We start from the raw sequence: 123,763 nt of genomic DNA, 5'->3' as shown, positions 1-123,763 counted from the left end.
CACAGTAAGAGGACAATGGTCAAATCCATTAGGGTGATCTAGATTGACAGACCAATAAAGCGGTTACTAGAGGGTGTGGCAGATATAGTCCTGTCTGTAAGTGTGTGTGTGTGTATGTGTGCTTTACTCACCATAAGGAGACATACGGCAGATTCAGGCATCAGTTGAACAGCCATGCTGCTCCTTCCACACACCGGCAACGTCCAGAAAATCTCAGCAGGTAACACAATGCTCAGGTAAAGCTGCCAGGAAGGACGAGTCCAGCACCTCCTGAACGCTCCTCACTCAGCGTTTCTGGCTTGCACCAGATCCCCCTCCATCTACACACACTGCCGCTTCTTTGATGTCAAACAGCCGGTTAGAGCCCCCCTCCTCCCAGAAGAACGGGTGATGTGGGACACACACATATACACGCAGAGCCTTCACTCTGACACACTCACACACACTGGAAGAGAGACGACTGGAGGCAGCATCGCCAGCGAATGAGCAACACAGCACACGGAGCCACTCACACTCTCTCTAGCTTAGAAATCCATCTTCCCGGGCTGACAAATGTGGGGCGCCGAACGTGTGTGTGTGTGTGAGAGAGAGAGAGAGAGGGAGAGAGAGAGAGAGAGAGAGAGAGATCGGGGAAAGACGATGGAGAGAGAGTCAGAGTGATGGGGAATGTAGACGAGAGAGAGAGAGAGAGAGAGAGAGAGAGAGAGGAGTCCAGCATGGAAATCAATGAACATTGCAAGTGAGCTTGGGATATCAGCAAACATAGCTGTCTCTGAATGAAATGTCTTTTTTAACCCTTTGTGTGCTGTTTAAAATCAAATCTGTAAAACTTTTCCATGCAAATAAATAGAGAGAAAGGAAGCAGTGATACAACTATGGCTCTGTGAAATATGCACCTGTTCCTCCTTGATACACTGTGTTTATCACAAACTGTGTGTGTGTGTGTGTGTGTGTGTGTGTAAGGTATCTCTTCATTCATTCCAAAAAAAAAGAGGACAATGCCTCTAGGGATGTAACACACTTCCTACAACATATCAGTAAAGACCTATTTTTCACACACGCACATTGTATACACACATGCACACACGCATGCACACGCGCATGCACACACACACACACACACACACTGGATAGACTGGATAGACTGGTCAAGGTTAATGGATTTATTTTCCTTTTCCTTCTTCCCTTTCCTTCTCGGCATTGCGTCTTTTTGTTCGGAGTAAGCATGACCTTGGCGTCTAAATAAAATTTACTGATTTTTTAATTGCAGGTGCAATCAGAAACAAGCGCTTTCTCCCCAGAGCCATGATGTCTCGGCTTTGGTACAGCTTAATGCATGCAGACGTGCACCTGGGTCACACACACACACACACACACAGCGAGAGAGGCAGGAATTTTTCCTTGCCTTGACTCTTGAATCCCTCTCTGGACTAATTAGTTCATAAGAAATGCAAGGAGCCAACAAAGACAAATGAATCTCACCTTCAATCCCACTGTCTGAGTGACAGATTACAGGAGAGAAGGGGGAGGAGAGAGAGAGAGAGAGAGAGAGAGAGAGATGGAATTTCCATTCCATCCATTATATTATACTTACAGTAAGGTAAAGGGAAATAAACCAGTTGGGTTTATTTCCCTTTGCCTTACTGTAAGTATAATATAATTATGTTATATTTTCTCTGTCTATTCCTTCCTTCCTTCCTTAGCTCCTTCCTTCTTTCCTTCCTTCCTTCTTTCTTTCTTTCTTTCTTTCCTTCCTTCCTTCCTTCCTTCCTTCCTTCCTTCCTTCCTTCCTTCCTTCCTTCCTTCCTTCCTTCTTTCTTTCTTTCTTTCTTTCTTTCTTTCTTTCCTTCCTTCCTTCCTTCCTTCCTTCCTTCCTTCTATCATTCTTTCTTTCTTTCTTTCTTTCTTTCTTTCTTTCTTTCTTCCTTTCTTTATTTCTTCCTTCCTTCTTTCCTTTCTTTCTTTCTTTCTTTCTTCCTTCCTTCCTTCCTTCCTTCCTTCCTTCCTTCCTTCCTTCCTTCCTTCCTTCCTTCCTTCCTTCCTTCCTTCCTTCCTTCTTTCTTTCTTTCTTTCTTTCTTTCTTTCCTTCCTTCCTTCCTTCCTTCCTTCCTTCGTTCTTTCTTTCTTTCTTTCTTTCTTTCTTTCTTTCTTTCTTTCTTTCTTTCTTTCTTTCTTTCTTTCTTTCTTTCCTTCCTTCCTTCCTTCCTTCCTTCCTTCCTTCCTTCTTTCCTTCCTTCCTTCCTTCCTTCCTTCTTCCTTTCTTTCCTTCATTCCTTTCTTCCTTCCTTCCTTCCTTCCTTCTTTCTTTTCTTCCTTCCTTCCTTCCTTTCTTCCTTCCTTCCTTCCTTCCTTCCTTCCTTCCTTCCTTCCTTCCTTCCTTCCTTCTTTCTTTCCTTCCTTCCTTCCTTCTTTCTTTCTTTCTTTCTTTCTTTCTTTCTTTCTTTCCTTCCTTCCTTCCTTCCTTCCTTCCTTCCTTCCTTCCTTCCTTCCTTCCTTCCTTCCTTCCTTCCTTCCTTCCTTTCTTTCTTTCTTTCTTTCCTTCCTTCCTTCCTTCCTTCCTTCCTTCCTTCCTTCCTTCCTCCCTCCCTCCCTCCCTCCCTCCCTCCCTCTCTCCCTTCCTCCCTCCCTCCCTTCCTTTCTTTTCTTTCTGACTATAAATACTAATTTACTAATAACAACTAATAACATTTACATATAAATGGGATTTTGTATGTTATAGGTATAGGTAGATCATACTCGAAGATCTCCTTCACAACCACATCCTTCTCCGGTCTTTTCAGTGACAAGATCTTTTCTTTTCCTTGTTCTCCACATGACCTTCTGTCATCTTATGATACCACTGTATCATATTTGGATCAACTATTCAGTAGTTCTAATGTCTTGATGCATCTACGTTTTTACTTTGAAAATCTACTCACTCAGTTCCTTTATTTTGATAACACTGGAATTTCCCTCCTGGCCTCGTTCCCCTGCTGTCAGGCGGTTGTGTTCACAGCACAATGAATAAAAACTGCTCTGGAACCCAGATTCCTCTTGTTAGTAATGTAGGTGTTATTTTCGGCATCCTGAACAGCTGTGTGTAAGAAATACACGTGTATTCTTCTCACTCTGTAAAAATCTGAAGGCATTTGCCTAAGGCAGCGCAAAGTGGCCCGTTTTTTAACGTGTAATCATGCGTTTACGTCGTGTCAAGCATGCTTGCCTTGAAGCTTGGTGTGTTGAATTTCTTTATCTTCAAGGTGAGGCAGGCAACGGTTTCTAGTGCTGCCGTTCATGTCATGAGAAGGTAAGACAGTTGTTTCTAGTAAAATGCAAAGAAATAGTATTCACCCCATATAAATAAATGCTTTGGAGGTTCAAAACATAGTACATATTGTCTCTATACTTTGAGAAAATATTTAGCAAACGTCTTTTATTTTCATCATCTCTCCCAGACTTGGCAATGTTGTAATCATGTGTGATGTAACTGAAGGTAATCTCACCCTTGACACAGTTTCCTGATCCACCAGGGGACCTATGACCTATACGCTATCATTAGCCTTATTATTATTCAGTTAGCTATTCTATTTAATTATTTCCTTTTATTATTCTTCCTTATTCATTAGGTCCTTAAATGCACCACACTGTTAATGTACAGCATGTGCGTGTGTGTTGACATGTCTTCTGAGGAAGAGTTTAATCTGTTATCTTTTCGTCTGCAGATGTACGATTAGGCGCAAGCACAGAGTAAAGATAATATATGTCACGTTTGTTCCTGTGCTTTTGCTCTGGAGGTGACTAAGAAGCTCTATAAGCTCTGAAAATCATTAGAGACGGAAGTAAAAAAACACAAATGCGTAATGGAAAAATACGGTATGATGCAAAGCCGATTTCTTCATGCACAATATACAGCAGTTTTTATTTATTTATTTTTAAAATGTAAAGACAATTATAATTCATCCACACAAGGCTGGATAGAAACTTTTTTTTTTAATGATCACTGCCTCTAAAATTATAATATATATAATCATAATCATAAATAATATATAAGAAAAACTGAAATATATTACAATAATTTTTTTATTACTCCCAGTGTCCTAAAATGCCTGCAAGAAGTTGAGTGCAAAGGTTTGTGGTTTAAATCACACACCATCATAAACAAAGTTTTGTTTGTCTAGACTTTATCAGACTCTGAGCTTGATTCTGAGCCAGTCTGATAAGTCTGATAACCGTGTACTGACTGTATATCCTGTACAATAACATCACCTGGTTAAATAAAACAGATTTTATTTACGTTGAATTCAATTCTACATGCTTCTAATTTGCTTTGTGTGTGTGTGTGAGAGATGCTTGCATCTTTCCTCTTAAAATCCGTCTCAGCATTAGAACAGCTTCCTGATCCAATGATTTTGATTTTTTAATTCAATTTTAATTCAATGTATTTTGTATAGCGCCTTTTAACAATGGACATTGTCTCAGAGCAGCTTTACGAAAGAAGAGAAACAGAGAAAAATGATTAAATTGAATTACTTGATCCCTATTTTATTTCTAATGAGAAAAGCCTGAGCAGATGGTGGGAAGGAAAAACTCCCTGTGACAATATGACGAGGAAATCTCGAGAGGAACCGGGCTCAGAAGGGAACCTCATCCTCATTTGGGTGACCCTGGACAGTAAATAATGTAACTGAGGCGATGGTGGCAAAGGAAAAACTCCCTTCCTAATGAAAAATATTATGAAACTATAAACAATTTTGCTTAAAATGTTCATTTTCCCTACATACAGAGACTTAGTCATGAGATTCTGTACAAGTCTGATTTTAAGAAGAATTAAATCAGCACGTTCTTTCTGTACAGTGATTTAGCGTTGCTCTGCCCTCTAGTGGATCGTTCAGGTACTGACCTTGAAGCTGTAAACAAGTCACATAAATATTTCTGATCAAATCTAATGCTCCAGTAATTACAAAGTAGCTTCGTTTGTTCTTGAGAGAGAATGTAGTGGGAGGGAGTGTTGTGCTGCCATGCTGCAAATGAAAATATCTTCACAGGTATTTGTACGCAAGGAATGCAAACCAAAACAGATGGTGCTAAAGTAGCCGGAGCTCAGAACAGTCAGTTTAACACTTTTACCTCTTTTACTCATATCCTCGTTTCAGTTTCAGATTTTATTGCTATCAGTCTCCAGTCTCTGTACTATGAATTTGTCGCTACTGGTTGCCAAAGATTTTGTCACATATACATTACAGCACAGTGAAATTTTTTCTTCCCAGCCTTGGAGGTTGGGGTCAGAACACAGGGTCAGCCATGATAGAGCACCCCTGTAGCAGAGAGGGTTAAGGGCCTTGCTCAAGGGCCCAACAGTGGCAACTTGGTGATGCTGAGGCTTGAACCCCCGATCAACGACCCAGAGCCTTAACCACTTGAGCCACCACCACCGCCATGACGTTTAACAGTGGGTGACACAACTAACACCTACTTCACCGTTTTAAGCATTCTTTGTATATGACCAGCGACAGACAGTTACCACATACCTTCTGGTATTGTTAGCGGGTCTATATGGTAATCCTACTGATTTTCTACACCACAAAACCTGTCTCTTTATGCCTGAGTCTCACCTGGCGTCTGTCAATAATTTCACCTGGGGATTACTGGCGATTCGTACCGTTTTTTTAGTTAACATGCGTCATAGCATGTGTCTATGTGGTATAATATGAAAGTAAATAGTGGAGGAAGTTCAGTTCGATTTGGAACTCATATTAAAACAAATCACTCTTTAGTCACTTCATTATAACCACAAGAACAGCTGGGGAGTATCTGGAGAGCTGCTTACTTGTACACTGTTCCAGTTATTCTCACTTTTCCTGTTAGGGTTCGGATATGGAAGGTGTGTTTTTATGTACAGAGAGAATTTTGACTGAAAAGTGATATATTTTTTAATTACAATTACGCTGCTTTTTATCATTTCCAGTGAAGCCACTTGAAGAATTGTAGAATAGTAGACTTCTGGCTGGTTTGGCTGGTTTTGTTTTTTAAAAGGCTCAAATGTCATTACTCAAATACTTACACTTAAACTGCTTTAGTGCATGTTACTGTCTGGCCTGCGGCCCATTTCAGTGCATATCTATAGATTTTATCAGATAACACACACTCTTAGATGTTCTGTAATGTTTCTGCTTTAAAGCTTTAGATTTGTATAGAGACTTTACCCCCCCAAAAAATGCCATTCATTACCTAGATTGTTAAGATGAAAAATATCTATTTATTTATTTATTTAGTCCTTTATTTATTTATTTGCCCACACAAATGCTTTAATCAACCAAACTGTTATCAAAATGTTGCTGGAGAGAGGTGAAGGGAGAAGGGCCCGGTCAGTCCCAAGACAACACACTGGAATTCTTTAGAAATCTGTAGTGGAAAATAAGATTATTTATCTTTTAACTAAATCAACAATCAGCTATTTCTGGTGAAGCCTGGCTGTATCAGGAAGAATGTTTCTTGGGAATCGCTCAGATAGGTTAGAGTGAAAAAAAAAAAAAAATGCAAATTGCCCCTTTTGTTTAGCTTTTGCATTAAGAATGCGGCCACACCGTATTGCTGTATTTAAAGGTCTAGACACTTGTGTAACAGAGACAGAGACAGACAGACAGAGAGAGAGAGACAGAGAGATTTAAGACTAACACCCAATACTAAGTTAGACCAATGGCCTCATGTCCAGCAGTTTTCGAAGATTATCTTCAGTGTCCTGTATGCCGTGATGTCTTCAGGGATCCCGTGCTCCTGATGTGTTCTCACAGCTTCTGTCGGCTCTGTCTGGAACAGTTCTGGCAACACACCGAGTCTCCTACCTGTCCTCTGTGTAGGAAGAACTCGTCAGTGAATCATCCTCCGTGTAATCTCGCTCTGAAGAACCTGTGCGAGGCTTTCATACAGGAGAGCACCCCGAAAGCTTCAGCCGGAGCTGAGATCCTCTGCGCGCTGCATAACAAGAAGCTCACACACTACTGCCTGGAGGATAAACAGCCTGTGTGTGTGGAGTGCTCAGAAATACACAATAAGCACTGCTTTAAACTGCTTGATGAAGTGGCAGTGGACCTGAAGGTATGTTGGCAGTCACGGTGTTTTATACTTCTGCGCACAAATATTTATATTTCTTAAAATCTGCACTGTTTTGCCGTGTACGACTGACGTGTTACGGACTGTAGGAAACGTTAACTGGACCCATAGTGATCGCATCACAGATAAGCTTTAAGGAAATGGAATGATTTTCAGAATAATGTACTTATATTAAGCTCTTTTTTTTTATTAATTTTATTTATTTTTATTTTATTTTATTTTATTTAGCATTAAGCAGATTTAAAGCTTCTAACATACAAACAGTCCTTAGCTAATTATAGAAACATTTCAACTGAGCTGATAATAATTATGCTTTATGAACTGCATATTAATAAACGTGCAAAAAAAAATGCCAGACAAATAACCACATTATTAACTACATCACAAATAGTGGTTGAAAGTGAGCACTTAAAATGTAAATAAATGCATTAATTATTAATAATAAATTAATAAATTTAAATGAAATAAAGAACATTATAACCCCAAGGGAGTCCCTGAAACTCATTTAGAGAGCCACAGGCAGAGAAAGTTAAATGACAAGCGTGCTTTTGGAAATTCGAGATATAATCTATATATCTTTTGTGGATCTCCTTCTGCTGGAAAGAAAGCTAGTTACCTACCAACCTAAATAATGTACTTATTAACAAACTTGTATTATTAACTTTTTATTATTTATCTGATTTTCATGACATGTAAATAACCATTAAAATAAATGCTTTGGGGGAAACGGCAGAAGACACAAAGTGAAAAACCTGCACTACTGGCTTGTTTATCTGTTTTGTTTTGGGGTTTTTTCCCCCAATTTCTAGTTGGACTTGAAAAGAAAACTGGTAAAGCTGAAGGAGCGACTGAAACTTTTCCAGAATGCAAAACAAACTTGTGTTCAAACTGAGCAGTACATTAAGGTAAAATAAATCATTCATCAGTCAAGCACAGATAGCTCAGAATGTAAATACTGCATGTTGTAAGTCTAATATGGTCAATATGTTTCCAGTGTCAGGCTCACTACACCGAGGCTCTGATCAGGAAGGAGTTTGAGAAGATTCACCAGTTTCTTTGGGATGAAGAAGCCGCCAGAGTGTCTGCTCTGAGGGAAGAAGAGAAGCAGAGAGTTCACGCAGCGGTTGTGAAGATAACCCAAATGAACAGAGATATTTTAGTCCTCTGTGAGAAAGCTGCAGGCATTGAGGAAGAAATAGACGCCAACAATATTTCATTTCTGCAGGTAAAAATCACACAATACATTTTATATGCACCGATCAGGCATAACATTATGAGCACTGACCGGTGAAGTGAGTAACACTGATGATCTCCTCATCATGTCACCTTTTAGTGGGTGGGATATATTAGGCAGCAGGTGAACATTTTGTCCTCAAAGTTGATGTGTTAGAAGCAGGAAAAATGGGCAAGTGTAAGGATTTGAGAGAGTTTGACGAAGGGACAAATTGTAATGGCTAGACCACTGGATCAGAGCCTCTCCAAAACTGCAGCTCTTGTGGGGTATTCCCGGTCTGCAGTGGTCAGTATCTATCAAAAGTGGTCCAAGGAAGGAACAGTGGTGAACATCAGGGTCATGGGTGACCAAGGCTCATTGATGCACGTGGGGAGCGAAGGCTGGCCCGTGTGATCCGATCCAACAGACGAGCTACTGTTGCTCAGATTGATGAAGTAGTTAATGCTGGTTCTGATAGAAAGGTGTCAGAATACACAGTGCATGATGGGTCAGGGCTGTTTTGGCAGCAAAAGGGGGACCAACACTGTATTAGGGGCAGGTGGTCATAATGTTATGCCTGTTCAGAATATATCAGTGAGTCTTAAATTAGAATGAACACAAAGCTGATTTCTTCTTTTCTTTTTTATTCTAGAACTATAAAGAAACTGTGAAAAGGTACGTATTGTATCCCTTGTCTCTGTGTCTGTCTGATTGTGCTTGGGATTTTGAGTCGAAACCCATAGCAGCACTGACAACTGAATGTTCCTATAGAACCGCGTGGGAGATGAAGGATCCTGAGATCAGCTCTGCATCACTGATTGATGTGGCAAAGCATCTAGGCAACCTGGAGTTCGGTGTGTGGGAGAAGATGCTGAGTATTATCAAATACAGTAAGTTCAGCCAGGCATCTTTTATTTCTGTGTAATAAACATATTTGCTGTAAAATATCGCTGTACCATTTTTTTTTTTTTTTTTTAATTCAGTTAAGACCATTTTTATTTGTGGTAACTGAAATCTGATACATGTCTAATACAGATTTGACCTCATACAGAGCATTCATATTAGAATTCTTACTGCCCTCACCTAAATCTGAATTTGTTCATCATTTTGGGATGATAAATGTATTCAAATAATTCAATTATTTATAATTTATTCAAATAATAATAATAATAATAATAATAATAATAATAATAATAATAATAATAATAATAAGAAGAAGAAGAAGAAGAAGAAGAAGAAGAAGAATTATAACAGTGCACTGCAAAAATGATAAAAAGAAATACTGTAAACATAAAAACATTTTAAAAAACAACCTTTCATATTTTTTCTTACTCTCTATCGCCCCCAACAGGCCCTAACTAATCTCCAACTTACATTAACAGCATACATGCCAGATCCATCAAAACAAAGAAATAAATCTGTAAATGTAATGATATATAAATAATATCAGACTAATATAAGATTATTAAGCATTTAAACACACTTTTCTAATTGTTTTATCTCATGTAAAGGATTTTGTTTTGTATTCTTTGTTCCTCTGCATGAAGCAATAAATAAATAAATAATAAATAAATAAATAAATAAATAAATAAATAAATAAATAAATAAATAAATAAATACAATGATAAATAACTAGATAGATAGATAGATAGATAGATAGATATACAGACAGACAGATAAATAAATAAATAAATAAATTAATTAATTAATTAAAACAGTTTTTCAGTCAAGACTCTTATAACTCGTTAACATATATTAACTATTTAACATATATTAAAGTATCTAAACTGTGAATTTTACAGTCAGAACATAGCCCATCTGTCACCCAATTAGTTCTTAACCTCATTCAAAATTCATTTCATTTTCTGCTCCCTCTAGCTCCTGTTATCCTTGACCCCAATACCGCTCACCCCTGTCTGCACCTGACTGACAATCTCACCACCATGGAGCTTCGAAACAGCATCACAGAGCTTCAAGAGAACACACTGAGATTCGGTGACTATTCAAGTGTCTTAGGCTCTCAGGGGTTTGATTCAGGTAAACACTGCTGGGATATCGATGTGGGAAGCAGCTCAGCCTGGGCCGTGGGTGTGATCTCTGAGTCTGCGTATAAGAACAAAGAAATCCTCGCAAAGCAGGGTCTATGGCATATAGGCTACTACAAGGGGAAATATGGCCAAGGCACATCAGATGAGATGCTTACTCCAATCAACCTGAAGGAGAAACTCCAGCGGATCCGAGTGCTGCTGAATTGGGATGAAGGCTGTGTCTCGTTCTTCAATCCTATCAATGATACTCATGTCCATACCTTTGTACACAAATTCACTGAGCGGATTTATCCATACTTCTGTAACGCTTGCCCTGAGGAAGCTCTGAGAATTGTCCCATTGGGACTCGCTATTACTGAAGAGTAGTGTGGATATAATATACAGGCGCACAAGTTAGCATAATCAACTGTGATGATACCGGTGGGCTTAGCTACGGTTAAGCTCCCAGTGAATGCTGTTTTTAACCAGCTGTGTTTTTTTATATACATTTTAACCGTTGTGTTGTGATGACATTTGTTTTGCATTTCTTTCTATGTCAGTGTTTAAAAGCATCCACTCAATGTGAATAAGGAGCAATGTGAATAACCACACTGTGGGCTCCGAGTCTGAGACCATGCTGAAAATCTGGAATTGCAAACTGAAACTAAACTGGAAATTTACCATTTTGAAAAACTGAGAAGAATCCAATTGGTGAAATTGATGATGTTAGCTTAAAAACAAAAACAAAAACTTTTCCTAAACACAGGTTTAAATAACAAACCGATGGATTTCTCATGGACCTTTGGTTTTGGTACTAAAACGAACCAAATGCTAAAAAAGTTCGTCTGTAATTCATAGAGATATTGCTATAAGATTTTAATGAAATGTTACAACTTAAAAAAAAAGTTGTTGCTGAAATATACTGTGAAATAACAAATAAAAATAAATAATAAAAAACAAATAAATAATAAAAAAACAATTCAAATTTTTACTAGCGGTCTCAGACTTTTGGACTCCAAAAAACTCATCAGTGTATTACTCAGGAGAGTCTACAGAAGACATCAAGTCATTTTTACTCTGGAAATCAAACCTGTATATTTTTAATAAACCTCTGTTTAACAAAGTCTCTCCTTCTTTTTTTTTACAGAGATGTCTAACAAAACATTAATATTCATTAAATAAAAGCCTTAATGGCTTTTATTTCTAAAAGGCTTCCCAGAAGCTCGCCAATATTTTCCTTAGTATTAAAATTAGTGTATTTTAGCTTATTGCAGCAAAATTAGCAGAATTGCAGTATGTTTAAGTGAAGGAAAGGCATTATGTACATCATTACAAGTAGTGTTTTGTAACCTGTTGCTGTATTTTGGAGCACAGGTTACCTGTAGGTCTGTCTGTAGTCATGCTGCTGAATGGAAACTCTGTATGGTGTACATGTTTTCTGAAGAGGTAAGAAAGAAGAAAAGGGAAAGATGGTTAAATGACAGTGGTATTTATTGCACATGCTGTATTAAATATACAGGCACATAAATAGAACTTCCTATTTTGAATTAAACTTCCTATTTTGAATAAAACTTCCTATTTTGTTCCCATTTGCACTGTATGTAAATTACAGCCATGGGCCAACCACAGTGACCTATTTAAATGAATCTCTTGTATGATGTTTTGACTGTATTTGTATTAACCTCCTGTGTGTGTTTGTGTCTATATACACAGATCAGGCATAACATTATGACCACCTGCCTAATACTATGTTGGTCCCCCTTTTGCTGCCAAAACAGCCCTGACCTATCAAGGCATTGACTCCATTAAATCCCTGAAGGTGTGCTGTGGTATCTTACAAGTCCTGTAAGTTGCGAGGTGGAGCCTCCATGGATCGGATTTGTTTGTCCAGCACATCCCACCGATGCTCGATTGGATTGAGATCAGGGGAATTTAGAGGCGAAGTCAACACCTCAAACTCGTTGTTGTGCTCATCAAACCATTCCTGAACCATTTTTGTTTTGTGGCACGGTGCATTATCCTGCTGAATCCCACAGCCATCAGAGATCATTTCCATGAATGTGTGTACATGGTCTGAAACAATGCTTAGGTAGGTGGAACGTGTCAAAGTAACATCCACATGGATGGCAGGACCCAAGGTTTCCCAGCAGAACATTGCCCAAAGCATGACACTGCCTCCACCGGCTTGCCTTCTTCCCATAGTGCATCCTGGTGCCATGTGTAAGAAATTTGACATATTTTTGCATGTGAAGATATAATGCCATTATCAGTAATATAATTGTGAGAAATATAATTGTGATAAACCTTTCAGGCCGGGTTCATTTAAATTCAATTTATTCGTATAACTATTTATTAAAAATGAAAACTGTACGTTAATGACTAAAGACCGGATCCTGAATCAATTTGTTTTGCACAAGCAATTCACATCGAATAAGCCACTTCAGTAATCATAATCTAAAAGCACTTCAGACTCACTGAAGTAGCAGCGTACACCATAACCTCTGCTGTCTACTTCACATAATCAAGTGTCTTGATCAGGATGGGAAGGAAGTGGAGTGCTTCTCTTCGCAATAAACACAGGTCTGTGCAGATAGACAGCAAAACTATTCAGTGTGTGGTTGTGTGAAGAAAACTGTAATGCCATACGTTCGCTTCACAATTAACACACTGGTTTAGCAAGTATGACTGGCATCTGTCATTTATTATTAGCTGAAGGGGAGAAATTTAGAAATTTAGCGTAAACTAACTGAATAGTCACATACACAGACACACAGACACACACATATATACATATGGACTTAGATATTCTTTTATGAAGCTACTCATTAAGTGCATTCACAACCACAAGAGGGGGCTCTTGGCTCTTAGTGTGTGGAAAGACACACACACACACACACACACACACACAGACACACACACAGAGAGAGAGAGAGAGAGAGAGAGCTGTATAATACTGAATATATAAAAAGGAAAGAAGGTATGAATTGTAATAATTCAGAATAATTCTGTTGATAAAACTGGAAATCCAGTAACATTGAACCACCATTTCAATGACTATTTCTATCTTAGACACTGTAAAACAATGCTACATGCTAATTTCTTATGCATAGCTGATCTCTAAATTTATAATGGTGATTTTATATGGAAACACGTGTATCTAAAGTTATCAGTGTTCGGTATTTCAGAATTTGGCAAAGAACAAGAGAATGTTTTTTTATCACTTGATTCTGTTTGTATTTTAGTACAAGGCCAAGAACCGGCTTTGGCCGTTAAACGAGAGCAACAAGCTCACACAGAAACGGCTGCTGTTAAACAATAACAGTAAAATAGTCACTTTGTTATGAATGGTTATGGATATAAATCAGTCTGGAATAGGGGATCCCGCAAAATGAGTTTGTAATTCAGAAAGAGCAAACGTCCAAATCCTACAGGTTCTTTATCAGTGCACTTTGAAGAACATTTGTAACTGTTAAAGGTGTCAAGAAGCCCTGCTCTGCATGGTGTCTGAAGACTCAGCGCTCAGCTGTAACCTTGCTGTGTCTCTATGGCAGTGGGCCATGCAGGCAGTGGCTAAGAGGCTTTCCTTTCCCAATCCCTCTACAACTGTCACAAGCACTCTGTCACCTGCAGATGAAGCCATTCACAGGAACCTTAGCAACACCGCGTCCTACTTGTGTCCATTTGTGGCTGAGCGTGGCAGAGCACGATTTAATTAACGTAATCGTGGCACTATTAGGATAAAGACTAATTATTTATTCTTACCAGCAATCTGAAGGAAAATGAGGTCAATTCACACACAAAGCATACACTCCGTGATTTCCCCCCTTTCGTTTATGTAACACTCCTTAATCCATGCCAATTAGCCAAAGGAAGTCATCAGGGGGATTGGAATACGACAAGATGGAGACAATTATCCGTGTCACTACACAGTCACAGATGTGTACACACACAACCATGTACGTTTACAAGATCGACTAAGCTCTCTGGTGTCTCAGCTGATTAATAAGGTTTAAACGTCCTGTTATTAGACAATATGAAGTCTTAGCTGTTTTACTTTCCTGTATTTGTTATTTATTATGTATGTAAGGGTATGCATGGTGGTACAGTTGGTTAAGTTTCTGAATTTGGGTTACTCTTTGTGTAATATTTACCATCTTACACCATACAAAAACATGCAGGTAGGTGTGAAGAGTGTGTGAGGCTGAGTGTGAATAGTGCCTTGAGATGGACTGGCGTCCCATGCCAGGGTGAATTCTCACACCTCGCTCCGAGTGTATCAAGACTGGCTCGGGATCCATGAATTGAATAATCTCTGTGTGCAAGAACAGACGTGTTCTATTTCATAAATCATAAATACAGGCGTTGTTTTATTTAGCTAACTATTTGGTCCCCTATCTTCACTTGGTGGTCGCTATGGTTACTTCAACACATCTGTAAACCTGATGGTGAGGAAGGCCATTTTGAGAAGTCGGAGTACAGCCTCCTCCTCCTCCTGTACTCTCGCACACATTTCTCATGCGCACTATAGTGGACTATAAGACACATTATTTTTACCCTATAGCAAGATAAACAGTGATGATAGTGTGTTTGAGATATACAGAGCCGGATATGTGAGATTAGTTATTATAGTTTTATTGACTAGACAGTCAAATTGAAAGGGTTTGACCTAAAATGTAATAATTTCATGTGAGTATAAATAATGTCTTGAATCCAGGAAACTAGGAGATGGTCTTTCCAACATGATACAAAATTCTTGTTTGGGTTTGTGGGTGTAAAATTCAGAACTAAAATGCTTTGATAGCTCCAGTAAACAAATGTGCAGGTTCATATTTGCCTATAGTGCCTTATATTTGAATGGCTGGATGATGTTTGGCAAGAAAATCTGAGCTGAAATGGTAGAGATAGTAGGGGCCCTTCTTTGAAAATCCCTGATGTAAGGGGAAAAACCGTCTAAAACAGATAGGGGACATGAAGCGGGAGAATAATGATCTTGGAGTGTGAAAGTTTTTAGATGTGTACTGAATTACTTGAAGAAAGCAAAGTTAAAATAGAAGTCAGACACATCAGCCGCATGTTTGCTAGAACTTGTACTAGTATTTATGTGAGTTTAAACACTGCATCTGAGTCCTGTGTTGCTGCTGAACAACCGAGCAGTCTCATGGGCGAACCCCTCACAACCATCGCACACTTTGGGATTTGACTTTGTTTGCCTCTGTGGGAGAAACCTGTTTCCATAGCCTGCTCAAACATTGCACAGCATACACACACACACACACACACACACACAAACACACACATACATTTTCGCACATATGTGTATGCAACCACAAACTTGCAGAAATGTATGGGAATATCGCACACACACACACACACACACACACACACACACACACACATGAACAGACGCAAAAGGTTTACGCTTATGTGTGACACACACTAATTACATTCACATATGAAGAGTTATGTTGGAGAAAATCCAAGATGAGTCGTGCACCTGAGCACCCTCCCTCATTCTTCTTTCCTCCATTACCCAGCATGCACTCAAGTTTCTCCTCCCAACTAGAGCACACACACATATATACAAACACACACACAAACACACACACTCTTAATGCTGCAATCCTCTTTGTGAAAGTGACGCGTTTCTGTCAGAAACAGAGCTAAGCTGGAGAGAGAGAGAGAGAGAGAGAGGCAGAGACACACACATCGTCCTGCAGTCTAAACAAATTAGGGTTTTGTTTTCGTCCAAGCCCGAGCGTTCTGCTTTTCCATTGGTTCCTTGTTGTAACTTGCCACTCTCTGTGGTGAAGTGCCGACTTCATATCCTCTCGTCCCTGAGGAAAGATTTGTTTAAGAACAGTCTGTCTAAGCCAACAGGAGTCATCTGCAGTAACACCAGACAGGCAGCTCTGGACATCACTTCATACAGACTTATTTCATGTGGGAGGAACCCACAGTTTTAGAGCAAAGTTTAATCGGCTGTTTGCATGATGTGTATTGGATGACCCTCAGACTGCTCTCCTGCTAGGAGGAATCCAACTTCTGTGGATCTCTGTGTGTGTGTGTGTGTGGTGGGGGTGTGTGTATGTGTGTGTTAGTTTTGCTCCAGCGTGACCCCCGGTGAATGCGCACTCAGAAGTGCACTAGTTGTTCTGGGGTGAGTTGTGGGGCGTCAGATTGGCTGGCGCAGGGCCACAGCAGAGGAGCACACTTTGCTTTTTTGCTCCAATGGAGGGCCACGGTTATGAGCGCTACACCGATGGGGAACGTGACAGCTATCAAATCGACTACCGCCGCATTGTAGGAGACACAGAGCCGGCCAGGCCATGGCTCTCCCCACGAGATCCAGAGCATCACTTCCACGGGCCATTTGGACACAACACACCACATGGACACGGGCACGGGCATGAAACAGCAGCACAACGCTACAGCGCCACCCGCATCCAGGCTGGATATGAGCCAGAAAGGTGAGACACTGCTACATTTCTCAAAAACAAAACACAAACACCCTCATGTGTATACCTGTGTAGTGGAAGTTTTGTTAACGTTAGTGGAGCAAAGGCAGGCCAGGCAAGAGGTGTGAAGTGGTAAAGGCCTTCTTAATTATTCACACCTGTTTTTAATGGTGGTGTGGAAGCAACCTTTATATTTGCTTAATATCATTTACACAAGCGAGTAGAAGATGCGTGAAAAGAAGGAAGCAGGTGCAAATGAGAGATAGGAGAAGACAGAAAAACGATTGAGTAGTTGAGATTTCAAATCATTTGTTGAAATTCTTCTTGAATATCTTAAATACTTTAACACCTCAGACAAAAAGTAAGTCTGACAAAAAGACATTGCTGTGTTTAAATATTTACTTGTAAGTAAGATTAAAATGTAATCCTGATTAAAGCTTCTCTATCAAGTACAAAACTTGGGACGGAGATGTTCTTGCATAAAAGTAAAATTAGACACATATTCTCACTGCAGCTTTCAGAGAAAACCTCACATTTTATATATTTTTTCAGTCTAATATGTAACAGTAGCATTCTTGGCTAGGAACATGAGTGTGTTTTCACTGTCCCTTGGACACACACACACGCACACAGGTCTCCAGCATGAGAAACTATCACCTATACTCTATCTAGATGTTTGTAGGTCAGTATTCTATAACTAGTTCTCTAGATCATTTCCAAGTAGCGTCAAATTTGTGATGGACAATAGATTGACCGCTCGATCTTGTGGCATAGTGGCAGCATTTGTTCAAGTATACAGGTTTGTTTCATAAAGTAGCCAGAGTACACTGGGAAGTGGTTTTGACCCTCCATGTTAAAGCTAGCCTTTAAAAAGCACAGTGAATCTGTACCTGGAACTGACGTATTACAATCCTCTTAGCTACTGAGAGCTTGGGCCGAGCTGCAGGCCGGGCACAGGGTTAGAGATATACTTGATTTAGCCCTACTTTACTCGTACTGAAAGGACATATATGTCAATTTGTACCTGAAATCCCGGTAAGGATTATTGCCGCCTAATAGCAGAAGTACAACTACAAAACCCCATGTGTGTTTAACAAAATTTTAAGGTCAGGATATGAATGCTTCCTCATTTTAATGTTGTTGCATATCTTCTAGATATACCTCAGCACTATTCAAATGGGACCATTTGCCTTTTTTCCATCAGCAGGGTTAAAATGAGCATTGGGGATTACATTAGTAAAGAGTACATTTAATCTGCAGGTTACAGTAGAAAGATTAAATATGCTCACTTTCTGGAAGGCTTCACCAGAGACTTTTTTAGGTGAAAAAGATCGGGAAAAGTAACTTTTTACTCTGCAATACAGTAAAACATGACAATGAAACTTTACATAACAAAGTCAGTGGTTTTATGTTGCGTAGACTTGCTTTCGGTGTGTTCAGCTTTACAACGTCTTTCATTCATAACACTACTAATGCCACAGGTTTCAGTATGTACAGTATACTCTATTTAAACAGTATACAGTATGTATTTCAATGAAATGTATGTTACATCGCCAATTACAGTTATCAAACCAAGGGATTATATTTATCATAGTATTCTCTGTGGTATTTCACATAGTTTGTTAATTCTCCAGATGTGGGTTTGATTTGTGGGTCCTCAAGTGTTGCTACTTCATGGCTGACTTTAGGGCAAAATTGTGCTACTGTTAAACTTCTGCCATGTGGATGAGGTTTTGCAGACATATATCAATTCCACACATGTAATTATATTTATATATAGCGACCATGCAAGATGGTCTCCTTACTAGTGGTACGAATACGTCTTTAAGTCAAATCATTTGGCTCGGCTCACTGAGAAGAATCGACTCCTTTGATTCAAAAAAGGGCTCGTTGCTCATTTTATTGCTTTGCGATATGAAGATATGGCTTAAACTCTTTCCCGGTCTCTCCCTGTGTCTCATAATGATCAACATAACACTGCACTTCAAACAGCAAGTCAGCATACAGTCGTTACGAGTGTGCCTCTTCATTTACGTGTATGCGTGTCGACTCGAATGAAGGAGTCGGCTCAATGAAACGATTCATCACTTCTCGTGTTGATCCTATTCGTTAGCTGTACTATACAAACGCATTAGTGATGCACATGTAGTATAAAATTAGGTTAAAAACTTCAGTGCTGTCTTTATTTATCAGAAGGTATGTAATAATAATCATAATCATAATAATAATAATAACAACAATAATAAGATACGAGGGCATGACCCTTGTGAAAGGGTTCTTCATAATGACGTCACTTTTTAAAGTTTGCACTGATAGGCATGATGCCATACTTGTGTACGGAGGGCTAAGGTTTGATCGATCGAGTGGTCGATTTTGATGGCACTCGGGACGGTTTTCACTTTCACTTTTTGTTCGCCGGATGCTCTCGGATGTGTGTGTAAAAGCTTTTCGTGTGTTTCCGCGTGCGATTGGTAAAAGGAACACTTCCGTGTCGGTCGGCGACGGAGCAGGATGTTTCACTGACGCGGTCGTATTAAAAAAAAAAATAATAATAATAATAAGCAGAAGAAATAAAATGCATGAAATAAAAAAAAAAACAAATAACTGAACAGCGCCACCTAGAGGCGCAGCCATCGCAGCGCCATATTTTTTTTTTTTTTTTCTTTCTAACGTGGAACGAAAGATTCGAAAATTGGAGCCTCGTGCGGATGGAGCACGCGCTGCTCAGGCGTTACACATCAGCAACTATCTGACTAACAACGAGATTTAGTGTTTTTATTTTTTTGGGGGGGGGATATTTAATTCGATTTGTTTTGTCTTCATAACCGCCCGTCATGTGAGTAATCTGAGAGAAGGGCCTTCATTTTTTCCCTCTTTTCATCTACATCTATTTCTTCCCCAGGAAGCGTTTTTTGCGTATCTTTGTCTGCTGAACAAACCCCACGCCGAATCTTCAGCGCTCGCGTAAGTGCCGTGTTAACGGTTTAATTAATGCTCGTTTTCATCTTTATTACCGTGAAGGAGAAAAGAAGAGATAGCGAAGGCGTTTTAAGTAAGTACAGGATACAGCACAGAGAAGAAAGAAAATCAGTGGTTGAGTCCCCGTCCCCAGAAAAACGCCACGGTATCGGGTGTAGTTCTCTACGTTAAGGCGCTACGTAGAATACGTAAGTCTTTAGTGTATAGCTACGTTACACTGTAACGGAGTCGCGAGCCAGGATAAATACAATCCGATATATATATATATATATATATATATATATATATATATATATATATATATATATATATATATATATATATATATATATAATGTATATGTTTCACCGTGTTAGCGTGTAGAAACAGCTTGTAGGCAATAGTTTGCACACCATGTGGTGCGCTTATGTAAGCAGTACTTGGGATCCTGTGCATAGTTGCTGTGATGGATCATTATTGATAGTCATTATATGTGGATGCACGTGATCACTCCATGCTAGATCTAATCAGGACTTGAACCTGTAATAAAAAAGATCGACCTGAACACTAAAGTGCATGTCTTGGTCGTCCATCCTATTATCGTCTGTGCCTTTAATGTGAACCACAGAAGCTTTCATTTTTGTACATGTGTGTGTTTCTACAGTATGGCTGATTACCTGATCAGTGGAGGGACCGGCTATGTACCAGAAGATGGACTCACTGCCCAGCAGCTCTTTGCTATAGGAGACGGCCTCACGTACAAGTAAGGAGTCAGGATTCTCATCCCAGTTCTTGTCCTTCATCAAATTATTAACAGCTATCGAGCTCATGATGAAGGTCTCTAAAAGTTGGAGGAGGTGTGGTGGGAGCAGGACAAGCTTGAAATACCTGCTCTATACTAAATAAGCCTACTGGTTGTATTTAATTCAGATGTTTACACTGGTTCTTTTTGATTGAATCGGTTTGACAATAACGCAATTTGTTTTCATACATGTAACATGATTCAAACCCTACACACCCATCCAGCTGAGCACCGAACCCAGGTTTGAGGACATTCTGCAACAATCATGTCACTGTTGTGGTATTGTACTCCACCTCACGCAATAATTCCTGGCTCTCTGTAATTCAGCCTAGTCGTTTTGAAACGTGTGCGAATTCAGATTATTTTAAGCAATGAAATCACATTTTGATCCATATGTAATATGTTTTCTTAAATCTGTCTGACTCTTTTTATTATACCTTTGTTATAGTGTGTATACACTGATAACATTATGAGCACTGACAGGTGAAATGAATAGCACTGATTATCTCCTCATCATGTCAACACAAGTGGGTGGGATATAATAGGCAGCAGGTGAACATTTTGTCCTCAAAGTTGATGTGTTAGAAGCAGGAAAATTGGGCAAGTGTAAGGATTTGAGCGAGTCTGACAAGGACCAAATTGTGATGGATAGACCACCGGATCAGAGCATCTCCAAAACTGCAGCTCTTGTGGGGTGTTCCCGGTCTGCAGTGGTCAGTATCTATCAAAAGTGGTCCAAGGAAGAAACAGCGGTGAACCGGCGACAGAGTCATAGTCTCAATGATGCATGTGGGGAGTGAAGGCTGGCCCGTGTGATTCGTTCCAACAGACGAGCTACTGTTGATCAAATTGCTGAAGAAGTTAACGCTGGTTCTGATAGAAAGGTGTCAGAACACACAGTCAGGGCTGTTTTGGCAGCAAAAGGGGGAGGGATCAGCACAATATTATGGGCAGATGGTCATAATGTTATGCCTGATCGGTGTATACATACCCTGAAAAAATGAAACATGTAGCTATATATAGAAATATAATCTACACACTGCTCTAAAAATGGCAGAATTTAAATTCAGTCTTTTTGGGGAAGAGTCCATCAGCCCACAGATTTTTAGTTGGATCAGATCATTTTAGTTTATCAAAAACATTGATTTTCTTTTGGTTAAGACAGTCCTTAGTTGATTGTGATGCATAATTTGGGTCATTGTTACACTGAATGGTGTAATTATTTTTCATCTTACTAGCAGACACCTGAAGGTTTTGCACCAAAATCCACTGTGTATTTATAGATATTCATGATTCCCTCCTCCTTGATGAATGCTTCAGTTCTGGCTGAAGAAAAGCAGCCCTAAAGCATGGTTTTGCCATGGCATGGCCTTTTTTGCACCCAACATACCTTTTTGAAATCATCTAAGTTTTTATAACTTTTGGAATCGTTCTAATCAGGAATAACACCACAGCCTTTGCCACATGGATTTGGGATTTTTGTTAGCCCAGGCATGTGAATAATATAAGAGATTGTTGTTAAATACAAAGAGAAATCCATACTTGTCAGGTATTCTTGTAGCTCATTTAATGTAGCCTCATGTCCCTTGGCAGCCTCCCTGGTAAGTTTTTGTCTTGTCCTTTTATACATTTTGACGGGACATCCTGTTCTTGGGCATATCACTGTTAATGATTGTGGTGTTCCACCTTAGAATGATATTTTTCCTGTTTTTCCCTTTAAGCTTTATACACTGTACATTGGGCCTGCCATTTTAACAGGGATGCATTTTTATATGGCGCTTTTTATATCCGTTTTTCATATCTAATACGAAATATACTGATTGTTTAGTATTGCAAGCCCTTAAACGAATTAAATCTCCTCTAATTTCCTATGATTTGACATCTGGAAATATCTGTAGTTAAAGTAAAAGGATATGAAAGATGTTGCCGTTGCCTTTCATAACATAACTAGGAAGACTGAAGCTCAGTCTGTTCCAAAGGCAGATTGAACCACGGCTATTTAAATGATGTGGATTCTATATACCATTTGCATTAGGCAATGACCGATCTGTATTTCAAGACACAAAATCGGGCTTCTCTGTTCATGGTCTCAGACTTTCCAGGCAAAACGAAAGAGCATAGTATTCTCAGATAACTAAACCTGGCTAAACTAATCAACTTCTCATGTGTGCTCTAAAACACCACTGTCAGCGATTGAAATATCCCGACCTGAGATAAACTCGGTGTTAAAACCAGTTTGTGATGTTAAAAATTATATTATAAAAATAAATTATATTTTTGCAATATTTTGCGTAGGTCTCATCACATTCCAGAAGTTATTAATAAAGTCTGCTGTGGGAAGATTCTCCAGTATGTGTGTGTTGGCTCAGGTTCTGTAAATTAAAGGAAAGAAAAAACAAATGATGTGGTTTAACCTACTAGGACAAGTAGGTGCCTGTACGTGCCTTTCAGTCGTATTTCCGAGGGGTTTCTGGGTTTGATTTAAGTTCTTCTATTTCCTTAAGGAAAATTGCACTTACTGGAAAGTTTTTATAGCTCTGTAGATAAGTGTTTACGTGAGTGGGTAAACCGCTAACGTTTTTTTATAGGCCACCACTTCTCAGGACATCTGTCAGGGAGATGGCTTTGAGCTCTATGGCAACCTTGAGACTGTATCCATAGAAACAGAGAAACAGACAGAGATGAGAGAGAGAGAGAGAGAGAGAGAGAGATGTTAATAGAAAGATAGAGGGAAAGAAGGTCACTGCCTTATGGTCGGGAATAGCACAACGTGCCGAGCTTTGATGATATCAGCTGTGATAAACTTATTAGTAAAGTAGTGGCCTCCGTTCATGTCCACAATCTGGACACAATCTCTAATGGAGGCTCTATATGCACTCTTAACTATAGCACTGTGTGTGTTAGAGAGTGTGTGAGAGAGTCGGTCTTTCACTTACACTCACATAATATGTCATCAGGATCATGAGATTACTAATGGTGAACTTTGGCTGCCTCTGTGTCTGTCTCCTCCTCACTGCTGTGACACTAATGCTGCTGTCAAATCTGTCTAATGTTGCAAAGTGAAGAATGATAACTGGACGTTTCTTGGCACCGAACTTTATAACTAGATGATATTATTCATACGCATACTCGGTGATGTGTAAGCTATACCGCAATTCACTATACCGCAATGGATGGTCTCCTTTTGCAATAAAATATAACCTACTCTGTATAATCTCTCAACTATTTGTAATCTAAATTTCACACGGAAAACGATTTCCTTCAGATATACACACGCTAGGCTTTTTAATTAGCGGGTTTATTTCATCTCAAGTTAAAATAAACCAAGCTTCCCATGATTTCTCAGAAAAAGACGTTTCTAAGCCACGGGATCAGAGTTTATAGGCGTGTGCATTCCTTTCCATCAAAAAGCATTAAAAAACTTTATTTTTAGCACTTCTGTTTAGAAAAACGTTAGCAGCTGACAATCCACAACTATGCCACTGGAAGCTGTGAGGCCTTGGCCTCCAGTTAAAGTCAAATCAGCCTAATTAAATGCATACACTCACACACAGCTAGATGTTACACCCAGGTCTTTCACAGCATGATTTCCATGAAAGCGAGTGTGACCCAGTTCATTCGTTCTGATTGGTAATGTTCATTTGCTATTGCTTATTTGTTCATGTAAACATAATGATGCATGTCCTGTATGTCTGTATCTTCACCATCTCTCTAACGATCTGCTCTTTTTTCTGATGTCTTCGGCTCAGTGATTTTCTCATCCTGCCTGGTTTCATCGACTTCACCTCAGATGAAGTGGTGAGTATCTTCTGCATGAAACCAGCTCAGCATCAGTCATCGATCTTTCCCCCAGAGCGTATGTCTTCATTTAGCCGTATGCCACGTTTAATAACGATTTACCGAGCAGGAACTTTTTCTAATTAAATAGTGAGGCCGAAAGGCTCCACCATACGCACCGGGCAGGAACAGCTGCGTCAGTCGCCCGTGTACTTTGGAAGCAAGCTGAAGCAGGGAGTGGAGTGTATGGTAAACAGCTGATTAAGGGACAGCCGATAGGGGTGAAGGAGCGCAAATGAGATGTGCAAATGAGAGGCTCAGGTGGCGCCAGCATCCCAGGTGCATAGGGCATGTTCTCACAAGCAATGTGGCGTGTGTGTGTGTATATGTGTGTTTCTATACACTGGGTTCTACGAGAGAGGGGAAGAATCAAGCTAGTAGATTATTTACTTTAAATGTATGTAGTTCCTTAGAAAGATTTTTTATAAAATATCATTATTCTCTCATGAAACTAAACAAAGCTGGTGCTGAGCTGATTCTGATTGTTCGGTACTAGTTCGATGATCTACGTCATTTACAGTGCGTCTCTCTGCATGTATTCTCCAGAGGGAGGAATTGGGATAGAGTGGAAGATGTTTTCTTGTCTCTTACCACAGGGATGTTAAATGAGTGCATGTTGATCCAGATAAACAGGTGAAAAACACCCATGTTTATGTTTTGTATGAACACTTTCTAGCTGGAGTAATGGCTTTAATGAGATGAAGGCTTGTGTGTGTATATATATATGTGAGAGCAATCTGAAGCAAGGTCTTGGACAACAATAGGGGTCAGTAACACGAGCCAACGGGCATGCAATGATATTAATAGTTTGTGCAGTGCAAAAGGTTCTTCCTTTTTTTTTTCTGTCCACCTTGAATTGTTATACAATACCGAGACAGTGCACTGAGACTTAAAGTAACCCAGAGCAGGGGCTTGTTCTTAAATAACGCCAATGGGTGTGACAGAGGGGGCGGTCCTGTGTGTCTGAATCAGACTAATATGGATAACAGTCATATGAAAATGTGTTGACTACAATCAGTCTGTATTTGATGCATGCCGTCTGAAATTACTTAGTGGAAATGTATAAAAGGTTAACCAGCTAGTTAATTGCTTCTAAGGAGGTTCATATTTGGAGCAGATACGAGTTACATATGTCAGTGTAGGATGCTACAAGGAATCATTTAACAATTCTGTAAAAATATGTCATAATGATTTTGTTCATTAGTTTATGAAGCTCATGCATCGATTCCATGGAAAAATAGACTGGTTTAAAATACTTATTTGTGTCCTCACAAATTTTTAAGACGCTAATCAGTAGACCGTGTTTTCAAAATCTTCTAGCATATTTCATGGAAATGCATTTGGTGTAATTATCTGCACTGATAAAGAATAAATGTTTACACAGCAACTGTTTCAAACTGCCTTATCGAGGTAGTCATACCAGTATGTCATGAAAACACTATAATCTAACTGATATCCAGCTCTTTCCCCTGTGAAATGACCACATGCATTTAAATATTATACTATAGAGTAATTTGTAGCACCGTGAAGCCTTTAATTATCAGTGTCTTATGCTAATCTTGGGATTTATGTCGTCATTAAGGATCTGACCTCGGCTCTGACCCGGAAGATAACCCTGAAGACACCACTCATTTCATCTCCCATGGACACTGTGACCGAGTCGTCCATGGCCATCGCTATGGCTGTGAGTATCGCACATACTGTACATACACCCTGGTCTATTCTGAAGTGACAAAGCCTGTGCAGGGCAGTGTGAGATTTCTTCTTTTTGCCTTTTAAATGCAAAATTGGCCACTTGTTTATTGTTAAGTATATAACATTAGAAATATTAAATTGTCATATACAGTATACGGCTTGTTCAGGTAACAGCACTTAGCTTGTGTATTTGTGTATATCTGTAAATGGACAGTCATATTAAGATGAACAGAACTTGGTGGCATCTTTAAAACTTAGTCCAAACGATCACTTTAAGACAACTGACTTGTTCCTAATGATTCTCAGTGTGAAGGGTATAGCACTCTATACAGCATACATATGCTCACTTCAGAATGGACCATAGCCAAAATGTAATCTGGCTCTTTGCCTTGACCTCTTTTCTAATCCGTGTGTTAGCTCATGGGTGGAATTGGCATCATCCATCACAACTGCACACCGGAGTTCCAAGCAAATGAAGTTCGGAAAGTAAAGGTGAATCTCAGACTCTTAATTACTCTTGGATTGTGTAGTATGCTTCCTAATGAGGTGTCTAATCTTTTTAAATGTGATTGCGGCAGAAATTCGAGCAGGGCTTCATCACAGATCCAGTAGTGATGAGCCCTCGGCACACGGTGGGCGATGTGTTCGAGGCTAAGGTACGGCACGGCTTCTCCGGCATCCCCGTAACCGAAACTGGTAAAATGGGCAGCAAGCTGGTGGGCATCGTCACGTCACGAGACATCGATTTCCTGTCAGAGAAAGACTATGACAGACCACTGGAGGAGGTTTGTACACAAATGACAGTACGGCTCCCTATAAATAATATATACATTTATATTGACTGATACTATACCTGAGTTTCTAGGGTTGTTTGTAGCAAGATCAATTTATGCAAAGCCTTTTAAACTGTGATTGTGATCTGAATTTGCCAGGCGATGACGAAGCGTGATGATTTAGTGGTGGCGCCAGCAGGAGTTACTCTAAAAGAGGCTAACGACATACTGCAGCGCAGCAAGAAAGGTCTGGTTTCTTGTGTTTTCTTGTCAAGTGCTTACAGTGGTGCCATTCATTTTTTTGATCCTGATCCTAATACGAGTTTTATCGTTAACAGGTAAACTGCCCATTGTGAATGACAGTGATGAACTGGTGGCCATAATCGCCCGCACTGATCTGAAGAAGAACAGAGAGTACCCTCTGGCCTCTAAAGACTCACGTAAACAGCTGCTCTGTGGCGCCGCCATCGGCACGCGTGAGGACGACAAATACCGACTGGACCTGCTCATGCAGGCCGGAGTGGACGTGGTAGTGCTAGTAAGTTGAATATGGTCTGGAATGTTCTTAATTGCACGCTGCTCTAATGTTTTTATTTATTTATTTTTTTTGCTGAGGTGTTGTATACTCTATCTGATGTTTCCGTGTTTGTCTTTTAGGACTCCTCTCAGGGAAACTCTGTGTTTCAGATCAGCATGATCAACTACATTAAACAGAAGTACCCTGAGCTACAGGTGGTAGGAGGAAATGGTGGGTCACTAAGGGTTTTTCTTTCGCTGTCTAGATCATGTAAAAAAAAATAAAAATTCTTAGTCCAAGAGTACAGTAAATAAATATAGTCATTCTGTGTTAAAATGCTTTCCCGTCACGTTACTGCCACTTTATCTAGTTGAAAATGCCTGTGCTTGATGACATGATGATTACATTATTAGGATGAAGGGAGACTTTCAAAGTAGATTAAGGCAGCTAATTATTACCGTTTGATTCGTTTTATTTATGACTCCTGTTCTTTTCTTCGTCTCTGTCTGTAGTTGTGACAGCTGCACAGGCGAAGAATCTGATCGATGCAGGGGTTGATGCTCTCAGAGTGGGCATGGGCTGTGGATCCATCTGCATCACTCAGGAAGGTGTGTATGTGTGTGAGATAATATGTTTAATATGTGAATATGAATACTTACATTAATGTATGCATGTTAGGCTTGTTAAAGTGTGTTTTTGCCTGCAGTGATGGCATGTGGAAGACCCCAAGGCACCTCTGTGTATAAGGTAGCGGAGTACGCCCGTCGTTTCGGAGTGCCAGTAATCGCAGACGGTGGTATTCAGACAGTTGGACACGTAGTGAAGGCTCTTGCTTTGGGAGCGTCCACAGGTAGCCACGACAGGCTGATCAGAACTGATATGTAAACTATTTTGTTTTACTTCTCTTACCTGTTTGCTCTGTTTTGTTGTAGTTATGATGGGCTCCTTGCTTGCGGCAACCACAGAAGCTCCTGGTGAGTATTTTTTCTCAGATGGTGTAAGACTGAAGAAGTACCGTGGCATGGGCTCTTTGGATGCCATGGAGAAAAACAGCGGCAGCCAAAAACGCTATTTCAGGTATGTTTTAATATCTATAAACAAAAATATGCTTACGTTATTGTGCCTACAGTTTAACTGCCCAGGCTATATTTACATTATTTAATAACTGTAGAATGTTTTATTTATAACTCCTTTTTAATCTCCATTATTAGCAATATTGGGGTATACAGTATCGATAGAGCTTAGTCTCTTCTCATGCTTGATGGCCAATGTGTGGAAAGTAAACATGTAGAGAACTGGAGTCACCTTTTTACCTCCTATATATTTCCCCTTGGAACAAAATGATCTAAACATAATGGTACATTAGTATGATTTGTCATTTATTTAGAGACGTTTAGCCTGGCCATTAATGGAGTGGGAAATTATTACAAATAAAAGATCTGTCCTTATCTGCAAAGCTAAATGTTTATACTCCTTTGTTCATGTGTGTTACAGTGAGGGTGATAAGGTGAAGGTAGCTCAGGGAGTATCCGGCTCAGTCCAGGATAAAGGCTCTATCCATAAGTTTGTGCCATACCTCATTGCTGGAATCCAACATGGCTGCCAGGATATTGGTGCAAAGAGTCTGTCCATTCTACGGTAAGACCATAGCTCATGTAATCTTTTTTAGAGCACTGGGAAGTCTAATTGTGGACAGTAAACACTCTGGGGATTTACAAGAAGTGTTGATGTTTTATATGCCTGAAAATAACACGAGTGTTTCATTGCTGTCAAATAGATTTTTCAGTTATTCTAGTCTTCCTGTTAGCTAGAACCAGTTTGGCCAGCCTCTGTAGTTTTTGTATGCAGGAATTCCAGTAACTGTAAAAATTAATTTCACCAGTTCAGATTTATTTTATGAACCATGTCCAACTTTTCAGTACTATTCAAAAACTCAGTCTTAAATAGAACAGTTTTGGTCATTTCAGCCACTGTTTAAAAAAAAAAAGACCTGTTCCCTAGCCTAGAGGGTCATCGCACCCCACTTTAATTAAAGCTTTTTCTAATCGTGTGTCTATAATGCATGTTTTCTGTGTTATATGTAGTTCTATGATGTACTCTGGAGAGCTGAAGTTCGAGAAGAGGACCATGTCTGCTCAGGTGGAGGGCGGCGTCCATGGCCTGCACTCGTAAGTCTCCGCCCACCTTGCTCACATCCACTCAGGCCTCCTGAGCCGTCAGTCACCCTGTCTCTGTGGCTCTTTCTCAGTGCCCCTTTCGCAATGCTGCCGTGTTCAGTGACTGCTCCAGCAGGTGTCAGGCAGAGCCTCACAGAGCACTCAGGACACACAGGTGCTGAGACTGACAAATAGCCTGTATCTCTTGTTTCTCACGCTTTGCGGCCCACTTTCACATGCACTGCGATAAGTCACGCCACTGACTCCCACTGACACCAAGCCCTGTTTTCTGGTTTTTATCTTTTCCCTTAGACAAGAGAAACTGACATTGTTCTCTGTGTACAGTGTGAATTCACTATTAATCAGAATGTTTCTCAGGGACTTTAAGGGCTTGACTTTGCTGATGTTTCAGCTATCTCACCCTAACCCTTCTGGCTCTATTCACTAGGTCATCTTCTAAGTAACAGATTTTGCATCAGTATAATTTAAAGTATCTAATCTATACTTAACTGAATACTAATTTTCACTTTATCGCAATTAACTTGAAATGTAAACAATATTACTGTGAAAGAAAACATAGCACTTCTTTAATCAGAGAGTGTTGAAACTGTGTCTACTTTAAGATAATTGTACCTATTCCAGGTCAAAAGCAGTACCATGTAGCCAGGTTGTTTTTACCTGCCCCTTCCTTCAATGGTCATTCATACAGACTATAGCAACTAAAATATTAAACTAAAATCTAAGCAGCAAATGGTTGGATGTGTAATATTAGCAGAGCTTCTCAGACAGGCGCTGCCAAATGCAAGACTCAATCAACATAAACCATTCTAAGATACACACACAGTGTAAGATAGACTAGGGCCAAAAGTTTGTGGACACCTGATCAAACCCGTGTGCTTTTTGAACAGAACATTTCAGTTTTAATCTGTCCACTCTTCTGGTGGAAAAGGCTTTACACTAGATTTCACAGCATGGCTTTGGGGATTTGTGTTCATTCAGCTTTAAGAGCATTAACAGCTGCTTAGAATTTCAGTTCATCCCAGAGGTGTTCAGTGGGGTTGAGTTCAGGGCCATGTGCAAAACACTTAAGTTCTCCAATCCAAACCATGGAGCTTGCTTTGTGCACATTGTCATGCTGGAACAGGTTTGTACTCTTTTAGTTCCAATAAAGAGAAAATTATAGTGCTACAGCATACCGAGATATCTGGACAAATACAGTTAGGCAGTAAATGTGGGAGAGATGGTCAGATGTACACGGTCTTTTGGCCCTATAGTGTAACTGTAGCAGGCTAAATATAAGCTCTGTGTTCTATGGAAATAGACACAACAACCCATTCCCATCCTTGGGGATCCTCCTGGTCTCAGGTGGGAATGCAAACAATAAATTTAGGGATTGTGACAGAGACCAACATCACCCCTAACACTTTTATTTTAATCTTTATTACTCTCTAGTCAAATAGACCTGAATATAGTCTCTGAAATATAAATATTTATTGTGTGTGTGTTCATTGGAGGAGTTGAGCCAAAGGTGTGTTATTATTTTTTTTAAATAATAAAATAAAGGTGTGTCTACTATTTTTTTAAACTCGAGCAGTACTAAACTGGCCTTCTCCTGCTATGTTCATGCTGTCACCAATCATTTGTGAAGCTGAGGGTGAATTTACTTCTTATTGTGTATTAATTGATGTATTCTAGATATTTGAATGTAAAACAGCAGGCATACTGGACTTCTTTACAGTTGACTTTAGTTGTTTATTTTAAAACAAATTGGTCCATTAACATAACAGGATAACCAGACAAACCTAGTTATTTAAACATTATTACAGACCTGCCAACCTTGACACATTCTGTATAGGAACTAGATTTTAGCATAGAGTTTCTCACCCTACCATGTTACGTTAAAACATAGCACTTCTCGTATGTGAATCTGGAGTGATTACACAGCTGCTTTAAAGTCTCAAAAATCACCCCCCCCCACTCTCACGTCTATTATCTTGGCTTATCTCGAATTTACTGCTTGAATTTTCGCTTCATGTCAAGCTAAACGGACCGTGTTTCGGAGTTAATTAATGTGAAATAACATAGGAAAAGTGTATATAGTTAACTATAATGTTGTAGTTAACTATATTTATTAGATCTTTCGCTGAATGGTTTCGTCTACAAATGCCGTTTTCACCCCCCTTTGTCAAATCTGAGACTATAATCATTTTAATGGGGATTAGAAAATGATCTAAAAAACCACCAGATATTTTCGTCATGGAAAAGAAAAGCTACCGCTCATCTATTTTCGTTCAGATTTAGACATTAAAACATTTTGCATGAACAGTTTCTTATTAATTGCTGTGCAGCTTTCTCAGCTTTTCATTTTCAACTAGAAATATTTCTACTTTCGAGAAAACTAGTGTCTGCGTCTTAACTAAAAAGGGTGAGCACCTCAAACCGCTTCCCTAAGACTGTACTTTATTACTCCTGGGGGGTTGGCAGGTCTGTTTCCAGTACCAGTTTTGTCTGGATTTTTCTTTATGTAGATATCAGACACTCAGCAATCCCCTCTTAGTTTACACAGCCCCCCCCCCCCTCCTAGTATCTTCTTATGGAATGATGTGAAATTCTCTTCTTCTCCTCTCTTTTATGCACTCATCGTAGATATACTTTTGTGCCATGTAAGTACTCAGTCCTCATGTCTGTGTTTTTTTTTTTTATGTAAATCATGGTGGAGGGGATTGTGAGTTGTAGGATCTTTTAGTGAAAACCTAAGTTTTACCTTTTCTCCCTTGAGATCACTTTCTCTGTTTTAATTTCTAGATGCTCCTAACATCCTTTTGCAGCTCATAAGTCCCGCATCTACTCTGTATGTAAATTCTAAGAAAATAAAGGCAAAGTGAGTCAAAAATGCTAAACATTGGGTGTGATATTAGCATTTTTGGCTGATTTATACCTTTTTTACACATAGAGATCGGGCTGAAAGAGGATATGAGGAAATATTGAAATCATTAATAATATTGTTTTCTTGGTTGAAGTTGTGATTTATTTATTTTTTTTCTAGAGGTTAACAGTGTTTTCCACTGAAATCATATGATTGGGGCTCTGGGGGTGTTGAAGGTCAATGGTGTTAGGGTTTATGGATCTGTCACTACACACAGCTCACTTCCTCACTCCTGGAACTAATACTGCTTAGTTGATCTCCATTTCCTGCTATTTTAATTGCCCAGAAATATTGACAACATAATTATTGGGTTTATGTTTTCGTGCATGAACACTGTTTAGAATAATTCAGCCCGTGTTTCCTGAATTTCAAAGTCTAAACCTACAATCGATGCAGATTTGTTTATAATGAGGTAAATTGGAGGAGGTGGAGCTTCCTTTGCACTGAAATCATACAGACCTCCCAATCATCATCTGGTATAATCTACAAGAAATCCTAAATATAAGCATGATATAATAATAACAAAAAAAAATTAATCATACGTCTCACTGAAGGGTAAAAACCCCTGCAAATTTATCAGTAACTTTTTCTAGATTGCGGATTTCAGCCCCTGATAAAGAGGAGCGCGAGTTGTGAGAGGCTTCTCGCTAATCACTTGAGCACAGGTGAGTTACAAATAGTCTGATGAGGCTGAAAGGATCTCCTCCAAACTTTCATCATATATCACTGACAACAAAAAGCTGACATCTTGTCGGTCGCATTCTGGTATTCAGGATGTGTTGAGTGAACTTGGATAAAGTGGATTATCCTTTGAGATTCGGTAGGAAGCCTGGTGCTCAATAAACGCAAAATAGCCGTGGAGAATCCTCATCAGTTATGCATTCAATAAATCAGTCTATATAAGCATAAGCAATCGTGTATTCCAGGAAACCGTCCTCTTTTTGTTGGTTCTTTGTTTTGTTATAGTCACGTAAAGTGTCACTAGTTTACCCCCGAAATCAAACTAACAGTGAATGAGAAGCTTTATCATATCAGGTCTCCTTTCTAGTTTATATTGTGCTCATCTCTTTCACTGGTCGCCCTGAAGAAAGAGAGAGAGAGAGAGAGAAAAGGGAGTAATAGACTTGGGTGGCATGTCCGTATACTTGGACCCGTGCCCAAGTATCAGCTGTGTGTGGAAAATATCAAGCTCCATCAAACATCTGATGTGTAAGTACAGCCTAAAATACACAGTTGGTGATACACACAGTCAGTCAGTCCAACTCCAGCCAGTTGTACAGTTATGACACCGTGCCATGGTGAGCTGTGTGGTAGCAGGGTAGTATCCGATGTGATGTGTTGTCTTGTACACAACGTCGTCTTTGGCCACTTCTGATAGGTTGAACTCTTCTACATGGTTGTAAAGGGGACACTGTTTCAAACTGATATCAGTTAAAGGTTCATTCAGCCATACCTGAAGAAGGTGTATATATAAATATATATATAAATAGCGCATATATATATATATGTGTCGTTTCTGTTTCGCTATTACATCGCTATTACAGACAGCAGGACCTTGGTGGATGCTTTACAATGTTAAAAATGGACATCACTGATACATGCTTGCTGACCTTGCATTGAACGTTAATGACGTGCTTTGTCTCTCACGTAGTTACGAGAAGCGGTTATACTGAGGATGGCGGCAGAGGCCATACGACCCTAGCTGTGACCAAACACAACTGATTCATCCGATCTCTCCTACATTCCTCCTCTCCTCTCTTCTTCCTCCTGGTCATCCTCCTCTGAAGAAACAATGGTGTGTTTTTCCCAACCAGGTGTGTTCAGCAGCAGATGTGCAGGTATCCTGCACTCTACCTTTGTAACACAGACATGGACATTGCTGTGCGCTGTTGTGTGATGACAACTGGCTTTTTTGTTATTATCTTTTTGTTTCCATTTTCTCCTCATATGACAATCCTCTTATGTTTTACGTATCTTCGTCCTCACAGGATAGTATAACTCTCACTGCTTTTTCAACTCATGCTCAATGAAACCAAAATGTCTTCTCCGTGGGCCTGCAAGCAATAAGCTTTAATACTGTGCACCCGGGCTGGTGTTTTGGTCACTATATGGCTACTGGGTGTAAAAATCAGAACGGCGTATGGAAGATAATGAAGTTTATCTATGAAGTTTTCGTACACATTTCACAGACTTAATTCAATTTGCTTTTTAGGTTCTCCAGTTTAGCAGGCTTCTATAATGGAACCAGGAGCTAAGGGATAGCCTTAAGATAAAAATCAGAGATCCTTTCCACCTGCACGCCTTACAAACGAAAGCAAAGTGTAGAAATACCATGCTACCCCAGAGATGCTCTATGAGTGGGATTTATTTTAGCATTTTCCTATCTACTGCACATACTTTCTTGCCCAAACGAGATATCTATAACACCTTTTATGGATCCAACAACACAATAATGATTTTCAAGCCAATTTACTAAGTGGTTGCAATTATGGTAGCGCTGCTTTGTATTGGAAACCCTTAAGCGTTAAACTTTCCGTCGTGGGTGACTTCAATCCGACTAGAGCAACATTTGTCATCTGTGTGTTGAAGTTTGTGACATAATGCTATATCACTGCACAGTTTCCATTTCCTGGAAGAGTCACAGCTCCTTTGGGGTTTGGATAATAATGTAAGAAAAATGTTAGTCGTGTACACTATACAAGTGTAATACCAAACGTGATTGTGTATGCTATACAGTGACTATTAGACTTAATTCATTCCCAGGAACAATTGATAATGTCTGAAGGTGTCATCTCTGTTTGTGTGGATGTGTGTTGTCTTTTTTGCTTGAGTCATTGTTTGAATTTAGAGTGTATAAAATAGGTTTACTTTACAACAGGTTTTTCTTATTTCGTCTGCGATTGCTGGCAAGTCAGGCAGTTCCCTAAATTTGTACAGAGTCTTTTGGACAAAAGAAACTGCTCAAAGAAATCTATTTTATTATAGTCCTTTATTATGTTCAATGTTACTATCTTATTTTTGACAATATTCTGTAAAGCGGCTGTGAGGATCTCACGTAGAACGAACAGGTGACTACAGGACCACGGTTCATCAGACACAGAATGACGTCAGAGCATCTCAAACAATTTAATCTCTGTGCTTATAGCTATTTCAAGCACAATCAGAGCTAAAAAAAAAAATGGTGCAGTTTTGGGGTGTTTGACCTCAAGGCAGAGTTATTGATTACTGACATTGAAAGGCTTTTGCTGCTCATGTATTACTGTTGTACAGGATACCGCCCAAAGCTGAGCACTCAGCCATGATGTGCAAAAGGGTCACATTAATAAAGATGGTTATGATCCGAGGGCGTCTCGTTATTTCTTTACACATCACCACAAGGTGGCAATGTCGTTTTTTTTATTGTGTAGACTGTAGCCATGTTTTTCTTATCGTTGTAATAGCCTCACATGATGGGATGGATCACGATGGCTTGATGTCCTGCAATGGATCATGGGATCAACAGGTTCACATTTTAAATATGTTATAGTGATTTACACATCCGTCCATCTTTTCACTTCCTCACTTTATTGATTTGTTTATTTATTCATTCATCCGTTAATTCAATATGAAGTAGAGAGGCATGGTGCTAAAGCTTATCATTTTCATAGACTTTCATAGTTACCTATAAAAACACAGACATATAAGTGAAGTTGTGCTACTCAATCCAGTACAAAAACGAATAGGTTAAAGTGAAGAAGATAATTATTTCCCCCCCATACATTTCCCCCCATACATGCACTGTATGCTATATTGGTATTACAAACTTCACTTGAAATCCTCTTTTTGTACAAGTAAAGCCACACCTAAGCACACGCCATTCTCAGTGATGCCTTATCCTGTTATGAATAAAGTGCTAAATGTAGACATATTGCTGCTGGAGAAAAAGCCCTTCCTTTTATTTTTTTATTACGTTTTGTCTTGATAGTTAAATTTTGCCAACATACTGTACTGTATATATAAATTTTATTCTTTGTTAATAGTACTTCATTAGGAAAGTTGCATATCAATTATACTACCAAAACAAACTAATTGCCCAAACCGTGATAACGCCTTTTAACTTGAAAATATTTCCATGTGCTCAATAGGAAGGTACATTGCTGGAGCGAAACTCCATCAAAATCAACTCAAAGCTTTCTCTGCACTGACTAATAAATTGCTTGACAATGTCGCTTCCAGAATAACGTTAAGTGAAAAAGGCACAGAAGCACTGATTCTGTGAATATGGAAACGAAACTCTCCTAATTCCCTTTCCCTTGGTATATTTTATAGTGCCATAAAACTTAAATGCCCAGTCAGTACTAACTCAGGTTTTATGTTTTAAAATACCCCCTTTTTCTTAACATTATACAGCAAAACCACTGCAGTGACATTTTCTAAAACCGTCTGCACTTTTTAGCTTTTGCAAACTGCTGTAAATAAGTGCTCCGTCTCCCAACAGAATCCCTTTTGAAAGGTTAGGTTTCATGCACTTGGTCTACAGACGATCTCCACCTTCGGAGCCCCTTCACTCAGTCCTGATAACCCTACAGTTCGATGGTGTCACTGCAGACACTCAGTGCGTCTATCTGTTTGCAGACGTTGATGAATTCAGCTTGCACAGCCAGTTCATCAGCTTGTGTGCGAATGTGTTGCTGATCATACAAACGCTCTCTGGAAGAAATGGAGCCCAGAGCCCTGTATTGCTTCTGAGAGTAGCGCCCAGGGCCAAAGCCTGTATAAAAAGATGCCTGACCTCCTTGACTTTTGGTTCCCCCACGTAAAGAGCTGAAGTTGGAGGCCTTCCATGCTGTGCTGCTCCGTAGTACAGGTGGTGATGGTGCAGAAGGCAAATCCATATCTCCGCATGATGCAGTACGGTAGAGGGAAGGTTCTGCAGTTATTCCTCTGCATGGCTGGCCATCAGGAGGCCCCCGGGTGCTGAGGGACAGCCTGGAGGAGCTGAACAGGCTGCGATGGAACAGAGCCTCACTGTTTAAAGCCTCGTCAATGCTTCGCCGCAAGTCAATAGGAGATGGAGGCCTCAGATCTACTGTGGAATCACAGTCCAGGCTGGCGAAGGAAGACTGAGAAACCAAAAGTCCATTTTTTGGTGGTTGTGCAGGGGCAAGTTGAGGGCTATTGGGATAGTTAAGCTCCAGGCCTTCTGTTTCACCAAGGGGCAGCTCTGCTAAGGTATAAAGTGGCACACTCTCACTCTCATGGCGTGACATGCTTTCATGTAGTGTCTCTCCAGTCTTCTTGGTCCAGCCACTTGATAAGATTTGGGGTTTGGCGATCACTGTATTCCTAGTGGATGACCTGGTGAACCATGAGTTCCAGCGACTTAGTTTCGGGCGAGATACTCCACAGCAGAGGAGCGGGTGTGTGAGGATGAGAGCAAGAGTGAGACAGACACATGCCTCACATACTCTGCAGCTCAGCTGAAAGACCCACCATGACCAGGGCATTAGCCCCATCCTGCCACCAGTCAGTCCCAGTGCATGCAGGATGGCATAGAGCCTGAGTCCTGCACATGCCAGAAGGAAAAGTGCTGCGAACAGTCCCATTCCAGCTGCCCGCTCCCACACTCCTGCTTCACTGAGGGGGCACTGGCTGGCCTGGCATGCCAAACGATCTGGGGAATTCTCCCTTAGCCTGTAGATGTGCTTGGCCTCAACACGAGCACAGCAGTAGAGCAGCACGTATGAAGTGGAGAGGAGACAAGAGAGAATCAGGAAGGCTGCAGGGGGCAGCAGAGAAACGACAGGGAAGGAAGGAAAAATCCATAGTATTCCAACTGTGCCCAGAACTGTGGCCATGTGAAGCAACATAAGCACAGCTAGCAAGCAAATACACCGCCGCAGTGCATTCTGAGAGAGTAGCTGAGGAGAAAGCAGCACAAGCAGCATGCCAAAGGCTCCGGTTAAACATGGGTAGCCAGCCTCATGTAGGAGCCGTGCCCAGGCCACAGGGAGGCGTTCTTTTTGCCCATAGGGGTCATAGATGAGCCAGAAAGCCCGACTGGAACCAATAAGCAGCTGCAGGAGATGCAGGAGGGTGAAATTGGCACAGCCGGATGGCTGGCACAGAGGGAGGCACAATAAACTTAGTGCAGACAATACAGCCACCAGAGAGAACACACAACCCAGCCCGTATACCTGCAGCTCCCATGCCAGGCCCCACGTTGCCATTGCAGCATTCCAGTCTGAAAATAATGGCACCAAGAGAGGTGGGGTCATTATTATAGAAGGAGGTGGGGTTATATTCTCAGGAGGGGGCATTGGGGAAGCAGGATTCAGGGCCCTGGAAAGGTTGTCAGGGAGACCAAGGCTCCAGAGAGGGTTGGAGGAGTTGCAGACCCCCATGGTGTCAATATTGCAGTCAGGCTGGGATGAGGATTCAGTGAAGTCATCATTCCAATCATCTGGTGAAAGCAAGCCTGAAAATACAGAAATGGTATAATTATAAAAGTTTACACTTCTCATCTCATTATGAACTGTTTACATAACATACTTCCTGCATGGGTATTGTTATAAATCATTTATAAATCATGTTGAGCATCCCACGAACTTCTCCGCAAAAGAAAAATGGTAATTCATATTAAAATAAAGTAACAGAGTAGAATGTCCCAAGGCAACTGTCAGCATCATGATGAAAACAGTCCCTTGAGCCGAAAGACATAAAACATCAGCTGTGGTAATTAGCTGGCCTATTTTACACTGAGGGATGTGGAAGTAGGACTGAATTAAGTAGGTCATGCAGTCTCACACACACAGTGCAGATTACGACTCGTTGACCTTGGTGCTGCTCTCATTCATGTAACTATTTAAAAACCAGGAAGTGGAACACTTTAAGCAGTTACATCACTTACCTGTAATTCTGAGAAAGTGAATAAATTAATACCAATTGTCCAAAAAAAGCAGCTTCATCCAAAGTCATTGCCTGTGCTTTGTAAAATGGGGGTTTAGGTGTGTGGAAAAATCACAAAGGTGTAATAAATAATGTATATATTGATTATTTCTTTATTGATTCATTGATATGCATCAAATGCATTAATGGATGCTTAGAGGCCAAACGTATGAATCAGCATCATTCCTTAAGCTAAGGATGAACTGTATAGTGCCTTTCTCCTTGATCTGTATATTGTGTATCAGCCGTTCAGGCATCGCTATAATCAGAGTGAGTGGTAAGAATTACCTGGAATAAGAGCGTGTGCTGTCAGTCCTGGAGTCGGTCTGGATGCCTCATCTTTTAACGAATGGTTTTTCTTAGACGAACCTTCATGCACTTTCTCCAAACCAGGATTTGTCTGACTGGATGTAGAGTCTAATTTCAAACTATCTGTATAAAGGTAGCAACAGATTAGTGATCTCCAGAATTTTTCTGACCTGTTTCATCATCAGATCATGTCATTATTGAATCAGGACCTAAAAATAAGACCTTGTTGTCTTTGGCTATCTGTGAATCCTAAATATTTACTGAAATGAACTGGAAATTTTAAAAAGATGAGTGGAGAGAGAGAGAAGCATGTCTTAGTGAAGCATGGGCTTCCCCCTCCCTCTCCTTCCCCACTCGCTGAGACGGATGTCCCTTGTGCGCCTCTGGAATACTGATTGTACACTGCGGCGTGTAAAACCATAACATGCTACACTACTACAGAGTACTGACAGCAGATTGAAAACAATGGCATCAAAGCAGGCAGATCAGTGGCTTGTATTGATGGATGGTTTGTAATTATAAGACATTTCTCATATTTTAGCACATTTCAGGGTTAGGGGTCGGTTGTAAAAATCCAAAGGCAGCTATTCAGGCTCCAGGCTACTGATTGGAAAGTTCAAAATCCAGCACCACTCTGATATTGTACAGTCCTAGAGCAAGCTCTTTATCATGATAAGTCACATTTTTGGATAAAAGCATCTGTCAAATGAATAAATAGAAATGTTTACCTCTTGAGGAACCGGTACCAAGGTGAGGTGGCCTCCTGGTGAGCTCCTCAACCATTCTTCTATCATCCTGTAGAGTTGTCAGTAGATCTGTTTGCTTCGGTTTTAGTCTTGTGATATCTGATCTTTGAGCGTTAGCTTTGGGCTCCCTGAATTCCCAGGCATCACCAAGCCTCATTTCAGGTCTCCTTCGGTCAGGAGATGTTGTATATCCTAGAACATTGAACACCTTGCCATGGACCTGTGAGGCTGAATTGGAAGATGTTGCAAGTAAGTTGGTTAGAAATGGAAGACCAGTGGCCACTGGTGGAGTAGTGGTGTCCATATTGTCTCTTGATGTCTGGCTGCTCCACAGTAAGCTACCAGCAGTGTGGACTTCTTTATGCTCTTTAACAGGGCCTGTCTGTGTTGGTGCTTTGTCTCCTCCATCTTTAGTCAGGTATGCAGCATGTAGGCTGCTGATCAAAGTAAGACTGAGAAGGACTGTGACTCCTGCCCTGGGAGGGATCATGCTTGCAACCCTCTTGTAGAAATCACAGCCCACACTGTGTCCTGTTGAACTCCATCTCAGGTCTCAGATGCTCCTCCGGCACTAAACCTGAAATGAGTAATGAGTTTACATAAAAACCTGCACTGAGAAAATACAGAAAAACCTGTTGACCTAGATCTCTTATAATGGATGGGTAAGGGCAATTGTTGTATGCAAATCATTTACTTGGAAATTAGGCCCTAAATTTGCATAATGTTTCCTGAAACCATGCTTTAAGGGCAAATAATGAGTCATTACATCTGCATTGCTCTAGTGTACAAGTTCCCAAACCCTGGTTTTGAAGGACCTGCACATTTTTAGTCTTTTTCCTGCTCTAACACACTCAATTCAACTCAGGAAGGGCTGATTATCAGCTGATTAGTTAAATTAGCAGGGGAAATAGTGAAAGATGCAGGACAAGGGCATTCGAGAACTAAGGTTCGAAAAATAACAGCTTTGTTGGGAGGTTTTTTTGCTGTCTGTATGATCATTAGGAATAAAGTTGAATTTGTAATTGGTAGTGTCACATTTTAAACATTTACTGATTGATTTCAACAACTCCTTAGACTCCATTATAATTCTATTTTGAATATTGAGTAAAAAGAAATGATTAATAAATGAATTTGAATTGAAATGATTAATATTGCCATTGCACATACACTACAGAGGCATAACACAGAGATTAGGTTAAAAAATTTTGCTCTATTCGTTTCATTTACTCTTCACATAGCTGTCTGCTCTGGTCGGTTTATCTTCTGGTCAGTTTATTTTCCTCCTGGCATTGCTCTCTCGCAGCTTGCCCCAGTTTGCAGAACTGTTTTGTCGGAATGGAGCTGTCTTCGAGGGCTCTAAATCACTGGATCAGGGCTGAAGTTCCAAGCCCAAGTCGTATCAAACCTCATCAATCTTTCCCTATAAACATTGATTAGTCACGTGAATTGGGCTTTCCACTCCATCTCAATCAGGATTATTGATTGATCCTCATAAATAGATGCACATAAAAGCAAAGCTACAGTACCTGATCCTTATGAAAATAAAATGTGGATATGAAAAATTAAACAGCAGCCCTCCTAGCTGAGTATAGAAGCTCTGCATTAAGCCATCTGCAGTAGAAACCTCAGTTCCTCCTCGTCTCCTTCAAGTCCTCTTGCCCCATTTTCTGGTCATCTTCTCTTCTCTGAATACAGCCTCATTCTCTGGATGATGTATGGTTATGCTTATCTGGTCCACATGACCATGCACTGGACTGATCTCTCGGCAGCTGCATTCCATGATGTACGTTCTCAAACCCGGCAATTAAAGACACATGCACATAAGGTGAAAGCTAAAGAAAAGGGGCTCACCCCAGGAAGGATGGAGACGAAAATAGGAGTAATCCCTTAGCCGCTGCTGAAAAGCTGTCTCCGTCTCTCTGTCGGTTCCTGCGCATGTGTGTGAGTTTTAGTGCATTCACTCCTGCTCTGCTCTCCACACACACTCATACACACCCCATCCCTGCTTCAGCTTCTCTCTCAGAAACACACACTGCCTGACACACCCCCTATCTGACTGCACTTCCCCCAACGCTCTTACACTGGATGTGTCTGATCTCCCTCCAATTGTGTTGATCCGAGCTCTTCTGTCCATCTCTCTTTGCCAAGACTGGATTAGCTCTGCTAGGTGTTTGACTTCCTCTCGTCTTACTTCACTGAACAAACTGCAAAATAGGAAGGCAAGACCTCTCTCCAGACAAAAAAATCACAAGGGAATGCTTTTTTTCTCAGTTTCAGTTTGTAAACATCACTAAAACCAACTCCTTGGCAGTGGGTTAAAAGAAAAGATTTTGTGGGTCACACAGTGGCTTCACAGCTGCAAGGTCCCTGGTTCGAACCTAGTTTTGTTTCTATGTTCTCCCCATGTCTGTGGGTTTCCTCTGGGTTCACTGGTTTCCTCCCAACAACAAGCCAGTTGGAGGATTGGCAAAGATACCATGCCCCAGTTGTGTACAAGTGTGTGAATATGTGTGTATGTGTTCATGGAGCCCTGAAAAAGGCTGGTGTCTATACTCCTGCCTCTTGCTCAGTGTACCTGGGGGAGGCTCAGGATCCACCATGACCCTGCTCATTGGTTGCTTAGTGACTGTCAGTGTTTTAGCCTCGCCCCATGACCAACAACCACTTGCACTTTTATCAGTCACGCCATTTGTTACGCATCAGCTTGGCAAAGGGATAATCACTGCACATTATGCTCGGATGTCAGTTTCGTCTAGGCTGAAGGCATGCTAGTATATATGAGGAGCTTAAAGCCACAGCACATTAGAATTCTGAATGAAGACTTGGAAGAGAAAAATAAACAGTCTTCATCAATACACACTATAGTACACATTTAAATACAAGGGTCCTGTGGATGGTTCTAAAAAAATTTTTTATCCAGTTGAATAATCCAAAGACCAAGGTTGATATCATTATCTGACTAGGATCCACACACCACCACGAGTGGAAACCATCATGGATTTCCCCTTTGCATTGCGGTTCCCATGGCAACTAATGATATGCACTAGTGTTTGATGGAGGCATGTTGCCCTTGTGCCTCGTTTAGAACGAGTGAAGTGAATGTTTGTAGGATTTATATGGAATCATTACTGGAACCAGAAGATGAACTGACCAGGTCACAGCAAGGTCAGATGTCTGAAATAGTTTTTCTTCAATAGCTTTATTCCTGTTTGAAGTATAGTAACAAGAAGGACTAGATTTCTTGGAGATGGAATTTATTGGAATTCATTTATTTTTTTTCGTCTTGGTTTTGTCTCCATCATGTGTCCTGTCATGGATTGAGTCCCCAAATGTTCTCTGTTCAGTCCATGCAAAATATGATGATGTTTTTGTAACATCAAGTTCAAGCCTTATTTTTTGAGCCCAGTTTTAGTGTGGTTTCTGGTTTTGACCTTGATTCTGTGTATGTATTATACTTGTGTGATATTGCCTACTGGTGTATTGCTACACTTCTTGTTTGGTCCTAAATAAGTCACACAGTCACTGCAACTGCACTTTTCCTCATTTGCATGTTTGTAGGTTAGGAGTTAATTCCACATTAGGCCTAGAAACCAAAGTTTAACCTATGACATGCACTCTTGTCCAAAGGTTCCATATTACACAGATCTGTGGGATCCATGGGAGACGATTTGGAGCTGGTTCCAAGTAGAACCCTTTTATAAAGCTGGAACACTTAACCAGTGAAGAATAAAAAAAAAACGCTTACTACCTAGCCACAATGGTTATAAATGTACATGTCATAGGATGTGATGGGTTTGGACAGAATCAGTCAGTGTATGTGGTCAGACAGAGCAGTCAGGATCCAGATCAATTAAATCTGAGCCAGAGAGAATACAAACTAGGACACTCTTACAAAGACCTACTTTGGAAAGATACAAGAAGCATGAATGTTATCTAACATGAGTGTTACAATCAAACATACAAATATTATTGCAGTCACTAGTTGTGTTAGTTACTAGTCAGTATAGTTGGTGCATAAATCTATACATATCTACATTAAGCTGTCGGTTTATTAGGTATACCGATTTAATAGATAATATATTCAGTCATGGTGTTCATTATTGTTTACAGTAGAATAACATGCAGTGTTGTATATCACAAATGGTATGCATCTGTACAGGTTCCTATTATGCCTAGAACTGTGGATTATGCATAACTGTGGTACATGACCTCTTCGCTTCTGATTTTCCACTGTTTAAAAGCACAGGAAGAGAGCAAATGAGCCAGAACTAAAAGGGGTTTTGGGATTGGGCAATGACGAGCTGGTTAAACATATGACATCACTATGATCCACCGCCTGACTCCCGGCCAGGCCAATGGCTCCTCTTCTGCATGAGTGACCTTAAGCATGTGATTAGCAGACCTGCTGAAGTGGGATTTTGCAAACATGACTGATAACCTACAAAGGCCCTGCAGTAGATTCACTTATCCAGAACAGCATGTCCTATCCTCTAGCGACAAAACAGTTGCTTTTTTAGTCTAAAAATAAGACGTTTAAATATCTGCTCAAAGACAAAGTGACAGTTCAAACCTGCTTCTAGCACAAGTGTACAAATCCACCTACATAACACACTACATACCTACATACAAAAGGGGGCTTGTAGCCATTGTATGGTGATTAGTGTTCTATACTATAGTTCTCCAATCAATTATTTTAACAACCTAACACTCACTGGTCTTGGCTCATTTATGCTAACAAAAAAACTCATTTTTATTGAATGCCCCCTGTAATATTTATATTACATACAAGGTGTTTGGGTCTACTGGTCCTGTGAGTAATGAGAGTGTTGGGTGTGTGCTGGGTTGTTGTGGCGGTGATTATATCCATCAATAAAGCGACAAAGACATGTCCACCCTGACCTGTACCCCTGACTTTTACCCTCCCTGTATTTTTTCCCCCAAACTCCATTTTCTTTACACACACATATATAGTTTTACATTTCAATCAAGAAAACATCTGTATTCCTTCCACACACACAAACACACACACACACAAACACACACACACAAACACACACTGCTCTGCCTATTCCCACATTATGCTCTCCCTGTGTCGCTGACCCTGCTAAATATAATTATGCAACATTCTCTTAGAAGCAAATTAGGGAGGTGGATGAAATATAAATAGCACTGTGCATGTGCATGGCAGAAGAGTGTGAACTGAATATAGAAGCATGTCCCTCCTTTATTTTTTGCTTCTTTTCTGGAAGATGAGGAACTTGCTGAATTCGAAGATCATGTCTCGATTCAAGTCTTCTTCTGTGAGGACACAGCTCACACGCACTCATTACCGAGGGTAAGGTGTAAACACAGTAAGAATTTGAGTGGTGTGTAAAACACATATGTATTTATTCAGTAGGACATCATTCACGTACATGTTTTGTGTGCCAGATAGATAGATAGATAGATAGATAGATAGATAGATAGATAGATAGATACTTTATTAATCCCAAAGGGAAATTCACAGTTTCCAGCAATATCCACAAACACAGGTAAGAGATAAAATAGGAAGGAATACAACAAAATACTAAAATACCCAAATTAGGGTACAAAAATAACAAAAAGAAATATATCAAATAACAAAAATATTACCAAATATAGCAGAATAACAATATAAAATATAGCAAAAAAAATAAAATAAAATACCCAAATTAGGGTACAAAAATATAACAAAATATCAAATAACAAAATATAAAATATAGCAGAAAAATACTGATGAAAAACAAGATAAGTAATGTGTTTAAGGTTACATACCTATTCGATGTGCAAAAACTGTGTTTATGAGTCCTGTGCAAATCTCACTTTACTGAGAGTTCTGTATAAACCGGAGTGTAAAAGCTGTAAAAGTAAAAGTTCTGACAAATGATTACATTTCAGTATTGTTGAAAACCCTCCCCCACCCCCGTATTTGTTCAAGATATTTTTTGTAATGATTTGTACCATCACTATCTTCAATCAAAGTTTTGTGATCCAAAATAAACAGAATTGTATAACTTCTAATTCTGTGTAACTTGATATTACTGAATTGTTCTATAAAGCAAAGAAACAATGCATCAGTTCTACTCAAAAAGGGGGTTACAGGGTTAAACTCATTTCTAGTACATCACCGTTAACCCAAAATCAAGTGAGTTGAACCCCCTGCCAAGAAAAAACAGGAGAAACATTACACCAGTACCTCATGAACAATTCCTGACTGAAAGGTACATTTTGAATGCAGAAATGGATCGAACACACATCACCTACAAAACAGATGAACAAAAATTTACCAAGAGCTCACGATACTTATGATTTTAGCATATATTATCTTGCATTTTTTTTAAATATATTTAGCAATTTAAACAATATAAGATATATAATTTAACCTAAATAACCAATAATGTACATTTCAAGCTTTATCTAATAAGCTAATCACAATGTGCACCCTCCCAAGTAAAAGATACATACTAGTCACCTGACAACTGTCCATGCAAAAACATTTTAGCCATGTCATGTAAACAAAATCACACCAGTGCACAAGGCAAGGTCCATAAAGACATGGATGACTGAGTTTGCTGTGGAGGTCAGAGTCCTGACCTCAACCTGATAGAAGACCACTGGGATGAATTAGAGCGATGACTGTGAGCCAGACCTTCTCACCCAGCATCAGTGCCTGACCTCACAAATGCACTTCTAGTGGAATGGTCAAAAATTCCCATAAACACACTCCTAAACCTTGTGGAAAGGCTTCCTAGAAGAGTTAAAGCTGTTATAGCTGCAAAGGGCGGACCGACTCCATATTAAGTTAATGTGCATGTAAAGGCAGACGTCCCAGTTTTGGAATGGCTCGCAGTCTCCTCTCTAAGGGCTGAGGTCAGAACTCTGTGAAGCTCCTCCAAGGTCCAAAGGACCTTGCTTTGTGCACTGGAGTGCAGTCATGCTGGAACAGGCAGTGGTCATCCCCAAACTGTTCCCACAAAGTTGGGAGTATGAAATCATCCAAAATGTCTTAGTATGCCCAAGCATTAAGAGTTCCTTTCACTGGAACTAAGGGGCCGAATCCAACCTCTGAATTCAATGACTTGGAAGGGTGTTATCATATCATACACTATATTGCCAAAAGTATTCGCTCACCTGCCTTGATCCGCATATGAACAAGTGACATCCCAGTCCTAATCCATAGGGTTCAATATGACGTTGGTCCACCCTTTGCAGCTATAACAGCTTCAACTCTTCTGGGAAGGCTGTCCACAAGGTTTAGGAGTGTGTTTATGGGAATTTTTGACCATTCTTCCAGAAGCGCATTTGTGAGGTCACACACTGATGTTGGACGAGAAGGCCTGGCTCTCAGTTCTATCGGGTTGAGGTCAGGACTCAAGGCCAGTCAAGTTCATCCACACCAGACTCTGTCATCCATGTCTTTATGGACCATGCTTTGTGCACTGGTGCACAGTCATGTTGGAAGAGGAAGGGGCCAGCTCCAAACTGTTCCCACAAAGTTGGGAGCATGGAATTGTCCAAAATGTCTTGGTATGCTGAAGCATTCAGAGTTCCTTTCACTGGAACTAAGGGGCCAAGCCCAGCTCCTGAAAAACAACCCCACACCATAATCCCCCCTCCACCAAACTTTACACTTGGCACAATGCAGTCAGACAAGTACCGTTCTCCTGGCAACCGCCAAACCCAGACTCGTCCATCAGATTGCCAGATGGAGAAGCGCGATTGGTCACTCCAGAGAACGCGTCTCCACTGCTCTAGAGTCCAGTGGCGGCGTGTTTTACACCACTGTATCCGATGCTTTGTATTGCACTTGGTGATGTATGGCTTGGATGCAGCTGCTCGGCCATGGAAACCCATTCCATGAAGCTCTCTGCGCACTGTTCTTGAGCTAATCTGAAGGCCACATGAAGTTTGGAGGTCTGTAGCGATTGACTCTGCAGAAAGTTGGCGACCTCTTCGCACTATGCGCCTCAGCATCCGCTGACCCCGCTCCGTCAGTTTACGTGGCCTACCACTTCGTGGCTGAGTTGCTGTCGTTCCCAAACACTTCCACGTTCTTATAATACAGCTGACAGTTGACTGTGGAATATTTAGGAGCGAGGAAATTTCACGACTGGATTTGTTGCACAGGTGGCATCCTATCACAGTTCCACACTGGAATTCACTGAGCTCCTGAGAGCGACCCATTCTTTCACAAATGTTTGTAAAAACAGTCTGCATGCCTAGGTGCTTGATTTTATACACCTGTGGCCATGGAAGTGATTGGAACACCTGATTCTGATTATTTGGATGGGTGAGCGAATACTTTTGGCAATATAGTGTGGGTGAGGCGGAGGCGGAGGGTGAGGGTGAGGCAGAGGGTGAGGCAATAACATGTGGGCGTGACTACTAGACAAACTGTTAAGCGTGCAGATGGCTGCTAAAGCACTTGTACTTGGAAAAATCTCCTCTCGACTGAAACCTGGTTGTTTCTCCACATTTCTCAGAGCTTCACAACCTTATTATAGAAATGGCGTTCACCGTGGCTTATGTACAGCTGTCTCCAAACCCAGCGCGACCAGGTATTTAAACACAGATCACTGACTCCAACAGGTTTGTTTCGGAAATGTTAAGTTGTTGTCTTTTACAGTGTTGTGCAACTTAATTAATTAAACCTTTACACTCAGAGCAGAGCTTATCTATCTGTGTTATCTTGGCGCAATACAGTGAACTGCTTTTCTCAGTACTCCAGGTTTAGGAGCTATATGTCAGTGTGGGCGGAGAAAAAGGGGCATATAGCTAGCTAACGTTCTTGAGTGTTTGCATTGGTTATATAAAATAACTGGAAGAAGGTAAGAACGTTGCTTGTAGCTTGACTTGACTGTAGCACCGATTTATCTATTTATATAAATAAAACTGCAAAACCTTTATATGTTGCAGAAGCTTATAAGAATACATTTACCGAGTTTTTCTGGGGGTTTTTTTTCCGGAGAAATCTCCGTTGCTAGCATGGTCTTTGGCTAACTGCCCGTTTGTTTTGGACATGTCAGTTTTGCGAGGAAGTTATGATGCTATGACCTCGAGTGAAAATGGTAAATATTTAGGTATTTAACTCTAATTACCGGTTTGTGGTAAAGTCACATAACCACGAAAAACCTCTTGTAACTGTCACCTCTTTCTATTCCTACAGTAGTTAGTGAAAGAAGAGGAAAACGCCACTGCTAAAGATTTACTAAATCACTTAGCTTCATTCTATGCATTATTGAAAGCCGAGCTATTATTTGGCTCGACCTGAGCTTTTATTTGGCTCGAATTTCTTTCATTTGTTTATATATTTGACGGTTTTATTACAAATATCATTCATCTTCTCTAAACTCTGTCCTGCCCATGGTTACTGTGTATCTGGAGTCTATCCAGGTAACATTGGCCCTGAGGCAGGAAGCTGCCATGGAAAACACACACACACACACACTCACTCACATATTCTCCTATGGGTGATTTACTTTAGCTGATCCACCTACTGACGTGCTTTTTTGAAGGTAGAGGAAACCTTCTCGGACATGAAATGCCACACAGACTGTAACCCGAGCACCACCCTGCTGCCACCGACCAGGCATAACATTATGATCACTTGCTTAATACAGTGTTGGCCCCCCTTCTGCTGCCGAAACAGCGCTGACCCGTCCTGCACTGTGTATTCTGACACCTTTCTATCAGAACCAGCATTAACTTCTTCAGCAAGCTGAGCAACAGTAGCTCGTCTGTTGGATCGGATCACACGGGCCAGACTTCACTCCTCATGTGCATTAGTGAGCCTTGACTGCCCATGACCCTGTCACCGGTTCACCACTGTTCCTTCCTTGGACCACTTTTGATAGATACTGACCACTGCAGACCGGGAACACCCCACACGAGCTGCAGTTTTGGAGATGTTCTGATCCAGTCATCTAGCCATCACAATTTGGCCCTTAGTCAAACTCACTCAAATCCTCACACTTGTCTATTTTCCTGCTTCTAACACATCAACTTTGAGGACAAAATTTTGACTTGCTGCCTAATATATCCCACCCACTAACAGGTGCCATGATGAGATCATCAGTGTTATTCACTTCACCTGTCAGTGGTCATAATGTTATGCCTGATCAGTGTATATTCCAGTATGTTTATAAAAAAAACAACAACACTAAGCTTAACAAAAACATGATTGGATACTGTATCATGTCTACGTTTAGAAAATATAATTATTACCCAGTTCCCAAACCTACATTTCGGTTAAATCCATAGTGCTACCATGAACTTGAAGTTGTCCAAAGTCACCCTGGGCCTGTCCGTCTGGTAAAACCACATGTCAATGAGGGAACAGCAGCAATCAGGTCTGTTTTGGGTCCCAGGTCTTACAGTAGTACAGAGTGGTTTACAGTAAAAATGAGAAATTAGAACAGATCTTTCATCTGTAGAGAGTTTATTCTAGAGGGCAGGACAGTAGATGATTGTAGGTAACCATACATTTTGTACATACGAGTGTGAATGGTGCTCTGAAATAGCTGGGCATTTTATCCAGTGTGTGTTTTTGCCACCTTGTACCTAGTGTTCCTAGAATAAATCCTAGATACTCCACAAACCTTGACCAAGATAAAGTGCATACTGAAGATGGATAAAAATATAGATGAGTGAAAACTACAGATAAACAAGATATAAGATTGGAGTGTCCAAAAATCTTTAAAATTTGTAAGCAAAATGTAACTTTATTTACAAAAACATTGCCTGCCCTTTCTTTGTAAACAAATGCATGGATTCCTCTAATACTAAATGTAAAGGCTATCTGAAAAATATCACTTTGTCTCCTAGTGTGATGGCTCATGCTGACGGGCCCTTGAAGGGCATAACGACTTGTCATCTCAGCAAGGGCATCACGTTCTACACGGATGAGAATATGGTGAACCCTGCAGTCAGCGGCCAGCCCAAGCCGTTGCTTTTGTTGCTCCCGTGGCTCGGCTCGAGGCCTCAGGCTCAAGCCAAGTACTGTGAGATCTACCTTAGAACAGGCTTTGATGTGCTGGTGGTAGAGAGCAACCTAGGTCATTTCCTCTGGCCTCGCTGGGGCCTGGAGTACAGTGCACAACTGCTGCAGCTGCTGGAGAGCGAGCGCTTCTCAAAGCATCCTCTGGTGGTCCACGCCTTCTCCGTCGGAGGATACATGTTCGCTCAGCTGCTCGTTCACGTGGCCAAAGACACGCAGAGGTATCAGGGCCTGATCAACAGAGTGAGGGGGCAGATCTACGACAGCCTGGTTATCGGCTCGCTGGAGCACATGGCTATAGGTGTGTTCAGACACAGAATGATGGATTATCATTAATGCTTAATGTTAAGGAGCCTATCGGTAATACTGATGATAAAGATTTTTTTTTTCCAAGAGAAGGGATCAGTTTATTATAATTCTCCTAGCCACACATTTAAGTTGAATCTCAAATCGCTCAGATTATTTGCTTTTTACTTACTTGATCTTTTCCCTGTTTTTCTAGAACTCTCTTTAGAGAGATACTTTGGACTGAGCCACAGAAAAAATAATTTCTACATTCATATTTTCTGTTACCAATTTTGACCTGATTTGATTTTAATCATGTACCCCCCAGGTGTGAGTAAGACCTTGTTCCCTCGTTTTGAGCGCCTGATGAAGGGCACCAGCCTCCTTTACTTCCACGTGTTCAAACGGCAGACGGTGGACTACTTCAACGTGTGTATCGACGTGTTCTGGAACACGGCTCTGACCTCTCCTGCGCTTTACTACTTCTGTGATAACGATGTGATGTGTGACCTAGAGGTCACACACAATCTGATGGAGCACTGGAAGAGGCGGGGTATTACTGTGACGAGTAAGAGGTGGGAGGAGTCTATCCATGCCGGGCATCTGCGTGCCCATCCTGAGGAGTACCTGTCAATCCTAGACCAGTTCCTCTGTTCTCTCAATATTCTACCTGTAAAATCCAAATTGTAAAGATTTCATAGAGACACGTTCATGATAACATACAGCACTGTACTAGGAACTGTTTTCATTTTAGTGCATCACTTTAGGGGAAATTTCTCTTTTAATGTTTCACATTTGCCTTAAAACAAGTGGTTTAATGTAAAGAAACATTTTGATATCATTGATTTGATGTTTTTTGTACTTTTTCCCGAAACGTTTAAGCAGAACTAACATTCGAATATGATAATTAAATATATTATTATAATAATGTGTATTACTTTATATGAGTGAATACATAGGACACTAACCTGTGTAATATTTTCTGAATAAATATTCTTTTTATTTTCACTGAAAAACTTTGAGAGATTTGTCTTTATGTTTGTACCTTATTAGTTTTGAACCAGTTGTTGCACCAGATTAGTTTTGCTTAATAGTACTGTTAGTACCTGACCTGTTTCTCCAGCTCGTATCACAGCTGCTGGTGATACCAGTTCAGAGATCAGATTCACTGTCTCACCATCAGCCTGTGAAGCCTTGCACTATCCCTAACCAATTGCTGATCACTGTTACATCCCAATGACCAATAATGAATCGGCATCGTTTCAGGTATTCACATCCTTACTGATATTCAATTGACAGTATGATTGTGAGTAATTATAGACAAGTTTAATACATAGGACTTTTATATACAATAACTGACATTTCAGACACAGTATGACCATATACACTGATCAGCCACAACATTATGACCACCCGACTAATATTGTGTTGGTCCCCCTTTTGCTGCCAAAACAGCCCTAAACCATTGAGGCATGGACTCCACTAGATCCCTGAAGGTGTGCTGTGGTATCTGGCACCAAGATGTTAGCAGCAGGTCCTTTAAGTCCTGTAAGTTGTGAGCTGGAGCCTCCATGGATTGGACTTGTTCAGCACATCCCACACATGCTTGATTGGATTGAAATCTGGGGAATTTGAACTCAACACTTCAAACGTGTTGTTTTACTTATCAAACCATTCCTGAACCATTTTTGCTTTGTGTCACGGCACATTATCCTGCTGGAAGAGGCCACAGCCATCAGGGAATAACGTTTCCATGAAAGGGTATAAATTTGTCTGCCCAAAGCATGACACAGCCTCCGTCGGCTTGCCTTCTTCCCATCCTGGTGCTGTGTCTTCCCCAAGTAAGTGATGCACGCGCACCCAGCCATCCACGTGATGTAAAAGAAAACATGATTCATCAGACCAGGACACCTTCCTCCATTGCTCCGTGGTCCAGTTCAGTTCATGTGACCACTGTTGGTGCTTTTGACAGTGCACATGGGTCAGCATGGGCAACCTGACTGGTCTGCAGCTATGCAGCCCCATGTGCAACAAACTACGTGTATTCTGACACCTTTCGTCTGTTGGATCGGATCACACGGGCCAGCCTTCTCACCTCATGTGCATCAGTGAACCTTGGCCGCCCATGACCCTGTCACCTGTTCACCACTTTCTTTGTCTTCCTGACAACTTCCTGACACCACTTCCTGTTCCTTCCTTTGTCCACTTTTGATAGATACTGACCACTGCAGACCGGGAACACCCCACAAGAGCTGCAGTTTTGGAGATGCTCTGATCCAGTCATCTAGCCATCACAATTTGTTCCTTGTAAAACTCACTCAAATCCTTACGCTTGGCCATTTTTCCTGCTTCTAACACATCGACTTTGAGGACAAAATGTTCACTTGCTGCCTAATATATCCCACCCACTAACAGGTGTCATGATGAAGTAAATAACACTGATCTCCTCACCTCTCAGTGCTCATAATGTTATGGATGATTGATTTTTATTTCAGCAGATGGAAATAAATCTGAAAGACGTCACACTTACTGATAACTCAATTGCTTGCTAGATCACAGTTTTTGTACATGACCTGTACATTCATGTTAAAGGTTTTCATCTTCATCTGACCAGCATTCACATTTTATGTATTCATCAAAAATGGATTGTTTGCCATATCTGCTAATGAAGTTCAATGTCCTTTCACTGGAAATAAAGGCTGTATAATGTCCCTTCACTGGAAATAAAGGCTGTATACTGTCCCTTCGCTGGAACTAAAGGCTGTATAATGTCCCTTCACTGGGACTAAAGGCTGTATAATGTCCCTTCACTGGAAATAAAGGCTGTATAATGTCTCTTCACTGGAATTAAAGGTGGTATAATGTCCCTTCGCTGGAACTAAAGGCTGTATAATGTCTCTTCACTGGAATTAAAGGTGGTATAATGTCCCTTCACTGGAAATAAAGGCTGTATTCTGTCCCTTCTCTGGAACTAAAGGCTGTATAATGTCCCTTCACTGGGACTAAAGGCTGTATAATGTCCCTTCACTGGAACTAAAGGCTGTATAATGTCCCTTCCCTGGAACTAAAGGCTGTATAATGTCCCTTCACTGGGACTAAAGGCTGTATAATGTCCCTTCGCTGGAACTAAAGGCTGTATAATGTCTCTTCACTGGAATTAAAGGTGGTATAATGTCCCTTCACTGGAACTAAAGGCTGTATAATGTCCCTTCTTTGGAATTAAAGGCTGTATAATGTCCCTTCACTGGAACTAAAGGCTGTATAATGTCCCTTCACTGGAACTAAAGACTGTATGATATCTCTTCACTGGAACTAAAGACTGTATAATGTCTCTTCACTGGAACTAAAGGCTGTATAATGTCCCTTCGCTGGAACTAAAGGCTGTATAATGTCCCTTCACTGGAACTAAAGACTGTATAATGGAACTAAAGGCTGTATAATGTCCCTTCACTGGAATTAAAGGCTGTATAATGTCCCTTTACTGGAACTAAAGGCTGTATAATGTCCCTTCACTGGAATTAAAGGCTGTATAATGTCCCTTCACTGGAACTAAAGGCTGTATAATGTCCCTTCACTCGAACTAAAGGCTGTATAATGTCTTTTCACTGGAAATAAAGGCTGTATAATGTCTTTTCACTGGAAATAAAGGCTGTATAATGTCTTTTCACTGGAACTAAAGAGTGTATAATGTACCTTCACTGGAACTAAAGGCTGTATAATGTCCCTTCACTGGAATTAAAGGCTGTATAATGTCTTTTCACTGGAACTAAAGACTGTATAATGTCCCTTCACTGGAACTAAAGGCTGTATAATGTCCCTTCACTGGAACTAAAGGCTGTATAATGTCCCTTCACTGGGACTAAAGGCTGTATAATGTCCCTTCACTGGGACTAAAGGCTGTATAATGTCCCTTCACTGGAACTAAAGGCTGTATAATGTCCCTTCACTGGGACTAAAGGCTGTATAATGTCCCTTCACTGGGACTAAAGGCTGTATAATGTCCCTTCACTGGGACTAAAGGCTGTATAATGTCCCTTCACTGGGACTAAAGGCTGTATAATGTCCCTTCGCTGGAACTAAAGGCTGTATAATGTCTCTTCACTGGAATTAAAGGTGGTATAATGTCCCTTCACTGGGACTAAAGGCTGTATAATGTCCCTTCACTGGGACTAAAGGCTGTATAATGTCCCTTCACTGGGACTAAAGGCTGTATAATGTCCCTTCACTGGGACTAAAGGCTGTATAATGTCCCTTCACTGGGACTAAAGGCTGTATAATGTCCCTTCACTGGGACTAAAGGCTGTATAATGTCCCTTCACTGGGACTAAAGGCTGTATAATGTCCCTTCACTGGGACTAAAGGCTGTATAATGTCCCTTCACTGGGACTAAAGGCTGTATAATGTCCCTTCACTGGGACTAAAGGCTGTATAATGTCCCTTCACTGGGACTAAAGGCTGTATAATGTCCCTTCACTGGGACTAAAGGCTGTATAATGTCCCTTCACTGGGACTAAAGGCTGTATAATGTCCCTTCACTGGGACTAAAGGCTGTATAATGTCCCTTCACTGGGACTAAAGGGCCCAAATCTGTAAATGCCTCATACACAAACTGCAGACATGTCCGACTCAGCGCGTGGCGCTGTTGTTCTCACATTCCTCCGTCCGCCTCAAAACAGGAAGTAAAATCCTAACACTTTCCGTTTTGACCAACGTGTCAGCCTCTTTTTTCCCTACCTGTATTCGAAAATACATGTGCCACGATTGGCTACTACTTTACAAAGCAAGTCTCCGATTGGGTGGTTGTACTATCCAAAACGTAAACTTGTCGCTAATATTAAAAACTAGCCAATCATAAGGAGGGGGTGGGACTTGTATAATGCGGGTGGGAAAAACATCCAAGATGTCCGCCTCGTAGAAAACGTGTGCTGTTACAGTCATGTCTGTTAACGGATAATAATACAAAATCTCCAGCTTGTATTTATAAAGATTTTCTAGCAAAGTTGTCAGCGTAGCTTGGTGACAGTTTACGCGCTGTCAGTCTGTCTGTCTGTCTGAGTAAACTGATTAAACCAGGTTTAATGAGAATATCGTAAGTACAGACAGAATGGCAGGACTTACTCTATTTGTGCGGAATTTACCCTCATCAGCGTCCAGTGATCACCTGGAGGAAATCTTCTCTGAAGTAGGACCGGTGAAGCGTTGCTTTGTGGTCAAAGATAAAGGTAACCAGCAAACATCTAACTTAATAGTGCTTTCAAACTTCCTGTAGCCACATTTCAGGAGAAAACAATTCACTGACCCTCTAATGATGACTGCACAAACTTGTTTTTAGTGCATGTGAAAAAGATGTGAGCAATGTTCTTTTTCCTTTTCCAGTGTAGAAATAAATATGTGCAATCCTTTTTTTCTTTCCTGAACTGAAAACCCAACTGAGTTACACTGTGTAGAGACAAAATCTATTAACAGATAAAACATCAACAACAATTGGCTCAAGACATTGTTTATGCTTATTTTTGTTTCAATTAATAATCTTTAGACAAGTGAATAAACACCATTTTATAAGAAATGCATCCGCTGGATGTTTTTAGCTTGAATAAAACTCCTTGAAATTTCAAGGTAGTCTTATTTGTGCTCACACTGTTGCACTTTAGTTCCAGAAAGTCAAAGAGTTAGTCAATAACGTTTACTTATTTGTTTCTGATTAGCATTATACATATTTTCTTGTGTAACAATATCATTGTTGCAGTTGCTAATGCTTCTCGATTATATTTATATTCTGTTCCTTCAAGCTGTCATAAAAATAAGAACTGAAATCAAATGATATATGGTAGATATCCAGATGTAGCATATATACATCGATCAGGCATAACATTATGAGCAGTGAGAGGTGAAGTGAATAACTCCTCATCATGGCACCTGTTAGTGGGTGGGATATATTAGGCAGCAAGTGAACATTTTGTCCTCAAAGTTGATGTGTTAGAAGCAGGAAAAATGGACAAGTGTAAGGATTTGAGCGAGTTTGACAAGGGCCAATTTGTGATGTCTAGACGACTGGATCAGAACATCTCCAAAACTGCAGCTCTTGTGGGGTGTTCCCATTCTGCAGTGGTCAGTATCTATCAAGAGTATCCTTTAAGCCCTGTAAGTTGTGAGATGGAGCCCTTGGAGGACAGAAATGATCTGCTGCTAACATCTTGGTGGAGTCCATGCCTCGTCAGGTCAGGGCTGTTTTGGCAGCAAAATGGGGACCAACAAAATGTTATGCATGTGGTCATAATGTTATGCCTGATTGGTGTAGATATAGAATATCCAGATATAATAACTGAATACGGATAAAACAACACGTTTATTGTTTACATGATTCGCACATGTTCACCCTCACACACTATGCATTTTATTAGCCGCTGTTTTTTTGTGACATGAAAATGAGTTAAGCACAATAAGATCTTGTTTGTGAGCATGATTCAGTCTCAATATCTAAGCGTGCCTTCTTCCATCCAGGCTCAGATCAATGCCGTGGTATAGGCTACGTCACGTACTCCATGGAAGAAGATGCTCAGCGTGCTCTCAAAGAAATAAAAGATTATGACGGGAAAAAAATATCGGTGATTCCAGCAAAGAAAAAAGTTTTTGAAAAGAAGAAAGGGAAGAAGAAAACAGGTAAGGGCCATTTTAAGAGACAGCTTTCTTACAGTTCTATTACTTTTCATGCGTCCATTCCAGCTCACTGATGTGTTTTCTGTCTTTACTTTTCATTGTTTGCACAGATGAGCAAAAAACAGAGAGTCCTGAAGAACCATCAGAGGTGAAAAGCCAGGAGAAGTCACAAGGCATGAGGAAGAAAAAGATGAAAGCCAGGCTTATAATCCGAAATCTCAGTTTTAAAGTAAGTGACTATGACGAGGTAAAATGCCGTGAAGCGTGATTGTGGCAGAATTGTAAATACACTCACAGAAAATACTGGATATAGATATGGTAGATATCCAGATATAGAATATATAGATATAGAATATCCAGATATAATAACTGGATATGGATAAAACAGTAGAGGTGACTTGTATAAAGTAACAGAGAAGTGCAGTGTCCAGAGTTTCAATGAAATGAGACTTTAGGACAAACTCCTAAATGATGTGAAAGAAGGACACGCTCATCTTCCGTGAGACGAAGCTCCTCCTGAGTCGCTCAGATTCAGACGCTTATCATTGGAGGTACTTTTTGGATGTTTTTCAGTGCTCTGAGGCTGACCTCAAGGACGTCTTTGCAAAATATGGGACAGTGCTGGAAGTTAAGATCCCTCTAAAACCAGGTAATGTTTACTGAATGACTAAGTTAGAGGTATATCACAAATTAAAGACCCTCCTGAGTATCTGATGTGCTTCTTCTGGAGTAAATCGAGCCTTATTCTGCTGTGTTGTTAATGTGTACTTATTCTAGTGTTCTTCTTACTCATATTGTGTAAAGATAATAATGTTGTTGTGTGTAGACGGCAAGAAACGAGGATTTGCCTTCGTCCAGTTTAAGAACATGCTGGAAGCAGGAAAAGCCCTCACAGCAACCAACCTGAAAGAAATTAAAGGTGAGACACATCCTCCTGACCAATCTCGGTCCCCCCTCCATCCCAGTGGTTAAAAATTAAATTGTATCATATCATAACATTCAAGAAATGCTGCAGTCTCACTTGAGTCTGTCTCTCTTTTCGCAGACAGACAGGTCGCTGTAGACTGGGCCGTGTCTAAAGACAAGTTCGTTGCTAATCAGCTCGGCTCGACGTCAGGTACCTTCTCCTTCTCTGTGTATGCTACGGTGCTGATGATTTATTTTTATGTGAAACTAAGCATGCTTTTTCTCACAGGAGGTAAAAAAGAGGATGACTCAAAAGAGACGGAGACTGATGAAGAGGAGGAGGAGGATGAGCCTGCAGAAACACAGTAAGCTTTTGTCTGTATGACAAATGTGTAATAACAGTGTTGTTATGCGTGTATGTATAGTTTGTAGTGAATGTGTCCTGAAACACTGAGGAGCTTTTATTATTTTTATTTATGGCATTTGGGAGACATTCTTATCCAGAGTCACTTCCATTTATCTCATTTATACAGCTGAGCAGATGAGGGTTAAGGGCCTTATTCGGGGGCCCAGGAGAGGCAGATTAAACTCACAACCTTTTGATCTGTCGTCCGTCTGAACATGGCTTCAGTGTAATGACCATCTGACTCTTATTTAAAGGTCCAAAGAACGGCCAGAGGAGAACTCTCACAGCGAGTCTGAGGAGGAGGAGGATGATGAGGAGGAGGAGGATGATCACAGCAAAGACAGTGAGGACGAAGAGGATGAGTCTCTGGAAGCAGACAGCGATGCATCAGATGACGAGGATATGGATGACGATGATGATGATGAAGAGAAAAATGGTATGATTCATTCATTCATAATGAGTGTTGTATTTTAGATGGTGATGATGATTTTCTGCTCTGTGTGTCTGTACTATGTTTCCTTCTCTTTCTAGCCAAGAAAAAACAGAAAAAATCGAAGAATCTTCTCCCTTCTGATGTGAATGAGGGAAGAACGATATTTATAAGGTAAACATCTCAAAGGTTATGTACCATGTAGGAGGCCTGAGCAGTATGACTGTATCGATATTATGATCACTTTTGCAGTAGTGCACCAATATGATTCAAAATTATGTTAAAGCACCACAACGGACCTGAAACGAAATTGTGTGCAATGTGAAGACTTGAGCAATTGTGTTTCCACACACTGCCATGATCTCCACTGACATTTATTCAGCCCTGCCAACCTTCATGCATAACTCTGCGGTTTAAAATCTAAGCATGCTTGTACAAGTTAAAATTTGACACATGAAGCTGGAATGATGTGTGCAGGTATTTATATTTATCACCTTTGCATTCACATTCAGGGCATTTGGACCTAAATATCCGTGAAATACATTGATACTGGTTCACTAGGTCAAGGGACTGTTTAGCATCAGTCTTAAACACTGTTAGGAGGAAATACAGTAAGAAAAGCACCCAGAAAAATTGGTGCTAGTTTAAGTAGGTCAGAAAGTGGTAGGTTGTTAGACATTGTTTGAAGACAATGCCCCAGTTGGAGGAAGTTCATTCCACCGCCAACGTGCCAGAACTGAGCCTTGACACATGCCTTCCTTGTACCCTGAGAGATAGTGGGATCAGTCGTGCAGTGCTACTGAAATGCACTTGTCTAATAAGTCTACCTAATAAATTAGCAATCCTTTGTATGATAAGTATTAGCAATGACAATAGAAGTACACTGGTCAGGTATAACATTATGACCACCTGCCAAATATTGTGTTGGTTCCCCTTTTGCTGCCAAAACAGGCCTCCATGGGCCCCACCTCACAAATTTGAGGACTTAAAAGATACTTTTGATAGATACTGACCACTGCAGACCGGGAACACCCCACAAGAGCTGCAGTTTTGGAGATGCTCTGATCCAGTCGTCTAACCATCACAATCTGGCCCTTGTCAAACTCACTCAAATCCTTACGCTTGTCCATTTTTCCTGCTTCTAACACATCAACTTTGAGGACAAAATGTTCACTTGCTGCCTAATATATCCCACCCACTAACAGGAGCCATGGTGAGGAGATCATCAGTGTTATTCACGTCACCTCTCACTGCTCATAATGTTATGCCTGATCGTTGGGTATTCCTGTATTTTTCATGAACGAAAAAGCTGGAGGATGTGCTCTTGCTCTCGTTTAGAATCTACTCCTGATTTACTGTTAATCACACGTAATCTCTGTGCTGCTCTCTGAATCCTCTTTTTCTCTGTGTCTGTTAGAAACCTGTCGTTCGACTCTGAGGAGGAGGGCATAGAGGAAGTTCTTCTGCAGTTCGGTGAACTCCGATACGTGCGGGTTGTGGTGCATCCTGACACGGGACACTCGAAAGGTTGGTGCTGCTTTATTACACACGCAGAAGGAGTGTTTTCTATAAAAAATAAAGTGTTTTATTTTTTAAATGGCATATTGCTTTGATTGTACAGATCTTCATTACTCTGGATTTCCATGGAATATGGGACGAAAAAGTCTTTCCATTGCTCTGTAAAATTACATTTTACTATAGCAGGTAGCTTTTTCTAGTTTCTGAAGAATATGCTCTTCACATACATTAGATATGACATTTTACAGGAAGTTATAAGTGGCAGACAAGCTAACATTAAAACAGACCTTGTTATTCATCAGATTTCTCACGCAGATAAACAGATTTATCTCAATCTCGCTTAATGTACCCTTAAATAATTACTACAAACAGGAATTATTATTTGTTTATTTATTTTTGCTGTTTTTGGAGATTCAGAGCCGTTACAATGTTCAGCCATTTCCACAGATCATTTACTAAAACATTTCCTCACTGCAAATGAAACCAGGCTGCCTTGGTGCAGGTCAGAGCTGATGTCATTGTCAGGCCTCACTGAAGGTACACTGAAGCTGCCCAATCATGCGCTTTACAAAACATGACTTTGGTTTGAGTCAAAAGTATTTGATGTAAATGCTAGACATGGTGATCTACCTGTTTACAGTATACAGTGAAACCTTGACTTACAAGTGACTCAACTTACGAGTTTTCCGAGATACGAGCCGTTGCTCGGTCGATTTTTTTGCTTTAAGATACAAGCCGAGATCTGAGTTACGAGCGAGCGAGCTTACGCCACCCGCCACTCGGTCGCCCAGTGAGCGGTCAGTTCACATGGTTATCTCTCCAGGTCATGTGTTGGTGCTGTGTAACGACACTTCGTCACTCATTTTCCAAACATTTTGAAAGGGAGGAAGAAACAAACCTCCTTGGACAGGTTTTTATTGAAACGCCCTGCAAGTGAAAGCGAGGAATGTGTGGAGAAAAAGGCAAAAGTTTAAGTGAAGTGAAAAAAAAAAGAAAAAAGTAGCAATTAAGTTTAGCGATAAAGTGTAGCATAGTGTGTAAGTTAAATTTAGCAGTTAATTGTAGCATTGTGTGTAGCGAGTAAGTTAAGTTAAGCGATAGAGCACGAAATGAAAAGCTCCGCCAATCTCCTCCGCCTCCGCCAGTATCTTCGTCTGATCTTCAACATAAATACACTTAATAAAACCAGTTTATTTCTTTACGTTCTCTTTTTATTATGTATTATTATTTTTTTATACATTATTTGTTATTTATAAAGTACATTTTTCTTATTTAAAAAACATGTTACAAAAAAATTGGTGTGGTTTTTGGGGGGCTGGAACGGATTTCAATTCATTTTAATGGAGAAATTTGATTTGATATACGAGCAAATTGAGTTACGAGCTCGGAACGAATTAAACTCGTAAGTCAAGGTATTACTGTATTTATATACAATTGCACTTATTTAAAAAAAATCTATTGATAAATATGAGACAAACCCTGGTGACTGACCCTAACTATGTCCCAGATCGCTTACTGACTATTCTATACCATTGTGTAGTATAAAGAAGTAGAAGAAGCCTTTATTTTGCCTTTAAAGCACAGTGAAATTCTTTCTTCGCATATCCCAGCTTTGGAAGTTGGGGTCAGAGCACAGGGTCAGTGATGATACAGCTCCAGAAAGGGTTAAGGGCCTTGCTCAAGGGCCCAACAGTAGCAGCTTGGCGGTGTTGGGGCTTGAACCCAGACCTTACAATCAACAAACCACTGCCCAAATTCAGGACGAGTGAGAAATAATAATAATAATAATAAAATAATATAGAGAATATTTTTGAAAATTCTTCAAGTAACAAATGTGGAATGTTGGACACTTTATGTACTCAACGGTCAGCGCTAGTTTCAGGATAGATGACACCTGGTAAGATGGACAAGACATCTTACAAATGTCTTAAATTAGCTCACATTGTGTGATCTTTTTTCCTATATTTTAAAAACACACTGTATTGTGTTAAATCTAGCGGTGTGTATTTTCTCACTTGTCATTGAATGGAAAGCGGCTTTTTAGTAATTTAGTAAAATAGATAATAAAAATTCCACCCATGCTACTAGATACTAACCTTCTAAAATATATACACTAGAAGGGAGAGTACATAGTGTGTAGGAAGTCATAAGAAGGATACTACTTCTTTTTGCTTTTTATATATTTAACTCTTTTTTTTTTTTTCCTTATTCCAGGCTGTGCTTTTGCTCAGTTCAAAACCAAAGAGGCAGCAGAGAAATGTCTAGCAGCAGCAGAAACAGAGTCTGAGGTGAGTCTATCAGTCGTGTGCGTGTGTTGGCGTGTGTGTGTGTGATTGTGTGGATGTGCATGTGGGCTTGTTTTGTGAAAGCCTGTGTGTGTGTGTGTGCGAGGGTTTTCTCAGGTTCTCAGGTTTCCTGTGCTTTGTTCTGGCTCGGTGTCCGAGTCACGCTCCTGTGTCAGAGTGGTGTTGTGTGTGTGTTGCAGGCTGGCGGTGTGAGGGTGGACGGGAGGAAGCTGAACATCGTGCTGGCAGTGAGTAGAGAGGACGCTTCCAAACTGAAAAACAAGAAAGAAAAAACTCATAAAGGCTCCAGGAACCTCTACCTCGCCAGAGAAGGCTGTAAGTGCAGCCAATAACACTGCTCTGAGGCTGGGAAAGTTGGTTTAAATATAAAGCCAAGAGTGTGCTACACTTTTTTACAGTCTAGATAGAAAATGAATTGGGGGAAAAAACAAACAAACAGACATATGAATATGTACACCGATCAGGCATAACATTATGACTTGAATAAGACTGATGATCTCCTCATCATGGCACCTGTTAGTGGGTGGGATATATTAGACAGCAAGTGAACATTTTGTCCTCAAAGTTGATGTGTTAGAAGCAGGAAAAATGGACAAGTGTAAGGATTTGAGCGAGTTTGACAAGGACCAAATTTTGATGGCTAGACGACTGGATCAGAGCATCTCCAAAACTGCAGCTCTTGTGGGGTGTTCCCAGTCTGCAGTGGTCAGTATCTATCAAAAGTATGGGGCCCATGGAGGCCCCAGCTCACAACTTTCGGGTCTTAAAGGATTTGCTGCCAAATCGTGGTGCCAGATACCATAGCACACTTTCATCAAGTGAAGTCTCCCTTTAGCAGCAAAAGGGGGACCAATGTAGTATTAGGCAGGTGGTCATAATGTTATGCCTGGTTGGCGTAAATTTAATAGTATTTTATATAACTCGTATCACAATTCTTACAGATAGACAAAAGTAACTCATGTTGTAACTAATGACAGCAAAATATAGAAATATATATTTTCAATATCTAATAATTTATCTAAAATCTTCAGTAAGGTTTAACACCCAAGCTGTGTGATCCTAGCATAGTGGATATAAAAGCACCTTTACTCTAATTAGTCCTGATATTTTGGTCACTTCCCTTCCACATCTCGATTTCCTTTAACTCCTCTTTTTTTACTTCTTCCTGTATTCAGTGATCCGTGCTGGAACCAAAGCAGCAGAAGGAGTTTCTGCATCCGATATGGCCAAGAGGGCGAGGGTAGGTCAGCCTGCATGGCTAAGTGTGCTTTCCTTGACATTTCCTTGTGATTTCCTGGCTATTTCCTTGAGATTTTAATATAAAAGCTAAATGTCTAAAGCTGTCACATGACTGTCGCTGTGTAGGGTCTGTTGTTCTTCAGTGACCTTGGTCTCTGTGTGTGTGTGTGTGTGTTTTAGTTTGCAGAGCTGAAGAAGGCAAAGCTGAAGGACGTGAACGTGTTTGTGTCTCAAACCCGTCTGTGTGTTCACAACATTCCCAAAAACGTGGACCGCAAGCGGCTTTTCAAACTCTGCCTGTCCGCCGCAGGGGGAGGAAAGGGTGTCCGTATCAAGGAGGTAAAACACATACATCTTTACACACACACACACACAATTTACACACACTTTACACACACTTTATACACACACACACACACACACTGTACACAAACCCTGTACATACACTGTACAAGCACATACACACGCACACCATACACACGCATGCACACCATACACACACACACCGTACATGCGCACACACAACGTACACATACCGTACACACAAGCACACCATACACACACACTGTACGTACACACACATCTTGCACACAGACCGTACACACAGATCGTATACTGTACACACACACTCATACCCTATACACCCACACCCCGTACACACACCGTACACACACACAGTACACACACACACACACCTTAACAAAAACAAGTCCACATAACTGGTTCTTAATGAATAGCTCATGACTGTCTGATTTTGTCATTTTTTAAGCGTTTCCTGCATACAGCTTCCATATTCCACACTTTCCTGATTGTTCAGCAGAGAGTGTTACTTTGGTTAAATCATTAACCGCAGTATAGTTGAGCTGTACAGAGTCCTATAGTAATGCTTCTATCAGTTTAAACTCACGCAATAACACACTGCTTCCTCACTTCATCATCAGGAGGATAGTTTTTTAAACTGCAACATGATCTTTGGAAGAAAATTCAGTCGGTACATTTCTACGTTGTGTAGATTAACTGTATTTATGCTTTCTTATAGTTTTATATTGTATCCTTGCCAGGAAGCCAACTTCCGCTCATGCCTATGCAAAAATGAAAAGAAAAAAAAAAAATAGTGTATAGTATGATAAGTGTTTCATTTACATCTAAAATACTGAGTAACGCGACCAGCTTCTTAAATCCAGGACGTTTCAATATCACAGTAAACGTGACGGCTTTAAGCGTAATTCGCAGCGACGGTCAGTTGCAGAGAACTGCACTCATTTCACAATAAAGTGGTCTTCTGAGAAATTATTCACTCGTGTTAATGGAAAACAGTTTCACTTCACCGGCGTGCAGATGATCAGATGTGTCGGGCCGATCTTGCGGCAGGATGCCCCTCATGATTAATTTATTCTGAGAAACGCCAGCGTGGAATAGTCTGTCTGTGATGGTGTCGTGGTAAACGTCCACGTTCCTGTGGGAATAAAGAAATGACGCCACGAGTGCAGCCGGCGTACTGTTTACAATGCTGGGAAGCATTTAATTATAGCGCCCTTTATATTACTGACTGTGACTCACCATGACCTAACGTCTAATTAGTACCAGTTCACACACTGGTGTCGTGGCTTGTCCAGTAGTTGAGATATTCTTATTGTATATAATACAATGAAATTTAGTTCAGACAGCAACAAGGGCATCTAAACATTATTCTATGAAGGAATTTAAATTGAGTTAAAGATTAAGAATAAATATTCTCTTATAAGATCAGGGAACATTATGAGCAGTGAGTAGTGAAGTGAATAGCAATGAGTATCTCCTCATCATGGCACCTGTTAGTGGGTGGGATATATTAGGTAGCAAAATCCTCAAAGTTGATGTGTTAGAAGCAGGAAAAATGGACAAGCGTAAGGATTTGAGCTTGAGTTTGACAAGGGCCAGATTGTGATGGCTAGACGACTGGATCAGAGCATCTCCAAAATTGCAGCTCTTGTGGGGTGTTCCCGGTCTGCAGTGGTATCTATCAAAAGTGGTCCAAGGAAGAAACGATGGTGAACTGGTGACATGGTCATCTTCCTGGTTGACCAGAGTGAACCCTGATGTGGTGCTGTACTGTTGTTTACATTTACATTGATTGGGACAGTGGTGGTTCAAGTGGTTAAAACTCTGGGCCGTTGATCGGATGTTCGGGGTTCAAGCCCCAGCACTGCTAAGCTGTCACTGTTGGGCCTTTGAGCAAGGGCCTTAACCCTCTCTGCTCCAGGGGTGCTGCACCATAGCTGCCCCTGCACTCTGACCCCTCAGCCTTCTTCATCCACTAATCTACCAAATCCCCTGTTGTGGCTCCTCTTGTAGCCTCAGAATTTGATGGGGTTTTTTTCTGAGATGCTTTTCTGCTCACCGTGGTTTCTGTAACTCGAACCAGTCATTTTCCTCTCTTCATTTGCATAACTCCTGCTCTCCTGATGTTTTTTGTTTTCATACCATGCATAAAGTCACTGCGATCCCCAATTTTTTTTTAATTTTTTTTATTGTTCTGATGTTTAGTTAATTGAACATACACTGAAGAAGTGTATCAACATGACAGGATGTTCTGTTCTGATTGTAAGAATAATATTTCTGCTGGCTTTCTAAAGTATTAATCTGCATGTTACTTAAAACGTCTATTCACTTTGATCTTAGGTTTTGTATGTTTACTGCGTGAGACCTTGTGGTCTGGGGAGAGATATGGCTTTTTCATGTGCCCATAAATTTCATGGCTAAATGTGCACATGGATTTGTGTGTAAAATTTTATACACCACCACATAAAAGCCAGTAATGGAAGATTGCACTCTTTCCCTGAATCAACACTAGATGGCAGTATTGTGTTAGCATAGTTCTGAAATTACTCTTACTTTGATCAGATCTGTACCATTGTAGAAAATACATCTTGGTGCATACTTTTTGTTATGTTTATTAATTATATATTGTATTCTGTATTAAAAAACTCTACTGCTGTCTTTCTCTCCCTCTTGTAGTGCCACGTGATGTACGACAGGAAGCCGGTGCGTGGCGAGCCGGTCGGTCACTCACTAGGTTACGGCTTTGTGGAATTTCAGGAGCATGATCACGCCCTCCAAGCCCTGCGTCACCTTAACAACAACCCCAACATCTTCACAGCCAACAAGGTCAGTCCAGCGACAAAGGTCACAGAAGTATAAGATGTCAAACCCGCTTTTGAAGGATCTTCAATGTGAAGTCTAGAACAACAAAACGAAAAAAAAAAGCAGCAAAAACATTTTGGAAAATGTTATTCCTTGGCCTTTATACATGATTTAAAGAAAGCAGCATGGGACATCAGAGATGTCATGGATACCAAAATCAATCCTGGCACTTAAAAATATACAGTATTCAATAAAAAAAAAATATATATATATATATATTCACAGTGAGGGGAAAAAATTATTTGATCCCCTGCTGATTTTGTACGTTTGCCCACTGACAAAGAAATGATCAGTCTGTAATTTTAATGGTAGGTTTATCTGAACATTGAGAGACAGAACAACAACAAAAAAATCCAGAAAAACACGTTTCAAAAAAGTTACACATTGATTTGCATTTTATTGAGTGAAATAAGTATTTGTCCCCTTTGCAAAATATGACTTAGTACTTGGTGGCAAACCCTTGTTGGCAATCACAGACGTCAGACATTTCCTATAGTTGGCCACCAGGTTTACACACATCTCACATCTCAAGGAATTTGGGCGCACTCCTCTTTGCAGATCCTCTCCTAGTCATTAAGGTTTTGTGGCTGACGTTTGGCAACTTGAACCTTCAGCTCCCTCCACAGATTTTCTATGGGATTAAAGTCTGGGGGGTTTGTTGCCTTGTCCGTGTGTTTTGGGTCATTGTCAGGCTGGAATATCCATCCACGACCCATTTTCAATGCCCTGGCGGAGGGAAGGAGGTTCTCACTCAAGATTTGACGGTACATGGCTCCGTCCATCGTCCCTTTGATGCGGTGCGGTTGTCCTGTCCCCTTAGCAGAAAAACACCCCCAAAGCATAATGTTTCCACCTCCATGTTTGACGGTGGGGATGGTCTTCCTGGAGTCATAGGCAGCATTCCTCCTCCTCCAAACACGGCGAGTTGAGTTGATGCCAAAGAGCTGGATTTTGGTCTCATTTGACCACAACACTTTCACCCAGTTCTCCTCTGAATCATTCAGATGTTCACTGGTAAACTTCAGATGAGCCTGTACATGTGCTTTCTTTAGCAGGGGGACCTTGCGGGCGCTACAGGATTTCAGTCTTTCACGGCGTAGTGTGTTACCAATTGTTTTCTTGGTGACTATGGTCCCAGCTGCCTTGAGATCATTGACAAAATCCTCCAGTATAATTCTGGGCTGATTCCTCGCCGTTCTCATGATCATTGAAACTCCATGAGGTGAGATCTTGCATGGAGCCCCAGACCGAGGAAGATTGACAGTCCTTTTGTGTTTCTTCCATTTGGGAATAATCGCACCAACTGTTGTCACCTTCTCACCAAGCTGCTTGGCGATGGTCTTGTAGCTCATTCCAGCCTTGTGTAGGTCTACAATCTTGTCCCTGACATCCATGGACAGCTCTTTGGTCTTGGCCATGATGGAGAGTTTGGAATCTGATTGATTGCTTCCTTCTGTGGACAGGGTGTCTTTCATACAGTTAACCAGCTGAGATTAAGAGCACTCCCCGAGAGTGCTCTTACTGTAATCTCAGCTCCTTACCTGTATAAAAGACACCTGGGAGCCAGAAATCTTTCTGATTGATAGGGGATCAAATACTTATTTCACTCATTAAAATGCAAATCAATGTAGAACTTTTCTCAAATGTGTTTTTCTGGATTTTTTGTTGTTATTCTGCCTCTCACTGTTCAAGAAGCTTCTAATCTCGTGGTTTCTTTCCTAATTCCTGTGCAATTATGTTGGTTGGTGTTGTATTTTCATTATATTTCATGAGAAGCTAGCAGTCATGTGTGCTGTCATCAGTGGACTGTTTCTGCCTCAATCTCAAATCTAGCTGATAACAGTCAGATTTCCCTCTTAACTTTTAAAACCACAAGATTAGAAGCTTCTTTTCCCACACACCACTTTCCAGGGACAGTCATAATTGTATTAATAAGAAGTCTACATGAGGTGGTTGTGCTGAGATACAGCTACTCGGTTAGTCAATGATCTGTGAGATGACGTGCAAGAAGAGTAAAAGTAGATAAACATGTGGAAACAAAAAAATAAACAATTTTTTTTTTTATTTTGTTCTCAAATACATTTTGGATTCCATGAAGGTTACAGTGTATATAAAAATTACTACAGTGTATTTTTTCCCCTTTAGCGCTGTAAATGCCGGTTTTATTCACCATGTTGACTTAAGGGGGTATACAAACATTTGCACTCAACAAATATAGGTGCTATATGATGAGGTTTTTGCGGCCGGGTTGCTTGCAGGCAGAAATCCAGCCTTATTGTGTGCAGTGGGAGGAAGTTAATTTGTTTAAAATCCTAATGAAGGTTGTTTGCTCCAGTGCTGCAGTTGTGTATAGAGTATTATCTGTTTGCTTGATGATCTGTAACCACTCAGGGACTTTTTCTGAACAGACTGCAGCTATCTAGAAGTACTTTTATTTATCTTGTTTTCAGTCAGAACCCACATGCCATGAACCCACACATTTTCCTGTTGAACACTTAATGGAATTTTTTTGTTGTTGTTGGAACGTAAGCTGAATAATTGTGTTTGATATTTCCTGAACCTGTCGTACAATTGCCCCGAAATTACGTTGAGGAATGTTTTGCTTGAAGCCACAAGCAGTGTGTCTGTTGTAATAGTGTTCTTGAATATGTGTGTGTGTGTGATTCCTTTGTCGTTTTCTACACAGAGGCCCATTGTGGAGTTTTCTCTGGAGGACAGCAGGAAGTTAAAAATGAAGGCTGCTAGAGAGCAGAAGAGCAAAATGGCGTCCGCCTCTGACCCCAGGGCCGAAAAGGTGAGGCTCATTATGTAAATCGCGTCCACTTTTAACCCACTGTGCTCCCTTAATCATATACACCAAATCCTGAATGAATAAACTGCGTTCTGAAATCTGGATGAAGGAAATTAATCAAGGGCAGCTCTGTGTCTGCTGTGAGAGATGTGCTGTATCGTGAACATCTGTTCCTCTACAATCTGTTCTTCAGTAATCTCTTCTTCAGAACCAGCCAGTCAGACTGTAATGATATTTAGCGGCTATTTGTTTCGATTAGAAGTGAAGCGGTAGAATTTATTTATTTCGATTACGGCATGAGTGCAGTGATTTTACCTCGTGTGCTTTTAGAAGATCCGTCTGCTGCTTTGAATGTTTTACACAGTTTTTTTGGGGGGGAAAGAACAACACTCTTGGGTATTGGGAGTGATTTAAAATACAGTACACCCAAATCTAGACTTGTACACATGCATGCGGATAAAACAGAGCATTCTTTGCTAAGCTAGCAAGCTACCAAAACTCATCACTGTGTTAATGTCAGCTAGTGAAGTAGTCCAATTAGCTAGTGTTGACTCTCCAGCTGTAGCTATATAAGGACCTGGGAACTGAAGTCATGTTACAGTGCATTATGGGATTGTTCAAACATTGTTAGTGTTTTTTGCTATGCATGTATACTGCGAAAGCTTAACAAGATTCAAAAAAGCTGTTTTGTTTAGGCGAATCTGAGAAGATGGGATTGTACATTATATGGTGAATGGATTGTACCAGTGTTGGGCCAGCAGTGATCTGAATCACTACATTTCAGAGCTTTTCTCTTGGTTGCGCTGCTTCCAGGAGTGTATATTTATGATAAGAGTATTTATCCAATCATATTTCAGCCAGTGGCCGACATCATGTGTTGCCAGGGTGAAAGAAATCTGCCTTAAGCCCTTCAGAATTAATAGTGCAGGTGCCTGTAGCTTAAAATAAGTGGCAATGAAATTGTTACATTAACCAATCAGATTTCGAGTTGGTGTCACTGGGGCCATCTAGCAGGCATACGATTACATCAGCAATTTCCTGTCCTTTGATTGGATAATTGGAGTAGTCAGAGGCAGCGAACCACACAAACTAAATAAAATATATATATTTTAACTCACCATGGCTGACAGAGGAGAAGAAATCGATTTGGTGAAGGCCTAGGTGTGAAATGCACGGCCCGCCACTGGATTGTACCATATGTGGTTCTTTCCCTAAAATGTTGCCACATACCTGGAAGCACACGATTCTCTTTTCTCTTTTACAATTTTTTCTTCACTGAATCTAAGAGGCGCAGACCTGTTCCAGCATGACGAAGCAGCCAACATCTAGAGTTTAAGCCTAAACAAAATAGAGGAGACTACACGAGGAGAATAAATCTTTCAGCAGACTTCAGCACATATGGTCACGTGTCCACAAACTTTTGGCCATGTAGTGTTGACAGACCTCAGATAGATGATGATCAACAGGAAATGGGTAAAATCATTAAAATTACTCAACATGAGCTTGGTGTCAGTGTTTCACCAATGTGTTGGTGCTGTATCAGGAAAAAAAAGACTGATCTATCAGATTGTTCTGCTGACACATGCACAGAAACCGGTCTCTCCTGACTCTGTGACTGGGTTTTCAAGATCCTTATAATAGACACATTAGATTATTTCTGCAAAACGAGTTGCTAAGCTTCATACCCTACTTATATTCCTATCTCAAGCCATCAGACTCCTCAATACCCAGAACTAGACTGAACTGAAAACACACAAACACACACACACATATTCAATATACATCAATGTTGACAGCTCCACTCACTTAAACACAGTTTATATGGTTTAGCATACTTAATTCAAGGCTGTTTTTGTATATCTCTATTTAAAGTGTTGCCATCAGCTGCTGCTACTGTATGTTTGCATATGTTTACAAGAATCAAAGGGACAGTGGTCAGTTACAGGCTGCACACTGGTCAGTGCTATTTTATATCCTGGCTCTGTGGTGTTCTTTGTAGCTCTGTCTTGTTCTATGTAGCTCTTTCTTGTTCTATGTAGCTCTGTCTTGTTCTATGTAGCTCTGTCTTGTTCTTTGTAGCTCTGTCTTGTTCTTTGTAGCTCTGTCTTGTTCTATGTAGCTCTGTCTTGTTCTATGTAGCTCTGTCTTGTTCTCTGTAGCTCTGTCTTGTTCTCTGTAGCTCTGTCTTGTTCTATGTAGCTCTGTCTTGTTCTATGTAGCTCTGTCTTGTTCTATGTAGCTCTGTCTTGCTGTATGTAGCTCTGTCTTGCTGTATTAAGCTCTGTCTTGCTGGATGTAGCTCTGTCTTGCTGGATGTAGCTCTGTCTTGGTGGATGTAGCTCTGTCTTGGTGGATGTAGCTCTGTCTTGGTGTATGAAGCTCTTTCTTGTTGTATGTAGCTCTGTCTTGTTGTATGTAGCTCTGTCTTGCTGTATGAAGCTCTTTCTTGGTGTATGAAGCTCTTTCTTGTTGTATGTAGCTCTTTCTTGTTGTATGTAGCTCTTTCTTGGTGTATGAAGCTCTTTCTTGGTGTATGAAGCTCTTTCTTGTTGTATGTAGCTCTTTCTTGTTGTATGTAGCTCTTTCTTGGTGTATGAAGCTCTTGTTGTATGTAGCTCTGTCTTGTATGAAGCTCTTTCTTGGTGTATGAAGCTCTTTCTTGGTGTATGAAGCTCTTTCTTGTTGTATGTAGCTCTTTCTTGGTGTATGAAGCTCTGTCTTGCTGTATGTAGCTCTGTCTTGCTGGATGTAGCTCTGTCTTGGTGGATGTAGCTCTGTCTTGGTGTATGTAGCTCTGTCTTGGTGTATGCAGCTCTGTCTTGGTGTATGTAGCTCTGTCTTGGTGTATGAAGCTCTTTCTTGTTGTATGAAGCTCTGTCTTGGTGTATGAAGCTCTGTCTTGGTGTATGTAGCTCTGTCTTGGTGTATGTAGCTCTGTCTTGGTGTATGTAGCTCTGTCTTGGTGTATGTAGCTCTGTCTTGGTGTATGAAGCTCTGTCTTGGTGTATGAAGCTCTGTCTTGGTGTATGAAGCTCTGTCTTGCTGTATGAAGCTCTGTCTTGCTGTATGTAGCTCTGTCTTGGTGGATGTAGCTCTGTCTTGGTGGATGTAGCTCTGTCTTGGTGGATGTAGCTCTGTCTTGTTGTATGAAGCTCTGTCTTGGTGTATGTAGCTCTGTCTTGCTGGATGTAGCTCTGTCTTGGTGGATGTAGCTCTGTCTTGGTGGATGTAGCTCTGTCTTGTTGTATGAAGCTCTGTCTTGGTGTATGTAGCTCTGTCTTGGTGTATGGAGCTCTGTCTTGGTGTATGGAGCTCTGTCTTGGTGTATGGAGCTCTGTCTTGGTGTATGGAGCTCTGTCTTGGTGTATGAAGCTCTGTCTTGGTGTATGAAGCTCTGTCTTGGTGTATGTAGCTCTGTCTTGGTGTATGTAGCTCTGTCTTGGTGTATGAAGCTCTGTCTTGGTGTATGAAGCTCTGTCTTGGTGTATGTAGCTCTGTCTTGGTGTATGTAGCTCTGTCTTGGTGTATGAAGCTCTGTCTTGGTGTATGTAGCTCTGTCTTGGTGTATGTAGCTCTGTCTTGGTGTATGTAGCTCTGTCTTGGTGTATGTAGCTCTGTCTTGGTGTATGTAGCTCTGTCTTGGTGTATGAAGCTCTGTCTTGGTGTATGGAGCTCTGTCTTGGTGTATGGAGCTCTGTCTTGGTGTATGGAGCTCTGTCTTGCTGGATGTAGCTCTGTCTTGCTGGATGTAGCTCTGTCTTGGTGGATGTAGCTCTGTCTTGGTGGATGTAGCTCTGTCTTGGTGGATGTAGCTCTGTCTTGCTGGATGTAGCTCTGTCTTGCTGGATGTAGCTCTGTCTTGCTGGATGTAGCTCTGTCTTGTTGTATGAAGCTCTGTCTTGGTGGATGTAGCTCTGTCTTGGTGGATGTAGCTCTGTCTTGCTGGATGTAGCTCTGTCTTGCTGGATGTAGCTCTGTCTTGCTGGATGTAGCTCTGTCTTGTTGTATGAAGCTCTGTCTTGGTGTATGAAGCTCTGTCTTGCTGGATGTAGCTTTGTCTTGCTGGATGTAGCTCTGTCTTGCTGGATGTAGCTCTGTCTTGTTGTATGAAGCTCTGTCTTGGTGGATGTAGCTCTGTCTTGGTGGATGTAGCTCTGTCTTGTTGTATGAAGCTCTGTCTTGGTGTATGTAGCTCTGTCTTGGTGTATGTAGCTCTGTCTTGCTGTATGAAGCTCTTTCTTGTTGTATGTAGCTCTGTCTTGGTGTATGAAGCTCTGTCTTGCTGGATGTAGCTCTGTCTTGCTGGATGTAGCTCTGTCTTGGTGGATGTAGCTCTGTCTTGTTGTATGAAGCTCTGTCTTGGTGTATGAAGCTCTGTCTTGCTGGATGTAGCTTTGTCTTGCTGGATGTAGCTCTGTCTTGCTGGATGTAGCTCTGTCTTGTTGTATGAAGCTCTGTCTTGGTGGATGTAGCTCTGTCTTGGTGGATGTAGCTCTGTCTTGGTGGATGTAGCTCTGTCTTGGTGGATGTAGCTCTGTCTTGGTGGATGTAGCTCTGTCTTGCTGTATGAAGCTCTTTCTTGGTGTATGTAGCTCTGTCTTGGTGTATGAAGCTCTGTCTTGCTGGATGTAGCTCTGTCTTGCTGGATGTAGCTCTGTCTTGGTGGATGTAGCTCTGTCTTGGTGTATGCAGCTCTGTCTTGGTGTATGTAGCTCTGTCTTGTTGTATGTAGCTCTGTCTTGGTGTATGAAGCTCTGTCTTGGTGTATGTAGCTCTGTCTTGGTGTATGTAGCTCTGTCTTGCTGGATGTAGCTCTGTCTTGCTGGATGTAGCTCTGTCTTGCTGGATGTAGCTCTGTCTTGGTGTATGTAGCTCTGTCTTGCTGTATGAAGCTCTGTCTTGCTGTATGTAGCTCTGTCTTGTTTTATGTAGCGCCAGGGTCCTGGAGAAATGTTGTTTCATCTCATTATGTACTACATCAGCTATATATAGTTGAAATGACAATAAAAGCGTCTTGACTTGACTTGTAGACACAATATGATGGAGAGAATACAGTGTATGTATATTTAGCTGTTTTCCCCCACTAAAACTAAAAACCATTAACCATTTCTAACCATTTCTGTATTGGTTTTCTGTTGATGGATGTATATTTGGTTTATCGTCCAGTGGAACACTCTCTCTCTCTCTCATTCTCTCTTTCTCTCTCTCTCTCTCTCTCTCTCTCTCTCTCTCTCTCTCTCATTATCTGTCTGTCTGTCTGTCTCTCTCTCTCTCTCATTGCCTGTCTCTCTCTCTCATTGTCTGTCTGTCTGTCTCTCTCTCTCTCTCTCTCTCTCTCTCTCTCTCTCTCTCTCTCTGTATATATGATCAAGTCTAAACCAGGCCAGAATATCCTGGTAGCAGAATTCATGCCATAAACATCCACAAGGTGGCGATCAGCTGATACTCAAAATCCCAAACATCCATCGCCATATTTAGCACCAGATAACATACTTTTCCAGCCATGTGTCGGGGAAAACTGCTGACGTTGTGCTTGTCCAAAAAGGTTGATTTTGGCCTCATCCAAGCTCAAAACACAATGCCAATTATTGTTGTAATGCCACATGGTGGACTTCAGATGCTGCAGTTTTTAGAAACGCTCTCTGGAAGGACTTTGGCCTTGCTTTCAGATAGCTTGTTGTTATGAAAATGGCAGGTAACATTTTGAATCCTGACAAGCACGAGAATCAGCAAAACACTGCAATTAAAAACTCTACAGTCTGAGCTCTTGTTTTTTTTTTTTTTTACGTCATCCTCACCGGGTTGGAGGAGAGTTCGCTCACGAGTTCACTTCCTGACGAATTCATGAACTGTTCCAGACATGTGAAACTTTTTTGTTGCGTCTCTTCTCAAAGATATTTTTAACAGCTTGTATTTGTGCAGGTCATCACCCATGCATCCTTTTTATGCTCTTTGTTTTTTTCCATGCAGTTAGATAGAGAGAGACAGAGACCAAGATCTGGTCATGTGATCACTTTCTTGTATAGTGAGCCTTTGGCTCACTATAGCCTCAGACCTTTGCCTCTGAAATCTAGAGCGTCTGAGAATGAAGCCATAGAAGTTGCCTATTTTAAATAACTTTGGGGAAGCAGCCTATAAGTGCCAGGCTTCCATGTCTGATCTTGGTACAGTCTCCTTCCTGGCTTGCCCTCTCGCCCTCACCCTCACTGTAAACAACTGCTCATGGGTCAGTACACAGCAGGAGCTACCACTAATGGTACTAGTTTGAATATTTGCTTGTACAGTTTTTACATAGTGTGTATGCTGAAAGCTCTCTACTCTATGCATACTGATTATTGTCTTCCATTTTGGGTGGTATCATCCATGATGGAATGAATTGTATAACAGACATCTGCACAATGCAATCTTTATCATCTAACTCTAATGGGGTTTTTCCCCTACTGGGTGTTTTACATGTGTGCAGTTTCTTATTTACTCCAGGGAAACAAAAGAGTGAACATTTGTTTTCATTTATTAAAAAAAATCCCTACAGTCAGTCATTCTAGTAAATATTTCGACAGAAAATACTATTATTTTAAAATGTAGTTTTAATACCATTTTTCTGTTGTTGAGGTGAAAATTTTCAATTATTTATCAGATTTATGAAGGTACTTCTACAGGGTACAGTAGTATAAAATCTGTTTTATTTGTTTTACATCTCTAATTTGATATTAATGACCAAATCGCAGAATAAAGTGAGCAGCGTCGGATCTCAGGAAGACGGAAGTAAGCAGCCTGTGCAGAAATCTCCTAAAAAGGCATCTGCTCCAGTTCAGCAGTCAGCAGGAGCTCAGAAGAATCAGGGAGCTCAGAGCAGCCATTACTCCGGCTTCAGAACCGCACCAGAAGTCGAGCATGTTGAACTGGGTGACGGCAAAAAACGCCAGAAGATTCTTCCCATGCCTTCACATACCGGACCTAAGATCAGGTACTTTTTTCTTTAATTTTTTCACATGACTCTTCCACATGGTTTGATCTAAACTGATACGTTCTTTTTTAATGCAACAGGAAACGGGATAAAGGTAAACACACTGCCCAGGTTAGGAAAGTCAAGACGGTCCCCAGCAGGAAGGAGAGAAAGGGATTTCCCTCGATGGAGAAACCCAATCAAAATAAGAAACAGGTGAACATGTTATTCTACCTATATTATATACAGTGAGGGAAAAAATGATTTGATCCCTGACAAAGAAATGATCAGTCTGTAATTTTAATGGTATTTTAATGGTGTATTTGAACAGTGAGAGGCAGAATAACAAAAAAATCCAGAAAAACACACTTGAGAAAAGTTCTACATTGATTTGCATTTTAATGAGTGAAATAAGTATTTGATCCCCTATCAATCAGAAAGATTTCTGGCTCCCAGGTGTCTTTTATACAGGTAAGGAGCTGAGATTACAGTAGGAGCACTCTCGGGGAGTGCTCTTAATCTCAGCTTGTTAACTGTATGAAAGACACCCTGTCCACAGAAGGAAGCAATCAATCAGATTCCAAACTCTCCATCATGGCCAAGGCCAAAGAGCTGTCCATGGATGTCGGACAAGATTGTAGACCTACACAAGGCTGGAATGAGCTACAAGACCATCGTCAAGCAGCTTGGTGAGAAGGTGACAGTTGGTGCGATTATTCCCACATGGAAGAAACACAAAAGGACTGTCAATCTTCCTCGGTCTGGGGCTCCATGCAAGATCTCACCTCATGGAGTTTCAATGATCATGAGAACGGCGAGAAATCAGCCCAGAATTATACTGGAGGATTTTGTCAATGATCTCAAGGCAGCTGGGACCATAGTCACCAAGAAACAATTGGTAACACACTACGCCGTGAAAGACTGAAATCCTGTAGCGCCCGCAAGGTCCCCCTGCTAAAGAAAGCACATGTACAGGCTCATCTGAAGTTTACCAGTGAACATCTGAATGATTCAGAGGAGAACTGGGTGAAAGTGTTGTGGTCAAATGAGACCAAAATCCAGCTCTTTGGCATCAACTCAACTCGCCGTGTTTGAAGGAGGAGGAATGCTGCCTATGACTCTAAGAAGACCATCCCCACTGTCAAACATGGAGGTGGAAACATTATGCTTTGGGGGTGTTTTTCTGCTAAGGGGACAGGACAACCGCACCGCATCAAAGGGACGATGGACGGAGCCATGTACCGTCAAATCTTGAGTGAGAACCTCCTTCCCTCCGCCAGGGCATTGAAAATGGGTCGTGGATGCAAAGAGGAGTGGGCCCAAATTCCTTGAGATGTGAGATGTGTGCAAACCTGGTGGCCAACTACAAGAAATGTCTGACGTCTGTGATTGCCAACAAGGGTTTGCCACCAAGTACTAAGTCATGTTTTGCAAAGGGGTCAAATACTTTTCACTCAATAAAATGCAAATCAATGTAAAACTTTTTTGAAATGTGTTTTTCTGGATTTTTTTGTTGTTATTCTGTCTCTCAATGTTCAGATAAACCTACCATTAAAATTACAGACTGATCATTTCTTTGTCAGTGGGCAAACGTACAAAATCAGCAGGGGATCAAATAATTTTTTCCCTCACTGTATATTGAAGAGAGATACAGCTCTTTGTATAATATCCAGGGGGCATGGGGTCACTCTTTTCTATACATATCATCATACATCATCGTCCAAAAGTCATCCTCCGTAACATAGACATCTATCTGAACATCTCAAATAATGTGAATAATAGAATACAGACACTCCAAGATCCATATCTACATATAGGTAATAGCCTTTCACCTGGAGGTGTATGTGAAGTGTGTGCAGGTCAGCAGGACAGTGCTCATGTTCATGTGTTTTGGTCCAGTTAGAATTAAGCCTAGTGTTAAATCTAGTCTTTATAAGTCTTTATATATTAAATTGTCCTATATTTAATTTTATTTACATTCTTTTAAGTGTCACTCAATGCCGTGTTGCTTACACTGGCTCTAATGCTGCTGTAAATATTTAGCTCACTTCAGTGGATCATCTCCACATCTGTACAAAAACTCTTGTATCTTAACGTTCATGTAGGTCAAATAAAAAAAACGACACCGAACGTTATTAAAGCGATCATGCTGAATTTTGTTCTTATAAACTCCTAAGTTAAACTAGTTCAAATAAACCTAATAAATTGCCTTTAAATGACGTTCACAGCAAAGCCTTTAGTGATGCCCAATAAACTTCATCAAAGGCAAAGCTCAGGAAGAGTAAATGAGTGAAAGAACACCTCATGACCATGGCATGTTGGTCATCATAGACACCTGCTTACACACCATACACCTGTGCCTTACACACACCTACCTTCTTAGCACACACCTTTCTACCTTTACACACACCTTTTACCCCACATACCTATATGCTTTACATACATACTTACACACACACACCCCACACATTCTGTATGCATTTATCTACACCTGACACACACACACACATCTTACTGACATGCCTTTTCCCTTGTCTGTGACACACCCATCTTTGTGCAACACACACACACACCTGCACACCCACATCTTGTGTGTACACATGCCTTTACACACATTACATCTTCTGTGGCTTTCTGCAGCATCTCTGCCTTACACCTGTACACACATGTTGTGATATATACAATATATATAATGTTTTTTGACTTTTTGTATTTTACATATATAATAATGTATATATACATCTTATATTTTTATAATATATTTTGCTTACAATCTTATAATAATACCCTTATATAGTATTTTTGTCTTGACACATAAGTATATACTAATACTTTTGTCTCTTGTATTTTGCATGTTCTGCATGCTGTACTAGCCTTTTATCTGTCTTGTGTCTACATTACACTCTGTTTTACACACACATGATTATACCCTTGCCTCTGCATCTTGTATATGACATATACTTTATAATCACCTCTGTTACTATATAAATGCACATATACTGATACACCCATTCTTATTTACATATACATCTCTGTGTGTGTATTACACACATCTAAACCTCTGGATCTCTTTGTCATGATAACACCCTTACATATGCTTGTAGCCTCTGTCTCACCTTACTACCCTGTCCTATGTATCTTTGTCTAATATACCCTATATATACCTGTGCCACATACTGTCATTTACCTTAGTCTCTTATTTGCATTTTACATATAACACTATATCTTATTACTACAAATCTCTGTTACTATATACAATATAGTACCACTAACATATAATCTGTATACATACTGTCTCTTATACTGTCTAATTATTTTTTAATTTTTTGTATATATGTGTTTTATATCTGTTATTTTGTCTCTGATCTATTTTTGTCTCTCTAATCTATAAATGTATTTTACTTGTATGTACACAATATAATATTTTTAATACACAATCAATGTACATACATTAAAACTTTTGCAATCACTGATGCTTTTTGTGTAATACCCACTTTACCCAGTACCTGCATCTTTTGTCTGTGTACACAATATAATACACCTGTCTATATCTTTGTATTACAATACAGTGTATTTGTCTGCTACATACGTCTCTAGATGTCTTTTGTATAATACCTACTACGATAATAGCCCTTATGTCAATGCTATTACACAGTGTAATAGCACATTACACTACACTTAGTCTCTTGTGTATTTTGTCTTACTTCCCTCTACATCAGTACTGCCACTACTACACATCTTTATTTCACTGTCTTTGTTGTACAATCTGCGTTGTCATTAATTACCACACAAGTTGTGCAGCCACCTAAACTACATACCACCTGCACTTTACACCCTGGTGCCTTTGTCTATACCCATACAGCACACATACCATCTTTGCGTCTACATAAATTACACACACATTATGAGCGATCTTTGGATGCATATATTACCTATATAATATACCTGTCAGTGCATACACAATCACTTCTCATGTACGTCTTAACCCTTTTATAATATATACAATCTGTTTTACTATAGCGTACTTAATTCTACTATAACATTACACACATTAACATACACGTCTCTTTATTTTACTATAATTAACACACTATATTGTGTGCCACACACATAATTACTATATAGTGACCCACACCACATAACATTTTACAGTCTGCGTATACTATAAATTACATATGTCCTAAACACATGTACCTATACACACAGCCTGTCTGCCTGCCTGCCCCACCTGTCTCTGTGCTGTATACTGTCTTTGTCCCTAGCCTTGTCTCTGTGTTGCCCCTCCCTGCACCTTCCCCTCTGTGTGTACACACCTATTGCCTGTCTGCAGGTGCACCTGTCTCTGCCTACCTGTCTGTGTGTGCCCACCTACCTATAGTGCCCTTTGTCCACCTACACAGTGAGCACTATGTTTATCAGGTCACATGGACCTCTTTTCTTTCTTTCTTTCTTTCTTTCTTTCTTTCTTTCTTTCTTTCTTTCTTTCTTTCTTTCTTTCTTTCTTTCTGTCCTTCTTTCTGTCCTTCTTTTCTATCCTTTTCTCTCTCTCTCTGTCGTTTTCTTTCTTTCTTTCTTGTCATGCATACACCACATGCAGTATGCCTTAGCTACACACACATCTGCCCCCATGCACCACCTGCCTTGTACCACATCATGCCTTTACCTATGCACCTTTACCACCTGTGTGTCTACTTGCCTTTATCTGTATACCACACACCTGATCACCTTCCTACACTTCCTACACACACACTGCATACATACACACACACACTTACTGTCTACCTGCCTTGTCTTACACCTGCCTTCCCACACACATACACAGTACTGCAGTGCTACCTTTACCTACACTAGCAGCACACACATGCATGCACACCCACATACACTATTTGTCCTCTTACCTGCTGCCTACCTGCCATACACACACACATGCACACACATCACATGCCACACACATCCCACACACCCCAACTACCTGCCCACCCTGTCTGCTGTACCTGCATGTAGCCTACCTGCACCCCCCCTAACCCTACCTGCCCACTGCCTCTTGCCACCCACATCCTAGCTACCTGCCTACCACAGTCTGCCTTTTGTCCTGCCACACCACCCTGCCTACTACATCTACATACCTACACATCTCTACAGTCCTACATTCCCTATAACCTGTCTGTATCATACCCTCTCTTCTTCTCTCTGTCTCTGTATGTGTGTGTACCTATATGTCTGTCTACTGCCTACCCTGTCTCTGTGTATTTTGTCCCTCTGTCTACACATCTGCCCCCCTGTGTGTATATGGTGGGTCTTACACATCTTATCTACCTGTCTACTTAGTGTGTGTGCCTATATATGATGTACTTTATATGTTCTAGGTGTTTATGTTTGGTCTCAGTCCCAGGGCTTTCTTTCATGCTCTTTCTTTCCTCTTCCCTCTTTCTTTCTCTTTCTTTCTTTCTTTCTCTGCTGTCACTCTAATCATTCTTTCTATCCTTTTCTCTCTCTCTCTGTCGTTTTCTTTCTTTCTTTCTTTGTTGTTTTCTTTCTTTCTGTCCTTCTTTCTGTCCTTCGTTCTGTCCTTCTTTTCTGTCCTTTTCTCTCTCTCTCTCTCTCTCTCTCTCTCTTTCTCTCAGTTGTTTTCTTTCTTTCTTTCTTTCTTTCTTTCTGTTGTTTTCTCTTTCTTTCTGTCCTTCTTTTCTATCCTCTTCTTTCTCTCTCTCTCTCTCTCTCTGTCATTTTCTTTCTTTCTTTCTTTCTTTCTTTCTTTCTTTCTTTCTTTCTTTCTTTCTTTCTTTCTGTTGTTTTCTTTTTGTTCCTTTCTTTTTTTCTTTCTTTCTGTCCTTCTTTTCTGTCCTTTTCTTTCTGTCTCTCTCTTTTTCTCTTTCTCTCTTTCAGTCATTTTTCTTTTTCTGTCCTTTTCTTTCTCTCTCTCTCTTTCTCTCTCTCTCTCTGTTATTTTCTTTCTTTCATTCTTTCTTTCTTTCCTGTCCTTTTCTTTCTTTTTCTTTCTTTCTTTCTTTCTTTCTTTCTTTCTTTCTTTCTTTCTTTCTTTCTCTCTCTCTCTCTCTCTCTCTCTCTCTCTCTCTCTCTCTGTCATTTTCTTTCTTTCTTTCTGTCCTTTTTTCCTCTCTTTCTTTCTTTCTTTCTTTCTTTCTTTCTTTCTTTCTTTCTTTCTTTCTTTCTTTCTTTCTTTCTTTCTTTCCTGTCTCTTTCTTTCTTTCTTTCAAGATTTCACAAGATTTTCACTAAATTCATTTTCATATAAATCTGGATGAGCTCATGCCGGTGGAATTTTCACAGTCCATGGTTTACATTAGTCCGGCTCCTAATTTGCAGATTTCCACACATTCAGGAGCTCCTTTTGTCCCCCTTAAAACAATTTATAGCCCTTGTAACATCTAAACCTTGATAATTCAGACCCAACACATGCTTTTTCTTTATAATCACAATCATCTGTAGTGTGGTCATTATGTATGTTTTTTTTGGTGAATTCAGGATACTAAACCAGTGAAGAGAAAGTTCCAGAGCAGAGAGGATGACCGCTTTGACCGCCTGGTCGAACAGTACAAGAAGAAACTCACAGGCAGCTCGAACTCTAAGGACTCTCTAGTCAAGAAGAGCAAGTGGTTCAGCTGAAAGTGGATGTAAATAATTGTGTGTGTATGTGAGTGAGAACAGGCCAGAGAACCAGTGAATTTTACTTGCTGTCTCTGGTGTGATGAGTTTTATGTTGAAGATATAAAAAAAAAAAAAAAGTGTACAAATAATAATACCATTTTTTTTGTTCAGCCATTTTCCATTTTTATGTTGTTTTATTTTTAGGTGTAATAGAATACACCAGTGTATGGAAAATAAATATTTGAGTACACATGAGTGTATAGGTGTTCTTTACAGGTGAGTGCAAATGTTTGCAGCCCTTTCACAAAGAATTCTTTCCAATCCCTAATCAGCAAGCCAGATGTGACAGTGATGAGAAAAAACATTCATAACATCTGCAGATGTTTCTCATCTGCAGATGAGAAAGCAGCGTCATTAAAAGAAGATTTTTAGCCAAGGCAGGAGTTTTTTGAGTACAGCTAACAGAGTGGGTTTTTATTTTTATTTTTATTTTATTTAATTTATTTTTCTTCTTCTTTTTCTTCTTCTTCTCCTTCTTCTTCAATTTAGTAATTTTTTAAAATTATTATTATATTATATCTTTATTTTTGCTTAAGCTCGACGCTTGAACCACTCTTCTAGTAAAGCCATGTCATATAAAATGATTTATTTTAGCCAAGTCAGGAACTTTTTAGGTACAGCTGACAGAGTGGGTTTTATTATTATTATTATTATTATTATTATTATTATCATCATCATCATCATTATTGTTGTTGTGTAATTAATAATAATAATATTAATAACTTATTTTATTTATTTTTTTGTGCTTAAGCTCGACACTTGAACCACTGTTAAGGTCTTCTCACATGTGTATGAAAACATCTCAGGGTTTCATTCATAACAGCTGCATATATATATATATATATATATATAATTATTTTGTCTTATTATTTATTTTATAATATCTATCTATCTATCCATCTTTTTTTGTTTGTTTGTTTGTTTTTTTTGGTGCATAAGCTCAACACTTGAACCACTGTTTTAAACTTTCATAACATCTGGATATTTCATAACACCATTTCTCACAAATGAGAAACTGGTGTCATACAAGACGATTTTTTAGACAAGTCAGGAATATTTTGAGTACAGCTGACAGAGTGGGTTTTTATTTCATTTTACCATGTTTTATTTATTTATTTATTTTTTAGTGCCTGAGCTCAACACTTGAACCACTATTCTAGTGAAGCTTTTAAGGTCTTCTCACACGTATATGAAAACATCTCACGGTTTTTAAACAGTGTTTTTTTTTAATACCTTTCTCCTGTTTTCCTCTTCTCTGTTGACCACAACCATCCTTCCCCACTATCACAAAACCTGAAACAGCAACTAGCATGTTTTTCGGTTTGCACTGCAGAGGTGAGGGTGAATAACTTCCACCTGCAATATAAACCACCCCAGGGTTCATCTAAAGCCAGGATCTGACTACAGTGAAGAATTCACCCCCAACAAAATGTACGTGACTCTTCGGACAAACGGTTGCGGCTCCGGAATCATGGCTCAAGTGTGAAAATGACCTTCATCTGTATAAGACTATCATTTCAAAAAAAAATGTCAGTATCATAAATAACCCTCTCAGTCTCCAGGCTTAATTTGAACATGGTAATGTATGACCTCTGGCAGAGCTGCAACAGAGATATCAGCAATAATGTGCCTTATATTACACGTGAGACGATAAAGACGTGAATCGATGATGTTTGCGCTGGCTCGTCTGAGCCGAAGGTGGAGGTCAGGGTTCAGTTACGTGCATATTTTTGAAAGAATGTGCTCATTTTCTTTATCATAGTAAGCCGGTATTATGTAATTTTGCCCCAGCTGTATTTACAAACATTGCTCTTCCAGGGATTTAGATGAAGGATGAAAGGGTAGTAGGGTGGGTGAGAGTCAATATTTACTATGCCGGAGGTACACACACGTGCGTTCTGGTGCGTCATTCTTTTACTTGTTTCGTTTCTCTGGAAAAGAATAGCTACTCTCCGTCTTCACGTTTCATCTGATATCTAACAAACGTCCTATAAAGTGCAGTTAAATGGCACTCTGTGGCATTTTAGCCTTCTTTCTTTCTCGTGTTATACTTTATACAACCCTCTCCTGCCTTTAAATCCACAAATGCATGTCTCATTAAGTCCCAGTACACAGGGCTTTTAGCTGGAAAGACAATTTTGCTGCAACATCAAGCAGCCAGATGGCCGTACAATATAAATGATTGCTAATAAACTGGGTTTGTCATGTTGGTTCTTTGTGTTCCTTATTTGAGCCTGCAAATATGCTGGATAAAAAGTCACTGCTTAGAGAACTGTGCCTTTTATTTCAGAGAACTTGAATGTATAAGAAATAAACATTCATAAGATAATTTACAGATGCTAAGAACCTCAAAATAAGCTAATAGTATACTTTAAAATTATAGTGCATTCAGATCCATAGTGATTGTCTGCTGGTGGTCAGAAGAGGAGAAGAGGATAAGAGGATTTGTGCTTCCCAGCACGATCGGTCAGGAGGCTTCCGGTAACACTGTGACGTCACTGGGAATACTTGGCTGGTGGTGATGTCAGCATGTATAACGTGTGTGTCTGTGTGCATGAATGTGTGAAGACCAATGGGAATGTCATGTCTGGTTCCCAAATAAGTGAATTAAACACATTCAAACATCTAAAAAAAAAATAATAATAAAATAGCAAATAGTTATTCGGTCCATAAATACATTGATATAAATAAATATAACAAATACAATAATAATAATAATAAAAAAAAAAGGAACACGAGGATCATTCTGTTCAGCATGTTCTCAGCTGGTCAAGATTGTGGTTGAGCCTCTGTAAGTATTTCTGCAGTCTGTCCAGAGCCATGTGACCCAGGGTGATGTAGTACATGTTGTGGTTTTTCAGGAAGGCCTCCAGGTTCTTCTCTGTGTCTGTTTTCCTGTGTGTGCACTGCAGTGAGCTCATCCTGTCTTCCAGGTAGTGCTGCAGTTTGCTTACATCACTGTGCAGTTGGCTCATGTGACCCTTGGGCAGGCTGTGAAGAACTCTCTGGAAGTTGTTCAGCGTCTCCACCATGGAGCTCAGACCTTCGATGGGTTTGTCGGACTGCAGCTCGGGTAGGATCTGGGGACTATCCAGGATTATTTTAGAGTCGATTTGGAACTGTGAGAGAACATTAGAGCTCCGGTCAGGTTCAAGGAATACAGCTTGTATTTGTATAGTATATAAGTAGTATGCAATCTATCTGAACAATATGTTTGTCATGATTATATTTTGATCAGTAGGCCTATTAAACATCAGTGGAATCCCTAAAAGCAACTTCCTCGACTATAATGATGGCAGTATTGATAATCGTTATATTGTAAAGACGTTTGATGGTGCGCTGTTATAGGAAAATGAAGATTGACAGGATGGGCTAATGCAGCCTGATGAGAGTTAGCGTTACCAACCCCAAGCTTTAAGAAAGTATGAATTGCTAATGTTTACTTTTCTGAAATTCAGCTGCCATGGTTTAAAGTTTTGTCTTCTCACACTGCCTCAAAACATTTTGCACTCAAGTAAACAGTTATTGCTTAACTCCTGCTTAACTTTCTGTTTAAAAAAACTCTAAATGGGTTTCCCCAGTTATGTTGAAATAACTCAAACGAATCAGATTATCAGACGATGCACAAACAAACCATTCATTAAAGAAATACTTACATCTGTCAGCATGTTGATCATTTTGCTCTAACGGCAACATCCTGAAGTGTTTTTTTAATCCTTATACTAATTTGAACAATTATCAATGACTCTGAACTGGATATAATTCTATTTAATGTTATAGTAGTTATAAAGCTATAGTTTTTCCATCATTCTTTTTCTCTTGATGTAAATATGATAAACAATTACAGCCCATCGTGTTACCAAGAAACCTTACCAAGAAAAAGTCCTGAAGACTGTCCTGAAGTGCTAAAAGTGGAGACTCCTTACATAAAATGTTAGGTAAATGTCTCCATACAGAAAACATCACCAAATCCCTCACTATACATTTTTCTGTTACACAAAAACACACTATTATACATTATTATACAGTTATATGCCTTTATTGTTAGCCTTATGTGAAGCACACACAATACATTACCTGTTCAAAATGATTCAGAGAAACTGCTTCCAAAGCTGTTACTGAAAATGAATGCTTCTGACCAATCAGATACAAGAATTGAACCTATGGATATAAGCTAACCCTAGGTATAGCTATTTAAAAACTTGGAGCGAGGAAAGTGCAGAAGAAATAAGTGCATTCTCTTGGTGTTTACCTCGTCTTTGTGTTTCTGGATTCTGGAGATGATGTTCTCGACTTGTAGTTTGACAGACAGAGTGTCTGTAGGTAGAGCACGGCCATGGGCGAGCGTCAGCACCGTCACTATACAGGAGCAGAAAAGGGCAGCGTACACAGCCATCATGCCTTCTTTGGGAGTGAGAGAGTTTGTGCTTTGAGAATAGAAAAACATCCACCTGCAAAATAATGATCGTCTTTACCACACTTGTATTAAATGAATACTTGAAGAGATTTTTAAACCTTCAGCAAGTATAACGTGTGGGACACAAGGGGTCCAACACAATCTGAGACATAAAAAAATCCCTTAAAACTAATTTATTATATAAATCTCTGGAGAAGATCGACGGAAAAACTGTACAGAAACCACACGCCACATTTTAATCGCATACAGCAGATGCCACAGATAAAGAGTAGCTTGGGAAATGCTGGAATATTCCATTAGAAATCGAAAAATACAAAGGGAAGATGGAAGGATATTTGATTATTAATTGATTGGGGCACTGAATATACAGTATAAAGTGCATTAGAAATGAATTAAGAAGTAAAAAAAAATACCCATAACATAATATCTGGATCGATGCAGTTCGAATAAATCGCTCGAGTGCTTGCACTGCTCTTATAATTCCAAGTTTTTCAATCTGTTTTCAAGAAATGATTCTATTTATGAAGATATTTTCATCTATAAAGAGTTTTAAACAAACTGCGCTGTAACGATTAATTAACGTTAGTCAGAATTGACTCAACCTCAGAGTCATAAAGAGTTATCGCAGAACTTTTGTGTAACTTTCTGTTAAAAAAATATTTTCAACTTCATTCACTTTTCGAAAGAAATAAAAGTATTCGATCCTTTAGAGCTAGATTTTTAAGTAAAGCAACCATGGAGTGCGCTAATTAGTCAATAAATAAGCGATGCAGTGGAGCCACACAACCAGAGGAGAAAGACTGGGGGTCTTACCTTGAGGTGAGCGAGCTGTGTCATGCTTAGACTCCATCAGTGCTGTGGCTTTATAGCTCATAGCTGTTGACTCATCAGTGAATCACTTCAGGCTTTCCTGATGTTATGTCCCACAGCAGAGATGTGGACGGGGACAACACCCCCAACCTTACCTCAAACACATCAGACCTAACACACACAATCACAGCAATACACACTTCAACTTGTAGTGTAGTTTGTGAGACTTAGTTTGCGCTTATTGCAAATTTTCTTTGCTTATACAAAGCATGACTTTCCCTTTTAGGTTTGGTTCTTATTATAGAGTGAATTAACCCATTAGATATTCTGCCCATCATACAGTTTGTGCAGATATTGTTGCTCTTCATCTTGCCGGTGTATTATTCAGAGTAAAAGAGTGTAGAGTCTGATGAAGTGTTTTATCCTGCATCAATGTCGCCAGGATATATCACGGCTAAACATTCCACAGTCACCCAGTCCTTTTGTGAATTGTGAAACACCATCTGTTTTTCTCTCTTTACACAATAATATGTAAAAGTGTGTCACTCCAAGGACCAGTCCTAATGTAAACACTGACGCCCCCAACATGTTGATTCACTTGTGATGTTATTTACTTGCTTTTGTTAATCCACTGATCCTTGATCTAGCATACTGAGCTGGAGATACAGACGGCCTACATTTGGGGAAAAAAATCTGCTTCAGGTGCCATTTTTTTTTCTTTTTCCAAGTTATAAGACTAAAATTCCCTCTATCTATCCATCCATTTTTTTGTAGTGCTTATCATACACAACCTGGAGCCTGTTCCAGGGGACGCAGGGCAAAAGGCAGGGGATAACCTGGACAAGGTACCAACACCAATCACACACACACACACACACACACACACACACATTCACACACTATGGACAATTTAGAGATGCCAATTAACATGTCTTTGGACTTAAGGAGGAAACCATGAGGAGAACATGCACACAGAACAGAATCGAACCCCCAACCTTGTAGGTGTGGTTATGTATGTATGTAACTTTTTAGTATGGATGCTAGTTAATTATGCTACTTTAAACCCTGTAATTCCTTTAATCAGCAAATTATTAAAGGCATACTTAAGTAATTTTTTTCTTATGTCCAATGCTGAAAACTGATCTTTTCTTATTAAGGTAATTTTTTTAATTAAATGTTGGCACCCTAAGCATGAATTCACCCACATTGAATAGTAGATCCCGACAGCTCTTCAAGAAATGATCAAAATCAGCCTTGAGTATAATGACTATAATGACTATAATCAGTCATTATAGTCAAAGTGAATATCCAGATCATAAACAAAGCAGTCACTGATAAACACAGACCAAAACACAGTTCGAGAACCAGTGAGATATCACAAGTAACTATAGCTACACAGTAATCCACAACAAACCAAGACAAGGGCAAATCCAGAAACGCTGAAACAGGAAGATCAGTCAGGGCACCAGGCTCAGAATTTACTAGGACCAGGTAGCAAAATGTAAAGCTTTGCTATCAGCATGTCTATGTGGCTTAAATCTGCAGCCAACAGAAAGGAAAATGTCACACGTAGAAGAACTAAAGTTCATGTCAGCGTGCCCTCTGGTGGCATGGTGATGAATTGTGAATGATCATTGTGTCATCCATGCTCCCTGGTTCGATCCTGTTCACACTTTACTGTCTGTGTGGAGTCATCCTCTCTTTTTGTCTGAGTGGATTTCCTCTGGGTTCTTCAGTTTCCACCCACCTCACAAGAACATGCCGCACTGGCGTTCCATACAGAGTTTGTTTCCACCTTACACCCAGTTCCCAGGATTGACTCTGGATCCACTGTTAGATCCCTGATGAGGATGTTGAACGAATCAATGATAAAGGGCTAACTGTCTTCTTCACTGGTTTTGTTTTCCTTCAGAAACGCGATGCTAAGTCAAAACAACAAGATACTAAGTCAAAATAACCAGATACTTAGTCAAAATAACCAGATACTAAGTCAAAACAATGAGATACTTAGTCAAAGTAATGAGATACTAAGTAAAAATAACGAGATACTAAGTAAAAATAACGAGATACTAAGTCAAAATAACGATTTAGTGAGTCAAAATAAATGGATACTAATGGCTTAGAAATTGAAAAATTATTAATAATTTACTCAGTCACAATAACAACGTAGTTAGTCAAAATAATGTCTTATTAAAAATAATACTCTAGTTTTTCATAGATTATAGAGACCTGGATACGGTCTGGATTTCTTAATGATATCCCATATGCAACACTGCTTTTGCTAATGCAACTTTTAATGGATTCTACACAATTATTAAAAACATAATATTTTAATGGGCTTTGGCTTTACAGTTGCGTAAGATCCCATACAGTGCGGACTGATACATACTGTACAGTGGTGTTGTTTCTCAGGGTTTGTATACACCCAGCTCAGGGAGTAAACACAAGCTTCCTCTGTGTGTTCTCAGTGTGCTCTGCGGGAGACTACTGGGAACAGGGAACAGGACAGTACAGTACAATCGTCCAGCGTCCGGTAATACACTCTCAGCCTCAGCAATGTAGGCAACGTGATCGCTCCACTGGGAGATTAGTGCTATGTCAGGGATCTGTCTGCACATGTTTAAGTTAAACAGCAGTCCAGATCCAGGTGTGGCATGTGCATGTTGTTACCGGAACCATAAAAGAGCTTTTGATATGCCACAGGCAAATAGAGCTCCAAGGCTGTGTGTCTGGGACGGCAAAATTACGGGAAAAGTGAAAAGGCACAGGAAATGTTTCTATTCCTGTAGTCTCATTGCTATTTTTGGCTATATGAGGCTGTTTTTTGGAAGACAGAACAGAAGTTGGAGACGTGTGTGTTGTGTGTGTGTGTGTTTGTGTGTTGTGTGTGTGTGTGTGTGTGTGTGTGCGTGTGTGTGCGTGTGTTAGAGAGAGTGAGTACCCAGCTGAAAGGTTTTTATTGGTTCCCCTGAGACCAAGAAAGAGTGAAAAGACCACATATTTTAGGAATGTGTGCAGCCATGTGTTTATCATTTAACACATAACACACATATTAACATGACTTTTTTCTCGAGAAAACAATAAAAAAAAAAGTACAGGATGGGGAAAGAACTTAATTATTTAAAAGAAACAGGACTCCATAACAATTTGGGCAGTGTGCAGGTATGTAAGACAATACGACACCTTGCCCTGCGTCCACATTGTGCCAGACATGGAGTTTCACCTGTGCAAACACTGATGTCACAATGCCATTTCCCTGCCTAATCAATACTCCAGCCTTCAACAAACGTGTCCATGGACCTCAGTGTGGGATATTTAAAGAACATTTGAGCTCAGAATCCTGAGTCTGTGTCCAGCAAATGTTGACATTGGACAAGGAATGTGTGTTTCAGCCTTCACGCAGCATTTCTCAGAACTCCTCCTGAAACACACAGTGATGTTGGGACAGAAACATGGCAAGAGAATCAGAGGTGTGGAATGAGATTCCCGCTGAGGGAATTCTCTGCTTGGTTGCAACAGTGTCACACTGAGGAAATGAAGAAATCCATCTTTCTCCCTCTCTCTCTGACCTTCCTCTATATGTCAGTGCAGACATAGCACAAATAGCTTCCTGTGACTTATTTGTTTTTTTAATAACTATTTTATTATTTTTTTAAATGTATTTTTTAACTTTAAATATTTATTTATTTATTTATTTACTTATTTACGTATTTAATGTATTTATTATTATTATTATTATTATTATTATTATTATTATTATTATTATTATTATTATTATTAATGTTATTATTATAGCTCATATTAATACATCAATAGCTATTTTTAGCCTTAAACACACACACACACACACTGTGTGTGACTGTGTTTGTCGAACAGAATTGGCACATCTTTAAAAAACATTTAGCAACATTAACTAAGCTAACACTGCACAAATAAATGTTTAGCTAATGTTATTTCTACATTCCTAGAACCACAGACAGGTTTTTTCAAGCTAGTTAACAGTATCTTAAATATAATTTTATTAAAACCAAACTAGCTAACATTAGCCTATGTATACCCATGGCCATTCTATAGCTGTTGTTGTTGTCCTTCAGGGGCTCCCTGTTTTGGGTCACCACAGCAGATCATCTAATCGGCACATTTGATTTTGGCACAGGTTTTACGCCGGTTTTTACTTCCTGACACAACCCTCCCCTTTTGTCCGTGCTTGGGTCTGAGAGTTAACCCCTCAGTGTCTGGGTTGGTTCCCTGCTCGAGTCATGGTGGTGAGAGGGCAGGATCCTACCACATGACCTTTCTACAGTATATGGAGTAATTAAGGCCGCTTGCATTACAAGTAAACATGATGAGTTTCTTTGTATAACTCCAATGTGATTCTTCCATTTCCCATTTTTGTAACAGATAATGAGAGAAATAAAACTTTGTGGTGAAGAGCTTTATCCAAAAAATTTACTTCATGTCAGAAAACTTCCACATATTTACGCTATTACATGTAGGTGCCTGTATTTGATATTACTTCATTTTTAATATTTTTTAAAACGGGTTCAAGCTCTTAGCAAGTGTTACTGCTTTAATCAATTAGTCAACAGTCAGGCAACATTGCTTATCTATAAAGAAACAGCCCATGTAGGTTAGAAAGAATTATGCCAAGGGAGCCTACACTTATAAATCGTTTTTAGAGAAACGTTGAGAAATCATCCATGTGGGATTTAGGCTTGAGTATCTCCTTATTCTTAATATCACGCGCCTCCTTTAGAGTTTGGCCCAGCAGAAGAACTTGGTGAGTAGGTTAATAAGAAATACCTCATGACTGTAACAGGCAGCAGTGAAAATTCGATTTCATGTTTTCAGTGAAGGTGATACTTACAAATGTCATCCTTCTATTTCAAGGGTGGAACTAATATGGTGGAGCGCAGGACCCAGGTGAGTCCAGGTGCTGACGTGTTTGTTGGCTAATTGTTTATTCTGAAATACAGAAGTGTGGAAAATGGTGCTGTGTGACCATGAATGTCAAATATATATAATACAATGCATTACAATGTTTCTCCTCATGAAATATTGCATCATCTCACTTTAAGTTCTCTTGAAATAGTAATTTCCTCATTTGATTGTCCACTGCTTGCTTTCTAGACGTCAGTAATCCAGGGGCAGTGTTCTCAAAACTCCACTTAAGTGCCGTAGAGCTTTTAATGCACCTAGTGGACAAATATGGGCTACTAGAACAGGTGCGAAAGGAGAGGAGCATTGGGGAGGTATCACGCTGCCTCGTACGCAAACGATAATGTGTAATAACGTCTTGTCATTCTTCAGTTATTAATTTCAAAACATTCCTTACTAAAGTCTCATTTTTATTTCTCCTCTAAGACATTTTGCTAGCAATACTTGAGTCATGGGAGATTTTTTTTTTTTTGCACAGTCCATGGACACAGTACTTCATTCAGCTACACAATCATTCAGATGCGGCAATTCTGTTCTCTTCTGAATTTTAATCTCACCATAAATTATGAGATGAGTTCATTTTTAAAGGATGATATTGCTGGCGCTTTTTGTTTTGGTGGATGCCTCCATGTTAAATGACTCTCAGCTGGACATTTCTGAATTTGGATAACCGTCATTTGGTTTCAGCATACGGCTCATTTTCCATTCATTCACTGGTCAAACCTCTATCATGTTTTATTTCAGTTCATTTTATTTTTTCCTGGACACCCAGAAGATGAAAGAAATTCGGTGACCCAGCTAGCCCTAAAATCTAACATTTAGTGCAGATTTGTGGAGCGATGTGTTTTGTGTCGTCCGGTATTGACCGTTAGATCCTAACAGCGCTGCCTGGTCAGTAAGCAGTGAATACTGTGCATTGGAATAACAGTGAAAACAGGTCTATTTGGTGTCTTGTGCAAGGCGATACATTTTCTAGGACAGACGGGACAATCCCAGGAAAATGAGCATAAGTGGCATCCCTACTGGTGACTAATTATCTTGCTTGCTGTCCAGTAAATCCAGTTCCAGCTGGAAACAGGTGACCTTTCAGATTAGCTCTATCTGGTCAACCTAATGAACAGATCAAATATGCAAAAGGTTTTTACAAAAACTGGTCTTTAAAAACTGATAACAACTAAGGTAGAAAACATTTGTCCAACATCAGCCGGTTCCATGTGGCCGATGTTAGGTGCCAACAATGAGCCAACCATTTGATTACAGGACCAACAGGCTTTCAGCCCCCTTTAAATCCCCTATACCAATGTTGATCCAAGAGTCAAAACAGCAAGAGCCAATGACATTATCACAGCTTTAAATCAATCTACTTTCCCAACATTGGCCAGCAAGTCACTATACAGACAAAAACATATCCACAGTTTAAGCAACATGCTCATAAGGAAATGCTATAGAAATAAAATATGATTTTTTTTATATGATATTTTAACAAAATTATAGATTGGCCCTTGATTTCAGATGAAATTGCATCACTATAAAGTGAAATTCCCAACTTTACCAACTTGGAAACTTTACCTGCAATCAGCATTTGGTGATGGAACGGTATGTCTGAAATGGATGTCGCAATCACAAATTTCTGCTGAAAAAAATTGGCACAAAGGTATCCTTGGATTGATCTTTATTCATGAAGGTACATAAAAAAATTGTTTGTGTAAGAACATAGTATGACAGTGTTTCCAAGGCACAATTTACAGAAAATTGGCTATGAAGTACGTAGTCACTGAGCTTACTGTTAACCATCACTGACCACAAGGTCAACCCACAAATGAGCAAGAACAACACCAACTGGCTAAAGTGATAGCAGATGTTCAGCTACTAGAGAAATAGGCCAATCAAAACTGTAAATGATTCTGGCTGTCCAGTTTCTTTTTCATGACAGTTTTTGATTCAGAAATGAGGTGGAAATTTCTGGACTCATTCTGGATTTAAGAAGGAAAAGTCATTAAATATGAAGCAAAAAATACATCAAAGATACAGTACATTTAGATGCATTAAACTTTGAATGGGGTCAAATTGACCCCAAGGATAATAGGAGGATTAATGTTCACTTAATACAGTTGCATCTATCGTGGTAGCTTAGTGGTTTAAAGTGTTGGACAGCTGATAAGAAGGTCATCAGTTTGAATCCCAGGTCCATCAAGCTACCACTGCTGGGCCCTTGAGCAAGGCCCTTAACCCTCAACTGCTCATTTGTATAAAATGAGCTAAACTGTAAGTTGCTCTGGATAAGGCTGTCAGCTAAATGCCAGAAATGTACAAAATTTAACGTAATCTATTTAATACACAGTAAACAGTCATGATTGGTTATGGACACAGATCAAGAGGTACTCCACTACAATAAACACTGATTCGTAGTCACAAAGTATGGTGGAGATGCCATCAAAATGACTGATATGCTGCTTCCACTAGTTCAGAAATAGACTGCCGTGGTGTAAGTAAAACAGAAAGTTATGTTTATAAATGTGATTCTGTGATAAACTGGACGACCACCAGACAATTCGAGTAACAAATAATAATGTGAATGACAAAAATCAGCCAGAGGACAAACATGACATAGCAGCAGCCTTTTAAAGTGGGGTCACAGTCATGGTGACAAGATAAGAAGAAGCCTTACATCACAGAAAAATTCATTTCTTTCTGTATCCCAGCTTAGGAAGTTTGGGGTAAGAGTGCATGGTCAGCCATGATACAGCACCCCTGGAGCAGAAAGGTGTAAGGGCTTTGCTGGGGGCCCAGAAAGGGCAGACCAGTGGTGCTGGGGCTTGTACCACCAACCCAACTACAATCCAGAGCTGTTTGTGCCACCACTGCCCAGAAAAACTAATGAATTTCAAGTTACATTTCAAGGAAATGAGCAAATGGAAATTCTGTTTCTAATGTCCTAAAATGTTATATGGATGGAATATATATATACTTGAATGAGAAAAGCAATTATCTGTCACTTATTAAGTGCATTTATACAGTAAAGTATAACTACTGTTAGAAATTAGCTCCTTGGATTGAAGAGACCAGTAGAGCGGTCCTTCTGGGATTTTTTTTTTTTTTGTGATTCTTGAATTCTCCTAAAATGCTTGATTTTGAAAAAACAAAACAAACAAACAACAAAAATAAATAATTAAATTAAATTAAATTAAATTAAATTAAATTAAATTAAATTAAATTAAATTAAATTAAATTAAATTAAATTAAATTAAATTAAATAAATGGTAAGTGGATTTTTTTTTAAACTACCACCAGTAAAGACACATATCTAATTTCTTTTTACTGGAGGATAGCTGTATTAATGTTTAATAGATGTGAATAAAAAAGGGCTTTGGCTCTATGTGTGTTGATGACATCATACAATCTGCTGTAATTTATTAAAAAAAATGAAAAGCTCTTCCAAATAATGCAGTTTCTGCTTGATTTTGTGTTAATTCCTGAGACTGGAAGAGCATGTTTTGATATGTTATACGATATATAGGTGCAATTCTGTGTGAAAAGCATAGATTGATGTTCCACAATGAAGAACAATGATTTAATAATTAATCAAATCTAATGTAGTTTTTACATATTACTGTCATGTCTCTTAAACATGATTACGTCATTCTTCAGTAATGAAGATAAAAAGTTTACGATTATTGACTGACAGCAGTACAGACAATGACATAATGCAGACAGGAGCATACTAACTGACTCAATATCAAACATTAGTCTCTAGAGGTAATAAAGCTGTGTTAGAAGCAGACAAGCACAGTCTAGGTATAGACGAGCAGACACAGTGTCAGATTATTTCAACACTGATGTAAGTGTGAACAGAGATTGCTAGAGTGAGGAGGTGATGATGAAGCTGTTTTTTTTAATGAGCTAAGTGACTTTTACCTCAGGTGATGATTACAGAGATAATGGTGGATCAAACTGTGAATACATATCTCATATTAACATACATATTATCTCACGTTTTTTCACTTTTAGGGGTAGAAAGAGTTACATGCTAGATGCTAGAACTTCACGTCTGGTTGAGATCAGTGAAAAAAGAAACACATTTCAACTGAAGAAAGTTTATATCTATATACATACAGTAAATAAATGATAAAATATTACCATTCTCAGACAGCAACTGGTCTGGGTTCAAATGTTTTTTGTTCTCTTGACAAATTAAAGACAAGTTCATGTTTTGGCTAGAAATATTTCCAGCACTGTCGGACCGTGAGAAGCTTAACAAAGGCTTTCCCAAGAGCTTGATTCAAGTTAAGTGATTAAAAGGCAATACCACCAAACACTAATCAGGCTTATGTAAATCACCGACTCTCTGAAAATCTGATAGAGTATATAATAAAAGTCTTTTACTATCATTTTTTTAACAAGGAATATGAGCAGTCTGGATGTCTTTAGTCTTGGTGTATATAAGGGGTTTGTCCTCAGTTGTAGATAAGAAAATCTCCTCCTATGGCCAAAAGTAGGTAGACACGTAATTATCACATATATATATATATATATATATATGTGCTTTGTGCACATTCCTTTCTAGATTTAGTCCCTGTTGCTGTTATTATAGCTCCATTTTCTGGGAAGGTTTTCCACTAGTTATTGGAGTGATACTGTGGGGATTTGTGATTATTCAGCTACAAGAGCATTAGTGAAATCAGACACTGATGTAAGATTGAGGAGGTCTGGGGTTCAGTCTATGTTCCAGTTCATCCCAAAGGTGTTCAGTGGGCTTGAATCAGAGTCAGGGCTCGTTGCAGAACCCTCGAGTTCTTCCTGTCCAACCTTCTCAAACCATGTCGTGGCCAGGGCCAGTGCCATGCTGGAACAGGTTTGAGCCTCTTAGGGATGGAAAATTGTAAATCTACAGCATACAGAGACATCTGTGTTCTTCCAACTTGTTCGATTTGGGGAAGAACCACATATAGGTGAGATGACCAGGTGTCCACAAACTTTTGGCCATATAGTGTATTTCCTCTTCAGTGATTGTTGACGGTGATTAAATGAAGTGCCTTGAAAGGTCATTTCCACATAGTTAAGGCTATGGGTTTTCAGGGAAACCAAAAGTGCACTGTGTATAAATTCCATTTCCACAAATTAGAAGTAAATAAATAGTGTAAATATTTTCAACATGAGCCATTAGCTTCAAAGAAATTCATGTACAAACACTGTTCATATGAACGTGTCAGAGTGTTTTGAGTCAGATTTAAATTCCAAGAAATTGCTGAGAATGAGAATGAGTTTTGCTTCAGACTCTTTTAAGTATTTATGAATAGAAATGAAGTTCAGCTGTCTGTTTATAAATAACAAGCCACGTATATGAGCAATGCTCAGTTTACAGGAATATAAATGCTTCACTTCTGCACTATATGTTTAATTATGTCCACCGATCGGCTCATCTGTTGGTTCGTGTTGCGTGTGTGACAGGCTGGAGTAGAAAATATTTAACACATGGCAGACGACTAATTGTGTTAACAAAGGTCAGTTGTATTTTTTTTTTGTTTTGTTTTTACCTGAGAACAGCTGGATTACAGGAAGCTTACTCCAAATTTTCATAACTCTGACTTGCTCATATCATCTTTTGGGAAATAACAAATTGAACACATCTGTTTCTGCTTTTAGATTAGCACTGTTGCCAGAGGTTTACCAGTCGTCTTGTGATCGGCGCGGTGGAGACGTATCAAATTCCTAAACTGATCCCGAATAAGAAAACATGACTAAGCAGTTGCTTAAATTGGCTACCAACTCAGTTTCACTGTCTACTGATTAGTTTAAACTAACACTCTGTGTACATCATTAGCTTCGCCAGACTGATATTCAGGTTCATGACACTAAAAACCTCCTACACTGAGTAGCAAACATTTATAATAATACACTAATGAGTCATTAAAAAAAAAAAGCATAGTGAAAACAAGTGGATTCGACTGAATTAATAAATAACAGTTGATTGTGAATAAGAAAGAAAGAGAGAGAGAGAGAGAGAGAGAGAAAGAGAAAGAGAAAGCGAGAGAGAGAGAGAGAGACAGATCAGTGCACCCAGTGACCTTTCAGTAACGCTGCTCTATGTGAAGCAAAGGAGATGTACTCCATCTACTGGATGCTATGTGACAGAGCAGAGGAATAGGCTGTGTGACATGGAGCACAGAGCAAAGTATACAGCTTGCTATATGATGTCTGAGATATAGAAATGCTTGAAACATGTTGGAATCAATCAGATCCTTTTTGTCTGAAAAAGCCACTTAAGAAATATAAATATAGTAATAATACATGCTATTGTAGATCAGAGCATTATAAATATTATAGATGATAACATTATATGTTTATAACACACGCACAACCACACACACACACACACACACACGAACGCACAAAATTGATCAACAAATCACACAATAAAAAGAAATGACCATATACAATACCTATAAAGGTGATAATACATAATTTGAAACATAATTTCAGCATAATAGCTCTGAATAACTGATTTCGCCCCCATTAACTTGCAATAAATAAATAAACAAATAAATAGATAAATAACATTATTATTAAATAAATAAATTAACATTATTTAACTGAGAAACTGAGAAAAACTGCAGTTGTACTGAATATCAGCACAGCTATGATTTACACCTAATCTCACCGGTGCTGATATTCAGTATAACCATACTCTTGCTCATGTCATATTGCTTTTACACAACAATGTTATACAAGAAATGAATATGGAGTAAGTAGCATTTCAGACACAATATGTCCAGAATGTACAGTATATATACAGTATATAGTATATGTTCAGTTTGTTTTAGCTCTGCTAGTGGAACTAGATCCAGAAGAAGCCACACTCACTTTATAGCACATCGATTAGGGAGCTACATTTCTGTTAAAGTGCTTCTGGAGAAACTTGTGTCTCTGCTTCACTTTCGTCTTCATCTGATAAGCGTTCACATTTTAAGCGTTAAGTTCAATTCCTGAAAATGATCGTTTGCCACGTCTGCTGATGATATCGCTAACTCTAATGTGGTGACTGTTTTGAACGAGGACGAGGATTTTATATAGCGAGAACGCAGATGACACAGTTATGGTGAGAATAAAATACAGTCTTGGAAGTCTGCTCATCCAATCAAATTAGTGGATATAAACTAAGTGTTTATGTATATATATATATATATACCATGGGGCAGTTGAATTCTTGCAACTGGCCTTCGATAACAGCAGCTCTGGCAGCTGATTATTGATGATTTCTATAAATCGCTCTATTACTGTACATGGTGACATGATAGTTTCTATAACCACTCAGTTACAAAGTGGGCAAGACTAACACACACACACACACACACACACACAAATCGTACACATTTATCAGTGAAATAATTCATATGCAGAATCTTTCTTATACAGGAGATCTTTATTTAATGCTTATGGAAAGAGTCTCAGAAGTCAGCACAGTAAGAAAGGACTTTTGTACAGAGGACATGACAAGCTGGGAATATGACAAGCTGCATTTTTTGTCTTATTAACCCTAAAAAAGAGAGGCTGGTGAGTAAAGAAGAGTTTATAGCTGCTATAACATAAGTTATGACAGGAAATAACTTCTCATAGACGCTCCACATCATTAAATGTAACTCTAAACGGTTAAAGAGCATGACATGGTCCATTAGTAAATACAAAATTGTAGGAAAAGACACTTTGGGACATGTTGTTATTGGAAACTAATTAACTTCAGTGTAGTTAGGGAATCTCTGCTTCACCAAACCGTCATAGTTTCGAATTACAGCCTGCTCAGTAGGGTCTTATTTTTTTTTTAAATTATTGTATGTTTTATTCGTTTAGGAGTCAGGAGGTGCAAGAGGAATAAAGAAAAGTTTAATCTGGGATTAGGAAAGCGTCGCCATTTCAGTGTGTGTTTACATCCTTTATAAGAAATTCTGATGTAAAAGTTCATAATCTTTATGAATCTGATTTATAGCAAAAGCACATTTTTGTCTGTTAGAGTTCACTGGTCCTTTATTGTGAAAAGTAACATTCAAAGTCAGAGCTTTCATTCATTTTTCAATTGCAGGATCCACACACATTTCATTTTGAACCTTTTTTTTGGAAATCAACTTTTTACACAAAAGGAAAATCAGTGATTTTTTTTGCCGTGAAACCATGAAAAACATCATGGGAGATGCAGAATAGAGAAAATCTGTATTCGATTACAAACAGTGCGACAACGCACAAGGAGAGTTTGCGGCCCTATTGTCCTGAGCCTGAGAGATGAGGAGTGTGTGCTGTTTGGACCCCCCACACATACTTTTTGGGGTAAGGGCTTCCTGGCTACTCAGTTACAGAACAGCAAGCCCAGACCGCAAAAAGATACGTGAAAGGCATAAGCATAGTAGAGATGTGAGGATAGGTACAGACCTTTCACAAGTCCACATCGGCTCTGAAACACAGAAAGCATGTTTACAGTCATTTCATCTGTCCCTCTGCATGTTTCTTGGTATTTTTGAAAATGCATCAATATACAGACAAGTAGCTAGTACAGAAGAAATATTTATTTATTAATTTTAACAATATTTTCTGCTGTCTTCTGTACTGACAGTGGGTAGAAGCCTGGCGTATGCAAATGAGCCATTTAATAAAATCTCACTGATTTTTTTTGGATACTTCTACTCATGAAGAATCTTGCCACCATGGAGGCATTAACTATATGCTATAACTATAACTATATGCAGGCTATTGATTGGAAGATCCAGGAAATTCACTTAAGCAGGTGCTTAAACCATTTCTGAATACGTGTAACTTTCCTCACATAAATACTGATGTAACTTTGATATAACATTGACATTTTATGAGAATCTAAATGTTTCGATGAATTAAATCATCAATGCCATTCAACACTTCGACAGAACGTTGGTCAAAATAATACAGGTCTATGTTTAATGTGGCGTTTCACCCAAAATGTCATAATAACGCAAGGTATATTATAGAATGTAAAGTAAAGTTGCACTATATAGTGTTATATGATGCAAGGTATAGCACATGTGCAGCAATATAATCACAATGTAGCATTGTGACCATGTTTTGCAGCAAACATTAGGTAGCATTTATTAAACTATCCAATAAAATTGTAATAGAGAAGCTTTCACATCATCAGGATTTGCATGAGCATGGGAATTAAGCAGAGGTTATATAGTATAAAATATACAGTGGCTGGTTTCTTGAGTTTCACATACAGCACATGGCAGCCCTCAACCTTCCTGGTTAGTAGCTGTTGTGTTCGAAATGGTAAATGATCAACTCATAAATAAAAATAAAATAAAATAAAATAAAATAAAATAAAATAAAATAAAATAAAATAAAATAAAATAAAATAAAATAAAACCCAATGCAAGACACTTTTTAAAAATGGACATAGCTATATGGACATTTGAACTGTGATGGTCAGTTTTGTTTTGAATGAAATTATGTGAATTCACTGATTGTTTAGAAGCTTAGCACAGACAGCTGAGGGGCTTGATGGACTCAAATGAGCGGAGTAAAGTCCACACTGTGAAATGAATATTATTAATGGACGGTAAATATATAAAACTGACAAGAAAACATGTTCATAATCAAGCAAAACCTCTAAAACTGTTTCTAATCAAATCAATTCAAATTTTTTGGAAAGATAACAGACTAGCTAGCTTCCATCAATAGCAACAGGTAACATTATGATAGATATTCAAATGAATCAACAAAGTATAAATTGATTGCATTAATATTCACTAATAATCCACTGATCCAATAATGTTTCATTCACGGAACACGAAAAGGCAGGACTCTCTCGAAATATACAGTATATCTAACACACAAGCCCAGATTACGTGATAAAGAATATGATTATGATTTAAAACTGCTGCGTGTAAGGTTTTAAAAATGATTTGGAGCAAAAAAATTAATTAATAAGAAATTCGACAGGTTAAAGATACAGCTCTGTAAACTTGTGTGATGTGAATTTATGATATTTAATCAGATCAGGAGTGTATCTTTCTTTGATAAAATCTCAGAAATATAAGATCTGACTTAATTAGAAACTCCAGTGATGCCTGTTTAAAGTAAAAGACTTTACCTGTCCTTGTACCGATATCAACTCCTATATAAAGGGACACACACACACACACACACACACAAGAGGCTGTGATTTGACAGTAAATCTAATTATAGTAAAAAAGTGGGCTACAAATGGGATCATTAAATATTGTTTAAAAAATAAAATCCAACCCTGAAGTGTTTATGTGTTTTATATAGACCCATGGATCAGAGTTTTCATATTTATTCTCATATAGTGGATTCCCTTAAGAAGGTTAAGAAGTCTTAATGTGTTATTTCAAAACTTTCTTCATTCTTAACTTTCTATTTTCTAAAACACACCTTCTTTCTTTCTGTTTATGTGACACCAAGGCTATTTATATATGTGATAAATATGGAGAATCTGGTTTAATACTAATGATCACAGCTCATCGATATCAGTTCTGCATCGAGGTGATCAGGGACATCACAATGCATGCAACAAATCATAATCAGACCAATAAATAATAAACAATTAAATAACAACAGAGTGTGTGGTCGTCACAGATAGCAGACATGTACATCTGAGCCATTCTCTGATGAACCTAAAACGTGTCCTTTCGCACGTAACTCACTACAACCACAGGGGCGTTCTTTTAGAGCTGACTGATTGATTGTTGTGAATGTGATATAAGTTATACTTTCCTGGTGCACCTACTTTTTCCTGCCTGCTTGCTTCCAGAAGTATCTGTCCAGTTCATTACCTCTTAATGTGCACTTCTGGAAAATTCTTATGAATATAGTTTAAAGCACTGAACCAATATGATTAAGGATTGCGATTAATGATATAATGAATGATTAATGATTAGTGAATATATTACAAAAGTATAGTCATCTTTAATTACTAGCCAATCCCTGTAAAAGTGCTGGTCAAGATTACTAACTGAGATCAGATTAGAGGTAAGGTAAAATCCTTGAACTGACACTGCATTACTTTTTATTGGCGTTTATTTCAGAAACAGGGGAAGCGGAACATCTCAGGTGAAAACGATAAGCTAGTGAACACGCAACAGATCAGTGTTATTGTGTCATTAAACGTATCAGCCAATCACGTTTCAGTATGCAAATACAGATCATGCAGCTTTCTAATATTCCTCTTAATAAAAAATGAATTTCTATAAAGCTATTTGTTGCCATCTCTAATACTTTGATTGCTGACATTTCACCTTCACGCGTATAAGAAAACAAGTCTTTTGATTTCCAAGTGTTCAATGGATATAACAAATATTTGAAATGTTACTTGCCTCATTATCAAGTAACATGGTGAGATTAAAGGATGCGTATCGTTTATATTACTAATATCATACTTGAAGGTCCTTGATAGACCTGTATATTCAATCCATTATCATTAAGGTTTCTTTGGAATTTCAGTCTGTGGGAAACTTTAAAAGTTTTATGTTAAAATCCTACAACGGAGACTTTCACACATCAGTCTGTTATACAAAGGCTTTCTTTTTCTCAGAGTGTGTATAATTCAGAGGAGATTTTGAAAAAATAATTCTCAATCAATAAAAACGGACATCTAAGATATACAAGGAGGTTTTTAATGTATTCTTTCCACAGAAAATGTATTATCTGTTTTCCTCAATATTTATGACAATGGATGTAACGTAACAGGTTCTCCTCAGAGCTCACTAATCTAAACAGAAAGAATTTGCTCTTTGAGGTTTAGTGGAATGTTAATAGAACTAATAATGAGATGATGTCGACTGGATGTAATCAGAATGTAATTTTGATTACAATACCATGGTTTGTTTTGGACGGCGAATCACAAAATTCTTTTCGAAATGGTGGCTCTAGTACAGATGGTTTCTTATTCCATTTTACATCACAAATCCCTGAGTGTAAATGGGAATCGTTTAATTAATTAAGAAATCCCAGAACGCATAAAACATTCAGGTGTGTTTGCTTTTGAAAAATGCTCATGCCTTTTGGTAAAGGGATCATAAATTAATGTGAGGATCGTGGATGGGATCAGTATCACGCATGGGGTTAGTACGACAGGTTTCACTCGGACAGGTGCACTGGATGAAGAGCGACGAGATGATCCTGCACTGAAGGAGATGGTAGGCCCATGGTGATGTAATTAAAGCATGGAGAACACTCATTCAGGAAGGTTTCCCAGACACAGATGTCATTAGGCCTGTTTAAGGTTCAATAATTCACTCAGTGATTATTTTCACTTTTACTAAAGGTAGATAGAAAGAAATAACACAAAAAAAGTAGAACAGCTAATGGTGCTAGTGGAAATATGACCGTGTGTGTGTGTGTGTGTGTGTGTGTAGCATGGCGCGGGGAACTGTCCGTGGTGCTGAACCCTCACGCGCGCCTCGGTAACGCCCTACACCTCAAAGCGTGGAGGGGGGAAAATCATGAAACGTGTAAATTTGAGAAACACAACTGAATGAAACACATCACATTACATATTGACGATTTATGACAGATATACACACATTAAATCTGACTCAATCTGTGCTCAATTTTCACAACATTTGTGCCCCTGGGTCCTGGGTGAATGGAATAAGAAATCCTGAAATTCAGATCATGCATTTACGCATTTGTGCATCTCATATCCCAAACCAAAAAAAAAGGAAAAAGAAAAGAAAAGAAGACTCAAGGTTTAATGAAAGTGAGCACAGTATCACCCAGCAACAGATATCTTCAGGACGCACTGCTGAGAAGAAAAAAAAAATCAACCATCATATTCAACTCAAGATGATTTCAAAGTCGATGAATTTGATTTTAACGCTTCAATCTTAAAACGGCTCACATATTAAGTTAAACCAAGACATGGCCCATTTCACCTTTCAGTCACTGAGCTGGTCACTCATAATGCTCATCACGTGCACTGTCCACTTTCAAACACTCCAATGGCATTTTATTACACATAGTCCATTACACTACTGATTTACTGCTTAACAATCTTATGAAGTATAACGCACGATTAACACTGATGCTCAGGATACCAGGTTTAAAAAAAAAAAAAAAAAAAAAAAAATAGCTACACACTACATAAACACTTTACACCATGTTTTGCGTAAAAAATGAAATAAATAAATAAAAAAATAATAATAATGTCAGGTCAGGATTCAGGTGTGTGATTTTTTTTTTTTTTTTACCTTTGACATTGTGAAGACGATTGCCTGAGTGTTTCTCGGTAGAAAAGCACGAGCCGTTCTTCCGAGACCTCAAACGTGAATAAATCTCGATGGCAAGAGCCGCATCTCCGCATATCATCAGAGCTCATCACCGGGCGTCACGTAAATGAACAGGTCGAAAGGGGGGCAAAAAGAAGCGAGAGAGAGAGAGAGAGAGAGAGAGAGAAAGAGAGGAAAAAAAGCTCCCGTTCACACCCCATTACTCCCTGTTGGTGTGGTGCACGCAGCTTTCCGAGAGAAAAAGGAAAGCACATTCCCTCCTGGACGTGCTTCAGCTACTACAGCCCTTACTGACGCGGCTCTGATGGCGGGGCGTCGCCGTGACGGCGCGCAGCTTCAAACAAGATCCTCGCATCTGTCGCATTTTCTAATAGCACTCTCTCTCTCTCTCTCTCTCTCTCCATCTCTCTCACTCTCTCTCTCTCTCTCTCCTTTTCCGTGCCTTCTTTCATTTAGTCGCCTTGTCTTTGTTTTATGAAAATACTGAAGGGACAGGGGGGGGGAAATAATAATATAATAATATAACAGGGAGCGCTCCATTCCTCCAGTCAGCTGTTGACCCGCATTGACGTCATTGCGTCATTAGGTTTCCCCTGGAAACGCGGGCACTTCTAAAAATAGCAGCGCGTTAATTCAGCACGCGCGGAGGGAGCGAGGGGGCGGGGCGGGTGTGCGTATGCGCGTGTGCGTGCGTATGTGCGTGTGCGTGTGTATGTGTATGTGTGTGTATGTGTGTGTGTATGTGTGTGTGTGTGTGTATGTGTGTGTGTATGTGTGTGTGTATGTGTATGTGTGTGTATGTGTGTGTGTGTATGTATGTGTGTGTATGTATGTGTGTGTGGGTGGCGGGTGGCGGGCCTGTCCGGATCAGACCATATTCCATAATCCCTGCGATTCTTTTTTTTCTCCTCTCAAGGCAAGACTTTCAAGGGCGAGCTGATCACGACTCTCTTGGCTATTTTAAGAAACACACACACACACACACACAGAGAGCTCTTGGTGCGTTTGAGATATAAATAGTGCCCCCACCCCCACCCCCTCTCCGCTACCGGACTGCACGAGCTGGGATTCCGCGAATGGCGCGAGCCAACGCACCTCTCAATGCGCAACCACCAAGTGCATCCACAATAAATCCATAAAACAACGTCTCCAAGTGCAGTGTACGAACGAGGCGTTCAGGGATATCTAAAGGAATCCAGTACATTCACGCCATTCACACGTGACCCTGAATTTTTCTCTGATAAGGACGAGAGACATTAAACTGATGCAACATTGCGTTGGATTGATTTGTTGAAAATGGACAAACGGACACAGAAAAATCCATTTATTCATTCTATGAGAACCTATCCAGGGAACACTACACAAGGTGGGAATATAATTTTCCATTGCAGGTCACCATATACACACACTCATTCACACCTTAAGGCAATGTAGAGCTATGGGAAGAGAGAAAAAATGCAAGAAGCCCACAGGAGCAGGGGGAGAGCATGCGACAGTAACCAGAGCTCAGAATCAATCCAAGGATCCTGAAGCTGTGAGGCGGGGAAGCTACCCACTGTGCTACCCGGGAGAAGAATACTCTATAAATGAGTTGTCCTGATGTCCTTTAATAGTAAGTCACAGTCAGTGCTGTGTCAGGTCAGAACTAAAATTTAAACATATATATACACAAACCATATGACCACCTGTCTAATATTGTGTTGGTCCCCCTTTTGCTGCCACAACAGCCCTGACCCGTCATGCACTGTGTGTTCTGACACCTTTCTATCAGAACCAGCATTAACTTCTTCAGCAATTTGAGCAACAATAGCTCATCTGTTGGATCGGATCACACGGGCCAGCCTTCACTCCTCACATGCATCAATGACACTTGGCTGCCCATGACCCTGTCACCGGATCACCACTGTTCTTTCCTTGGACCACTTTTAATAGATACTGACCACTGCAGACCGGGAACACCCCACAAGAGCTGTGGTTTTGGAGATGCTCTTATCCAGTCTTCTAGCCATCACAATTCGGCCCTTGTAAAACTCGCTCAAATCCGTACGCTTGTCCATTTTTCCTGCTTCTAACACATCAACTTTGAGGACAAAATGTTCCCTTACTGCCTAATATATCCCACCCACTAACAGGAGCCATGATGAGGAGATCATCAGTGTTATTCACCTCACCTGTCAGTGGTCATAATGTTATGCCTGATCAGTGTACACCGGCTAAAGTATATCAAAGTCTCACTACTCAGTGACAGACAAGATTTGCCAACCAATCAGGAGAAAGTGTGAGAAGTCTGAAAAATCAAGGCTAACAGATTTTCTTGCAATTATTTGTGCTCTAGTTTGTTGGAGGGTAGTGAATAATGACCAGCTGATCTATCCTCTTTGTGAAGATACACTCTTGATAGATGTCTAGTGACTAACTGATGGTGTTTGTATGTTTCTCTTTGTTTTTGCATTTGAAACAGTCATACTGGGGGAGAGTGAGTGATCTAAGAGACAGATCTGATGTAACTGAAGGCAACAAGATGTGAAATTAGTCAAAAAATACTTGTTTTCAGCCAGTTGTGTTATTCCTGAGGGCCTGTAAAACACCTCTTATGTGATTTTTTACTGCAAAAGTCATATCCATATACATTATTTAATCTTCAGTAACCAGTTTATCCTGGTAAGGGTTGCAGTATATCTGAAGCCTATGGGAATGCTGGATTAAAGGGATATATTTTGATATGATGCCTTTTACAAGGCATCATAGACTCATTCACACTTGGAGAAGCCAAACCAACCTCCTGTTTTTTGGACATGGAAAGAACCTCAAGAAACCCACACAACCATGGGGAGAACATTTACAGATAGTAAATGGAGCTCCAAATTGAATCCTGGACAATAGAGCTGTGAGGCACGCAAACACTACCTGCTGCTTGTCATGCCAATGCATTTCAAATGAATCGATGCCTTTCTTCTTCAACTCAAAGAATTTCTTGCTGCAACTGCCTACTGATCATGAATATTCTGCAAACACACATTCTGTTCATTAATATACATTAGTGGTCACATCTGAATCTGGAAATTTGGCTGCTGTCCCTCAATGTCAGTTTTATGAGTCTGAGTATTTTTCTAATCAAAATATCCGGATGGATGCAAGGCAAATCTTTTCATACTTTGACGAGTTTTACTGTTTGTCAGGTGACAGTGTGGGGAACACTGATGCGTCACAGCTCCAAGGCACCCTGTACAATCCTGAGCTCGGATTACTGCATGCGACGTTTCTCATGTTCTCTGTGTCCATGTGGGTTGCCCCCAGATGCTCCAGTTTCCTTCCACCTTCTGAAGACATTGACTGGGCTAAATCGTTGTTTGTTAGGAAGGAAAGACGGAAGGAAGGAAGGAAGGAAGGAAGGAAGGAAGGAAGGAAGGAAGGAAGGAAGGAAGAATTGTGTTTGCTAGCAAGAATCATAGTATACAGCTAAATATATAAAAAGCTAAATAGCTAGACAGGACATGTCTTCTGTGTGTGTATGTGTGTGTGTGTGTGTGTGTGCACAGTGTTTAATTATCTCTTACAGTGCTCATATATGTTCAATTTGAATAGAAATAAACACTCTTAAATCAACCCTGGGCAAGTTAATTCACAATGTAGGGGACAACACACTAATCGTCCCATTCTACACATTCATTTATACAATAACACAAAACTTAATTAGTCCACAAGTCATTAATCCATTCAAGGAAATGTAGGATAAACAGAGAAATATCCTGTGCTGAATGAACATGTGCAGTGTTAAATTAACTCACTCAATCCACCAGAACACATTTACCACACATTACCCTATGCCTTAATTCCCAACATTGCAAGAATGAATTCAACAGTAGGGATAAAGCTGTGTACTAACACATACATACAAATATATTCAACACTATGTAGATCCTATGTAAGGCTATTAACAGTGCATAAGAACCCAAACACTGATACTTAGTGGTAATACCACCACGGTTAGGGCTTTGCATGTTCTCCCCATGCATCAGGTCCCTCAGTCCAAAGACATGCGTAGGCTGATTGTAATCTTTGAACTGCCCGTAGTGCATGAGTGTGTATGTATGTATGTGTGTGTGTGCGTGTGTGTGTGTGTCTGTGTGTGTGTGTATGTGTGTGACTGTGCCCTGTGATGGCTTGCAATCCCATATAGGGTGTCCTCTGCCTTGTGGCCTGAGTTTTCTGGAAAAAGGTAAAGGTTCCACGGGATCCTGCATAGGATAAGAGGTACAGAAAATGGATGGATGGAGAATGCACTTGCAAAATGTTTCAGAGATCTTTATCAGAGAATGAAAATCAAATTGTAAATAACATGATTGGTAAATGTAATTTCTGCTTATAATATATACATTTCCTCTAGTATAATAATATTTTGCAAATTCACTGGAGCAGTGTTCATCATAACTGCAGTGTAATTAAAACACCCTCAATGGGCTAAAGATATTCGAAAGGAGCAGTTAAACGGTCTGAGCTTAAAAGAGTAAAAATGTGTACAGTTCTAGCACCAGTTCAGGACATCTCTCTACCACCAGAGATCAGAAACATTATTTTACTCTGTTGTTTGCTGTAATCCTCAATATCCTATTATTTTCTAGGTCTTAGATTCTTGAGGAAAGCTAGTGAGTTTGTGTATTAAAAGATATCGTTGCCTTTAATCTCTGAACCATAAACCCTCAGCATCCATGCTCTGGATGGTGAAGCCATACGCCTAATCCACAACTACTTCATATCAAGGCCATCTCCTCTTTGTCACTGCTGTCTCCAAATAAGCTCACCGTTCTCGCTATTCCCTGGGTGGCCATGAGCAACGTCTAGAACTCATTAAAAAATAGTGAAGATTCTCATTGTGAGACTTTCCCGACCATATGGTCCCACATAAACAGATAGCCCAGAAAAGGATAACAAAGTATAAATTTCCCCTTTCTGTTTTGCAAACCATGGAAGATTATTTAAAGGTAGCTCTAGGGTACATTCATTTCTCAACCTCACCTGCTGTAGCTAGCTTTGGATTTGTCCAAAAGGATAGGGGACTCTGCATTGATTAAATCTATTCAATTAGAGGTTAAATGATGTAATAGTGAAGTACATATATCCCTTATGCTCACTAAAATGATTTTCTGGATCAGGCTCTGAGAGGCCAAAAATGTGTCAAAAAATATCTCCGGTCCATTTGAAACAGTGAATTTGTTCACCCAATCCTGACAAGGAAGTACAACCTGTCTTGGAGTTTGCTCATTTGTACAAGCACTTTTTTTCCACTAGGTTCAAATTCACACTCACTGACAGACAAGAATCATCCATCTATCAAATCCATCCATCCATCTGTCCTTTACTTCATTCATTCATTCTCCAGTAACTGCTTTTGTCCTGGTCATGGTTGCAGTAGATCTGGAATCTATTTTTGGGAAAGGTAGGTGCAAGGCAGAAATATATCCATAATGGGATGACAGCCCATCATAGGGCATCATTTAGTACACTTACTTACACCTCGGGCCAATTTAACTGGCCAAACCAGCGTCTGGCATGTTTTGGGGAGATAGGAGAAAACCTGTAGAACCTGTTAAGTCCAAGTTGAATCAGAGAGAACTCCACAGACTGAACCTGAGCTTAAACAGTAACCCAAGCTTGGGATCAAACCTTGGGTCTCCTGGAGCTATGAAGCTGTAATGATACCACAGAGATATGGAGCTCCACGATCCGTTGCCCTATCGTGATCCACTTGAACGACAATCATCCCTACCTCCTGTATGAAGGTAACAATTTGTTGGGAGAACCTGGATGATATCACTGAGGGATAGCGAGAACTTAAGACCTCAAGTAACTTAATCCAGGGCATCCAGGCATACAATAAAACATCTCCTTGGTGATTTTTCTGGAAGGTTTAGTGACACTCACTCATACCAAATGAAATGTCTAATCATACACAGTCAGAACCTCCTCACAGTCACTACCCTAGGGTATGCTAGAACCATATTATCATTTCTCAATATTATGCTATTTCTCTTCAGTAATCCTGATCAATTTCCAAAAGCATTTCATCTACTACGTCTCTCCAAATTCCCACTTGCAAAGAAACAGTAGAAATAATCCCTGAAGATACAGATTCTGACAGAGGCATCCAATTTACGTCTCATGTATACAAAGTTTGTGGCCTGCAGTAGAAAATTCGTGGCAGTATATACACTGATGATCATCTCTAAGCTAATGGACAAGTACAATGGTTAAACCAGGACACAGAGAGCTTCCTCAGATCTTACTGCATGCATCATAGCCAACATGATTTGCACCATTATCTCCCTTGGACTCAATATGTGCATAACTCACTCCTTCGCTTCTCCACAGTGTGTCCAAGCCTATTAGCCATTACTGTTTTTGCTGGTTGTGGCAGCTGCCTAAAGTCCTTGCAGTCAATGAATGAGGAATAGCATGGAGATTTGAGAAGGTGCACATGATTGACTAAATTGACCTGTACAAGAATAAAAGAAGCAGGCATTCATGCATACAGGTATGATGGTTTGGCATCCTACCAGAGACCTACATCTGAAACTCCCATCAAGAAAGTCCTGTAACACCAGCTCAGGACATTATCTACCCCATTACAACTCAGGAGACTGCAACCTCTGACCCTAATTGGCTCTTTCCCCATTTCACATATATACTTGCAGTTTCTTGAATCTATTTGCAAAGCCTTGCCAATTGTCCATTTCTGTAGGCTCTGGGCTTTGTTTATTTCTGATAACCTTGTATGTGTCTGCATCCTTTGCCTTTCCTCCTTTGCCTTGCTCCCCCTTATTTATCTCATCATTTACATTCACATTTCTGGCATTTGGCAGATGCCCTTATCCAGAGCACCTTATAAATTATCTCATTTAATATAACTAAGCAACTGAAGGTTAAGAGCCTCCTCAGGGGCCCAGCAGTGGCAGCTTAGTGGACCTAGGATTCAAACATTTCAATCAGTAGTCTGATGCCTAAACTACTAAGATATCACATCCATCATCATGGAATTTGGACTGTGTACTGATATTCACTGTTCCTACACATTTAGCCTAAATCTTTTTTCTAGTGAGTCTAGTGAGTTGCACAATGGCAGGCATATAAAGAATAATAATAAAATAAACAGTATTGGGAAAGAAACATGAAAATTTTCTGTTATTAAAACATTCATGCAAGGCTGCTTTATTAGTTCTGTGCCTTCGAAAGATTAGAGCGATTTGTGAAATTCCCCCCTTTTTTTGTTGTAAGCTTGTGACGCAATTGCACACACACACACACACACACACACACACACAAATTGCCTTCTTGCTATTGCTGCCATCTGCTGGTACCATTACAAATAGCACCATTTCAGGATTAGTAAGACTAGGAGTAGCTAATTTAATAATGAAATATGGTATTGATTTTGGTTTCCAGTTGTTTCAGAAAAAATACAGCAGGTATGTGTCTTACAGTTCCTTCTGTTTCCTTAGATCTATGTGTGATGGAGCAGAGACCTCATTTGTCCTGCACTTTTGCTTTCCAGGACTGCAGTGAGGAAACCAGGCTTAAAGATTCAGGAGCATATCAGCCTCACCACAGCTTGTTGTCAAGTGAAGTTGCCTTTTTTACATGTTCCAAAAACATTTAGATGTACGGATTAGATAGGCATAGGTGCAGTTCTTGAACAGACAGTGAATGTCAAATGGCGTAAATGTAAATGTAAATGTCAAACATGGAAATCTTAAACAGTTTCATGATCACAGATTGGAGGTTAAAAAAAAAAAATCAGACTCCTGTTATTTGTGTATTCTTTGTGAAATGCTTTAATGCTTAGTTCCATAGCTACACTTTTTTCACACGTGCCTGAACTCTAGCTTCCTGTCTTCCTTCAGACTGTATTCAGAACATAATAACATGGTTTTACTTTGGCATTATTATACAGAGATGCATAATCAGCTGTCATAAAGTAAATCACAACACAACAATATGCCTAAAATCGGTCACTCATGTCATGACGTTAAACTTTCTGTCACTGACATAATTCAAATCAAGTATTTATTGTGTGAAAATAATTTATGAACATATACAGAGGGGTTTATTTAGTCATATAAGTGCTATTGAACATCTGTGAAGATCTTTACAGATCTAGATTTTCTTTGAAAACTGGCAGTGTAACACACTCAGAGGAACCCTGTTCTGTATATATAAGCTCACAGATACCCATGGTTGGTTAGGGTATATTATCATGTCCTTAATATGAGTGATAGGGAAAAGAGAAAGAGAAAGAGAAAGAGAAAGAGAAAGAGAAAGAGAAAGAGAAAGAGAGAGAGAGAGAGAGAGACAAACAGCTGTCATGGACTCCCAGGCATGGACGGCAGTGGCATCATTAGGATTCGAATGCATCAACTCCCAATGCTTTTCCAGGGCACCATTTAAAAGCTAGATGTTGATCTCTACAGATCCTGTTTACGTAATACAGAATGTCTCTAGGCGCACTGAAAAAGTAAACATCAAAGAAGCAAGTAAGTGTAGAGCTCTCGAGCTGTACGAGCCTATCCTCTGTTTTATAGCGAGCTGTGATTTTGTATGAGAGCAGCATACTGAGTTTTTCATTAGGTGTGAGACAGCCTCTAATGGGTGTGTAATGGAGGAGTGCTACTGTAGCGGCCTCTGCCCACCTACACACAGCTCTCTGAATGGACATTTCATAAATCTGCTGTTTAGCCAGGCAGAGAGAACCTTCCCCTCTCGGTTAGCCCGCACACCCCGTCTCCACCTCTCCTAATCAGAATGTGTTAGCCTCGCTGCTCAGAAATATGAGAATCATTTCCACAATCAAAACTGGGTCCTCAGGGCTAACGGTTATTTTACCTCAGAGATCAAGCCAACGTCGGTGGAGTTTAAAGAGATAATTCATTACTGTGTAATAAACTTTTATTTAATGCAGAAATGCATTAAATGCACAGCGCCTAAAAACCTTAAAGTTATGAATTTATAAAAAATGGTCATGAATATATGAATACGGAAGAGAAAATTATTTCCATTATTTATACAAAGGATCTATTTAACATAATAAGGGATGCAATTCTAACATGTTAGCTCAGAATTGTTACTTTGGGACGTGCTAACATTTTTATAATAATTGCACTGAACTTTTAACATTGTGGGATATATGGCTGAAAACTATATATACTGGTTATATATATAGTTATATGTATATGTACTGGTTATATATATGCTGGATATATATACTGGTTTTATATATATATATATATATATATATATAAATACACAGATCAGGCATAACATTAATATTGTTGTTGGTTCCCCTTTTGCTGCTAAAACAGCCCTGACCCATTGAGGCATGGACTCCACTAGATCTCTGTCTGCTGTGGTATCTGGCACCAAGATATTAGCAACAGATCCTTTAAGTCCTGTAAGTTGCGAGGTGGGGCCTCCATGGATCGAATTTGTTTGTCCAGCACATCCCACAGATGCTGGATTGGATTGAAATCTGGGGAATTTGGAGGCCAAGTCAACATCTCAAACGCATTGTTTTACTTATCAAACCATTCCTGAACTATTTTTGCTTTGTGGCACGGCCCATTATCCTGCTGAAAGAGGCCACAGCCATCAGGGAATACCGTTTCCATGAAAGGGTATAGATGGTCTGTAACAATGCTTAGGTAGGTGGTTTGTGTCAAAGTAACACATGGATGGCAGAACTCAAGGTTTCCCAGCAGAACTTTGCCCAAAGCATGACACTGCCTCTGTTGGCTTGCCTTTTTCCCATAGTGCATCCTGGTGCCGTGTGCTCCCTTGGTAAGCGACACACACGCACACGGCCGTCCATGTGATGTAAAAGAAAATGTGATTCATTAGACCAGGCCACCTTCTTCCATTGCTCCGTGGTCCAGTTCTGATGCTCACGTGCCCATTGTCGGCAGTGCAAAGGGGTCAGCATGGACACCCTGAATGGTCTGCAGCTATATAGCTCCATATGCAGCAAACTGTGATGCAGTCTGTATTCTGACACCTTTCTATCAGAACCAGCATTAACTTCTTCAGCAAGCTGAGCAACAGTAGCTCGTCTGTTGGATCGGATCACACGGGCCAGCCTTCGCTCCCCACATGCATCAATGAGCCTTGGCCGTCCATGACCCTGTCACCAGTTCACCACTGTTCTTTCCTTGGACCACTTTTAATAGATACTGACCACTGCAGACCGGGAACATCCCACAAGAGCTGGAGGTTTGGAGATGCTCTGATCCAGTCATCAAGCCATCACAGTTTAGCCCTTCATCAAACTCACTCAAATCCTTACGCTTGTCCATTTATCCTGCTTCTAACACATCAACTTTGAGGACAAAATGTTCACTTGCTGCCTAATATATCCCACCCACTAACAGGAGCCATGATGAGGAGATAATCAGTGTTATTCACTTCACCTCTCACTGCTCAGAATGTTATACCTGATCAGTGTATCTTCTTAATTATGTCTAGTTTAGAAAGTTCTTGTCTCACACGACTCTCATTAGTGCATCATTTTTCATATAGATATATCTTTACATGGCTTCAGACGTGGATGAAGAAACACCATGCAATTTGTTACTACATTATACCAGTGAATGATGTGGTATTATTGTATAACTATATGTTGGGGAGCAAGCAATAAAATTCATAAATTCACAGCCAATTCTGTGTGTGTGTGTATGCATGTCCTTATCAATACAAGCACAGCTGCTGGGTCTTACAGCTTTCCAAAAATTTTTATTATATGAAGCGTACATAAAGTCTATTTAAAAAAAGTATTGGAATGAACTTATTTTAGTCTTTTTGTTTTGTTCTAATGTGTGTAGGAATGTTGTGTTAAGGCTGGAAAGCAAGCAAGCATGGAAACATTAAATAATTTGTTCTTCTCAAAGGGAACCGACTGATCTTTTATATTCGTTTCTCAGCTCTGTTGTTTTTTTTAAATGCATTTTTGTGACTTTGTGTTTTCATGAAGCGAGAGAAGAGGGAATAATGTGAAATTATTATTATGGTCCATTTCTGACTCATGTCCAGTATTCCTGTGACAGGCTCTGGATCTACAGAGACCCTGATGTGGATAAAGCGCTCAGAGAAGATAAATGAATGAATATTGTTATGATTTGATTGTCTGTATAATCAATACATTTTTTAAAAACCATGTCTTTCTGACAATAAATTCATGATGCTTTAACACATTTTCTGTGAGGTAACAGCTCACTATTTCATATCTATTTGAAGCTCCTTGGAGGATTATATGTAATGAAAAACTATTATAGTACAAATTCACTTACCTTAAAAAAGGCCAAGTGTTTTAGCTTTTACTGCATTATTGATTTTCATGTCATCATTGGTCATATCATTTGCATTTATAACACTTTCACGAAGCACTTTCTATGCCTTTTACAACTTCTCTTATTTAACAAGCCTATATATCAGCTATTTTCTTTTTTATTTAGATGATAAAATTCAGTGAATCCTCTAATATCACTTCACAAGTTGTGCTATAACCCTTTGTGAATCTTCCAGCATTGCTTTCCATAAGGTTTAATAGAATAAGCTTTTATTTGTCATATACAGTAAACACATCACAGCAAAGTGATTTTTCCCCACATATCCCAGCTTGTTAGAAAGCTGGGGCCATAATACAGTGCTCCAGGTGCAGAGAAGCTTAAGGTCCTTGTCCAAGGGTCCACTGAATGGTGACCTTCTGATCAGTAACCCAGAATATCATTGAAGAGTTAATCAGTTTGAGATCATAGAATTAAACCCACTGATTCTCATAATCAATAGTATAATTTCTGGCATTTTGCAGACACCTATATCTAGAGCAACTTATATTTTACTAATTCTTTTTTATACAACTGAGGGTCTTGCTCAGGGGCCCAGCAGTGGCAGCTTGGTGTACCTAGGATTTGAACTCACAACCCTCCAATCAGTAGTCCAAAAGCTTAACCACTAAGCTACCACAATCTATTGCACATGCTATTAGAAAATAAATTATTTATAATAACACTATCAGGTGTCTCCCACAACTGGATGTGTTCCCTTTTGACTCCTATTCTTCTCATGGGGTGCTGTTGCCTCAAGTGGTTAAAGCTCATTGACTGGAAGATCGGGGGTTCAAACCCTAGCACTGCCATTTTTGGGCCCTTGAGCAAGGCCCTTAACCCTCTCTGCTCCAGGGGTGCTGTATTATAGCTGACCCTGTGTGCTGACCCCAACCTCCAAGGATGGGATATGTGATGAAAGAATTTCAGTGTGCAGTAATGTATATGTGACAAATAAAGGCTATTTCTTTCTAATTTTTCTAAAAATTTCTTTCTCAGGGAGATTTTCCTTGCCACCATCACCTCTGCCTTATTCATTGGTGATAAATTTAAAAGTAGTTTAAAGTTTACATCCAGATTTCTGTAAGGCTGCTTTGTGGCCATGTCTGCTGTTAAAAATAGAACAGAATTGAATGATACTGAATAAACTTTCTACCACACAGAGAGAATATTACGCCGTTTTATTTTGCAGTGGTGAGTTTTTATCTCATAAAAGCACTAACTCACAACTGTGTGATGTTGCTTATGTAATTTTTTAGAAAATAATTGAAAATAAATTGATAACAAAGTCACAGTCGAATGATATAAAGTCCTAATTGTAAAATAAAAAAGCCACATTTGCATGACATATGAAATCAATCCAAATTTTTTAAATCATAAATAAATATTTTTAAAAAAAATTATTTTCATATATATCTCATTTATAACTGACATATATCTGTGTAATACTTTTTCATGTATATACATATATATATATATATATATATATATATATATATATATATATATATATATATATATATATATATATATACAGGGGTTGGACAATGAAACTGAAACGCCTGGTTTTAGACCACAATAATTCATTAGTATGGTGTAGGGCCTCCTTTTGCAGCCAATACACCATCAATTCGTATTGGGGATGACAGATACAAGTCCTGCACAGTGGCCAGAGGGATTTTGAGCCATTCTTCTTGCAGAATAGTGGCCAGGTCACTGCGTGATGCTGGTGGAGGAAAATGTTTCCTGACTCGCTCCTCCAAAACACCCCAAAGTGGCTCTTCTTTGGGGCTTCTCCACACCGTAACTCTCCCGGATGTGGGAAAGACAGTGAAGGTGGACTCATCAGAGGACAATACATGTTTCACATTGTCCACAGCCCAAGATTTTCGGCTATAGCAGCCCGGCCATGTACAATGACTCTGTGGAGCTCCCGACGGACAGTTTTGGTGGAAACAGGAGAGTTGAGGTGCACATTTAATTCTGCAGTGAGTTGGGCAGCTGTGGTTTTATGTTTTTTGGATACAATCCGGGTTAGCACCCGGACATCCCTTTAAGACAGCTTCCTCTTGCGTCCACAGTTACTCCTGTTGGATGTGGTTCGTCCTTCTTGGTGGTATGCTGACATTACCCTCGATACCGTGGCTCTTGATGCATCACAAAGACTTGCTGTCTTGGTCACAGATGCGCCAGTGAGACGTGGACCAACAATTTGTCCTCTTTTGAACTCTGTCACCCATAATGTTGTGTGCATTGCAATATTTTAAGCAAAACTGTGCTATTACTCTGCTAATTAAACCTTCACACTCTGCTCTTACTGGTGGAATGTGCAATCAATGAAGATTGGCCACCAGACTGGTCAAATTTAGCCAAGAAACCTCCAACACTAAATTGGCCAGTGTTTCAGTTTCATTGTCCAACCCCTTTATATATATATTTTTAAAGAAATACATAGTAAAGAAATACATATACTTGATTGTAGATTCGAGTTCCAGGCTGCATTACTTGGCATTGTCATGCTAAGATCCTTGACAAGTCCCTAAAGTTATCATATATTGCACATTCTGCAGAAATCAACATCAACATACTTCCTATAGCACTCTTGTGCCAGCTGTTTCTGTTGAGTTAGACAACAGAATATGATTATATCCTCAGGATAGCTTCAATCAGGAGAAATCACTAAGCGTTCAGTGTTTCTAATTTGGATCATATCAACTATGTGCGATATTTTACGACGTCTCGTGCAAATGCAATAACACGCTTTCCGGTATGGAGAAGATCGTTCGTCAACATGGCCTACATTTGCGGTTCCTTCATCTTGAGGTAATTGCACCATGGGGGTGTGGGAATGATGTTTCATTTTCATTTAGCCACTCGCCTTACATTAAGTGAAGGAATTAAGAGGCTGTAATTGCGTTCCCATCGCTAACTGCCTGTGAAAACAGAGTTGCAGAAGCAGCAAAATCCAACTGCAGCTGACCCAAGAAAACACACTCCCTGATGAGCGATCAGAAATCCTTAAAGCGATAGCTCAGTATTTTATGATTTGAACTCATTTAACTTTTGCAATGTTAGTCATTTCATTGTTCTTCGCTTTACTCTGGAGGAAATAAAGTCTGAAACCAAAGTCCAAGATCAACTCAATTATCTTTTCTACTGTGTGTAGGTGAGCTAATTAGATAAGGTGGATTAAAAAAAAAGGTAAATAATGCATTTTGATTTAGACAGCTTTTTAGGATGAAAGAGAGAAAGAGAGAGAGAAAACAAGAGTGAGAGCGAGAGAGAGAGTGTGTGTATATATAGAGAGAATGGTGCAAAGATAAAAAAGATTATTAATTTCATTTTTCTTTGTAATGAAAGAGAAATAGAGAAACAGAGAAAAAGCAAAAAATGGATACAGAGAAAATGATTATTTCAATTTTCCTTCGGTTGGGAAAGAGAGCAGGAAGGAGAGATAAAGAGAGAGATAGAGAGACAGTGACAGAGAGAAAACGATTATTTCAGATTTGCTTTGTTGGGAAAGCGAGTGAGAGAAAGAGAGAGATAGAGAATGAAGCGTGAGAGAAAGAGATAGAAAGTGGGAAAAGGAGACAGAGAAAATGATTATTCAATATCGCTTTGTTGAAAAAGAGAGAGAGAGAGAGGGAAAGTGAGACAGAGGGAGAGAGAGAGAGAGAGAGTCAGAGGAAATAGAGAAGATTATTATTTTAGCAAGAGAAAGAGAGAGATAGATAGAGATGAAAGAGGGGAGGGGGAAAAGAGAGCAAGAGAGACAGAGACAAAGACAAAAAGAGAGTGAGCTAGGGAGAGAGAAAGAAAAAGACAGAGAGAAATAATTATTGTTGTTTTGCTTTGTTGAAAAAGAGAGAGAGAGAGCTAGAGAGACGGAGAGATGGAGAGGGGCAATGGAGTGATAGACAGAGAAAGAGAAATTGAGAGGAGAAAACAGATGAAGAGAATCCTTAAATGTTGCTTTGTTCTTTTATTTTGAGAAAGAGAGTGCTAGAGAGAGAGAGATAGAGTCAAAGAGAGAGAAGAGAGAGAGAGAGAGAGAGAGAGAGAGAGAGAGGGATAGAGAAAATTATTATTATTTTTTCCTTGGTTGAGTTAATGACAGCTAAACTGTTGCTGAGAGTGTGAGTAATGGAAGAGTTTACATTAATCCTTCTTGGTGTGTTTGTGCACTC

General features: G+C 39.7%; 7 protein-coding genes across 15 annotated transcripts in view; 4 read left to right on the top strand and 3 right to left on the bottom strand.

Annotated features, from left to right (window-relative positions):
- Positions 1-310, bottom strand: part of frmd4a (FERM domain containing 4A) — a 162,455-nt gene extending 162,145 nt beyond the window's left edge. Inside the window, exon 1 of the mRNA XM_058388470.1 lies at positions 132-310. Within this exon, the coding sequence (XP_058244453.1) occupies positions 132-176 (45 nt within the window). The 5' untranslated portion in view covers positions 177-310. The remainder of the gene's footprint in view (positions 1-131) is intronic.
- A 6,287-nt stretch (positions 311-6,597) lies between these two features.
- LOC131352390 (E3 ubiquitin-protein ligase TRIM35-like) lies at positions 6,598-11,430 on the top strand. The gene is made up of 6 exons (XM_058388481.1): positions 6,598-7,074; positions 7,899-7,994; positions 8,084-8,314; positions 8,955-8,977; positions 9,074-9,192; positions 10,181-11,430. Exons 1-6 carry the CDS (start codon positions 6,676-6,678, stop codon positions 10,714-10,716), a joined length of 1,404 nt encoding a protein of 467 aa, XP_058244464.1. The 5' UTR covers positions 6,598-6,675; the 3' UTR covers positions 10,717-11,430.
- A 4,610-nt stretch (positions 11,431-16,040) lies between these two features.
- On the top strand, positions 16,041-35,791 carry impdh1a (IMP (inosine 5'-monophosphate) dehydrogenase 1a). 3 transcript variants are annotated; one of them, XM_058387260.1, is made up of 16 exons: positions 16,041-16,796; positions 20,407-20,505; positions 24,294-24,342; positions 25,964-26,065; positions 26,494-26,568; positions 26,655-26,861; positions 27,009-27,096; positions 27,188-27,387; positions 27,507-27,597; positions 27,879-27,974; positions 28,073-28,216; positions 28,299-28,443; positions 28,861-29,004; positions 29,451-29,534; positions 29,615-29,697; positions 34,100-35,791. In XM_058387260.1, exons 1-16 carry the CDS (start codon positions 16,558-16,560, stop codon positions 34,168-34,170), a joined length of 1,917 nt encoding a protein of 638 aa, XP_058243243.1. In that variant the 5' UTR covers positions 16,041-16,557; the 3' UTR covers positions 34,171-35,791. The 3 variants fall into 3 exon arrangements, with proteins under 3 accessions (XP_058243243.1, XP_058243244.1, XP_058243246.1); XM_058387261.1 differs by lacking the exon at positions 29,615-29,697 and adding an exon at positions 32,169-32,185 and having other exon boundaries at positions 16,045-16,796; XM_058387263.1 differs by lacking the exon at positions 29,615-29,697 and having other exon boundaries at positions 16,050-16,796.
- Positions 35,792-35,875: 84 nt separating this feature from the next.
- On the bottom strand, positions 35,876-46,689 carry prrt4a (proline rich transmembrane protein 4a). 3 transcript variants are annotated; one of them, XM_058387258.1, is made up of 5 exons: positions 41,957-42,263; positions 41,658-41,850; positions 40,413-41,007; positions 39,664-39,807; positions 35,876-38,905 (listed from the first exon to the last, which is right to left on the bottom strand). In XM_058387258.1, the coding sequence occupies exons 3-5, from the start codon at positions 40,918-40,920 to the stop codon at positions 37,011-37,013; spliced, it is 2,547 nt and encodes an 848-aa protein (XP_058243241.1). In that variant the 5' UTR covers positions 40,921-41,007; positions 41,658-41,850; positions 41,957-42,263; the 3' UTR covers positions 35,876-37,010. The 3 variants fall into 3 exon arrangements, with proteins under 3 accessions (XP_058243241.1, XP_058243242.1, XP_058243240.1); XM_058387259.1 differs by lacking the exons at positions 41,658-41,850; positions 41,957-42,263 and adding an exon at positions 46,224-46,689; XM_058387257.1 differs by lacking the exons at positions 41,658-41,850; positions 41,957-42,263 and adding an exon at positions 42,282-42,977.
- On the top strand, positions 45,624-52,725 carry si:dkey-5i3.5 (uncharacterized protein LOC565091 homolog). Of its 4 annotated transcripts, none has more exons than XM_058387265.1 (3): positions 45,624-45,765; positions 51,273-51,745; positions 52,058-52,725. In XM_058387265.1, the coding sequence occupies exons 1-3, from the start codon at positions 45,644-45,646 to the stop codon at positions 52,417-52,419; spliced, it is 957 nt and encodes a 318-aa protein (XP_058243248.1). In that variant the 5' UTR covers positions 45,624-45,643; the 3' UTR covers positions 52,420-52,725. The 4 variants fall into 4 exon arrangements, with proteins under 4 accessions (XP_058243248.1, XP_058243247.1, XP_058243249.1 ...); XM_058387264.1 differs by lacking the exon at positions 45,624-45,765 and adding an exon at positions 48,811-49,006 and having other exon boundaries at positions 52,058-52,721; XM_058387266.1 differs by lacking the exon at positions 45,624-45,765 and adding an exon at positions 48,900-49,037 and having other exon boundaries at positions 52,058-52,723.
- A 3,892-nt stretch (positions 52,726-56,617) lies between these two features.
- rbm28 (RNA binding motif protein 28) lies at positions 56,618-84,970 on the top strand. Its single transcript, XM_058388271.1, has 19 exons — positions 56,618-56,951; positions 58,231-58,389; positions 58,497-58,615; positions 58,960-59,035; positions 59,213-59,305; positions 59,432-59,503; positions 59,582-59,657; positions 59,953-60,134; positions 60,230-60,302; positions 61,546-61,655; positions 63,861-63,934; positions 64,132-64,267; positions 65,128-65,192; positions 65,372-65,530; positions 68,189-68,338; positions 71,061-71,168; positions 77,894-78,132; positions 78,213-78,327; positions 84,598-84,970. The coding sequence occupies exons 1-19, from the start codon at positions 56,834-56,836 to the stop codon at positions 84,736-84,738; spliced, it is 2,265 nt and encodes a 754-aa protein (XP_058244254.1). The 5' UTR covers positions 56,618-56,833; the 3' UTR covers positions 84,739-84,970.
- A 2,074-nt stretch (positions 84,971-87,044) lies between these two features.
- Positions 87,045-90,150, bottom strand: lepa (leptin a). Of its 2 annotated transcripts, XM_058388274.1 has the most exons (3): positions 90,011-90,150; positions 89,033-89,231; positions 87,045-87,867 (listed from the first exon to the last, which is right to left on the bottom strand). In XM_058388274.1, the coding sequence occupies exons 2-3, from the start codon at positions 89,116-89,118 to the stop codon at positions 87,531-87,533; spliced, it is 423 nt and encodes a 140-aa protein (XP_058244257.1). In that variant the 5' UTR covers positions 89,119-89,231; positions 90,011-90,150; the 3' UTR covers positions 87,045-87,530. The 2 variants fall into 2 exon arrangements, with proteins under 2 accessions (XP_058244257.1, XP_058244256.1); XM_058388273.1 differs by lacking the exon at positions 90,011-90,150 and having other exon boundaries at positions 87,045-87,899; positions 89,033-89,176.
- Positions 90,151-123,763: the final 33,613 nt, after the last annotated feature.

The sequence above is a fragment of the Hemibagrus wyckioides genome, linkage group LG04 (assembly GCF_019097595.1).
Source record: "Hemibagrus wyckioides isolate EC202008001 linkage group LG04, SWU_Hwy_1.0, whole genome shotgun sequence".
Taxonomy (NCBI): domain Eukaryota; kingdom Metazoa; phylum Chordata; class Actinopteri; order Siluriformes; family Bagridae; genus Hemibagrus; species Hemibagrus wyckioides.
This window is presented reverse-complemented; position numbering and strand designations above follow the sequence as displayed.

Coding starts and splice junctions, on each gene's coding strand:
- rbm28 (XM_058388271.1), top strand. CDS start 56,834: ATGGCAGGACTTACTCTATTTGTGCGGAATTTACCCTCATCAGCGTCC. Junction 59,306..59,431: donor CAACCTGAAAGAAATTAAAG/GTGAGACACATC, acceptor CTCTTTTCGCAG/ACAGACAGGTCGCTGTAGAC. Junction 68,339..71,060: donor ACATCTTCACAGCCAACAAG/GTCAGTCCAGCG, acceptor TTTTCTACACAG/AGGCCCATTGTGGAGTTTTC.
- LOC131352390 (XM_058388481.1), top strand. CDS start 6,676: ATGGCCTCATGTCCAGCAGTTTTCGAAGATTATCTTCAGTGTCCTGTA. Junction 7,075..7,898: donor AAGTGGCAGTGGACCTGAAG/GTATGTTGGCAG, acceptor CCCAATTTCTAG/TTGGACTTGAAAAGAAAACT. Junction 9,193..10,180: donor GCTGAGTATTATCAAATACA/GTAAGTTCAGCC, acceptor TGCTCCCTCTAG/CTCCTGTTATCCTTGACCCC.
- si:dkey-5i3.5 (XM_058387264.1), top strand. CDS start 48,858: ATGGCTGCTAAAGCACTTGTACTTGGAAAAATCTCCTCTCGACTGAAA. Junction 49,007..51,272: donor TCCAAACCCAGCGCGACCAG/GTATTTAAACAC, acceptor TTTGTCTCCTAG/TGTGATGGCTCATGCTGACG. Junction 51,746..52,057: donor GCTGGAGCACATGGCTATAG/GTGTGTTCAGAC, acceptor TGTACCCCCCAG/GTGTGAGTAAGACCTTGTTC.
- lepa (XM_058388273.1), bottom strand. CDS start 89,176: ATGGCTGTGTACGCTGCCCTTTTCTGCTCCTGTATAGTGACGGTGCTG. Junction 87,900..89,032: donor TCCAGAAACACAAAGACGAG/GTAAACACCAAG, acceptor GTTCTCTCACAG/TTCCAAATCGACTCTAAAAT.
- impdh1a (XM_058387260.1), top strand. CDS start 16,558: ATGGAGGGCCACGGTTATGAGCGCTACACCGATGGGGAACGTGACAGC. Junction 27,598..27,878: donor ACAGGTGGTAGGAGGAAATG/GTGGGTCACTAA, acceptor CTCTGTCTGTAG/TTGTGACAGCTGCACAGGCG. Junction 29,535..29,614: donor GGCGTCCATGGCCTGCACTC/GTAAGTCTCCGC, acceptor GCTCTTTCTCAG/TGCCCCTTTCGCAATGCTGC.
- prrt4a (XM_058387259.1), bottom strand. CDS start 40,920: ATGATCCCTCCCAGGGCAGGAGTCACAGTCCTTCTCAGTCTTACTTTG. Junction 39,808..40,412: donor TGGTACCGGTTCCTCAAGAG/GTAAACATTTCT, acceptor ACCTTTATACAG/ATAGTTTGAAATTAGACTCT. Junction 38,906..39,663: donor AGCACACGCTCTTATTCCAG/GTAATTCTTACC, acceptor CTGTATTTTCAG/GCTTGCTTTCACCAGATGAT.